Raw genomic sequence first — 144,179 nt, 5'->3', positions numbered from 1 at the left:
GCAGATTTTTCAATGTTTTTCTTCTGCAGCAAATGGGCTACACGGCTCCATCTCGTTGTGCAGCCGGGTGTTGCGCAACAACAATGCAATACCCTTGAATCCCTGAATCATATCATGCTGTCATGTCGACAACGCCTTTGATTGATGGGTTTCTCCGCTGCACTTTTATTTCCCTTCATTGAAATTGGGGCGCCTCATTACTGACTGCGCTGTACCTGCTCCGCTACAGCGTTTCTGGTATGTGATCCGCATCTCGTTTAAAGTGACAGTAAAGAGTGTGTACTGTATAATGAGCCCCACTGCACTTTGTTTATGTAAGGGCTCCGCTGCTCGTCATTCACACACTCCGAGTGTTTCAGCTCCAAACTCTCCATATGGAAAAGCGAGGGGCGACATTTTCAAAACGTGCAATTGGGGGAGCCGTAATTAATTTTATGTTACACATTGCCTTATAATCACCTTGCCAATGGCATCATTAAGCACGATTCATTCCGTCTGCGGATCAAATCGTCCCCCGAATAGCTCATCAGCAGCGAGCTGTTCAAATTTCCCTTTTGTAAATTGCACAAAACAATGGGCTCCAGTGCCGGCAGAGTTCATTGTCTCATCCCTCAAGTGCTGTTTAGGCCTGCGTTGCTGGGTGTCGTCGTTGTCGGGTTCTTGAAATAAAAAGCGTTTGTCACTTTTTATCCTTTTTTTCTGCGGCGCATCAAATACACATTTTGTACCCAGCGAAAGGGCCTTCCGGTGGGATGATGGGTCCGCCAACAAGGAGTGAGGGGGGTTGAACGCAGACCTGTAGAAGAACTGAAGTGGTCGAGTGTGAGGAGCTGCTGGATACGGGCCACTCTTCAGTAAACCGCTACTATTACAGGCTATCAATTATTTAGAGCGACGCCTTTTGACACCATTCGTCAAGCGGTATTACAAGGCTGCTTGAGTGCTCCATGTGCGAAGAAAAAACAGTCTCATCGATGGATGGTTGAAGTGGTATTCCCAATGCACCGCTTTTTTTTTTTAATCAAAGCCGCAGAAATTCCACACTTTGTGTCTCGCTCTTACAGCATGTAGGTGTGTGGGGTGTGGGTCCTTTTATACCGGCTGTGTCCAGGGAGCCTAAATTCGGCAATCATTTACACTGGATAACAAACAAGGAATGCCGTTTTTTTTATAACGTAGACTTCGCATGGGTCAAGAAGCAGAGCTTTAAATGTGAGTCCCGACACATTTCTACTCATTTATAAATGACTCAAAGGTCTGTAAAGCCGCCCCTGCAACCAGCCTCCACAGCTGCATCCAATTCCGTCTTCGAATGCCTTAAGAGAGAGGCTCTGAAATTCCACAATGTGATGTAATGGGCCTCTCTGACAGAAAATATAACTCAGCGGTGCCTCGCCCTCTTCCGTACCTTTTGCTTTTGATTACTTCATCTTACCTGCTGATTACATTCAAGGTATCGCAAATTGTGTGTTTAACTAATTCTTCATGCCAAGCTACTCTCCCACCCAAAAGAGCTTCGGCCTTGTAATTACAACGGATTAGGGACTAATATCTCATTATGCCTTAATATGCTTTAATGCCCTTTTAATGGCAGCTCTGGTGCTGAAGTCAAATTTCGCCGCCGTGTCTGTTTAGGGTGGGAGGTGAGGACAGGGGGGTGGGGAGCGGGTTTCTTGGCACTGCGTGCTTGAGGGAGGATGGGAATCATTGATTTCTTTGGCTGAGGTTGCAGGAGCCCAGCGGGGAGCCAGCTGCTGCATAACCGGAGTCGCTCGGCGGCGAAATGCTGCGCCGGCCCCTGAGAAGCGGCGAAATGCGATTCATCTCGCCGCCGAGGGGAGGGCGGATGCAAACGCCTGCATGAATTATGATCTGGAATTGAGAGCGCCTATTGATTTCGGTACTTTATGGAGGGATGACGAGGGAGATCCGAGTACCGCTGGCAGCTGAAAAGAGGAGCGTCACAGTATTCTGTTGACGGGAAATACGGCGACGAGACGTTCTGGGTTGGAGAACCCGGTGTTCTGCTAACCCAAAACAATCTGGCTCACACACACACACACACACACTTTCTCTATGTTCAAGGGTTGCAGCTCTTCTACGACAAGCACACTGCACAAGCAGATATGCAGATATGCAGATATGCTCAGATGCGCGGCCCTTATGAATGTATTCACACTCACTGTTTGCCTCTCCACGCATGATTGTTTTCCACAACAATATTCCATTCATCATTTGTTTCCCCCCTTGTTTATTCTAATAGGGTGTAGGAACAGAAGAAGAAAAAAAGCGATCTGCATAATATTTCAAAGATTGATTGGGATGCAAATTGCCTCGTGAGCCCAATCGGTGCGGCCCGGCCTGTTTTAATTGGGCTCTGTTAATGAATGCTCGATGTGAAGACAAACTGAATTACTCGCAGGTTTTTTGTGCATGTCATTATCTCCTAATTGTGCCGGTAGGAAAAATCCCACGTGTGTGTGTGTGCTTGTAATGTATGTGGTTAACCCTGTCTTCTCTTGTATCATCCTGTAAAAACCATTACACCTTAATAATCAAACACATATCATGAAGCCAACCCGCCATTAGGAGGCTGAGTTCCAATGTTTTAATCACTGAAAGACGAATACGGGAAAATATTATTATTTACAGACTGTAACTGAACACATTAGGCTTGTGAGGCACAGGGAGGCATTTCATCCTAAAGTTAAGATTCGTTTTCCTTAATTAGATATGGCCCTCTTGAGAAATTATCTACCAACTGAGTGACTGCACTTGACATGATTTCTCTTTTATGCAACAAGCGCTGCGCGGGTGAGATAAGAGGTGTGTTTTCAGCGCTAGCCTCTGGAAGCTCGCGCCTTGTATTTCATCTGAACTTCTACGGCGAATAATTCCTTTTGCACAAGACCCAAATAAGTAGGACATTTTTTATTTAATCGCAGCGGTGCTTCAACTGCACCTTGAACAACATTTTCCAAATGACAATGGATTTAACGATGGGGGCCGTGAACCGTCATGGCCGCCGAGCGATTGTGAGTCGAAGAGGGTCCTCGAAAAGCCACAGATAAACATGTTCATGTGATCGGTCGTGCTCCGAGGGGGTAGAGAGAGCGACGGCAAATTACCGCTCGCCTGTTACTATGCGGACCGGAGTGTCGTCGGCGCCGGGGTGACCTTGAGGAGCCTCGTTAGCGGGAAGTGATTGGCGTGGTGAACGGCGGCGACAGTGACGGCGGCAGCGAGCTGGGCGTGGGACGGACAGACGGGAAGGCCGGGTGGCTGCGGGCGGCACCTGGGACGTTATGGATGAGACGCGGATTCATCGACAGGAAGACATGACGAATAGTTCCGAGGCCGAGAGCGCGGTTTTCACTGCAAACAGGGATTTTAGAGAGCTCTGACCAAAATTAGAAAGGCCACAAATTGTTTGTCCAACACAAGGTTTTAAATATGAAGGAACATACACAAATGTTTTTAACCACATCAAATATAGATTATTATATGTTTTAAAGAAATTATTATGATTGGACTATTGAATTTGTGGACTTGGTCCACTGATCCCAATTAAGACTCCATGTAGCTTCTGAATGCCTCACTGCTTTTCTATGGTTTTTTATTTTCCTGTAACGTCGGTACTGACGCTCTGGGAAAGTCACGTGTTTAATTTGTTTCAGTTTATTTTCTTATTCATACAGCTTTTTCTTTTCCGGTGGCATCTCTCATCTTCTTGGGCAGGTGCCAGAGTGTTTGCACACAGCACAACATCTGCCCTTCTTCAGCGTTTAGGGGGCGTTACCTCGGCTAACAATACACAATGAGCCACACGCCTCCAGTATTGATCACGTGGGATTCCTCACTCAGGACATCTGAGGGAGAGCAGATTTGGATGGTCGAGGATGTTTTGTGCATCTGGAGTCGACTCCTCTTACTTTTTTACTCTATAGAGAAAATATTTAAAAAAAAGAAGAGAATATTGCTGCGTCGGACTCCTTGTCACAAATATGAATGATCCTACATTGACTACATAAACACTTGACAATTGCAAATTAACCTCAGGTGTATGGTTGTGGATTGGATAGAATTTCCCCTCCTGGCGTTCCTGAGACATCACATTCACGAGAATGGACCGGACGGACAGACGGACGGACAACGTTGGAAACACGGCGCGGTGGCATATGCAAACAGGTCTAGAAGCCTAAATGAATGGCGTAGAAGGACCAGCGTCCATGACAGACACCGTACCTGTGATGTCGTGCTGTTTGAAGGAGTCGCTGTAGATCTGGTGCTGATTGGGACAGTGCTTCTTCAGCCACTTGCAAACGTCCTGTTGGGTCCACAGGGCCACCGGCTTGGACAGCTTCACATATCCTGGCTGAGAAGAACAGAGACATTTACATTTCAGAAACATTTCATGATCAGTTATACTCCCTGTGTTTTCTCTTCAGAATCAACTTTGACATGTACTGAAGAAGTAGCGCAAGTCTCTTTTTTTTTACAAGCCTGCTGAACTCTGGCTCCACTGTCCTTGCTTAGAGACCCCTTATGCACTATTATGCACTATAGTGCATGCACTATTGCAGCCTGGAGGCACTGCTTATGGACTCCCACTCCCACACTTCGGTCAAAGCACGAGTTGACATGACTGGAGGAACCGCCGAATAAAATACAGTTGGCTGTCGTTGTTTTCCACCGGCGGGTCAGAGTGCAGTCGAGTGACACTTTCCGCCTGGCCGATCTTGTCATATTATATTTACTGGCTGCCGTGTGACATTTTCCCACCTCCAGGATCAATAAAGTATTCATCTTTTTAAAGTACAAGTGCAGTGGCATACTAGCGACAACCCCCCGCCACCAAACAAAAAAGATAAATGATGAAATGCCCTTTCATGCGCATGCTAAATGACCTTTTTCACAGCCATTGGCAGTTGCTCAGCCTGTTCTTTACTGTATCCATATTCTGCGAAAACCCGCCCTATTCTGCCCTCTGATTGGCCAGCACTTCTTCAGAGGATTTATCAAGTTTGCTGCTGAACAACATTGGCGAAAGGTTGGTGGGGTTAATGACTTCAACTCAGACGTGGATGCTTGAAGACGGGCGGCAGCCTTGTACACTGCTCTCATACATAATTACAATGTCCTGATTACGGGAGGAAAACATTTCATCAAAAGTTGCTATGCAGGTTGCCGAAATGATTCGACAGTCAGTTGAGGGTTAATAGCATTATTCTAAACCTGTCTGCCCCCATGCATTAAAAGGTACCCATTACCAATTAATGTTTTTGTTGACATTCAGTTTCTCTCTCTCCATTTGCGTTGTATGCCTCAGGCCTGACAAACGTGTTGAATTATTTTTTTCTTTGTCAGAAAAAAGTCGTAATGTTTTGAGAACCTCTATTATTTATAGCAGCTTTTATTGACAGATTGCTTTTTATTATTTATTTTATTAACTAGTAAAAACAACACAACATAAAAACGTCATGAAAACCAGACCATAACTCTGTCTAATACAGTGGAGACCAATTCCAGTAGACGTGCATTTTGTTGTTGTTATTGCTTTCTCAATAAATCATATATATATATAAAAAAATCTGAAAATAGGGAAAGATGCCCATCAAAATTTCCCAGAGCCCAAAGTGACACCTTCCAATGCCTTGTTTTGTCAGATAAACATTTCAGAGGTATTTTGAGTTTTTTTACATCAATTAATGATGTGGGAGAACTAGAATTCTCCATTCTCCAAATCTGACCAAAATGTCATCACTTCCTCACATTCTTATCTCTGTAGACATTTGTGTGAAATTGGCATAACTAGCAAATACATTATTGAGTTATGACCGAAAAACACAGATCACAGTGACCTTTGACTCTCCAAATTCTGAGCAGTTCATCCTTGAGTCCAAGTGGACGTTTGTTCCAAATTCGACCAAAAAACAACTTCCAGGCGTTCGTTCCCGAGCTCACAAGAATGCGCTTACTCTGGTTACAAGTTTGGATATCCTCCCCGGAGCATCGCTCTTGGAAAGTGCTGGTCGATGCTTTTAGATTTTGATCGAGAGGGCTGCTAAAAATTACAAACGGAGAGGTGATTAAAATTTCACGTGTGGCGTGGCATAGCAATGGAAGGCCCTTCTCTCCTCTGCCCGGAAGAGAGCAGAATAACAGGTACTGGCAGCTTTTCCTCCCCTCGCACACACCTCCCTCCCAATCTCTCTCCCCCATATTCGATCTTGCCCTGTCAGATCTCTCTCTCTCTCTCATTATACGGCACCGCCTCACTCTCTCCTCTCCTCTCCTCTCTCCACAGCCCCTTCCCACTCACTCATATGTAGCGTCTCGGTGAGAAAGGGGGAATTTGGGGAAGATGTACATTTTTTTTCGGCTGGTCTTTGACAGTCAAAGCGAGCAGGCAGGCAGCCGAGGCCGCCTCTCTTTCTCGCGATTGCTCGGTTGCCTGCGTGGTCGGGGGAATCCGTAGGGGCAGGAGGGGAGAGAGAAGAGCATCGCGGGAAGAAAACCACATTAACCATTAAACACATCTCAACTTAACGCTAATTAACCCTGACTCGAGGCCAGAGGCTAAGGAGGGAGGGAGAGAGAGGAGGAATGAATAGAGAAAGAGTAAGAGCGGAGGAATGTTTGTGTGAGAGGAAAGGGGGAGTTTGGGAGAGAAAAAGACGGACGAGAGGATGCTGGGAGTGTGGAGTAAGGCTGGACTGACAGATGAGGCAGAGGAATAAAAGATGGAGAGCAGAGGGGGGAGAAAGAAAAAAAAAAGCTAGTGCTCCGGAACGGACGCAGCAGAATTTGACCCAAGAGGCGCTCTCATTTTTCCATGAATACATTTATGAGTTAATGGCCATCTGTGTTTTACATTCTGCACTGGTTTAGCCCGTAGCGGTGTTTCCCGGGGCCGGAGCACAATAGGTGAGCCGGTGCCTTTCCTGACGGCCAGCAGGAACCAGGCGGCCGGGCGGCAGAGCCAAGAGGGAAGAAAACACCAGTGCAACCACGCTCAAAGAGCTGCATTCAAGAGACTCTGGGCCAATTAGAGATGTGACTGACAGCGCAGGGGTGGGAAGAGAAGCCTGCTTTATTTTTAAGTGGGATACGTCTGGCGAACGGGTACACACACACACACACACACACACACACACACACACACACACACACATATATATAAAAATCTCCACATGTGCTGCCCAGGCAGAGAAAGCATCCAATCACTGTGTGTACCAACGTGCGTGCGGCATGTTGCCGTCCTTGACTTTAATTGATAACTGTAAGCCCAGTGCAGATACCGGTATTCTTCATCGTTACCTTAGCAACAGAGCAGAGAAATTAAAAAAGACCAGAAATAAAGCCTTAAGGGAGTGGACTACCCAAAAGAAGAAGAAGACACCTCCGAGTCTGTAGTAAAGAAGCCACACATTAACGACCAGAGGAGAACTATTACCAACATAATGAAGCATGTAATCGCTGATAAGCATGTAAAGATCCAATATGAATGCACTCCGCTAAATTAATCAAGAGCCAATCACATGCCCCCCTCCCCCTTTTTTTGTGTGGAGACGCATACAACAAAACAGGGGGAGATGGAAAGTTTAAGGCGCTCCAGCGGCAAGACATCACGTGACTGAGAGTCCTCCCCGTCATTTGGTCTGCGAGTGGCTGCACACTCAATAAAAGAGTGTTAACCACAGCAGCGATTAGAGCAACACAACGCCATTGTTTTCGTCAATGCCGCCGCACTGTTATTTCGTATTAAACCGTCCACAAAGACCTCGTAATGTCCCACATATTCCATGGTTGCTGTTTACTTCTCCAGGAACCCTGGACCCAGGACTTCATTTATTCAGCAAGAGCATGCAAGGGCAAAAAAAAAAACAACAACCCCCATAATAATAAGAGCTGCTGCCGCTTATCAGGAACTATTATTACAGCTGTCATTACCAGAAATATTGTTGTTGTTGTTGTTGTTGTTGTTGGGGATGAAACACAGCTGCGTTCAAAACAATGCAGTCCCATTCAGAAACGAGTAAAATTACATCAGGAAAGGAGTTTCAGTCTCTGCATATAGCTTCTTTTCTAGAGGTGCAATGCATCTTTTATGAGGCGATATTTATGGAACTACATATTCGGATGCAATTTGTTTAAAGTCTAGGGGGGTGAGAATGATGAGGTTGAGAATTTAAGTTAAGAAGTAAGTCATTTTACAGACTTTTTCTTGAAGAGGTCTATTCATTTAACAGAGAAATGGGGAGAATTTCAAACTCCATTTTCATTAAAAATGATGAAATCACTGCACAAAAGCATTGTTACAACCTCTACTGATAATACATGTTATTCTAATGTGAATGAATGTCAAACGTTATTGACACCAAATCCTGTTTCTATAATGTTCCTCGTGCTCTTGGTGTCTAACTTTTTAACATGTTTAGGACATTTCTCATTCTCTTTTTTATTATTATTTAGCACCCAATATGTGTAACAAATGGTTTCTACACCAAAATTGCTGCAACAACTTATGAGACACAACAGAGCATGGTAGTGCCACTCTAAACTTTCATTATTTGCATGGGAGCCTAACCAAAAGACTATTACAGATGTATGACTAGAACAGCTTGACACACACTGTTGAACATGGAATAAATGATTTATTTAAATGTTATATATATATATATATATATATATATATATATAAAATGTACTTATTAGCAGACAAGGACTCGTGTTTAGTGACAACCAGTAGTTACAACAATTACAACTTCTCCTATGAAGACATTACTGTTATTTTGTCATTTGTTCTCCTTTCATATAGCAGAATCCAGTTATGTGTGGAAGGAAGCTTAACTATGCTAAAATATCATGCCCTTGCACCGTCTGACTCACGCATTCTGCTCTGACGTGTCAGTATGCAAATCCGTCGCACAGAAATTCGTACATTTCCCCTTTTTTTTTTAAAATACGTCTTTCAAGAACACCAGGGACACCGCAGAGGTTGTGTTCACTGTGATCCCCTCAGCCGTCTATTGTAACGCTGGTATATACTGCCCTCCAGTGTTGTAACTAGACACTGCAACCGCTCCTTTGAGTGGGACTGCACAGAGAGGGGGGGAGGAGGAGGAGGAGGAGGAGGAGGAGGAGGAGGAGGAGGAGGAGGAGGAGGAGGAGGAGGGCCACTGCCATTAGTGTCATGTTGACTGAGTGAATGGCTGTTTGAGACACAGAGCCCAGGGTCGTCTGCCCCTATCTGCACTGCTCAGCTAATTAGATGCGTGCGTGCGTGTGTGTGTGTGTGTGTGTGTGTGTGTGTGTGCGTGTGTGTCCAGAGAGCTGTTGACGGCTGACGGAGAATAACACGCTGTGCCGGATGACTTATTAAGTCTGCGTTAAAAAAAAAGAACATAGGCACGTGAAGGAAAGTGGGCCCGGACCCTCAACCCACCTCCACACTGCCCCTCGACCTTGGGATTCGACAGGGGCCCGTGAAGCGCTGCAGGGTGCGCTATATTCACCTCGGGTCTCGTGTCGATCGCGCCCGAGACGATTTGTTACGGATGTTATGGTCGTCCACGGAGTCTAAACGGCTGCTTTGCGCCTGGTGTTGGAATCTATACGGCTGAACCTCGGCTCCATTAAAAAACAAGGGGGGCGCGGAATACAGCTTTGATCTGATATTTAAAAATGAACACTGCTGCTGTGAACTGAAATGATCTATACGCAGTGGGCTTTTCAACAGGTCTGGATTTATTACGCCACATGCATAATCACTCAGAGCCAATTGATGCATCGTGGGCACTGACATTAGAGTACCTTCTCTTCGTCAACAGTCCAGGCGAGACGATGAAGTTTCCCACCAGTCAGCCGATAAAACGTGTTTCTCTCCCTCGGGTGTACAGCCCATGACATCACTGAGGCCGTAAACACTTTAGTGTGACTTTAACCGTTAACAGTGAAGCTAATGAGTCGTCCTCATCCAGCTCTTAATCAAGCTCAATGTATGAAACACACACTACGTGGGCCTTGGTTGTGTTGCGTGATAGAATAGATCGCAGTTCAATGTAATTATAGCCTCTTCTGTAGTTGATCTTTCAAACCCACCCACGAAGAGAAAAACTCATTGTTGTTAACTGCATTCCAGAGACACAACAGTGAGAGCACAGCCCGTTAATTCATTTCAGCTAATGCAGTCGTTCCCCTCCAGGTTTCTAATCCGATTCGGCTCTAAACGGCTGAGATGTTTCAATATGAAATGACATGACGATGATACCTGCAGAGAAACAACAACACACTAAGCCCAGATGGTATGTTAGAGATACGGACACAGGTTCGCCTCACAGTGACGGCGCAATACAGAGCATCTCCAAGTGTGTATGCGTGTGTGTGTGTGTGTGTGTGTGTTTGCACTAATTGAACCGCGGCCTGTCTGTCTGTCTGTCGGGTGGAGGACTATGTCTGACTCAAAGTTCCTCCACTTGCTTTGATTGACAGCTGATTATCGCAGATTTCACACAGAGAAAAAAGGATGTAAGAGAGGGAGTGTGTGTGTGTGTGTGTGTGTGTGTGTGTGTACAATCAATCCCATCTCCTCCACCATCCCAACCGCGCGCTCTATTTCTGGAGAGGAAGTGAGGATTTTATTCTGCATTGCTGATGACGGATCCTTTGATCTGGAATCAGAAACACAGCGGGAGAATTGAAACAACAGCGTGGCTTTTCCTTGATCCCTGTTCAGTTATTTGTCTTGAAAGAGGTGCATGTGGGTGGGGTGGGTGATTTGACACCAGAAGTTAGCATCACGTTTGTTTCCTCTGCAAAAAGTTAATGGGATTTGTTTTTACATTGGGTTTGGATTACTGCATTAAAAAAAATGTTTTTTTATGTTTTTGTTCAGCGAGATTTGTGCACAATTTGTTTAAAAGTACAAAAGTATTCTATTTGGGATCTAACAAGTATTACTCAATCAAGTACTTATTCGGCAGAACAACCCGCCTTTGGAATACAATATTATAAAATTGGATCATACCTGCTGATTTTTTATGTGTGAGAATCACTTTAATGTTTCAGCTGATAAGGTAAATTACCTTATTGGCTTCTGCTTCGCTCACTCTGTAATAACGCATCATAATGTATTTATTGATTATGTTTTGTATTAATAATCTAATTGTGGGGAAAAGGAACTGGTAACTACGATAGAATGGGGTCACTTCTATAAGCAGGCAAGGAAATCAGAATAAGTTGAAAGATGTATAATAAAAAACGTGTTTACACATCAGGGCCTCTTCCCCAAAGTTAAGTGCAAATTTTTACTGACAATTATTTAGTAGAGCGGCCAATTAGTAGAGAGATGATTAAATCTTGTGATGAGCGTGGACTGCACTGGCGTGGCGCCGGTTCCCACGCCCCTCTGGATTAAACCGACGCCCTTTTCACCCGCATACGCCGCTTTCCGGCCGATTCTCACCCGCGACAGCTCCGACTCCGAGACGGAGCGGTGTGGCGGCGGGCGGCGCTGGTACATGGGCGGGCTGTCGTCCCGGTAGCTCGGGCTGTCGTCGTCCAGCAGCACAGCGCCCCCGTCCACCGACTCCTCCTCTTCCTCTAGCTGTGAAGTCATGTCCTCCGGGCACATCTGGTGGTCGATGCCATTCTGGCTCATGTTTCAGTGAACAGCTGTGTGGGGCAGGGAGGGCAAAAGAAAGAGGACAGAAAGAGGACAGAAAGAGGAAGTACATTTATCAGATAGTCATACTCACTACCTTTTATGTATCAAGAAGTATTAAAACTGCTCAACTCAAATGCAGTTTATTTTTGAGAACTTTAGGCTTCCAAAGTAGCACTATGAGGTCCTTCTTAATATTCCTTAATTAAGGGGATTTATAAGTTAATGCTGTGAGGTCGACTGATGTGCACCAGGTCCTCACATTGACTGCTGTGCTGCTAAAAGTCCACTAGATGTCAGCAGATAATGGCGGATGAGCAGCTATTGAGTCTCAATACAATAATAATACCAGTGTGTTCCACCGTCTACAACAGGGATGTCACACTCATTTCCCCCCGGGCCTCATCAGCATCAGGGTCGCCCTCAAAGGGCCGGTTGTAACTGTAACACTATAAATGTAACTACTACCAAACATATTGTTAAATAACCGTCTTTGTATTTGATTATTGTTTATTCAAGTGTAGACATGTTGTACATGCATTTATATAAATGTAAAAATATATTTAAGCAAATTTTTCCGTTAATATGACATAAATCCATTTAATTTAGAGTTAAGAAACCCACATTACTCTATCAAAGATCTAACTTAAAACAGAAGAAAATAACAAAGACGAAGATCAAACACACCTTATTATATTAACTTTGTTCAAAGCTTTTTGTCAAGAAGGACATAACTGTGGTCCAACAAATAATTGTGAGCAAATAAGAACATGCTTGTGGTCGAGGCCAGTGGTTCTCAAATGATCTGGCTGCTGACCCACCATCCTCCCTGAATGACAAGCTGAGATTTGATTTAATAAAAAAATGGTGCAGTTTGAACCCGAGATATCACAGTATGTAAAAAAAAAAAAAAAAAAAAAAACATAGCTAGAAATATTCCCTTTTACACTCAATTAAAAACCAAAAAGACACAAAGTAACACACATAATAATTGTATAACTTCAGCCTTTTTTTAAACAGACTCAGTGCTTTCATGCACAAACATTAAAAAAAGTCAGGAATGAAGCAAACTATCACAAATAGTCCGGTGTGTAAACTCATGCAATTAAAGCATGTTGTGACGCAGCATTGAGAAGTGAGAATAAACGGCACTCTGCTGCATTCAAAATTTCCTTCAAAATAAAAGCACAAGATTTTTTTTTTGCCCATGCAAAGGTCCCACTGAAAACGGGTCCGCGAAAGTGAATTCGGCCTAAGTTTGACACCTGTAGTCTACAAGACCTCTCTGTGTTTGACACCAGTGATAATAATAATAATAATAATAATAATAATAATAATAATAATAATAATAATAATAATAGACAACTCATTTAAAGTGAGACTTAAAATGAAAAAAATTGGAATCCTGAAGGAAGACATTAACTTTCTTCCAATTACAAATGAAAGTCAGGAAAATTCATGAGCAATTATCAACCATTCACGTCACAAAAGGCCAGAGCTTTTGCAGCCAACGCAACTCTTAAATTATAACTGAGCGACACAACAAAAGCTGTTTCCATCTTCAGCCATCTTTTTTAGAGAAAGAGACTGCTGTTGTGTTTTGTTAGAAATTGGAGAGAGAAAATTGCAGCGAAAAAATAAATAAAAAAATGCAACAACTGGGCCTTAATGAGAGATCAACAGCTTTACGGCTCTAAATCCTTGCAAAGCGCTTACTTGTTGCACCAAATTGGTAGTTAAGTTAGAGTCTCAGGCGGACAACTTAAAAATGAAGATTTAAATCCACTGAATCAATTGCTGCCTGAGTGGGAGTAGCTGCATTTGAGTGGAGACTCTCTTCTATAAACGGAAGCCCTCAGGAGATGAAGGACAATGGGCACATCAGCAGATGGCTTTCATTCCTTCTCATAAACTTGCATCGCACCACTTTGCGATTATTTTTTGTTTGCTTTCTTGGTGCGGAGCGTCAGACTCGGTCACTAATTTTAGTCTCATCAGCCACTGATGCGAGCTCAGAAGCGACGGCGAGCAGTGTGGGTTGCGAGGTGTCACGGAAATAGGCCGTTTGTCATCGTGCAATCTGCACCCACTCGTTCTAAAAAAACAGCTCTTTTTTATTTTTAAATGTGGAAACGGGAGCCGAAGACTCTTTCCGTCACACCTGAAGGCTGCTGCTGCTGCTGCTGCTGGGGATTAAGGGTTGTTTTTCAAAAGGGGCGCACACTCTGAACGGTCTCAAGAGAGCAGGAATAAACTTGAAAAGCACAATAGAGGATCTGCAGAGAAAAGCATCGACTTGTTCAAACTGCTGAGAATAAATCAACGTTTCGATGTCCCGGATGGACAAATTTGTGTGTTGGCTTGGATGGAAAAATAAAGACAACGGCCATGTCTCGGCCAAACAGTAATTTCGGCCTGTTTGCTGGCGAGCCCAGGAAGCCCAGGAAAACATCCAATTAGGCCGACTTCTGACAACTCAGAAGGATTGGAAGACGATGACGATGACGACAACATCGGTGCTGTCTTTCCACATCACAGGAGCAGGAGGGTGTCAACTCATTTTAACACCTTAGGTACATTTTACATAATCCTCCTGTACTGAAGGTTTGAATGCAGCACTTTTACTTGCAATGGAGTGTTTTACTGGTACTGTCACTCAAGTAAAAAGAGCTGAATACCCCTTCCACCGCCATACAAAATGTTCTTACTTGTGTACTTTTGTCAGTGAGTAGAAAGGATATCCGGGATTGATGAAAGTAGAATAACAGTGACCAACAGGTGTAATTGTGGATCACAGATCACCATCTGAAGTCACACAGCACAGCTGCTGATCCCTGATGAGAAACAGGAGATCTTGAGTCCCCGTCGCAAACCACAGAGCGAATATATACATGATTTAAACAAAGCCGACTTGAGATGCGCGGCACGAAGCGCTGCTCCCTCTCACTGCCTCTTTATTCCACCCTCATCTCTACAGAGCTCACTCTTGCCCCTCTCCCTCCTCCTTCGCCTCGACTCGATGCATGAATGGTGTGCAACAACTCTGCAGAAGAAATTAAAGACACATCCTCCGCCGGGGGCATCTAAACAATGGCACCAGCGCACTAAAGGAATAGATGGATGGATGGAAGACTAGATGATGACGGGGTTATGGGAAAGTGGTGGCGCACAAAAGGAAGGAAGGACAGTTGGGAGGGGTGGTTGGGCTAAGAGATACATCTTTTTTTTAAAACACCAACAGCTGCTATAAATAGCACCATTACATTCTTCCCGCTCTCCTCTCTGACAAGCGCCGAGCGAGCATCGCGAGGGGAGAGGTACGGGCGATGGAGGATGTCTGTCTCCTTTTTTTCCCCGTTCAATGTGATTCAGTAAAAACAGGGAGGAAACAAGAGAGGAGGAGGAGGGGGGGGAATAAATGGAGGTGTTGGAGAATATTGACATCCCTGCACAGCCAAATGCATTATGGGATTACTGAGAAGAAGATTAATACAGAATTGAATTAATCGTACATAATACTGTCTCTCCTAATTACTGGACATGGTTTGCGAACCAAGAAGCCGTTACCAACCAGTCGTATTTGAGAAATACCGGCAGACGGGAACATTGTGTCCCTACGTTATCAGGATATACTGCTGGACCAGATGAGCGCTGCTCAGCCAGCTAGCGGGACTTTCTATGCTACGCCAGCTCCCACCCAATGAATACTGAATGTAAAAGGTGCTTTTTTTTTACCTTCATTTAGCTTTGCTGAGATGTTCAATGCTCCGTTTTTTTTTCTCTGTAAAGTCCTGTTCGAAATCACAAAATGCCTCAAAATTGTACTCAAGGCCGTACTGGATAGGGATGTCCAGAAACCAGAGATGTAGTTGTCAAAATACAAGTGAAATTCTTGATAATAATAAAAAAAACTTCAACCAACGACTCAAACTATTTAAACTGAAATCTGTGCACGGTTTTCCTTCCAACATACTTAGCTTTTTCAAACTGTTCTTTGCACATTTATTATTGAAGCAGAACAGAAGCTCTATGGAAACGGCAAAATTCAAAGAAACTTCCTCAAATTGCCGAAGACCTCTACTTCTGCTAATCAGTTTCCTGCCGGATTACAGCCCCATGTAGCCTATAGCGCCAACTTCTGACCAAACTACGCTATAGCAGAGTTTCTATGCTCCAAACCAGTTGCTGGATAATCCGCCTTTTACGTCTTTCGACATTCCCAAAGTTTGCTTGAAATTCGACAATTGAATGGAAACATGGGCTAATGTTGCATTATTGGGAGACATTCATCATCGTCCCTAGGATGACGGTAAATCCTGAGCCCCGATACATGGTAAAAATGAGAACCTTCATATTTTCAGAACTTTTTGGTACTGAAGTCTCGGTTCATGTGACATGTTGTAAATGGACCTGTACTTGCACTTTATTCTTCGTCTTTAGTTTAAGCATGCACCCATCCATACAATGATGGCAGTGGCTAAGGTGCTTTGCCCAAGGACACATCGAGATGGACTAGCAGAGCCGGGGGTCGAATCGCCGATCCTCTTGAAGGACGTCCCTGTTCACCACTGAGCCACAGTCCTAGAGTAAATGTACTTAGTTACTTTCCATCAGTGACCACAGAACACCAAACAAAACAAAACTAATCCCTTATAATTAATGAAACATAGAGTCAATATTAAGACGTCATATGTTCACATTTAGGTCATTACTGGTTTAATGGCATTACACTGATGATTACTGACATTTTTAGGATCTGTTCACTATATTAGTTTTATAACATGGCTGAAGCCTAACATTTACGTTTGCTCTGTTATCTGTAAGCTTTCAAAAATCAAATATTAATTAAATAGTATAAAAATTGCAGAAACCCAGCTGAGAGAAAAATGCGGTGTTTCAAACCGGAACAATGGGAGAAGCCACGTGCTGTGTGTTTTCTTCTCTGCGTTGCCTCCTGAGCTTCACGCTGCGAGCTGGTTCAAAGTGAAACCACTAGCGGGTCCATAATCAAAAGTGAAGTTTGCTCTGTGTGGGCGCTCAGGCTCATAGTTATCTCTTTCTCTCTGGCTGACTCTCAAAGTGGAGCAGAATGAATTGTTTGTGAATAGAATCAACAGTGTGACCCAGAAACCGCAGCCAGGGCGAGCCGGGGGAAAGCAGCCAGGGTGAGCCGGGGGAAAGCAGCCAGGGCGAGCCGGGGGAAGGCAGCCAGGGCGAGCCGGGGTAAAGCAGCCAGGGTGAGCCGGGGGAAGGCAGCCAGGGCGAGCTGGGGTAAAGCAGCCAGGGCGAGCCGGGCCAGCTGAGTGGGCAGATCGCACCAACTCTCAGCCTTTGATCCTTTGGCCTCACTCCCGGCAACGCTTCACAGAAAGGTGACCCTTGTGGCGATCCAGACATGAACGGGCCATGTGGGCGCACAAGTCCCCAGAACCCGGAAAATGTTTTAGCTAAACGCTCTTTTCGAATTTGTAGAGTTGGCCCCGGCACCAAAACTGGCAGGGTCTCAGCAAAACAAATGATATTTCAGTCACCCGCGCCGCGCAGCTGCTTCTCTTTTTTTATGTGTCAACAGTGGCTCGGAGCTGAATCTGAAGTCAGTCCCGACACTAAAAATAACTCAGTGGTTCGGGGAATGAATGTGTGGGTTGGCACTTTTTGTTGTTGTTGTTGTTGTGTTTTCTTCACAGAGCTGGTCAGCTTCCTCCATCTGTCATCTCCAATCAGCTCACACACGCTCATACATGCATGCATCCGCAATGATTTACATGCACTCGTATAGTGCATGCAGACGCAGACAAAGATGTTGCCAAAATGGCCTCCCTTACCTGCATGCGTGGCCCATCCTCACACACACACACACACACACACACACACACACACACACACACGCACACACACACACACACACACACACACACACACACAGTCTGCTCTGAGAATGTGAGCATGCATAGCAGATCCACAGAGTGTGTGTCCTCGCTCCCTCCAAAATTAGACCCAAATGTGTGAGGAGAGTGCGTCTGCTCAGCTGTCTACCCTGAGGACCTTGCAGAGAGAGTCTCCATCAGTCGGGGACAGAAGACGCAGTCAGATCCTTGTTGCACGCTTCCCAGATTGCTAATTTGAATATATTTGAAGGCCGGAGAGAGACTGAGAGAGCTGCAGTCCAGGGGCGTTTCAGGCCGTAGTTTTTGACGATTAAAATTCAGGAGACATTCTTTTTTCAAAGGTCTCTCTTAAGATCGTAGGGTGTCTTCATAAGCCCACTGCAGGAAGCGGTTCATTTGCTGAGATTGGATTGGACGACAGGTTCACATGAGACGCAAGCAGAGCATGCTACATAAAGGCAACACAAATAGTGACGTCTACAGAGTGATTTGAAGTAAACTGTTGGAGGAAGGATTTGTGCGCGCAATAGAGAGTCAAAAGTAGATATTATTAATATTTCAGTCTGCGTTTTCCTGCAAGGAAGTGACAGCTCTCGATACAAAAACAATTATTTGCTTCTTTGTAGAGCCCTTTGGCAAATGTTTTTAAAACAATTTTATTTGGTCGATTTAATTTGTGCATTAAGAAACAGAAATCTGATCATAAAGTATAGATTTCACTGTAAATCGGACAAACAGAATATGGTTTGTGCTCTTAGTTTTAGTCTCACAGAAAGAGACTCTTTGGAGACCAGACAAGACATTTGCTTTTAAATGAGACAATTCCTTATTTAAAAATGAAATATTGCTCATTTTGTAGGCAAAGTTTAATTAAGTCTGCTTGTGTTTAGAAAACATTTAACATTTGGGAAATGTGTCTTCTGTTGCTATATTCATTCCTTAAGTAAAAAAAAACAAAAACAAATGACAAGATACCAAGACCTTCACATCATTATAAAATTTCTGTGTAACAAATGCCAATTAGAGCTGCATGATTTGGTGGTGCAGATACGGGTCTTGTTTAGTATGAAAGCAGTCATCTTTACTCACACCTGGAGCAGCCATGTACACCCTTCTTGTAGCCGCTAATGAGCGGCTTCATTAGAGCAATAAAGGGTTAAGAGCTTGCTGCTCGATGGCACCTGCAGACACCAGCTAGTTAACGTTACGTTGAGCTCAGAAAGAAACATTTAACTCCAACGTGTTGCAGCAAACCTGCAGTTTTCCTTGGAGCTGGTTAGGAGAGTCAAACAGAACGGGTGTCGCTGCTGTCGGAGGAGCGAGAGCGCGTGATGATATAAGGTGTTCCACTTTGAGCCTCGCAGGGTTGAAGATGTCTCTGCTTCAAACACTGAAATAATTAGGGCATCCGCTACCCTGACGGATCCTCGGGTCATTAATAGAACCGCCGCCGTTTAGGGCTTTTAACATTCATGAGCCGGCGGTGATCTCAGGTACATCGTTCACTGTGAATCACTCTGATGTCGCCGGATTTACAAACGCAGAGATTTGAAGGAAGTGCTTCATTAGTCGGCTCAAAGTTCAAATGAAATGACAATCGTTGGGCTGAAGCTCATTTTCTGTCCAGATAATGCAACAAATCTATATCTGTTACAGAGTTTGTCACACCACAAACAAAATCCATATTATTAACCACACAGCTAAATTTGAATGGTCGGCAATCGTGAAAGAAATAACACATTTTCTCTGCTCTGGAACAGCAGCCAATCGTGGGTGAGGGCTGATGACATATGTCCAGTCACAGCAGACGTACACGTGGACATCGAACTGCACTTCTTTTGAGTGTTAAGACGCACACTCTGTGGGCAAGGCATGCACACTAGAAACCTTCTGGTTTAGCCCTACGCTAACTTGAACAGGGACACAATAATAAAAAAATGCTAAAGCTCTTCTAGACTTCCGAAAGTCCGAATTGATCAGATGGTGACGGAGAACTGATGCTACGCTCTAGTTTTTATGTAGCCTGAGGGGAGGGGGTCTATACCGAGGATGGCTCCAGTGTGTCATCATGCGATGATTTAAGTCCCGCACAAATACACATTTAAAAAGGGTCTAACTCTCAGTCTTTTCACACGTTTTCCTCAATTATTTTCTAGCATCTATAATGGGTTTAGAGAAGAAATCTCAGATTCAACCTCAACTGTTAGCTCCATCTTGGTTGAGCCTATAGGTCTGTGCAACAAGCGTTAAACTCACTGTTGCATAAGCGTAGTCTGGTCATACACATGTAATGACCCAGTACTAACAGCGCGTGACAGCTGGGGGAAATTCTTGACATGGTCCTTTTAAAGCCTACCGGCTTAAGCGGACTTCGTTAATGAAGACAAAAGCCTGCGCCAGAATCTCACCATAACTGACCGAGAACAGAGATTTGAGGAAAACCTGCACGGCACGATAAACCGTTCACTTACCAAAACTGGTGAAAAAGAAGAAGTTGCAGTGAGGGATGGATTGTGAGAAAGATAACAATGAGTCAGTGAGACGGAGCCAGGAAGACAACGGGGCCAAATGACCTACTTTGCGGCACAAACACATGCGAGCTAAATATAAAAACGTCCGCTCGCAGCAAAGCTCGCATCCCAGGCATAAAGCTTTTACCGTGCTCTGCTTCCAAAAGGCAGACGGTGAAGCGGCATGACGAGTAAAATAGATTGTCTTAATTTAGAGCCGTGTAGCGTCTTTACATATTTGATAGGAGACACACACTTCCTCTATTAGGGGACCAGGAGCCGTTGGAAAGTTTGGTTTGTTTCTCAGGGACTGTGTGTTATACGTCTCTTCAGCCTGTGTGCATTGCCGGCCTCAAACTAAATGTTTTTTTACAGCATAAATAAACGTGATCAGACCAGAGTACCTCAATGTCAGCACCACATGGCAAAAAATAACTGCAGTATCAGCATTAAGGAAAGTTGAAAAGGTAAAATACAGCAAATGCATTTCAGGTCAAACATTAATAGAGTTAGATCAAAAACGGCATGTCTTCAAATATAGTAAAAAATATAAAATAATATAGTGCATCATCACGTCCATACTGGGTATTAAGTCTGTGCAAATATTTGGATTCAGCCCTCCTTCACCGGCTCCTTCCCCTGCTAGATCCAGCTGTCCAGCCGCCTCGTTCCCCGCCTCACTTGTGTGACCTTTTGCCCTTTATCCCGCTCTAGCTGCCTGTTTGCTGCTGAATACTGTTGTTGTTTTATAACAGTAAACTCTGCTTTAGCCCTCCGACTCATGCATTTGAAGACATGTTTTCCTTTTCGAAGTCAACAGAAGAACCAAACCTTGATGTTTGCTGCAGATTCAATCGGCCCTGCGCTCACTGTAGCCCGTCACATAGTTTTTCTTAAGTACTGATCAAATTTGTAGGGCTGTAATAATAATAATAATAATAATAATAATAATAATAATAATAATAATAATGATAATAAGCTCTGCCGCCTCCGCCCCTCCGAACACGTGCAGTAGAACAATTCCGAACAAGAGTTTTTTTTGTCTGCACTTTAAAGTAATTCCAGACTGCCATCCAGCTGTCAGTGGTGGCCCACATTTCCCTTTATCGAGCCAAGGAGTATTTGAAGCACGACAGTTTTTACTGCGCGTACCACCTTAGCATCTACTCTGCAGCCGCCCTATACGCCACGCCACACAGCGAGCCTCGGGCTTCAAGACCTTCAATAAGCGAACGGGAACAGAGCCCAGAGAACCTCGTGGTGTTCAGGGAAGTTTCTGCACCCGACACAGCGGGGTGCCAAATGTCACAGTGCCATATCACAACAAAAAAGAAGCACGGAGGTCGTTGTTTGTGAAGGGAGAAAAGAGGCGCACGATAGGCTCTGGAAGTGCTTTGCTACGGCGAGAGATTGATGAAACGATCACCCCTGCAGAGTTTAAGTGGCCTTGTGCATGTTTGTCACGAAGGCCGATAAAGATACCGTGTAGGGAAGATTTAGTTCTGTCCTGTTTGGTGACATACACACACACACACACAAAAAAAATAAAAAAATAAATAAAAGTCCTAAACAGAGGTCGGACGCTGCAGAGCTTTTGCACGAAACAAACGCAACACAACCACACTCCTCTCATCCTTTTTCGCCTTCGCTCATCTGCATATTCATCGGATCTAAATGTGGAACATCTGCACCCTTTTCCCTCTTTGATCGCTGCGATTCTGGCTCAGTGTGTGCCAAGTGCAAAAAAAAAAAGAAAGAAAAGAAAAAAGGCAAATGGCTTAGGATTCGAGTTGATTGAGCCGTAGCACCCCGAGGCTACAGGTGACGCTAACGCAGCGAGTGAGAGGTGCCGGCGTGACAGATGTGAAGAAATTACTACAATTTGAAACACCGCTGCTTTTAAATTGAATGAATCTTCTCCACTTGGCCGTAGTAGCTGGGCTGGGCTGTGGTTATGTAAGCTAACTTGTTTTTTATATCCTAAAAATGTAGTTCTGCTCAGTGCCAATTACATCAAACCTGCACTTGGCCCTTCTGTGGTTTATGGTACAGTATCAGCACTATTATTGGTGTCCTTAAGAAAAGTTTTGGAATAGAAAGACAGTTAATAAACACTGTTTTTGATTAATCTAATGATTACCTTCTTGATTTAAGCAACTCGTCCTTTGGTCTCTTTTTAATTCCCGAGAGCTCAAAGTGCCGTCTTCAAAATGTCTGCATTGGAAACTCGTTGGAAACTGTTCAGAAAAAGCCAGGCAGTAAAAATACTTGGATGGATGGCCAATTGGATGAGTCATCTGTCAATCAAATGCTTGCGAAAGCCAGCCAGGTGAAGAGCAAAAGACTTCTGAGACATTTCCACCAATCATGGTTCAACTGTGTGAAAATAAACTAGAGTTTGAAGTCTGACAAAGTCTGTTGATGAGTCTAATATGTGAGTGCTGACATTGCTACAGGACAACGTTGTGCCCACTGCCACTTTTTTTATCCCCCCTCTTCTTATTTTATCCTCTATTTTTCTTTTCTGCTTCGTTCTCATTCTAAATTCCAGGCGGCAGCACTTTAGTACGGGGCATCAAAGATGGCTGTGGGTCCACCCGAGGGATGATTACACAACACCACTCTCCTATGACATTTGCTGCATCTTCTGTCATCTTAATGTCGTTCCTGCTGAGTAAGGTGGGGAAGATGCCCCCGCAGCTCCTGATTAGCCCGACTGAGATGTAATCCTATTCCACCGACTCGAATATAACATGTTTATTCTGCTAATTCTATTCCTGGGCCGGATCCCGGGGCCGGATTTGAGTTTTTCCTGAATGGGTGCTCAGGCATGCAGGGCAGGGCAGGACGTATCAAGGAGGCTTGACGCAGAGAGGCAGGAGAGGAGGAGCGCAATGGACAACCTCTGTCTCAGGGGTAAACACCGGCACGGGGTCCAGTTCTCAGCTCTTTTCTATGTGCGTCTGCATCTACATGCATTTTAAAAACACATGCTTCATTCAAATGTTCATTCGAAACCAAGCTCTTCATTATGACCCCCAGGACATGTAGCCTTCTGTATCCAGTCTAATCCGACATTTAAAAAATGACATAAGCAGACTGAAAATAACACCGCACGCTGGTGAGCGGGTGGTGAAGACGCGCACGCCATACGACCACAAAAGTGCTGGTCAGATTCCAGCATGCCGGCGCGGTTGAATCGATGAGCTCGGCACTTCTTTGACACGATGCGATTGTTTTTGCTCTGAACGCAGCTTTATGATGCCAGGAGGTAAATACGTTGCAAAAGGAGAAAAAAAAATGCCAGAGCTTGTAGACTTGGTGTGAGAACTTGGTTTTCCAACCGAGTTGGAAGACGAGACAAAACCACGGCCACTTATGTATGACGACGCTTGGGAAATGGTGATTATGGGGTGTTGAATTTGATGAATTTATTGTTTAACAGACCACAAATAGGACAAGAATTAGCTAGCTAGTGCCACTGCCCCCCCATATTTCATACAAGTGAACGTTTTTGTCCTGCACGTTCTCACATCGTATTCTTTACCAACACAGAATACTCCATCTGATCTGCTTGTCCGATTGCCAAACGGCTTCTCCGACACTTGTCCGACGTCGGAGAACAAATGGGCTGTGACAGACGGACAACTTTTCCAAAACGGACAATCTGACATTCACGCCCCAGAAGTGAGAGAAGAACTGGGGTTGGGACGTCCATCTCCAGCTTTCTTTTTTTCTCCTTGAAACCAAAACTGACGTCTGTCACTTCTCATGTGTACAACTGAGCACAACAGCATTCCTCCCATGAGAGACATGTCTGTCTGAAGATGTGTCCCAAGGGCCGCCGGCTACTCTCAGATCCACCAGAAACACCTTTCACTGAGTATAAACCCGGTCTTTTGTAGTACAACCCGGCCCTCAGTCAATATGGGCAGAGCTAAATATAACATCAGACGTTAAGTCATCAATAGTAGCTGTGATGACGCAATAGCACTTGAGACTATAAATATCTCCGACTGTGCCGAGGACTGGAGCGATCCGAAGCTTTGTTTGAGCCTTTGTCAAGTATGTAGTGCGAGTGCTGAGTCTACTTAGTACAAAGAAGTGTAGCTGCATGTGACACATGCACGTATCCTTAATTTGGCCAAGCCACTAACTGATGATGTCATCCGTCTAACAAGAGATTTACCGTCCGACATGATGCAACAACCCCCAAGACTCTTGCGTCACACCTCTGGCAGGTAGAAGAAACGTGTCAGTCGTGCCTTTTTCTGACCCGCCAGCCCAACCCATTCTTCAAGCATCTCATTTACGGGCTGGAATTCAAAAAGAATATGCTCTTCAAGCACAAAAAAGATGCTTGCACAAATAAGCAAACGGGAAATTACTCCAGCGTTTGAACTAAAGGCCGCCATCGGGACATTTCGCACAATAGAGAAGCTCATTAGACCGTTCTTTAGTGTGTAAATCTGACTATTTGAGTATTGTTGGTACGAAGCTTGGCAGAAACTTGTGGATTTTTTTTTTTGCCGTCTGAAGTGAAAGTGCCCTACGCTCAAATGGCAGCAGGCACTCTCCAAAGTTCTAGTTTCTCAAAGAGCTTATTGTCTTCTCATGAGTTATAAATTGTTAAATACCTGACCTATATTCTCTCTCGTCTGAGAGGTTGGTGGAGCACTGGAACAGGAAACGCTGACACAGCGGAGTCGTTGCCATTCCTCTCAAACGTCACGTCTTAAATGAGAAAGAGCCAGCTGCTTTGACAAATTTAAAATTTTAAAATAAAGGAAACAGGACTTTTCAGTTAACTGTGGCAAATTAAGAAATGGAGATCAGTGTGTGAACCAAATAATAAGTGTCATCTTAGGAGGGAAGGGAAACAACACGTAACAGTAACTTTCATTTACAATTCATCTATTTGATCAATCAACCTATGAAATATATGAACGTAATGAAAATTATAGCTTTTTTTGCCTCCATTAAAAAAATAATAAACCCCCGGTTTCTAATTGAAAAAAAGGAATTGGAAATATTCACATTTGAGAAGCTCAAAAATTTGATTTTACTGGCCTAATAATCCCTCATTATTTTTGCTTCAAATTAACTAATCTGTTTCAGAACAAAATCCTCAATAAAGAAATTAGAAGTCTTCGAATAAGAGTTATATACAACAAAGTATAAATATTCCATTACGAGTCTCTCATTCACTTCAGTAAAACTACAGAACTCTTAGTAGCAACATTTGCTTAAACCTGCAGCGAGGACCTTTGGACTCCGTCTGTCTGTGAGAGTAACTACACAAACACTGACAGCGCGGCCCTTTAGCTTGTACGCCTGTAGGTGAGCTTCCCCGGTTCTGAAAAGTGCCTTCATCTTGCATTATTTCTAATGGCCAGCAGGGAGCCTGTGGTTGTACAAAGAATTCAGATTGTATGGAAGTCAATGATAAAATTACTCTACTTCTCACTTGATTTATTACCTCAGAAAACAATGTAAATGGGAGTTTATGGTCTCAATCGCTAGTTTCAATACAGCAAATGAGCATAAAGCGGGTGTGCTTTAGGGCGTGGCTACCTTTTGATTGACAGGTCTCTACCACGCCGTTATTCAGCTTTCAGAGTTCGCTAACCAAAAGCCTCACGATTAATCACAGTTATTGTGAATTGCAGATGCACCTCGCTAACCAAGGGAGCTAGCTAGAGCTAGCATTAGCCGGTAACTCAGCAGGTCTTGCTTATCCCCAAACTCCACCCTCTCGTCCAAATATGGTCATCATTACTGGTTCCCAAAAATACAAAAACAAGGTGACAACAGCCAAAATGCCAAACCTCAAACTTCAAAACATTTGTCCGTAAACCAATGGGTGATGTCCCCAAAAGTAAACATGCTTGATCCCTCAAACGGTTATTTAAATGAAACCATCTGACAACTTTTGGAAGGGAACCGTTTCTCCGGTGAAGCGGCGAACAGCACCGACATCTGAAACGCGACAAAGGGTTTGCGAAGGGAGTGTCTTCTACACGTTGATGTCTTTCTACGTCCGCACAGGCCGTGGTGGAGATTAAGATAAGCAGCAGAGCGTTGAAATACTCAAGTAAAGTACAGGTACCTGGAAACTGTATTTAAGTACAGTGGTAAAGGGATACTTGTTTCTCTCTCTCTGGCTGAAGGGTCTTGACGCAGGAAGTGTTTCAAAGTATTGCATTTCAGCCACAGAGCAGCGCAGGATGTTCTGGCCGCTCTCTGATCCGACTTTGTGTGTTGTGAAGTTCCCCCCTCTTCCCTAATTCTGGCAGACGTAATAGCTAAAGCGGTTTTAGGGGGACAGGGACACGGACCCTCATAACTCATCTCTCTCAGCGGTGAATCACGATGAAGCGCCCAGAGATGTCCGACGGCTCCTTGAGCTGCTCAGCTCACAAATCACACTGTTCCTGCATTCAACGCTTTGCGTTTGCTTTTTCCAGCAGCAAAAACAAAAGAGACAACAGGCTTTCAATGACTGTGTTCTCCCATGAAAATGGCATCTTTGCGTTGCACTCGATCGGTTATCTTATGGTAGTAGTTGTGAGATTAATCCATTTGTTAAATAGGTGAAATGAAAATGATGAAAGTCTGATCATAATTTCTGGGACCCGATGGTTGTCCATAATATCCAACAACAAAGAGATACGGTTAAAATACTAACTTATCATGTCCATTCATCAATGTTAGCAAAATACAAAGATGAGAAAGGGTGAAAAAAAGGATGAAGCTGGACAAAGAATCAACCATTCAGCTCTGGGAACAAAGTGTGTGCATCTGCAGCACCCGCCTTCCCATTTTCTTTTTCGGCTGTGAAAGAGGAATCTGAAGAGATGCATGAAATCAAACACGCAGGGACAGCCGTGTCGTAGCTGCTGCTGCTGCTGCAGATCAGCTGGCAACACAGTGGATAAGCAACACAGGGCATGTCTTTATTGTTATTCTTAAAGTTAGAGACATCCATGGGGCCTTAAAAGGGCCCTCAGGTAAAGTAATGATCAGCTGATTCAGCTCTTTCCCACAGAACAAACATTGCACTAAAACCTGAGACATGTCAGACTCTGGGGTCTATAGCCGTTCCACGATCGTCTACTTTCTGGGGTCCTTGGCATGTGAAGACGTCACGCAGCAGAACAACAACAACAAACACAACATGACAAGTCTATGTTCAGGAGAGGAACAGGAAAGACGGGTTCAGGTCAATGTGCATGACATTTCCTATGGAGAGAAGAATAACTTGATCTGTAGGAGTGCCACATACCTCATACCAATCATACCTGCATGGACTAACCCACGCTGGACAGGATGGGGAAAACATTGGCATGGAGAGAGGGAGAGAGAGAGGGGGGGAGAGAGAGAGAGAGAGAGAGAGAGAGAGAGAGCCCCCCTCCTCCAACATATCTCTCATTGGATTCTGGATCCACAAGATGCCCCTGATGAGGTGAGGGGATTGGCCGAGCATCCCGTGCCAATGTCGGCCACTTTTCTCACCTCACCGTCCGGAGCGAGCACCTACAGCCAACCGCCTTTTATTGACAATCACGGGGAGGAGCGGGTGACTTCCCTGGTCCACATGATACACACACACGCACACACACACACGCACCACACACCACTTGCTGCCAGATGAGCAGTCTCAACCACACGCGCGCACGGCGCAGAGAAGGTATATGGAGATAATCAACAAGATACATTCTCAGAGAGAGAGAGAAAGAAAGAGAGAGAGAGGCGCGCATGATTATGCAAGGAAAGTGGACGCTCCTCGGTCCCAGACCTGTTAACCAGTGCACGCACGCACACACACGATGAAAGCACTATGAACCCAGAAAGAGGCTGCGCGCTTGCACGAGCGGACCGTGGCGCCATAATCACGGTCACGGCGAACCCCCCCCCCCTCCGGCGGCACGTGTCGTCTCAGGGGCCCCGGGACCGGCTGCTCAGGATGCGGGGCGAAGCAGAGGCTGCGACCGCATCAATCACCCACTCACATGGCGGTCACAGGGTCCGGGGTTCGAGCCCGTGCACACATGCTCACAAGCAGCAACTGCCACTAATGTGTGGTACCTTTTAACGCAACAGAACATAACATCAACACACAAAAAAGCGGACGTGCCGTCGCGGACGGCGCGAGGTGCTTCGGCTTACCTTCTACAGCCATCGCGCTACTCCTCAGATGTGCGCATCACTCGCGAGAGGGAGCCAGGCGGAGATGCACAAAGTCAACGCTCCCTATCATTGCACCTCGTTCGGCGTGTTATCACTTTGGCTGCGGGCGAGCCGGAGCGCACAGCTGCTGCTGCCGCCGCGCCTCAAAGGATGCTGGGAAGTGTAGGCTCAGCGCTTTCTAAAGGGATCCGTCAGTATTTTCTCTCTCTCTCTCTCTCTCTCTCTCTCTCTCTCTCTCTCTCTCTCTCTCTCTCTCTCTTTCTCTCTCTCTCTCTTTCTCTCTCTCTCTCTTTTATTACTGTTTTCTTATTGTACTTGTTTTATTTTTTATTTTTCATTTTACTATGTGTCTCTTGCTGCTGTATGTTTTGGTGAACCCCTGCACTGTAATGAATTGCTGGTGATTTTAAACAGTATCTTACAGTGTTTCACAATAACTGTAACATACAGTTAAATATTCAGCTGCCGTATGTACATTAACAGTTTAATACCGTCAATGAACTATAGCAGCACACTACTGTAATTTATCAATGTAGTACAGTATTTTCTGTGAAGTGGTTCAATGAGTAATGATCCATCTACATAATATTGTAGGTTAATGTGTCTGTTATTACGATAGAATAGTTTTATTATTCAAACCGCTCATTGCCTACGAGTAACGTTTGAGTGACAAGCCGTGACCGACTGCTCCTGAAGGGGACATTGGAGCCGAGGTAGAGTTACGACTATCACCCAACATTCAACGTCTCCAGTAGTGTTTTGTCTGCATGATTATTGAACTGTTAACATATCAGATAACGTTTATTTTGCTTCTGTTTCGTTCCATCTGGTTGCTAAAATTGACGGTAACGTAAAGTTAATGACCAATTACAGTGTGAACACGTAACGTTAGTAACCTAACTGGTGCTATTATTGAACCATTAACTGGTATAGATTATCAAAAGGGATAACGTGTGTTCAAGACGATGAACAATTGATTCTTGCTGATGTGAGTATTGATCAGTGATCGTTGAATGAATCTTTTAATTGTACACGTAATATAACGTTATTATTTATTTCTACTGTCTTTCTTTTAACTTTTCAGTTGTCTGCCACATGTTGAGAGAAGCTTCTCTCTACCAAACAGTCCTCAGCTCATTTTACTCGCTATGTATTTTAGTGTACATTATAAAATAACTTTATCTCATCAGGAAAATGAGTTTCTTGTCCTTTTGCTTGTTTACAATAATGATTGGGATGATCAATCAGAATGTTGTCAGATTGCACTGGACAAAGTAGACAATACTTAATGCTAATTTCAAAACCTTCTTTCTTCAGTAAAAAATGAGCATACAACAAACAGCAAGTGGATGATCAGCGTCAAGGGACACGTGGGCTGTGAGGACATTCGGCCCACCTTTGGGTCAGGACTTGCTGCTGTTTGTGGTGTTCTACGTGTTGAACCTCCAGTATGAAGACGAGGCCTGCAAAACCCTGGGATTCATTCAAAGGGAGCGGTTACTGGTGTGAATGAAACATGTCATTTACCGAGCTCAGTTGTATTGTATGTGGTGATGGTTAAGATACAACTCCATATTGGCCAAGATCACCTTGACCTGTGCACATGGAATAATGCTAATCAAGCACTCGCTCCCAGGGAACAGGACCAAAATACCCCAAAAGCACCCAGATCTGGATCATATTCTTGGTTAGTTAGACCAACCAAGTTAGAAAAAACCCACCACCTGGTGGAATAGTTAGAATATGATCTATAAGAACACTCTGGAGGCAGCAGCTGATTAGCTCAGCGTATCTGGAAACAGGGGCAAACGGATCGTCGGCTCTGTTGAACGCAACACCTCTGAAGCTGAAACTGGGTTTAAAGTTGAACCTCACTCCGTTGAGGTTGATATCAAGACAAACGGTTGAAATCGAGCAAGCAGGAAACGGAAAGCAGTTTTACAATGACTAAAGACTGCAAACCCCTCTTTGGTATGCAGAAAGACACTTTCAACACGACTCACACACTCTTGCGTTTGAACCTGTCAATGTAAACCTTCTTTTAATGTGTGAGACCATTGTTACCCGCCTGTGAGACTTTGCTGACACACGAAGCCAACGAAACCCAGACCATGAGGTCATTGCACTGATGAGAGCACAAAGGGGGAGCATGTCTGTGGGTTAGTTAAGGATAGAATATCTCAGGTCGGGGAGGAGGGTCCAGCCTGCTCACCTGCCTGCGTCACAGTTTTCGATTGCGACATTTCCATGATTAATATCCTGCAGTCATAGACGGATAATGTGGGTCACAGTACGAGGAAGTCTGACTGTTGTTTCCAGCACATTTCTTCTGTGTCGGTAACAGGTGTGTCCGTCAGGTATGCTAACCCACGGCATGTTCTCGCTCTTTTGTTTTAAGGTCTGCGAAGCGTCACTGGTGTGTGTGTGTGTGTGTGTGTGTGTGTGTGTGTCATAATGAGTTTTTAAAGAGGGAAATGTCACAAGTCGTAAGTTCAAGCAGACTAAAAATAGAGACAAAAAACTAAGTGTAGAAATTAAAAGAATTACATATTTTTGTAAATAAATGACAACTTGTAAAACGTTGAGGAAGTCAGTTCCAAAACACTTCTGTTGCAGTGTAGATTTAAATGTGTTTTTGTATTTGTTTCGGGCCACAAAGGAGGAAATGTTTTATTTTCTGCAGACAGTGAGACGTGACAACAAGCCTCCTGAAAGCTGGCCAAGAAATAATTACGATAGTTATAGCTGACATGTATCATTAACTTGAACTTGTTGCCAGACTAGCCAGTCTTTATGCTAAACTAAGCTAAGCTACTCATCTCCTGGCTCCAGTCAGTGGTATCACTAGTGTGATGATTGATAGATAGATAGATAGATAGATAGATAGATAGATAGATATGTAGTGGGGAACACTCCCCAGAGAAGGGTTTGTGAATGCAGCCTTTGGGGAGGAGCCAGCCCAATCAATGCCACTATAAAGGCACCTGTTGGCATGGCCTCATTCACTCTTGGTCCTGTGGTGGTTCGTGGTGAGTTTACGTAACGTAACTTACTTACATAACGTTAAGTAATTGGAATCTTAAATTATATGTTGCAGCAGGTCGTTAACCTTTTGTTTATCATTTGTAGGTTCTCCTGCTGCTGTTTTGTTGTGCATCTGTTTTGTTTTGCCTTGGTTTTGCTCTGTCTTTGTTTGGCTTTAGTTGTTTTGCTTCATTCATTTTATCTATTTTGCTTTAGTTTGTTTTGCTTCCTCCATTTTATCTGTTTTAAGTTTATTTTGCTGTTCTGGTTTTGCATGGGTTTTGCTGTGATTTGATTTTGCATGTTGTGGCTTTTACGGTAGTATATATTCTTTTAATTCCTGAAATAAACTTTTGGACAATTGAATAAAACACGTCTCTGGCCCAATATCGGTTATGAATCTGTGTCCTTAGTGAATCCTAAACTGACTTAGGGTTGTTAAACGGATATTTCTTGGGGTGCAAGTCCCCAGGTGGCCTTGTAAGTTCCCTTCCATTCCCCCTTCCCCTAAGACCCCGTCACAGATAGATAGATAGCGGTGACTTGTTGTAAAGTCGTATTGCCGTAGGCAGGAATGTTTTCCTGTCGCGGTCCTTGTTGCAGCGGAGCGTGAGGAATCTCCTGGAGAAAGTGCTCCGCTGACCCTGCAGTAGGTGGTGGAGAAGGTGGTCCGGGTTGTCTAATATGGACAAAAGTTTCTTCAGTGTCCTCCTCTCCACCACCTGTTTCAGATACTCAAGTTTACAGCCGATGATGGAGCCGGCCTTCTTAACTAGCTTGTTTAGTTTGTTGGTGTCACCGGCTCCAATGCTGCTCCCCCAGCAGACGATGAAGTACAGGGCGCTGGCCACAACCGACTGGTAGAACATCTCCAGCATCTTGCTGCACACCTTGAAGGATCGAAGCTTCTTCCGGGAAAAATAGTCGACTCATCCCCTTCTTGTAGACAGCATTGATGTTGGCCTTCCAGTTCAGTCGGCTGTTGATGGAAACCCCCAGATACCTGTAATCCTCCACCATGTCCACATCCTCTCCAAGAATACTCAAGAGGGCTCGGAGCCGTCGCCTTCCTCCTGAAGTCCACCACCATCTCTCAAGTAGACTGAAGGTACTCTAACTGCATGTAATCCAACAACAAAATAATGCTGGTTGAGTATTATAAAACACAATAACGTGAGCAGTTTTGATGTGCAAAGGATGCATTTTATTAAATGTCTTACCCACAGTTCTGAAATAAACTGATTTGCTTACAGTTGGCTGCACAGACCCGACCGCTGATGCACTAGTTTTGGTAAAATACCTTTCCAGTCCCATCAAATTGAACCTATATAATACTTACCCTTGGATGCTGCCGGAGTCGGCCTCCCACACGTCCAGTGATGGTGAATGGGCTGCTGTCATTAGGTCCACAGCACATCCGTTAAACCACCATTCGACTCATGAGAGAGGAGCTCAGGGCTCTAACAGTCGGATAAAGCAGAGGCTGCATGAAGAGCAAAGACGGCCACGGGAAGCATTCTGGGAGAAGAAAGAGGACAGTTCATCGACTCTGCGTCTAATTTTGAATAATTATTGTAGACTTTTACGTCAATGATGATTGAGTCTCACCTGTCAGACTTTTTGCTTTTTCATTCAAAAGACACCTCAGTTTCTTTGTTCAAACACTTGTTTGCCTCATAATGATGGTCTGTCTCTTTGGGATTAGTGGAAATCACAAATACAATTTCACATGAGCAGTTCTAAAATGTTTAATATGTTCTATTTAAAATGTATTCTTAAATAGAAAAGCCCCACAAATAAATTAAAATTCTAAATATTTATTAAAAACATTGCATTTTTGTGTTGTACATGATGAAAACAAACAGTCATGGACCAGGACTGTAGTTGTAGAGTCTATTTAACAATATAAACTGGCTTCAGGAGTTTATATTATTAGCTCCGTCACAGTACGTTGTTACAGGTGAAAACTAAATCTTAATAATCCAGTGTCACCATGTAAACTGTTCTTATCAAATCAGAATATCATGATCGACAAACTCAATCTTATCCTGAAACTAAATGTCCTGCACTAGCATGAGGAAGACATTTCAATGCCTGCACATGTAGCGGTACGCGGAGGAGGGAGAACAACATTTTTCATAATTAAAGTGTGTGCAATTGTTTAAAGTGAGACATACTTTGTAATAACAATGGACAGAAAATGTTGGAACAGCTCGGAACTGCAGAGGCTCTTCCTGAACTCTTGGAAGTCATTGTCAAAATTGTGTGGAAAGTAAAGGTTAAATTAGAAAGCTATACACTTTTTAGGAGAGCTTGCTTGTATTGTAGGGAGACGCCATTAAGTATAGCACCTTGTTGACTTCTGGTATTTTCCCCGGGTTCATGTATACTGTGTGGATGAGTTAAAGCTTTTTAATGAGTGCAAGTGAACACTTAAGTACAGAATGGCTCAACATTTCAGCTAAAATGGTTTAAAAACCAATCAGCGTCTTCAGTTTGCCTTATTTGTCAAACGCTACAAATATATCCGCTCTCATTTTTTTCTGGATGATAGATTCTGCTCACACTCAGTAACTGGATGTGAAAAGAAAAGTTTTCCTTTTCTCCCCAGACAGTCATAGCCACCTTTTACATTACAGGCTCTCAGTCTTAAAGGCCACGAGAATTAAAAGTGCTGTGCCTGGTGCAGTATAATGACTGCTGAGCTGCAGGTATTCGGGCAATGAAACCCAATCCGTGTGTGAATTACTTTGCTGCACTGTGCTGCAAAGCCGCTGGTTATTTGGTACATTAACACATAGGCGAGAAGCTTCTCATTAACACAAGCCATAAAGAAAGTGCAAAGGAGATTCAACTATGGATGGAAACGTCAGCAGCCGAAAGCTAGAGCACCAAAGATTGCAGATTTCTCAAAACATGTCCATGATGGCTACGACTCATAAAATCCACACAACAGAAAGAATAAGTCTTTAAATACCTACAAAATGAGCGGCACAATATTCTTTGGATAATCCACACCGACTCATCCGCCAAGCTTTGGACGTTGGTTCTTCAAGTGTCCACTGAGTTGACCCGGGTCAAATAGTCTTTTAAATCCTTAGCCCTGCTTGATAATGACTGAGTAGCTGTAAGAGGATTTGACCCGGGCGTTAACCTCACACCAGCAGAGTAATGATCACTCCATCATCCTGGCCTTGCCACGGCATCTCCCCTTCGAATGCTACCTTCCCGTGTTTCCTGGCTCTCATCAGAATCCCCACCACCTTGTCGGAGATCCCAGCGTATCTGTCGAACAGCTGCCCAAACGTGACGCGGGTCTTTCCGTCCGGCTCCGGATCCGCCATGATCCTGATGACGTAGCACATGTCGGCTATCTCGCGGTGAATGTGTTGCTCGGCGCGCTTGGCCCTCTCCGCGGTTTTGGTACCCTCCTTGGGGCGCCCGTAACCCTCTTCGCCCTTTTGGAGGCGGAGGGACATGGAGTAATCGTGGTCGAAGTATTCGCTGAAGGGGTTCAGTTTCTGGTTAACGGTGTTTTCTGAGGCCCATCTCTGCCATCGGCTCTTGAGGTTTCCTACAACACTGTATTTATTGGACAGGGCGTTGATCTTGTTGACCTCCCCGGCTTCCTTACAGTACCTGGGAGGGAAGTCAGATTACATGACAAATATATAAAAATATACAACACACGCTTAGTAACTTTGGAACCAGTAGTAGGAAATACTGCTTCTTATTTTATGTATATCTTATTATTTCTTTCGAGCACATGAAAGGGTCAATGAGTTTGGGAGAAGGCCAACATGAACAGTTGTTTTAGGGCCTTAAATGGCATGAATCACAAGAGCAATGTCCATTATCCCACGACCCAACCCACCAATGTTCCTGCCTCTCCAAATAGGCTGCGGTTTGAAACTAAAATACTGCAAGATAACATTTGAAATCTTCATTTGACTGAGTTTGAAAAAAAAGTTGTCATGGAATAGGACGTTGATCTTTGTGGAAACTACTACTTCTTGGATGACTTCCCATCTCTATCTGTGACCTCATTGCAGAAAGGCCGTCTGATTTGATTTGGTTTTGGGGATGGACACAAAGCCAGGACTGTTGACACACACCTGTCGACTGTGTGTCAACAGTCCTGGCTTTGTGCCCATCCCCAAAACCAAAATCAAATCAGACGGCCTTTCTCTCCACAACTATCAACTGTTGTATCAAGATTAATCCCCTACTGTCAAATGACTCGTCTCAATATCCTGTTTCTCGAAAGTACTACATTTGAAACTCAGTGGGTGAATATGTTTGAGGGACTGCCTCCACACAACTCTTCAAATGCAGCAGATCACATGAAGGATATATATATATGCTATTTCATCTGACACTATGAAGCCTTTTAAAACCCATTCTGTACTCACGTTGGGACCGGGGGTCTTTTAATCCTCACTTCTGAGTCTCCTTCAGAGTTTATCTGCTCTGCTTCTTTCAAAGAGCTCGTCCCGCATGTTTGAGCAGCCTCTATGTCCGGTCTCTCCTCCGTTGCCTCAGGATGTCCGCTGTCGTCTTCATCACCACCACAGTTGAGTCCCCCTCTTGCTCCACCTCCCTCCTTTCCAAACTTCTGCTCCTTCTCCACCTGCTTCCAGCTTGTGGTCAGAGAAGATACCATGTTGGAGCACTTTCTGCGGCACATAGGCGAGCATTTCTTCCTGAGGAGCTTGTCGATCTCCTCAGCCGATGGCAGGTACTTCTTGTTGATTCTCTTGGTCAGGAGCCCGATGCCAGCACTTCTCTCCTGAACCCCGCTGGTCACCGTCTTCACCACTTCCTTGACCTTGATGAGAGACGGCGGCTCAGCTGAGGTCTTGGCCTCCTCAGTCTTGGATGCATCTTTTGTCTCCTCGCGGGGTGTTTCGAGTCTCTCCGGAACTGGTCACATGATTTCGAGAAGCTTCTGCCGGAGCAGGAGGAGGCTTCTTTGGGACCCGTGTCTTTGTCTGTTCCTCTGTCAGTCCTCCCAGCAAAGCTGGAGCCCATCCGCTGGGTTCACTGGCCTGCTTCTGCTTGTTCTCCGACACCCACTGCTGCCAGCTGCCCGCCAGGCTGCACACCATGCTAATTGTGCGGAGCTTCTTGATGTTCTTGTTGGTGGACGGTTTCCTTTGGCTGGACTGGTTTTCAGACATAATTATGAGTATTAATGTGTCAATTCAGGCACATTTAATCCTAAAAGATCTTCCTTGACAGCTGTCAGATTAGCCTGAATATATCCATCTCCTCTCTTCTCAAATCTTTTATTTTCTCCGTCTGTTGCTTTCCCACCCTTACGCTTGCAGCTACGCCACCAAAATGGGGAGAGCAAAGCCCCAGCATGACGGTGGAAAGAATTTGAGTCATCCGGGGCTTCCTGATCGTCCTGACCCCAACGCTCTCACGTTTCATCACAGAGTGCAGAGCTCGTAACTAGAGGCAAACAAGGCAGCAAACCACGGGAGAAAAATTTCATAGAGGAATGAATTGTAACAGTGGTTGGAAAATATTCATTAACAAGGAGAGGGAAGGTGTTAGGGTCGAGACTGGGAAGGGCTTCAGCAAGTGCACCGACGCGAAGACCATCAAAGACTTGACATGTCACAGTCATACCTTATGAACTTTGTAGCCATGCCAGATATCAAAGCTCTTCAAGACAAATGCAAATATACAGTATGTAACCACTTCTGTTTTCCTGCACATTAGAAAAACACCCCCACACATAAGTACATGCCCTTGTACACTGGGAGATAATGAACTGATCTGGTGTCCTCACACTTTGCTTAAGGCTGTCTTTCCCAGTGGTGGGTGAGGTCAGGCACTTTACTTTACACACTTACTTATCTAACTAGCTTATGGTGGCATATGTTGGTTTGCAAACGCAGTGCAGACGTAGATGCGATTTTGCGTGATTAGCATTTTTAATTTGAACTATTCTAAATCATTTAGTATATTTTAATCTATAAGAATTAATTATATAGGCTGTACGGCTACACCCGTGTAAGCAAGTGTTTAGAAAAACTATGGTGGCCGATGCAAAATTACAAAAACGCAATTCTTATTTTCAGGTGATTATAGACTTAAGACACCCTAAGGGGCCGTTCACAGCAGACGCGACTTTTAAAAGCGCAGCCGCTTCAAAAACGCCTTGGCAAAAACGCGCCGGCCAAAAAACAAAAAACAGCCTGGTGCGCTTGTGGAGCCGGTCTGCGTGCGCAACCGGGTGATAATCAACTGCCGGGCGGCAGCCGGGCGATGTTTAACTGCCAGGCGGTAGTTAAAGATCGCTAATATTAATGCCTTGTCGGAGTTCATACCACACGAAAACAGGAAGGAAGTGATAATAAAGCCCGCCTCTTGCTTCATCCGATTGGCTGCCCTGGCCGAGTGTGACATTGATGAGCTGTGCGACTCCGCAAGGCGCTTAAAGTTGAGAATACTTCAACTTTTAAGCACGCCGAAATAACGCTAGAAAAATGCGTCGCGCGGCATTTAAAAAGCGAGCATGAAAGCCGCGGCGTACCATAGGGAAACAATGGTTTTGCTAGCGACGCGTTTTTTTGAGAGTCGCGTCTGGTGTAAACGGCCCCTAATAATATTAAATTCCATTTCAGATGCAGCCAAAATGTCAAAAGAGGGTATCACAGATGCAAGGACGCACTTTATCAGAGGTGATCCTGGATTCTTTTCAGCATCCAGGACAAAACACGAGACCCGGAGGAGACAAGGTTTTAATCTCGCAATGCAGCTGGCAGTAATGTCACCCACTCACTTAGGAGAGCAGAGAGCAGCGAGCAGCATGCATCCTGACATGATCAACATCAAGACTTTATGCTTTGCTAAACTGATCCACAGCAGGGGTGTTTAGTGCTGATTTAAGAGCTGTGTTTTATTTTACATGTGTTTGCAGTGGAGGGATAGTCATAAATAGGACTTGGGACACACACACACACACACACGCACACACACACACACACGTGGCATGAAGTTGCAGCTGTTGGCAGTCTCTGACGGTGAGTGTAGGTGACTCATCGAGCATCAGCACAGGATGCCTCTTCAAACCGAGTCAGCCTGGTGATGTATAAAGTTTCACGTTCTGCGTCTGAGAGGAGGGTTAGTGCGCCTCCACAAGGACAAGCGGGCTCATTACGGTTTCACATTTTAGAATGAAAGTATGACACCTGGATGGAACTGCTTTCTGCAACTGATTTCTATAGCCTGACTTATTAAAAAAAAAAATCACAAATCTGCTTCGGAGGGCTTTATAATCTGTACAGCATACAACATATTCTGTCCTTGAATCCTCAGATTGGATAAAACAATAAAAAAAAGACACTATATTATAGTGTATATAGTATACAACAACTCAAACATCTCACCATGTCATCAGCATCCTTTTGCTATTTTTAGTTACAATAACAACTATATACATTATTTTATTATTTTATTATTTTATACTCCTGCAAACATTTAGTGTGATCTATATGCTATAATAATAAGTCACAAGTCACATTTAGGACACACAGCCCATCTGTCTCATCCAAGACAGCCCCTCAAACCCTGTTTCTTTTGCGTAGCACCACCTGGAGCTTTCCCAAAATGTACCATTTCCAGGCATAGCTGGATATGACCTCCTCCGTCTGCGTGCTTGTATTTTTTACGTGACAGCAGATCTGCAGGGACCTGGAACAATTGTGATGGCGGTGGAAGCACAAAGAATCTTTTGACAATGCATCCTTTCTCCCACACAGTTCATGTGACAGTTTAAGAGATGTTGTCAATCTTTTTCTGTCATTTACATTGTTAAGTAGATAAAAAGCCAGGTTTCATTTTTAGAGTGAATTTAAATGTGTATGATAGATGTGAGGGTGGCAGTCTACCAGTAGAGGCTGCTATGATTTCATAGTTGGAGCCCTGTAAGGCTCCAAAAGGACACAAAGAGGTCTCTTCAGCTCCCTGTTTTAATGTTTTTATTTAATAACCCCAGTATGTAAACCTTCCTATTGAATTATTGAATGTGACGTGCACTGTACACCACAGGTTAGCATATTCAACTGATGAAAGTACCCAATATCTCACTCTGATTATATATTTGGTGAAAATCAATCAATCAAACTTATATACAATACAAACATGTATACAAACAATATAATAAGGTACCAATAAAATAACAATAAAAAGAAAAAAATTGAACAAGAAAATAATTGCTTTTTAAAAATAACTGTAAAAAAGAATTACGTTTTTCAGCTTAAATACAGTAAAACTAGTACAAAAAAAAAGTAACCCTTCCAGATCAAAAGCCTGGCTTAATAGGTTGGTTCTAAATTCACGTTTAAATATGTTTATGATCCTTAGGCTTAGCGCATAACAGCAAGAAGGCTGACTCACGTAAAGGTGATACACTGACTAAAAGGAAGAAAAGCACAGAATACGGTTGTCAAAAAATAAACAAACAACACTGGATCCATCCTTAAAATGCTGTTAACCATTTGCCAATTTCTAGTCCTGACAACAGCGGGACAATGTCTGTTTTCATTCTGTCTCAGCTTCTATAAAGACAGGCCTGCTGCAGGTGGGTATAGTCGGTGCACTTCCCAAATTAAAGTCTACTCTGGCCGGGTGGTCGACCCCTCTGAATGAAGAGGACGTGCAACCCTGGAGCGAATGCACCTGTGTCTCCTGCTTATCGACATCTGCGCTGCTGCTGCTGCTGCTGCTGCTGCTGCTTTGTTTACCCTCCACTGCTCGTTCCGAAGTTGTTTTATTTGGCCGTCCTCATCGTTGCACATTAATTGTGCAGGAATGTGCATCTGTGAGGGTCTCTCAAGCTGTTGCTCTGACCCCTGTGTGCGATGCCGATTCGCGATTGCGCTTCGGGCAATCTCGCACGTAATTGGAATCCTGTTGTTGCAATGATCCGATCAACATCCCAGCGCGTTCGAGACATTCATAACCGTCATCTGGATCGCAGCAGTAGCTCCGGTTTATTTGTCGAATTTGTAAGTGAAACAGCTGCAACCGGGATTCTGAGGATGTTTTGCGCTTCTCGTCTGCACGGTTTGATGGATTTAACGTCTCTTCATTTCCGGGGCTGATCAACAATAACATCTTTAACGGTCGGATCATCTGAAATAAGTACAGTTCTGATCCAAATAGAGGATCTTGCCTTTCCTCAACGCTGACCTCAACAAAGAGGCCAGCCGCACAAATCTGTCCTGGCCCGGGAGATATAAACCACTATGTAGTCCACTAATACTTCCTTCCGAAAGGAGCCGAATGTTATTATTTGGCTGTGCCACTTGGCCCTGACAAATAAAGATGGGAAGGACAGTAAATTAAAGCGAGCTTAATACAAGGGTCAGCGAGGGACGGGCAGGAGGCCGAGAGGAAAACCTTGCCCCCCCCCCCCCCCCCCCCCCCCCCCTCCTGCAGATGGCCCGACAGGATGACTGAGAGCGCTGCTGGAGCCAGACGAAGTCATTAGAGGCTGGTTGAGATTTATGTGACAGCTTTTCACTACGAATGTTTTGCATGAGGAAGAGGACGGAGGCAGACGAGGAATACAATATAAAACAGGAGCATTTCAGGAGAGGCAAGTGTTTACAGATGTAGTGGCCCTAAATGGCACTGTTTTATGTTAAAGACGTTGTTCCGCGTCGCTGATAACTGGCTTTAAATAGCAATAAGAGCGGCTCTGTGGGGATGTCTATGGGCGCAGTGGTGCTTTGAGCTAACGTCGGCATGCTAACACGCTCACAGTGAGAGCGCTAACATGCTGATGTTCAGAAGCCACCAGGTTTACCACGCTCAACCGTTTAGCCCGTTAGCATGCGCCAATATTAGCTATCAGTGGTCTTTAGTTACTTTTCAATCTTTTTTTTTTTACAAGGTTTCTAAATTGGCGATAGTTCATGTTTTTAGTGTTCAGCATAGCATTGGCAAAAACAGGAAATGCAGCCACGTTGTTTCTTTTAAAGGTGTACAGGATGTGTCTTTAATTTGAATAAGGATAAAGTGCACTTTACTTTAAAATACAATATTTGAGTCAGTTTTTCTCTTTTTAAATGAAATGGGTCATCTGTAAAAGTCAGTGAATGTTGTTATTATAAAAAAAAAAAATCACAGTACTGGTGTCCTGTTCATACTCTGCATAAAACCAGTTTGGGCCATAAATTAACCTAATTTGGATAAATAACTGGGCTTACTGGTGCATTTAGAAGTATCTATTGCGCAAACGCTCTTCAAACGAGCGGCCGAACAGAGGACGGCATTCATCAACGTCATTGCCTACGCCAAGCGTGATAGTCTGCAAAGAGGTCACATGAGAAAAGATGCAGAAAACACAGAGGTAGGATCCATTCAGAAATGCATTCAAATAAGAGAGCAGACTAAAACCAACAGCAGAGCGGCACAAATGATCAAACTATCGTACATTATGGCACTTGTTGGCACCATTTATCATAAGTTGTGGGAAAATGAGGACAACTTTGTTGTTTTCCAAAGCTTGGTGATTTGCATGCTGCATCACTGTATTTCAGAGATATTAAACATGTAAGCAAAACATCTGGCCTATTTGCTTTGACACATGGTCTCGTTACCAGAGATCTTATAAAAACATGTTGCTTTTGGCTTGCATGGCGTCAGTCAGCAATCACACTTCATTACTTGTGACCGCAGCAGCCTCTGGAGCAATAATTGGCCACACACTTCTCACTCGTTACATGGACCTTCACAATGTTACCAACACGGATCTCTGGAATCGAACGCCCCCCCCAAAAAATAGGACACCAGATCTGCATTCAATTTATCATGCATGATGACATTTCAAAGAAAAATATTTTGTAAATTTTCCAACATATTACAGGAATAGAAAAAAAAAAATCATGAATTACACACAAAGGCAAATGCTCTTGAGCCTCATCTTCCCATGATGTTGTAAGATGATTTATAGTCTCTCTGGGGTCCGCATTAGCTGATTCAGCTTTTACTAACATCCGAAAAAGAGAAAGGCACTTCTAAGCTCTTTTCATCACGCTATTATCAGTTTGAATGGCTCCTGCCTGGACCTGCAGCCTCTCTCGCTCTGCTTCACACCCTCTGTGTACACCGAGTGTCATTCTCTCTCCCACAGGCCATCAATCATATCCAGCTCCTTTTGAGTTTTTCTAGAAGAGGGAGTCCCTCACCTCAACTCAGGTTTACATTCTTATTCCCCTCTATTTATTTTGCTAAACCGCAGGAGTTTGTACTCATACCAGCATTGTTCCACCCAACATGGCTTTTGGCCCCACAGTTGGGCAGAATCTCTCTTGGCCTTTGCCCGTCTTGAGAAATCAAAGGACTTCTTGCTGAGGATTTTAAAATCTACGAAATACATTGACATTGATAATGTTTCAGTTTGATGCAACGCTTTATCACATATCATGTGTTCTTTCAGTGTGTAACTTACAGAGATGCCAAGTCTTAATAGCTCTGCATAGACCACACTGTTGGTTTGGGACTATAGAGTCTACTGCAGTGAAAGGGAGTTAGTTGCACATATTGATGTCGGCTTTAATATAATGACTTCAGGGTGACTCGTCTGATGAATTGAAGTTAATTCTCCAGTGCACTTTTAGCTTTTTAGTATGTTTGCTTTATCCGCGGTCAATATCTGTGCCAGCTATGAGGCTGAACCGATGATTTCTTGGCGCTGCCAATGGCATGAAGAACATGTAAGACCTGAATCTTTAATTTAAACACACGCCCGAACGCGAGGCTTTCTTAGAATTAGGAGCCCATTCTGAAGGCATTTCATGATTAAATCTGTTATGAAATGAAGGGCTACAGACATATTCTGTATTTTTACTTCTACTTCCTTTCCCTGCATATCCTCAATGTTTGTATTAATTTCCATGTGAGCAGGTGGCCCCTTCAGGGGATTCAGTGGCCCCGAGATTTCATACTGCAGGTACTGTGCTCTGTTGTATCTGATTTGGTGGAGGTCCAGCGCTGTCTGTCTGCGTGCGGATCAGACCCTCAGGGACTCCCATCGCCTCCCCAGCGCTCAGCTCTTCCTCGGTTAACAGGAAAGGATCCGCTTTCAGCGGAGCCGCCTGGCCACGGATGTAAGGAGCTGGCGATGTGTGCGTGTGCGTGTGTGTGTGTGTGTGTGACAAGCGAAACACCACTTTGCTCTGACACCTGAATGTCCACCGGAGACAAAACTTCCACCGGTTTCAGAAGTGGTTCTCGGTACCTCTTGTCGTCACGCCAACAAAGGACAGCGCTTCAGGACCCACATCGGCGTTCGCCAGCGTGTGCCGACTCTCTTCACACCCCACTGCTCCGGACTCTGTATAGAACACATTCCAGCGAGGGTGTCGGGTCAGTGCGGGCGGCGAGGGACACGCGGTGCTTTTGCAGGCTGCAGTAATTTGTTTAACCTCTGATTAGGCCCAGGAATGTCAACTATGAGGACACTACGGGTCCCGACAGCATCGTTTGACACCTCGGCAATCTGTCTTTGCCACGAGCGAGCAAGTCACCACTCGAGACAAAAGCCACTCCGCTGCCTGGCCAGAGAGGGAGTTTAATGTCTGGACCATCTGGTTTGGGCGGAAGAAAGCACGTCTGTGTATCCGTGTGATTTATCTTGTGTCTTTCTGAGTGATAAGCTCACTACATGATATACGGTGTAGCCTTTGTATCAGAAGATTTAGACTGATGATGAAGATATCTTCCCAACATGTCTGCTTAAAGAAAGACTTATGAAGGGCAACAGATTGGAACCCTGACTTCATGCCGTTGTCTATCACCACTTTGGCACACAAAGTGCAGCCTGGACGCAGATTGAAAACATTTCCCTTTTTTATTCAATCTAGCAACACAACACTGACCACATGTTACAAAAGGATGTTTAAATAAATCAGCAAAATCTGGAATGGAATGAGGTAAAAGCAGAGTTATCAAAGGCACATTTCTCCAGGGTTATTATCTTAACTTCTATGTTTTATGCTCAACTTCAAAACACCATTGTAATTTTCTGGTGGAGTAAAAACAGAAGAAAAAAAAGCAAGAATTGTTTTCCTCAGAAGAGCTGCTCTACGGACACACACATTAAATCCTCTACATTTTAGTACGTTAATAAACATGTCAATTTACTAACTAACTTGCAATTACAAGTTGCCGATATGCTTTATCTTCTCGCCACTTGCACCTTTATTAATACCCCACAGGAGATTATGTTGTTACAAAGCTGGGAGTTATGAAATATGCATTCAAACAGATCACTTGGTGCAATCATTAATTTCATGCTTCATATTTCTTCTTTTTCCCAAAGGTACATTGATGAGAAACAGAAACTGGCTGTGTTCATGTGTCATGTTGATGTCTATGAAACACCTTTTGGATGAAAATGTTCTTAATGATCTGGTCTTTGCCTTAAGTTTAGAGGTTATGACTAAACATCCACTAAAAATGCTTGTTTTTGTCACTGACAGGCTGTTTGCACTTTTCCCTTGAACCGGTTCGTTTGGTTTTGTGTCATGTGACTTGTTGTCAGAAAACCACGTACGTTGGCGAGAGGAGTGCCGGTGTTGTTAATTAAGAGTTAGTTTTGAAGCCTTGAGTTCGTCATGTAGTCCGTCACCATATTGTTTTTTTTTGCCGTCGCCATATTGGTTGACCAGAAATGACACAAGAGGGTGAGTACAACCGAAAGCTAAATAAGATTTTTGTAGGAGATTGAAAACATACTGTGAAAGTGTTACAATTGTAAGACGAAAACACAGACGAGTCCCAGACCGGACATTGCCGTGGTAGCGACCTGTCAATCACAAGGTAGACCATAATTTACTGAGGGAATCAAGTCTTTTTTCTCTCTCTTAGTTTTGCACCCAGAGGAGTCAGCCCCTGCTGGCCTGTGGAGAGAATGCAAGTTGAAGGCACTTCCACATTGGCTTCACTTTTCAGACTCAGTTTTGTGTTGCTTCGTGTTATCTAAAAGATTTTCAATGTCAAAGCTGAATTTAACAATGCAGATGTGACGCAAGATTTAAGAACGAGTCTTCTCCGAGCTAAAAGACAGACCGGATCAAGCGAGAGGTTAAGAAAAAGGTTTTATTTCTCTGTAGGGTTCTCTCCATAATGTTGTCAGACACTTACATCAACAATCTGAGCCTTTCAGTGGCAAAAACAAGCACTTTTAGTGGACTTACATTGACGATGAGGAGCTGCCCCGACCGATCACATTGCAGCCCATTTAGTGGCTGCTGTCTGCAGCGTTCTCCCTCAATACTGGACCAAATAAAGAAATTGTTGGCCCTATTCATCACTTAGAAACAAAAACATGGAAAAATAGGGTTTAAAAATACTGAAGTTACCCTTAAAGAGCTTTTATAATGTCCTAGAGTAAGAAATAAGATTCAGTAATATGAACTTTGAACTCATTCTTTGTGGGACATCAGCTTAATATAAGCATTTAGATCTTTGTAAATATGGGCGGATCATGACATGGTACTTCATCACATGCTAGAATATACTGTTTATCTCTGTGTATTCAAAAAAATACACAGCATTATTTGTATATGCATACGTGTATTCGCTTCCCCCATGTGTACACAGCTGTAATTGTTATATATCACTAATAATAGGAATCAGTATTAATGTCCTTGTTTTTCATATTCAGCAGAGGTAAGGTGATCACTCACAAGCTGAACCTTGGCAGGTACTCGTCGTTTCTCAGCCAATAACAAATGCAAATGGATCTCAGTCCAGAATCTAAACCAATAAAAACCTCACATGTTGAACTCTAATAATATTCACACTGTCAAGGCAGCAAATACTGTAAATGACCTGTGTAACTATTACCTGCTTGTCACTTCAATTTTCAAGGTCACCTTAAAACTGAGCGTGTGTTACACTTATAGTACAAAAGACAATGTCATCTCACTTTGGCTATTGTGTACAGTTGGGATAACAAAAACATAATAAAAAAACACAATATATAATACAATGTTAATATTTATGGGCTGCATTCTGTGAGCAACATTTTAATAGAAAAGCATTGTTTCCTTATAGCGTTCCAGATCAGTTCTGTCCTGCAGATGAAGAGTCTGTGATGCTCTGTCACTGCTGCTTTCAGAAGAGTTCAAGTTCTCTGTATTATTACAGCGCAGGTCCCCAGGGTAATGGAAAAGTTGTGGTTTGACATCGCGCTTGAATCTTTGAAGAGCTGCTATGGCGCGCTCTTTTATGTGCACACCTTGCAAGTGTGGAGATAATACCTACTGAACACTATTGTCCTTAAATAACACAACGTTTGTGAGTCTGCTTTGGGAACAGAAACAGTTCAGGTGAATCATCTCTTGCTCTGGCGTTCCTCCTCTCACGCGGCTGGTTTTCAGAACCGCTGAGGGGGAAGGTTACGAGGCGGCGGCGACGCAGCAATGGCGGCCGCTCTGGAGAGGAACCAGATTGAATAAAAAAAAAAGATTCATTGGATGACTCCCGGGGGCTGGCAAAAATGAGATGAAACAAGAGGATAAAATAGGGAGCGTCCCTGTGCTACACGCCCGTTTGGAAGTTCCAAGTTCAAAGGACTAGGAGAAGTCCAGCGGGCGGATCATCATGGCCGTGGCTCGTAGCGAGTAGCTGGGGCCCTTGAAGTAGTGCCACTTGATACCGTTCAACTTCCCTATGTGTTGTCCTTGGGTGAAGTACATGCCGTTAAGGTTGGACGGGCCACAGGCATCAAACCACCAACCTATGAAGAGAACAAGGGAAAGTGAAATATTAGTTGCAAAGCATCATTGCCTCTTAGCAAAAAAAAAACAGACTTTAAGTCAGTGGGTTGATGAAGTCACCCCTATCGGAAGGTTTTGTCCTTGGTAAAGGTTGACAGCTTCCCATGGCCTATCCCACAGGGCCATGGCAATGCTTCAGACACCATTGCGCTGCTATCTGCTCAATGTGTTACTGTCACTGGGTTCAATGGTGTGCCGGTACCTGCTGCTGGGCACTTTTCGGTACCCCTTTCTATTTAAAGCAAAGGGTGCATCGTGCACGAGCTCCAGTTTGACACCACAGTGGTGAATGGCATGGGAAACTTGTATTCTCCCGAGGTGACACATTTCATAATTTCACTGAGGTGTATCTGGTGCTTAGAGGAAGGGTACACATGCTTGGACGGAATTCAGAGTTCAGAGTTATTCATTTTCTGAACATAACATGTAATCCATCCTGGTAATCTTTTATTCACGTCCCACATTGTGAACGGTCCGATATAGAACATTATGTGAGGCATGGCATGTGTCAGTCACGCGGGGACAAATGGCAGCTCCTCTCCTCCCTCCGGTGAGACCTGAATACCACTGCGGCCTACAGTCTGACATTTCACGAGAGCTGTCAGTAATCAGGAGCAATGTTCTGCCCTTGTGGCTGGCGTGGATTGCACAAGATATTAATTTCCCATTGATTGCTGCTTCATGAGACACGATGTAACGGGGAAATGGGTGGACACCTCCTTACATTTCCACAGCTGCTTATAATTTCAGTTTATGCTGCCGCCAGTGGGAACCAAATTTGAACTTGCTTTGCTATGATTTCTTCTCTGGGGGAATTGTCCGCAAGCTGGGCAGCTCTTTCAGAGGAGACACTGCACCTGACATCTTAATAGATGGACCAAGTGTTGAAAGGTTAATGTAATGGAATAGTCAATATTCATAAATTAATGATCGGTTGAATGATTACGTGGAATGTTGAAGTGGTTGCTTTATGTGACGAATCCTCAGGGAAATTGTCACCCAACTGTGGAGTTTCCCTCAGGACGTTCCAGGGTCTTTTAGCGAATTGTTTTGGTTTTAAAGTTTTAAAGGTGCATGTTACAGTTTACCAACATCCATTTCTGTTCAAAATGTCACCACTTCCTCATTTTATCCTGTGAGACATTTGTGTGAAATTGTCAATATATGAGTTATGGCCAAAATGTGTTTTGTGAGGTTGATCTCAAAATTCTAATCACCTCATCTTTAAGTGTAGGTGGATGTTTGTGCCAATTTTTCAGAAATTACCTCCAGGCGTGACTGAGATATCACATTCACGAGAATGTGACGGACGCACAAATGTACGTACAGCTGGACGCACAACCCCAAAATAGAAAAAACAGCCCCCCTGTCACACCTGTCACCGCCGCCGCAGAGGCATACTAATCCTAATGTCAGACAGACAAAGCTATAGGCTAGCTGATGAACATAGTGGAGCATTTAGCAGCGGAAGAGGAGATTTTTCCATCATGAGGTGGTGGAGACCAAAACAGAGCTGAAAGGAGAGTGAATATTCGACTCAAATTTATCTGCTGAATGTGAAAACAAGCAATAGGTTTTGACACGTGTTGTTTTTACAGCTCGTTTCCACTGCACTCAAGTGGCCAAAAAAACATTGAAGATGCTTCACATAGGAAACTGAATGTCTGCGAGCCGCTTAATCCCCCCAAAACGTAAACACAACATAGTTTACGACACCAGCCCTAAATAGAATAAAAACATAATTGACAGAGGCAATAAAAAAGCTAGTAGTAATGTCCTGTAGTTGACACAACGATGGGATGGGGTTTGGTGGTATCATCCCAAGGTGTATTGTGCAACCTGCCGTTTTATTTTATTGAGGCTTTTTTTTTTTTAACCCTCTTAACCAACGAAGCAGACACAGCGAGTGTCTCCTGCTTGCCATCCCTTGCTCGTTGATAAAGTGCAGCCCACACAACCGGCGTCACGCCCATAAACATTCAGTGTGCACGGCAGCAATCTTTTGGGATTTATGACCAGCATCCTCTCTGTTTCCATGACAGATATCTCTACTGACTTGTAAAAACAGTGGAGATGTCTTCTTTTGGAAAAAAAGAAAGAAAGTCTAGTGCAGTTTGAGATCAACCCTTACCTCCCACCTCCTACTGTCAGTACTTTATCCCTACTGTACGTCTGGTGTTGTGTAAATATATACATTACAGCATGTGGGCCCTCCTGCGTCTTCTCAACACGGTATGCTGCATTTGTCCTCATAAATGTAGCAGAGAAGTATTTTCCTTCTTGCATATTCCAGACACTTACATCACTTGATGTCAGCCCCGCTCTTATAAACGCAGGGGAATAAATCAAAAGATATACTGTACATACCGCGGCACAGTGCTGGGTTTGGACCAGCCTCGACTCAGGCTACATGTTGTCATGCCTCTCCTTTGTGGCCTGGCTATAGGCAGGCCATGAATCAAGCAGAGTAAGGGTGTTGATTGGCGATCAGATGCCAGTTCCCTTCAACTCAATGCATTCACAATGACCTAAGAGGTAATGCTGATCTCAAATCTGCACTTTGAAATGCTTGATTAGTACCAGGTCAGTGTTCCACCGCCGTAGCGCTGCCATGAGGTGACAGCGAGGGTCACTGGGCTCCACTTACACAGCAGGAGAAGCGGAGTCATGTTAAATCTCCCTGACACTTGGTGCCGCGCCCAGGGATCTTTTATAATGTACTTGTTTCCAACCACGGTGCAACTGGGAGGGGGACGCGGAACATAGCCCTAATAGGTGCAGATAGATGTATAAGTGGCCATGTTAGGCCCATTGCATGTCATAACGAGCTGAACTAATGACCAGGCAATGAACATTGTGGGGTGTTCGTCACAAGGCCAATCAGAGAAAATTGCTTTTTGGAATGATTCAATCGTGTCATTGTTTTTCTCGTAAAATGCAATTCTGTATTGTGTCGCTGGTGCCATAGAGACAGAAATACTTAAATGATCATACCCGTTCATTGCATCTTTATTTCATAGTTTTACCCAAGGTTTATATTGGTAATAATGACATTGTGCTTCCCAAGTTAATTGCTGAGACCTGAGATGAAGACGACATTGCTAAAAAGAGTGGAAAGGAAGGCAAATGGTTCCATCTTTCATACATTTAAACAGTGCTACGTTCTTATTTGATTGATATTCATTGATTGATTATACATGTATTCTTTGATTCTTTAATCAGTAGCCTTTGCTGTTGTTTTTATTGAACCTTTCTGAGGCTACTGCATAGTTAAATCTATGTCTTTTATTTCATGAAAAAGACTTGACCCCTTGCAATTTTTAACAGCCTTCAGTCTCTTTATCCCCATGCCTGGCCGAGGCATTGGAGTGTCCTGTAACTTCTCAATAGTAATATGGGCCTTTGTCGGTTTCATTGCATATGCCTCCTACCCCTTATGCAATCCTTGAAATTATTGCCGCCCTTGTTCTGATGCGTTCTGCGATGCATGGCAGATGACTCTACTGTATTTCATGTTTATGTTGCTGTTGGTTGTGACAAACATACAGACAAACCCTCTGTTCTATGGAACTTTCTTAGCATCCTGTCTGCTGATTCAGGCTGGCAAGCTAAAGTAATCATAGGGGAGCGTTTAGCAGCTAAAGAGCCGGATATTTCCCTCAGGACTTGGTGGAGACCAAAAATGGAGCTAAACGTACAATGAATATTGGACGTACGTTTATGAGGTGGACAGAGGCCAAATTAATGGCTCTGCTTCTCTGTGTCTGCTGATGATGTAAATAAGCAAACACCTTTGCTAACTTTGTAAGGTGATAATATATCAATGTTGTGTTAACAGCTCGTTGTGCTGCTCCCCAAGTGGCCAAAAAGTAAATCTGTAAAGTATCCTGATTCAACTTTCATCGACTGTACTTGCCGTACGTAGTCACACCGGGAGGTAATAATATACAGGTGGTCCCCCGTTTCGCTCTGAATGAATGATGTAAAGCACCACTTGGCTGCACTTACCACCAGTGAGCATGAGGGCACATTTGCACATGCAGTTGTCGTTGTCCATGTCCTTGGTGCTGAAGTCTGCTCCGTGGATTACTAGACTGCTCTGTCTGCCTGCAGTCCCACTGTGGCTTTTCAGGAACAGTCTGAAATACATGAGGAGGAAGAAGGAGTCAGAACATAAAACATGTTGAATGTTTGTTTGAACAGATGTTTCAAATAAAGGCTGGTGCATCTGCTGGTGTAGATGGAGCTACTAGAAACTCTACCTTTCAATTAATTGCCAAATTAAATCCCACCAAAGTAAATTAGTCCATCATTCTGGGAAACTGACAAGAAGAAGTTTTAGTTCAGATAAAAAAGGACAAAAATACTAAAATAATACATCTCTTTTTTCTTCATGTTGTTGTTACTAAAGTCTGAGTCTCTGTAGGTGGCACTATTGCCATTGTCTGTTTGCCCCTTCTCAAAAAAAATGCACTGCTTGTGCACACTGAATAATGATAAACTATGATAAACAGCTGTTGAGCATCACCAGGCAATCATCCATCCAATGTAAAAGATGACAAGATAGTTAGTATTAAGGTGTCTTGCCATCTCTTAACTCACACTCAATACGCAGCTCGACAGCATATTTCTCAGGGCGTGTCCCACTGTGAATCCGACAGTTCCTTCATCCCTACTGCTGCATCACACGCTTGCCTTTTTTCTTTCTTTCTCCTAACGTCTTTTGCTTCTCTCAAGCTCACTCGCTTTCACCGACTCCCAATAGAAGAGATCGTGCATGCAAAGAGGAAGGGCCGCCGCGCCGATGACGAGGTCGCCATCATTGAGCTCAGTTCACTCTCTTTTTTTGGACAGTGGAACCACGGGGCGTGTCGTGAACTTCACCTTCCAAAAATATGTCATGTTTTCGGGAGACGTTGAACGGCTTTCGTGAAGCCTGTAGCTCTGAAAACGTCACGAGTACCTCAAAGAAAGAGACTCGCCGGGGAAAGGACTTCTGTATTTGGACAGCTGTGCAAATGGCTGATTTGTATAGCAGAGTAAGAAAAGCCAGTAAACCGATGTGTGTAATCCTACAATGCAAGGGGTGAGTCATGTGTCTAATCAGTGGCACCAAACGACCGCTGGATTGGCCAAGTTTGGACAAGGGCCTGTGAGTATAAGCACTTGGGTGTGCGAATAAATGTGCAGGTTCCTCCGTATGTGTGTGTGTGTGTGTGTGTGTGTGTGTGTGTGTGTGTGTGTGTGTGTGTGTGTGTGTGTGTGTGTGTTGGAACAATACGTCCAGGTATCGACCACAGTGTCTGCTGGGCAACAGATGTCAATGGAGATGCTTTCCAGTTCAGAGTAAACTCGCAACGCCTCACTTATGGGAAGCGTGACTTCCATCAGGCTAATTCCGGATCCTGAGGAATAAAACATGTGATGTCGAGGATGGGGTCTGCTACCGCTCTGATGAAGAACAGATTCCGCTCTCTCTCTCTGTTTTTCTCCCAGAGCTCTTTTGCGATCTCTGCCGCGCTGACGAATCGCCAAGGCACATCATCGGGAGGGATTTTCAGCATGACACTTTGACGGGCAGCTTTAAATAGACCATGGCTGTGTTTACAGATCGCGCTGCATATTTACGCAGACCGACGATCCCCCTCAACTCAACCGACATCTGCAGTCAGGATCCATTACGCAGTGATAAGTGGGGTAAATGTGAAGATGGGCCAAGTAATGAACTCAAGAGGAAGAGATGTTTTTCTTGAGGCCTGTCTGTAAGAATGAGAGAGACACAGACTAAGAGACGGCGTGCGATACACGTTCATGAAATGGATCAGGAGACGGTCACCAGGAATTTAACGGGCAATGCCTACAAATCTGAGCCTTCCTGTTAAAGAAACTTAGTCATGTGATTGGTCGAGGCTCAGTGAGCTGTGAGGGGAATCCTTTGGACACCTCCTGAGATGGAGGTTGGTGTCCCGCCATCTAATTATTCTCATAGCCACCGGGGATGCCGTCTTGTTTGTGGTTATTCAGAATGCTTAGAAAGTTAAAATAGCAGCGGTGCATGTCAGCATTAAGATCAGTTCAACCAAATTAGAAGAAAAAAAACCATTCAATTTACCGCTGGTGGATTCTTGCCATGCAGAGCTTTTGAGACATCCGAGCTGAGACTTCTGCTGATCACAAATAGCACCCCAGTCACCTTTAACTTGTAGGTTTACTGGAGTGATAAAAGAGAGACAGCCAACTCTAGCTAGCCCCCCCAGGACAACAACACTCTGGGGCGGTCTCACAAAAGGACTGCGGGGCTTTTACAACTGCTAACCCTAAACAAATGAGACAAGAAGAAGCACCTTGAACAAAAAAAAACTGTCTTGGTGCTTGTGCCATTTGCACATGGTAATACAATATGCATACATTTGTTGCAAAATTGACACCTTTCTATGCGAACACATAAAGCAGTCTAATTCACAAAAATGTAAAACATATGATAAAAACATCTGTAGGGTGTGTGTGCAATCAGTTCTCTGTGAATTTGCTCGTCGGCGTGCAGTAGCTCGACAGCGGCGCCGGCCCGTGATGTTTTTTTTGTGCCAGGGAAGCTTATGTTACGATGACGTTTCAGGTCAGGTCCCATAGGCTATAGGATGCAACCTGGTAACTAGACGTCTCCGTTGTAAAAAAAGAAGAAGCAGAACATCGAGTTACAGCCGACCAGCCTGACGCGTAGATGTCTGTGTGGTTTATACCGTAGCAGCCGGGTGTCATCAGACGATTTAATGAAGGCGAACATGTATCAACATGTGTATCCTGCTACCTTCAGATGCGGCAGGAATTTCATAAACCGAAGGAGAAGCTTTCCATCCAGTATAAAGCAGCTGAAGACAACTGATACTGATAGAATCGGTCACGTTCATAGACCAATGCAGACCGATTCACCGACTTTCCTGCTTTAACCACATTAAAAGGTTACTTTTTGCACAGATTGTATTCATTTTGATACAAAGTAAAGAGTTAAATAATATAATACTTTTAAAGTAATGAGTAAAAACGTAACTCATTACACGTCATGAGGAACTTGCCCAAACCCTACTTATTGCAGCACTAGCCAATTGAAGCACAGTGGGCAGAGCACTCTTGGTGAAAAATACAGCAAGCCGAATTTGTTCAAAGCACTACAAATGAAACTCCACACACTCTGAATTATATTAGAAGTGCCTGCAAATGCCTACAATAGAGATGCCTTTTAAATTAAATAAAACTAAAACTATTTGCATGACAAAACAGCACCAGCGGGCCTTTGATGCAGATTCAGTTTCAGCTTTCCTAATGAGTCTATGCTCTGGAGTATCACAGCTGCAAACTGTATACGTGAGAAATGAATTGCAGGGTCGAGTGAGGATTCAGTGGACTCTGATATGTTTATGTGAGAGCACGTCCAAATAAATCTAGGCTACAATGACTGATTCTATCACGCTGTACCTTAAACACATCATCATTATCGAAATCATTAAAACACTTATACTGTCACACTTTTCTTTCAGTGAAAAACCTTTTAATTAGCTGTATTTATTTATATTTGGAGTCACACGTAAAATAGAAGCATTCCATCTCTTATCTACCATGTATATTAAAAGGTTTGACTTAATTGAAAGCAGAGCAGTGCTTGATAGAGGACTCCTTGGAGGTGGTCCTCCTCACAGAGGAAAGATGTGTTGGATTACAGCTGAGCCGGCTGGGATTGGCTCGGGGCCTCAGATCGGCTAACGTGCCGCTTGTTCGCAGTCTTGCTTTTATCTGACACTTCCCATTTCACAACACACTGTGTTACTCTGAGCAGAGGATATTGCTGTCATACAGAGACTTTTTGAAAGAATGTCTCTGGTGAGGTTACTGGGGGGGGAAACATAAAACAATGTGCCTAACGGAATGTACGTGCACAAAGTTCAAGAGAGATTCTTTGGAGAAAACGGCAGAAATACAAAACACAGCAATGGTGCGAGCGATCGCCGTGCAGCAAATCTTTTCCCGAGACTCAAATGAAAACGTTGTTTTTTTTCAAAATGTCACTTTTCATCTTTTTGAATGACACAGCCAAGCTGAGCCTGCTTCGCTTTCTTTCATGTCCGCGCGCAAAGCCAACAAGCCGTTCGGCTGAGGGTCCAGCGCGTGCTGGTGCACACCTGGCAGTCGTTAGCCTCCTGAACCGCAGTCCGATTGGCCCTTCAGAGGTTAATCACCCCGACCGAAAGGTTTCCTACTGCAAGGCCACAGAGGTGTCTGGCTGGCTGAGACCCGCTTGACTGCTCTCCTACCGCTGGGCTCCATCGAAACACTGCTAACACTGTATGACGGAACTGGAGGTTAGGTTAGCTGTAGTGCAATACATTTTCAGTGTTTTTCGATATTTAAATAACTGGCCGTGGTGTATGAATAAAGTTTCTGAACGCAGTGGATCGCACAGTCGTCTTCTTTCTCTCTTGTGTTCATGAAAAGAATATTGCAAACTGTATCGCTGGATGTGCATGCGGCTCACGGCCGGTGGGCTCTAGGCGGGTGATTAAAAAAACGTCCTGGACATCATGGGTTGGCATCAACCCAGCATCAGTAATATTGGTGAGAAGATATTAAAACAGCCTCTTCACGCTGCTGCCGTTTTAGCTGCCGCACTACCAGGCTTCACTGAAGCTTCTTCCTTTCGGCTGTGAGACTAATTCATTTTTTTTCTCACTTTTTCTTATGTAGCAAAAGAGCACTACCGACTGCATTTCATCAAGCAATCCTGAGTTGTACAATGACAATAAACAAAACCTTGACATTTAAATGTTTGTCCAGGTAAGCGTTCGATCTTGACGTGGAAATCTGGCACAACAACTTCACGCGATAACTTTTTCCACAGCTCTCATCAGCGGGGTTGAGTTTGTTTCGGTGTCATGATCTCAATCCACAGATGAAGGCCATGTGGTGCGGTTGAAAGCTCTGGAATAGGGTGGTTGGGATTGTTTCAGGTGTCATCAGTAATTTTATTTTATTTTATTCTATCATCATTTCTTGGGTTTTCTTTTGTTAAATCCGAGAAGGCGAAAGAGAGACATAACTAAAAAAAACATTCCAACTTTGATTTGAGATACATTTTGAATACACAACACGTTTTTCATTTCACACACATTGTTCTGCTGATCCTTTTTTCCTGTCCTACACAAGTGTTGCAGCCAGTAGCGTTGGTGCTAGATCTCAGTATCAATGGAAACTGTGGAACCTGAAGCTCTCAGGGATGGTGTTCAAGGCAAGACTTGAGATATCTCAGATAAGCTCAGTGTGAGTCTTGGAAAATAGAGTAGTCCCCATGTTTTGGAAACCAAATCGCTGCCAATTTCTTTACTAAATCCTCTGCATGAAAACACATCTCAACGAGATCTGATTCCAAATTGGGCCATTACCATGTGGAGAAATCACTAAATTTAAGAACTTGGCTGTCCTAACAAGGAAGGATATTGAATAAAGATGTAATGGATCGTTCAAAAATAAACATATACGTCTTTTTCTTACAGCAGGGGGGCTTCAACAGTACATACAAAAAAACTATATTTCCATGTTAACCTCAACTTGTGTCTGCGCATATATTCAACCTCTGTGAATGTACACCTCTGCTGGCTCTATCTGGTGCCCAGGGTACTTCACTGCGTCACACCATGCTCTGTGCATTAGTGTTTTAAAATGCATTAAACATACTCACACACTTCCCTTCTGTGAAGTAGTTCACTTTAATTGCGTAATCCTAGAAAAGATATTGACAGGCTCAGGCTTTGGATCATAAATAGTTCAGCGAAGGAGTTTTAGAAACGTCAAAAATGTTGCATGTTGGAAAATATATGATTTGAGGTTTGAGTCCACATCACGAAAAGGTTTCATGCTCTCTGCCTTCAAACGATCTTGCATGAGGATTCAAACTCTTCTGAATTTTCTTTCTCTATTTTCTTTTTCTCTTTAATGGGACATGAGACCCTTTGGATTTCATTACTCCCACACTGCAACAACACTGATGTTTTAGTTTGGAGCAAACTCTTGACACAACTGTGACCATTATTTAGAAGAACAATTGTACTAAATGCCACTTTAATTGCCCCTCTCAGATCAAGTCTACGACTTTAACATTTACTCTACAGCTATAAGTGGAGCTCTAGTCCAGTTACAGTCCGTAACCCCCTGGAGGTTAGCCAACATTCAGATCATTTACATGCACTTTCTTTGAGTATGGTTATTTTTTGACTTTTCTTAACAATTATTGTCTTTGAATCCGGGATTTTCCAATACACCTTCATGCAGACGATACTTCTTCATACTTGCTCGTTCTGTTCTTTAAGCCACAGAGAGATTGCCACTCTCTCTTAATGCAAGAAGCTTGATTGCCTTTACTCTTATCACAACTACTTTAAGGTTTGTTACGAGAAACAATTACAATATACGTCACAGTATTGTGTAAGAAAAGTTCAGATAATCTTTCTTGGCTAAGAGACATAATAATCGTTGGTATTTATCGACAATGCCTGTGTTTAAACTGGTTATTTTAGAAACAATAACAACCTTTAAATCTGCAACTTAAAGACCGTTCTCAGTAATCACTGTTTATCTGCATGGAACTGTTTATGTCTGCAAACATTGTGCATCACTCAGTCCAGTTTGTTGATTTGTCTTTTCTTGTTACATTATTTAGTTTTGTGCAACATGCAATTTTCTTCATTCTGTGCCATAATTTCTTTTTTCATAACATTTGTATTTTTTCTAATTAGCTCGTGTGTCTTTGTTATTTTGCCTTCATAAAGGTTGATTTTTACTTTCCCCTTTTCTGTTCACATTGATATGCAGCACATAGCCCATTTTTGCAGCAAAGAAACTTTGATAAATGAGGGTGATTAAATGAACGTGTTGATCTGATGGTTATCATTAAAACAATATGTGTAGGTCTTGAAATTATATGCGGTTTTATTATTTTCTTTTCTGCGACCCATGCTGTATCACAGCACCCTAATTAGGTTTGATGATAGGGAATTTGTGTTGTTTATAAAGACAGTAACCTTTGCAATTATGGCGACCCCAGTCACAATGAAAAAAAAAAAGACTCAAGAGCTCATTTCATAATATTATGAGGTTGTGGTTCAGTGGGAACTTTGAAGCGCTGGTCAACCCAGATTTATCGCTCAGTGTTGTCCACAAGATTTGTTCGTTCAATTTTAAAACAACATTACTGATGTCAGCTTACGCTGTGCAGATGTAGCCAGTGTAAATGTCTTCTTTCATTTGGCTGCTCTTGCATTGATGTATGCCTCTCCCCCTTCGCTCCGGCTCCAATGCTCTACTTCAAATAGAAGTTCTGCAAAATTAATGCATGTTGTGCATGCATGATACATAGTCTGTTTTTAGGGTGGTAGGTGTCTTTTTCTGTTATCCAAACTGCCCTAAGGAACATAAATCAAAGTATTGGACCCAGAGATGCATAAATAGGTGTTTGGCAAAGTTTACAGTAAAGCAACATTTTTATATTTTCTCCGTTATCCATTAATCTGCACTTTATTATTTTTCTAATAATAGATTATTTGTTTGGTCCAAATAATGTCATTAAATAGTGAACAATGCCCATCTAATTTTACAAAGCTTTGTTTAAAAACATTGCATGATCATATATTATATTAGTCTCAAAGGGTTCCTATTATCGCAATTAAAATGAAAAAAAAATCAACCAAATGCAACCCAAAAACTGAAATTACACTTTATTTAGAAAATATGATTAAAAAACGTCAATCGTGTGATTATTAATGAGCTCATTGAACAGTTTTATTATGCCGGATGAACCCGACAAGAATTAGATGACTGAATACAATTGAATAGCAGGTCCTTACTTAATGCACACTGGTAATAAATATAACATTTAGTCTGTAAAAATGACTTCATTTATGATGGATTAGGACCTTGTATTTCACAAAGGAATAATTGCAACCCTCCCCCCTCTGAAGTCATTTCCGTTTCACATATAGATGAAACCAAGAAGCTGGCAGCTCGACAAACATTTCTTGGCAATTCTCAATATTGTTTATAATAAATGTACTCAGACTATTCAATTGTTGTACCTGCTTTCCAAGTGGTCTGTTTGTCTTGTTAATGTGCTTTCCTCCTTACAGCCTGTGTGTGTGTGTGTGTGTGTGTGTGTGTGTGTGTGTGTGTGTGTGTGTGTGCGTGTGTGTGTGTGTGCGTGTGTGTGTGTGTGCGTGTGTGTGTGTGTGCGTGTGTGTGAGAGAGACAGAGTGCAAGAGGCAGATTTACGACACCAAATGAGGTCTTTACGAATGTTTGTCTGACTCACGGTGAAGCAGACTGTGTTCCCGTAAACCACCACGGACGACTGAAACAAATCCAAAACCAACTGAAAGGCATATCGCGTACAGCTATCTCTGACGTTTCGGAGAACACTTAGAAACAGGCAAGAGCCAAAGCAGAAAACGTGGCAGCATCGGTTTGTTTTGGGCCGTTTTTCAGAGGCGCAGTGTTGTGATTACCATACCACAACTATTTTTCAAGAACAAATCTATTTCTAGAGATCAGCGTGTCGATTGGACTCCTGAACAGCATAAGCCTGCATGAAAAACAGGCTGTCATGGCCAGGGATGCCCTCTGCCAGCCGCAGAGGGACAACAACAACTTTAGTTTCCCTAATTGAAAAGAACAAAAGGTCAAGCATGGGATGCTAAAAATATGCGTGAAAATCTCAGAAGGGATGATTTAAAAGCAGATATTAATGTGTGTGTGAATTGAAGAGATTCAAACAAGGGAAAAAACATCTAGGTGCATGTTGAGGTTTGATTCAGCACCCTACATACCCTGCACAAGCCTGAGGTCAGTGCCTTCGCATTCAAACCAGGGCCACAAGTAGAGACCAAAGGTACAATTAAGAAGAGATGATTTCACTCAGTCCTTTAGACCAAAACCTCAACTCTACGTTAAATTCAAAACAAAAAAACAACTTGATCTCCTTTGCTTGATTCCCGGTGCTCAGAGAGAACCACAGAGCCCTGTCCAGGTACACAAGCTCCTCAAGACGCAAACCTTGTAAAGTGAAACCCCTGTCATCACATGACAATTCTGAAAAATTGTATATGGCAACAAGCCTTACCCCCTCCGCCCCCATCCCTCCCACTGTAGGGAAACACTTGTGTGCGAGGAGTGGAAGGGTTGAGGCAAAAGGCTTTCAAGCCACAGAATTTCGCTCCTCTCATTTCGTCATTTAAAGCTGGACGCAAGACATTTCGCAACTAAAGGGACCTCTTATCGGAGAGAAGCAGTCATCCAGTGAAAACTGTAGGATTGGAGGTGTCAGAGCTTTTCCCGAGAAGCCAGCAGTTGCTCGGAACTCTGTGGAATTTGCTGTAGTTTTCCACATCTGAGAGGGCCAAGCAGCTGCCATAGTTTGAGGCCTGTTATCATTAACCCCCACAAAAGAAAACAGAAACCTTCGCCCCCGCAACATGCAGGGACAAAGCGTCAATCAAGGGGAATGAGGAGACGACGACAAGCGATAGATTTGGTTTGGAAGGAATTTTGCGATGATAAAAGCCTCGCCACAGAGTTGCATAACCGGATCGGCGGGATAGAAGTGTTAGCCATGTTTACAATGTCAACATGTTGACTTTCCATTACAGTAATGTGTCCTTATATAATTCCATTCTTCCAATGGTGCTATCTGAAAGGCTCGATAAAGGGTTATTATAATTCATGACATAAATGTTTGCACCAAACATCATGGCAAATTCATCCAATAGCGGGTGAGATATTTTGGTCTGGACCAAAGTGGTGGACAGACTAACCAACCAACACTGCCTTCGACAGGTTAGTTCAATTATGTATATATTCATTTATTCACATCTCAGCCTGAAGTTTGTCTCATTTTAACATCTGGTGCCGCTATAAATTCAAACCAGATTACATATTGACTGTAGCTCAGTGGCTAGCATGCCCCTCTTTCAATCAGAAGGTTGTTGGTTCCAACCCCGGCTCTGCTAGTGCGTGTCCTTGAGCAAGACACTTAACCCCTAATTGCTCCCCGTTGCTGTGTCTACGGTATATAGTGCGGAAATGTAAGTCATCTTGGATAAAAACGTCAGCTTAATGTAATGTAATATATCAGCCGCTGTATAAAAGCTGTCATGAGGATGGACAAATCTCACAGTCTTGAGTGAGTTCCTTGGCCTGAAAGAAACAAAAACACAATCCCCATCTGTAACTTCGTATCCGCCGTCTTACCTGTAGTTTTGTTTCTCCCCGCCGACTTGGAAGCGGTCGTATAGCGAGAAGGCTTGGTGTCCGTCCCAGTCCGTCAGTTCCACGCGGAGGGCATACTGCCTCTGGCTGGTCAACTGGTAAACATACTCGTTCCCCAACCAGTGCTCTGCAGGCAGGGTGCCGAAACCCTGCAGTGAGAGGAAGAGGAGCCAAACAATCAGTGTGGAAACAGTGCTGGAAATCCCCTTTGTAAATCATGGACGAGATATTACTCATTGCTACCTCCACGCTTCACTTAGAATGATAACATCTCAACACTAGAGGATTGTGGATGGATTAAAGTTATTCTTAGTTATTATTACTCATATCATCCCAGCATTCTTTCCCGTTCCTAAAGATCTCAGTGAATAAGCCGCACACATTACTCACAGTGCATATTAATGTGCTTTTACGCAGGTTTCTTAGGCTGGCTTTTGGCCTGGTCCTCCACGTGGATAGACTTACCTACCTATAAAAGTGTCTAAATTGGTACCAGCTGAAATAGACGCACACCTTTTTCCATTCCATGTCTTCCTCTCGAGTCACACATGCTAAACTCATTACTACTTTAAGACTCTTTTCCCAAAATATATATGCCGCATGCAAAAGTTTGTATTTGATCAGAGTGGCTCCCGGTCACAGGCAAAGTGCTTCTGACAGCAGCAAAGAGCAGTGGATTGCACAGGGGGAGTATTGTGAAGCGGGATGACATTACAGGTCTGACAGGACAGTCTGAACCGCTCCATTAAAGATCGGGAAAGAGGGGGCCGAGGAAGCAAAGTCAGGGAGAAGTCTGTGTTTGTGCTGAGCGTGTGTGGTGATGAGGAATGGGATGGAGGGAAAGTAAATATGGGGCATTCCTCAAGCCTTAGGCATGTCCTGCCGAGTGGGTGGAAGAGAAAGTGACTGGGGCCCATTACTGCTTTTCCCTTTTCTCTCTAACTCTTTCTCCAGAATTGATCTCACTCCTGGAGAGATGCTCCCTCCTGACTGTCGTCCAGCTCGGTTCAAAGCCACCTACTGTGAGTGCGGTTTATTTCAAGAACCCTGGCTGGAAAAAAAGGCTTGGAGCCCCGTGGAGCTTTGTGATTGTTGTGTTCCTTTATTGCGGTTCCGGTACCTCGCGATCCCTCACACGCAAACCTAATCAGAATCACTTAGCTCAGGAGCCATGAGGAGATGGTTCGTCACATTGTTGGACTGAGCGCTTAGTTTGTATTTCAGTTCCACTCGCTAAAAGCTCTTTATCGGGAAGAAAATAGCTGTAAACATTTAGCACTGTAAATGTCAGGAACTGTTGCACATGCAAAGATAAACTAGAAAGACTGAGAGAGTCCAATCCTTTACAACAGTGCTTCTTAAAGTCTTCTATCTGAGCTCCTCAGCACCTTTCATCAGTGCCAGCCTTTATGTTCTCATGAATGTTATATATGATATTCAACTATACCAATGTGTTTAAATACAACACATCTGAATTGATCATTTTTTAGGTTGCTTTGATCAAGTTTGCATTCAATGCCACTTAAGAGTGGCACAGAACCCATTACTTTGAACTTACTATTTAGTTTATTAAGTGTGTATATACTTTTAGCTGACTATATAAACAGCTTTGTACATGTTGGGCCTTTTCGCAATCTTGGAACCCATTGGCTATCTGGTCCGACATATCTGGGCAAGACTTTGTCTTCCGATTAACATTTACAAAAAGAAAAAGAAAAAAGAAGCTTATTAGCCGGTGGATTCAGAGATTGAATTTCAGCCAATGAAACACTTTTGCTGTGTTCACCTGCCAAAGCCCGCGCAAACACGAATAGTACATTGAGTACAAACAGAAAGCAGAACACTTCCGATTCCAACAATATTTCCCCCTTTGCCGACATATGAAGATGTCTGCTCATAGAGATGAGCCTTTTCACACCCGAAAGTCTGAATCAAGGTATTTTGCATATTTGTTACGGTGTCTTCATTTGATGCAGTTAGAAAAACTATCCATATATCTACGTCCTGTCGTCATCCCTATACTCTCAATTGATCGTTTTGTAGACGGTCTCTTCCTGCCTCTCTTATCCTGCCTCTCTCATCCTCTTGACTCAGGCTGGTGGTCAGCTTACTGCTGACTGTGGATTCACGAGTCAAACTACATGAGCTTCCAACTTTGCCCCTGGAAACTGCACAAGTACACCCCAAGGTGCTTTTAGGGGCTGGAAAGAGTTGCGCTACGACCACCATTTTCACATGCTGATAAGAAGGAAGAGTGAGTTGTGAATATGATTTGCGAGGTCCCCTGTGATGTGTGGTCTCCTGGTAATGTGATTATAAAAATCAGATGGTCCCCGTTGCCAAGCGTCTCTCCGTGGTCCCACACAGAAATAGCACGTCAGTTTTTACTGAAAGATTTACAAATCCTCCAAGTACATTAAATCTGTGTGCACGAGGCTCCGGGGGGCCGAGAATGAGAAAATGAATAACACAAATCAAACACCATCGATCATCTCCGGGGTTGTCAAGGAGATGACCGCTAACGTTAAGCTATTGGATCAGCGCTGTAAATGTCGGCCAAGGTCCGTGAACGTGCCCTGGTGTATTGCAACTCCCCGCTCTCTCTGACACCTGTTCAAGAGCTCGAGGGTCACCACGTCCGACTCATAAGCTCCACCATCCCGTGGTCCAGTCGTGTCCGGTTTTCTAGTTCCCCGAGTTGCAGGACACATTTGGCCATTTGTTTGGTCTCATTTTGTGATGATCCACTAAAGCTAGGCGCTGTACGAGATTATTATTATTATCTTTCGCCGCTATCTCGACAGTGAGATTCAATACGTCTTTGTTTGGAAGGGGAGAGGGAGACACACTGCACTGGTCTAGTTGGTTCTTTCTTTTCAGGCCTCGTATATCTTTATTGTCTTCATTTGTTAAGTGTTAAGTCACAGTTAAGGACCTTTATTCAATCTAATTTGGGATTTCTCTGGTTATAACTCAGAAATCCTTTTCCACCTGACTGAAAGTTTGCACATCAAGAGCAGCGGAGCAGACGGGGGGAAGTAATTAAACGGGAAACACAAAGCAGATTACAGGGGATGGAAGGAACACAGTCCATTTGATAATAAACTCACGGCTCATGGAAGGTATACACAGGTGACTTCCAGAGCAAACACAAGCAACGCACACTGCCAGCAATAATACAACCCAATCCACCGTCTCAACGGCACTCCGGTTCTGAAATGTTAACACCCTCAATGCAAATACACAGAGATTTCTCCCTGATGACAAACAGATGACACACCTGGCACGGCGCTACAGAGACTAAACAAATGTGTTTGTTTGCAGATTTTAGGTAATAATTTCCTGTCGGAAAAGAGGAAGAATAACAGCATGTCGTTGAAGCCTCGGCTGAGGAGCGGAGCAAGTCTCAGACACCCGAGACAATATTGCCGGCACAACAATGGCGGGGGAGTTATTGCTGAGGAGGAATGTGAATCTGGATCGGCGGATCCTTTCTCTTAGCGTTCAGCGTGTTCCGAGGCCAAAAAGAATGTGTGGCTATTTGTCATCATCCGTAGTGTAGTTTTGAAACAGGATGTTTTGCTCATTGTACAGTGTCCTAACGGATATTTTGGTGTTTTTATCTCCATTTCTGTCTGTGTGTTGACCCTCTGTCTTGAGCTTAAAAGGACCACCGCTATCTTGATTTGAATAGATATGAGATATTTGTCAGAAAGAGGTCAGTGTTCCTTACCAAGAGATATGAGTGTCTGCATACCAGACCAGTGTGTGTGTCTGTGGTGTGTGTCTCGTCTCACCATCTTGTACTCCTTCCACGTCCTCTGGAAGTCCACACTGCCGTCTTCTCTGCGCTGGATGACCGTCCATCCACCGCCGGCTGTTTCCATGTTGCAATACACCTACACAATTCAAAAGGGAGCGCAGAGGAGGGTGGGAAAAAAGAAATGCATAAAAAGGCAATGGAACAATGACAGCACTCATGGGTCTTTACGTGAAATGTAACTATCAAGCCGATGAATCCAACGGGACTCAGCGGCATTAACAAACAATGAAGGGTCACTCGGCCAATTATTTGGTTTTCGGACACTCCTTTTCCCAGCTTTCCTGATGAATCATCTTCGGGAATGCGACGTATCTGTGTCCTCCTCAAACTTAATCAGCGTCTCCTTATCCCACACCAGCTCCCCGGAGATGTTCCTCATCAGGCGGCCTCAATGCTGTCGGATCAAAGTGGAGGTCCTTGGTGTAATGTGGCCCTTAACCTTGGACCCGATTGTGTGTAAGCCGATAACGCAGGTCTGTTGCTCTGTCTGCGGTGTTGCTCTTTGTTTTGAGGAGACCCCAGGGCGGAGTGGAGAAGGTCTCTCACCTCAGCCAGCCCACACAGCTGAACACACATGAGCGCGGCCTGGGTACAATTAAGGAAGTGCCCTTGACAGAGTCGTTTTCCCCGAGACGAGCTCATCATTCATGGTATGCATGCATAAACTTACTTATGTACCGACTTGGGCAAATATAATGTGGGATGAACACAATGCCGAGAGCGTGGGAGCTGACAATTACTCAGCAGGTGTTGAAATAACTTGACTGAACTAGACTAACTAGCTTACAGTCGGATAGTGAAAGTCAGTCACTCAGAGAAGCTTCGACGCTTCAAATGGGCGCAAGGCCGGATGTGCATCCGCATAGTATCATGTTTGATTTCTCATGTTTGTCACAAACCAAATTGCATGAAAGTTCAGAATCAAATGCTTTCCCGTCAATTTTGTAGAGAAGTCTGCGTCTCTCAATAGACGTTGCATTTGTTTCCAAGTGGTTCTGGACCACTCTGATTTGGCGGACGTACAGACGCAAGTCCAATCGCAAATCTGTGACTATAGGTCTTGAGGTGGCAAATTGGCAGCTTTCCCTGAATATCCATCGCTGCACCCATTCTCACTGAGCCCATGCAGCGGAGTGGAATTCAAATTTCTGCGATCACCCTAGCAGTGCCAAGCTTTAGCGAAAGAAATCTGCACACGCAAACCTCGTGCCGACTTCCTAACTTATTAAATCATCGCTACCATCAATCAAGATAATATATGCACAGTGGAGAGGTTGAGAACACACACACACACACACACACACACACACACACACACACACTTGCACAATTGTCACCACCGTGATCAGCTCCGTTTCCAGTTTCAACCCCCCATCCAACCTGTGCTCGCAAAGCTGCCAAGTGTATTTTCAGCCTTCAGGAGCCATTGTAAACCCACTGTGAACGAGCGACCCGGAGGTGACGAAGAGGCAGACATTTTCACATTTACAGAGCAGTTGTTAGATATTGTTGCTTCCCACCTTTTTGGTCTCCTGAGGGTTGATCTGGATGGTGTAGACGCCGCTCTTATGAAAGCCAGCCTGGTGGAGGTCGGCGCAGTCACGGAACTTCTTCTCCTCGTCCTTTGTGCTATTCGGCACGACTGCAGGTATAAAAGAAATCACGGAAACATTGTTGAGTTACCGCGAGTTATGCAAATACAAATCAAGCACAACTCGCATATTCACTGGGTATTGATTTTGATTTTGATTGTTATGATACCGAGACTCTACGGCCGTTGCTCCAAAGGAACAGTTTGACATTTCGGGAAAAATGCTTATTGGCTTTCTTGCCAAGCGTAAGATGAGAAGATCAATGCCACTCTCGGACAAGAGAGATTTTGTTGCCACATATGCCAGCTGTCTGTCGGAAAACTGACAGGATATTAAAGCTCAGGTGTTAAAACATTCTGTGACAAATCAAGGGATCAAATACACACTTTATATACAAGATACAGACACAAAAAGACCTTGTTCTCTAACAGTTTAGGAAATCAAAGATTGCGAACATCGGGTCAATTTATCTTATTTCACATCTGTACATCTCAGAGGGGAGAACATAAAATGAGTCTCAGGCAGAAGCTGGTCGGTGAGGCCTCACTGCGAGTATCTCGTAACGGCCAGATACCATCTGAGGGCGACCAACTTGTTAGCAAGAGAGAAGCAGTTCATCGACAGGATGATCCCTCCTCCCGCTCCGACAGAAAGGCCTCGCTCTTTGACGGACCAGCTGCATCCATTTCCATCTGCAGATAATTATGGCGGCACTATTTTGAAACCAAGCAAGGGGCTAAGGACAAAATACTACAAGCTATAAATTTCCAGTTCCTGTTATAACAAGTGGTTTATATTTACCTTCCAAGACCTTGTTATATTGATGGAAATTCCTTCCGATTCCCCCCTCTCTCCCCTCCCCCTCCCTTTCTCCTCATATGAGGCATTGATCTACATTTTCACACCATTGTTTATATTGTTGGAAGAGTTGGGAAAAGAAGATGTCAAGGAAAAGCACAATGTGTCAGCGAGCCTCAGCCTTTGCTTTGATCCCGAGCGTGGAACATCCCGCTGGAAGCAGGGCGCTTATTTGGGTGTTCTGTCCGAGCGTTTTGACAAAGTATTGAGTGTCAGCGACAAGAATCTCCTGCTGTGACAGGTTGACAGAGTGGGCCCTCGCGCCCCGGACTCTAATACAACAAAGAGCGGCCCTGTCAGACGGTAATTTACCCCAAGCCGGCGGACAGCGGGCCACATTTTAGAGGCCGGGGGGAGATCATTGACAGAGAGGAGCTCTCTGTTATTCGATCCATAACAGTGTGCACAATCATCTCACGATCGCCCTGGAGATCTCCCTCGGTGGAAGAAGACCGCCTGCCGGGGGGGACAGGGACGCGGCGCTCGAGTGTAGGAGCGGCTCCCCTTGAACAGCGTGCTGCCCAGCTCTGCAAATATTATTTATGTCCCGATATTTATTTACAGAAAAATATTTTGTGGTTCAGCAGGGACTTGTATGCAGCAGGGGGTTCATGTGAAAGGACCGGCAGGTCTTGGGTGTTTGCATAAATCAGTACCCTTGCCAAATGAGCCCAAGTGCTCGGACTGAGGAGAGCGAGCGCTGGAGCTAAATGAACTGCCGCAGACATCACTGCTCCCATGTGACTATAATCAGTCTCCAAATGCCGCAGAGAGTTTAAGTGATTCCATTCCGAGATCCAATGCATTTCTCTGGTGTATTCATATATGAAGGATGCAAAGCACTGTAAAATAACACCGGCTCATTCCCACAGTACACTTGTTCAACATGCAAATGAGATTATAGTTGTTGTGTGAAAATGTCTGGGTAATGAGTAAGATTCATGGGAGTCAAGTTATGTGTGTTTAATAATAGAAATCTGACTTCCTTGCACTTGTTCTTACGATATACTGCCGGTGAAGCTCTGTCTCATAAGAATTATCACACGTGCGACTACTTTGCACGAGCGAATGCATTTTGTCGGAATCATGAGATGAAGAAAACTTGGGAAATATTGATAGCATCCAACATCAAGTCAAATATGCTTCTTTTAAAATGCAATCGGCGAAGCAAACAGATACATTTCTGTGAGTTGAGTTTAGTTGAGCTCTTCCATTTGAAAGGTAATGATCAGTCCACCTACAGTCTTAATGGAATAATTTTGACCCAAAATGCAATTAATGAATTCACGGACTGTGATGCTATCTACCGCCGCATTAAATGGCTCTCAAACACATTGCTCCATTTTGGAGTTTTTAAAGAGACATGTGTGCAAACGCAACATATAATAAAACAGTCTAGTGCCCGCTGCAAAAATAAAGGTTTTAGGAAGGTCACCGAGGTGACTCGCAATAACCGCACACTTTACAGGGTCTCTGCAACAATAAGTGTCAACTCATTCTGCTGGTCGCTGAAGCATAAAAATAATGTGCAGCAGTCAAAATCTTTGTCTGGATCGTAAAGTGATACGTCTAAATGAAGTGGTTTACCAAACTGTCCTGTTGAGGCATTACAACCCACAATTATTATTATTTCTTGGGGTTTTGAGTGGGCCCCTGAAATAATCCCACTTTGTTTGACTCTTACTGAGTAAGCAGCTGTAAAAATTATGAATGCCATTCATTAAGTGGGATAATAGAACACTGTAAAACAAAATCATATTTAGCAGCCAGAAATTTAAAAACAAGCGTTCCAAAGCTGATGTCAATTACCGTTAATAACGGTATGTGGCTTATTGCGCCCTAATGAGGTTTGGGTAATGATTACAACCTAAATAATCAAGAAAACGTCTCCACGACCTTGAGTTTGCGCTGCAGTGGCTTAAAACACACTGGGAGCCTTAATTTCAAGAAAAATCCATACATGGACTGCTGGGGGAGAAAAAGAAAGTTCATGGAGATTTAGTGTTAAAACCTCCTCTTCTAAACATCGGTAATCTTCTCCAAAGCAAAGTCAAAGACAATTTTAATCCCTGCTTTAGCGGAAATGCTCTGGCTCAGTTTTCAAAACAGCGACTAATGCCAGCCGACGCCACTCCATGGCATCACAAGCTAACCCCTTTCCTCAAACGAAAACACTCATCCATTTCTCAAACAAACAAAAGCCCTCCCCTGAAGAAGAAGAAGAAGAAGCTACTGCATCTGCCCGAAAACAGGGGCAGTGCGTCACGTGATCGTTGAGGCCTACCGACTCCTTCGCCTCCTCCGGACGGGACGTCCCCCAGGAGCTATTACAGCTTGACTTATTCGGGCTGGGGTGAAGAAAGCAGTGACCTCTGACCCCCCCCCCCCCCCACTCCTACCCCCTGCGAGACCGCCTCAAACTTCACAGAAAAGGAAAAGACCAACCACTGAGCAGCGATGGCGGCCACGTTCCATTTCTATCGCCTCTCATTAAGACAGCCACCAATCATCTCACCGCCCCGCTCGACTGACCCCGCTGACACTGGAAATGGCAGGAACGGTGTCAAAATAGAGGCTAGAAAAGCATAAAATACAAAGAGTGTAATCACACTTGGCAAATTTCAAAAGCTGGTAAATAAAAGAGGCAGAGGTTTTGCATGTGGACACACTTGAGCATGAAGATGATACATAACGACCAGCCAGGCCATCTCAAACGACCTCTGGTAATTAAATGTGACACACACACAAATCCAGACTAAACAGGCGGATAGCGAGGAGAGGCAACCCGTGACCCTTTTCCCGCATTGGAGCATTAAAATGACAAAAAGGGAGCAGCCTGATAAATAAGAAGCATGCGTTATCATGTGCACTCGTCAGCAGCTCGTGACTCCCATGTCCCGTCACGTCCTTGTTGTTTCCTGCCTGATGGGAAACCTCAAAGGAGCACTGTGGGGTCTCCAGGCGTCTCTGCCGGAAATCCACAAATGGAAATGAAGTGGCATCCAATCCCTCCACCCCCCACCGACACAGACATTCTTGTCAAATCTCCCGTGACCAATGGGATTTGAGGCCAATGTCAGGATCAAGTGGGTTCGGCGTTCAAACGGCTGAGGAAGGGGTAAAGGAGTTCACCGCGTTTGACCGAACAAGAGAGGTTGCGCTGCCGGCGGGTCAAACGTCGGGCCAAAAGGGAAATCCCTGGGTTTCGTATTTAACAGAAGCGAGGGACTCGGAGGAATACGATAATCCCATTACTTCATAACCAGTCGTGCTCGACGTTTCATTGAAGCTGTGTGCAAAAGGCTTTCTGAAGTTGAGCGTGAAAAGTGATATTTGCAACAAAAAGAAAGAGCACCATGCTGGTTTACGAGAGGCTCCAACCCTCTTTAACAGGAGCACGCCGGGTTACAATAAGAACCGTGTTTCTTTCTTCATGCTGCTCTCAATGATGCAGGGTTTTATAGCCAGGCCATCCCTGCGTCTCTCGGCATGGGTTATAGAACTGGTTTCGCCATATTCAAGAGGATTGTAAAATAGAAAAGGATGTAGCTCTAACATTTTACCAGAGGAAGGAAGTATGATCCAAAACAAGTCGAGTGCCGCAAATTTTGCTTTGCGCTTTGTGGTCTGGCAAAGGTTACTCTGCATATTTCTGGGTTAGGGTCGTCGCTAGTTTGCGTTGGTTCAGGGGGACTCACTGAACACCGTAACCAGAAATGTATGTATGGATTTAAATATAGTGCTGAGCTATACTCTTTTATAATTGCACAGAACTAATAATTCATTGTATTGCCTTTCTCTATAATAATAAATATGAAAGGGTAGTCAATCACATCAGATCGGATCATCTATAACCAATCAACTCTCCACTGAAACACAGATTCTTCAAAGGTCTTAATTCTCTGAATGTATTTGTTCTTTCTTTTTTTTCGAGCGTTTAATCTGAGCCAGACCAGACATCAATGACAGCAGAATAATTTGTTGTGAATAGTTGTATTCCCGCACTGCATTTTTGCATTACGCTGGTGAGAAATGGCTTTGAAAAGCAGTGCTGTGGGCAGTGCCAAGTGGGGTCAAACCGCACACATTCCTTTGCTATTGATTTCTTCTTTTTCACTCAGTTTAACACAAAAATCTAATCTAATCTAATCTTAAACCATTCCTGGTATTTCTCTGTGGGCTCAAACATTTCTCAGTAGCTTATCTCGCTTATCAGGCTTCTTGATTTGGTTCAACATTTTTCTGACACCTCTAATAGGTTGTGCCTTTCTTCTCCTCCTGTCTCAGCACCGTACGACGACCGGGATGTGTCGGCTATTGCGTGCGAGCACATTCATATTTGCTACAATGACCTCTCAGCTTTTGAGACTTTGAGCTCCGGTTCACGTACCTCCATCTTTGGAACAGAGGTTGAGCAGGTTGTGGACGGTGTCCATCATCTCTTGCTGCTGCCTCTGCAGGGCCGTGCTGTTCCCCGAGGCCCGGTTCAGCTGGGCCTCCAGCTCCCCGATGACGCCGCTCTGCCTCCCCACCAGGCTGTGGAGACTCCCCTTCTCCTGCTTCAGCGTCTCCAGCTCCTCGCGGTGTCGCGTCTCCATTTCTAGCATCTTCTGCTCCAGCACGCTGGAGTGGAAAGGACGAAAAAGGAAGACGAGTTTGTCATGGAGGACGGAGAAGTTGCTAATCATTGAGCTCCTTTGGGGCATCCAAATCCGCTGGAATGAGGTTTGTTTTTGCAGATTCAAATGGATTGAATATTGTTTTGCAATTTGTATTATGATAATACCAGTGACTTACTGATTATGTAACGTGCATCTCTTCCATTTTTACAGCATTATAAATAGGGGTTAACAGACTAATGCTGAACTTGTGAAATTCTTCCACCTTTGACATTTCTACTTCCTGCCCTTACTTTGTCACGGACACTGGGAGAAATTACAACCAATATGATATGCTATTTCCCAGAGAGCGAATACAAATACAAGAAGAGCGCATAACTACAAATAATGATGCCTGTGGGTTTGGTTGCTACGTGTTCCCCCACACAATATAAACACACGCCTCATCGTGCACTTTGCAGACTCCTCGGAGGTAAATAAGTAAGCCCCTCCAGTACGTGAGAATTACCACTGTACAGTCTGATGTCTGATATCGACTGACACCAAATTCATCAACTGATCACATGTTTCCCTCTGCTTTAGATTTGGTGAAGGAAAAGAAATACAGGCGACACGTACAAGATGGAATAATGTCATAATTGCTGAAGCTTTGGGGAATTGCACTCGGATATCTTTGGAAGTAAGCCTTGAGAATAAGTCAGAATCACCGGAGACTGCGCTTTCAAATGTTCCCTTTTTCTCCAAAGCAACTGCACGGAGCCTCTACGGACCCTGCAACGGGAGATGTGGACCCAACCCTTTTAAAACACGACATCATCTCGGATAATCCCAAAGCGCCAATCACAGTAACAAGATTTGGAGACCAAAAGCCACATTTTAACTGCCTGATTTTGCTACAAATGTGGTCCAACATGGAAAGCCCAGCTTCCTATTATGGATGTTGTATATGCAACGGAATAATGGACAGAATGTGAGAGCTGGTAGCAAGCTTTTGATTTTGGTCACGCAATCCCGGCAAAGAACAGCGGTACAGACCGGCTCTCCGTCTGCCGATACATCATCTTTATTTGCTTCAATCTATCTTTGTGCAGTATGGCTGGTGTCTAGTGTGCGTGTGTGTGTGTGTGTGTGTGTGTGTGTGTGTTTTGTTTGTTTACCCGTTCTTGTCATGCAGCTTGCTGATCTCATTGGTCTGGACCATTAACTCTTTCTCCAACTTGTTAGTGGAGAGAGAATTTTCCAGCAGCTGGATCTCAAGCCTGGAAGTCTGATTCAGAACCTGACATGATAAGAAACACACATATACAATAGGTTATGTTATGGTTCTATATATTCTATTTTAGTTTTGGTATTACGAGCTAATATCATGCACATGTGCAACAAACTTTTACGAGAGACCAAAAAAAACCGCAGGGCTGTATTTAAGGCTTTTCTAGACACTGGAGTTCAAATATAAACCATCAACTTTGTTTTCATTTGGTCCACAGTGTTCGCCCAACACATGGAAATACTTAGAAGATATTCATCTCTGCTATGATTATCTTTTTTTTTTTTACTTTGCAAACAGTTATCTTTTTAGTGCTGTAGCTACAATGACCCGCCACTCACGTCAAAACTTTCCGCCTCCTCCTCAAACTCTTCCATATAAACACTCAAAGGAACCTGAGCCAAAAGGGTCCAAAAGGGATCGCCATTTCTACAGCATCGGTATTGTCTTTGGCCGCTGCTCTGTAACCTTTTTGCGGCAGTTGAACATGGCATAGTTGAGGTAATGGTGCATAAGATGGATCCTCTCAGTATGTGTGTGTGTGTGCAGATAGATAGAGAAAGTTGAATGACACACATCTGCATGTTCGAGAGCATTAGTGCGAGTGTGTGTGTGTGTGTGTTTTTCAAGGTCTTACCTGCGTCTCAACATTAGTCAGCTTGCGCGTCTGTTCAGCCGTCTGAGAAAGGAGGTTGGTGCCCATTTCCAACATGGCTGCTGTGTGGTTGTGGACGGCGGTCTGCTGCAGCTGAGCCATCTCTGTCTTCATGCTCTCTTTGATGTAGTTCTCAATCTGCACAAAGATATACATGGATTTGAGTTTACAGACATACATAACAGGACATAGTATACTTGTACGTTTGCCCTATTGATGTAAATGCTGAAATATAAAAAATAGAATCATGGAACCTTAATGGCTCGATCAATGTCAAGACATTAAGGTTCTGCATCTGCCTCTGATGCACATAAGCCGCTGATATAACTGGACCCGCTGGCCTGTTAATGAGGCACTGGACTGAACTGCTTTTCAACTCTGCCTGTGATCACAGTGCAGTAAAGTAGTAAAACAAGTGGTTTAAAATTGTTCCATTTTCAACTTTAGGAAATAAATGAGCTGGCTACACTGATGTTTTTGAGGCATTGTTTTCGTCCCCAGTTGTCACACATTCACACTAATAGCAGGTTTTAAGGATGCCTTAAAATGTACCTCAATCAAGACACAACCTTGTTTGACTAGATTATTAAGATTCCTGTTGTTGCACACTGGGATAAAAAGGGTTTCTCATGTTGCCCACATCTGAAGAAATCCACAAACAAACCCATTTTTTCCATCATTTGAATGGCGCTCAAGTGAAGAATGGGCTTCGTCACAGCCAGATGTGGGTGGTTAGCTTTGGATGGAAGAGGCAGAGATGAACAGATATCCACTGAAGCATGTCTGTAGAGAACTCTTTCATCCTTATCTTCAAACACAAACAAATGCCCAAGCAAAGATGGAGGTTTATGTTGGAATACGATTCTTCGTATGGATTAACTATGAGCATCTGTGTACTGTCCTCAGATTCTATATATTAATATATATTAATATCTTCCTCCAAGGACATTTTTAGTTGAATTTCCATTCCTGTACTGATACCTGGCCGATTTAGGTCATCAAAAGGCTTTTACGCACATGGGGCGTTTTTGTGTTTGCGACACATATTAATTAATATTTTCCTCGCAACACACAAATATTACACTGCGAGTTTAATTGTTCTGAGCTTTCACAGTGTGAATAAAGGTATCATCCAATTACGTTGTGCGGAGCTGGTTGAGTTGTGAGCGTTTAATAGAGAAGGATTTGTCCGAGTATGGTTCCTGACTTTCTTTTGTTTTATAAATAACTCTGACCTGATTGGATATTAAGTGTCGACATGCCGGAACGCACACCGAGGTGATTCAATAATCGGCCGTTGGGGAGTTTCTCCGTTTTTCTTTGGCTCCTCAATGGTGTGTAACAGTCATGTTTCAGGAACACATCAGCCAAGACAAATCAGTGTCAAACAGCACAACATCACATGTGTTGGGGTCCTTAGCGACGGTTTCCCCTCCTCTACTGCAACCAGGGGACGAAATGCTTCGTTGGGAATTACAAGGCACTTCCTCAAGAAACAGCAGGCGGTGACAGCACAAGCCTCATCTCATCTCTGTATCATTGCTCTTATGATTTGTCCTCAGTCTATGCAGATATGGCCTGCGTTTAAAATAAAACATTCACCTGCAGAAAAAGTTGCTTTTATAAAGGAATAGATGGATTGCAACAATTCGATCAATCCCAGGCGGATCGATTATTAAACGATGTGAACAGAGACGATCTCTCTGCTCGTCCACACACAGTCAGCTCTGGGCCATTTGCACAGGTCCGCCAAGAGGAATTAGCTTTTCAATGTAATATCCAATCTTGGCAACAATATTAAAGGGATCTGCAACATTTCCTTCGGGCCGGATTTCAGGCATAACACTGCTCCCCTAACTGTGAACTACACAAGGCTGATATAAGTGTCACTTTCCACATAACCTCCAATAGTCTGGCTCGAGGAATTGGAAAGAAAACAGTAGGTCTGGAATCCACAAAGCTCAAGTAATGATGGATTGCCTGATAATGAACCACAGAATATGACTGTTTTGAAATGTTTTTTTTTGTCCGTATAGAAATGTAAAATCTCAAAAATCTGTGGATGGTGTCGTTTTTTTTTTTTTTTTACACCCTTTTAGGCCAAGGTTCAATAAAGCTCCCTGCTTCATACGTCTTACAGCAGCAGCTTTGCACTGCGGTTTACCCATCAGCTGAGACCATTGTGTCAACAGTCTGAGGACGGTCTGGCTTTGCACAGTGTAAAAGGGAAAAAGGTACTGAAGGGACAAACGGCTGATAGAAACTCAAGCCGAGCGATCTCTTCATGGTCTGTGTCGTAGGGAATGCGGCTTCCTCGCGGCTGGATCTGTCAGGGGTCATAAATGGAAAGCACCAAGGAGAAACAAGATTACGCAAACAAGCCCAATCATGTAAAATCACCACTCGAGAAGCCGTAAAATGAGTCTTTTGTGGGTGTGGGGTTATTTTGCCGGTTTCTAACCTCGGCTCCATTTCAGTGCTGTTCTTTCCACGTCACTGACTACCAGCAGTAACAAATGTTGAAATACATTTGAGTGAATGATGAGAATGCAGAGGTTGTGGAGCTTTATTTTCTAAGAAGACATGAGGTTATTATGCCGATGACAGCTTTTTTCCAGTATATATTCTAACTAAAGCATTACAAGTTTACATGAAACTGGAACCAAGTAGGCTAATTTCAATTCACAGTGCATTTTCATCCAGACGTAGTCAGAAAGTCAATGAAATAAGAAAACCGAGTGGGAATTTTGTCTGATACTCGTGAATTCTTCTCACGAATGGGAATTTGACGAGAAACAGGTGTCCGAGCACTAAACCTGGCTTAAAATCTGTATGGTTTGGTAAGCCTCTTGGTGGATCCCTCCAACTCAGGGTTAAACAAAAAGAAAGAAATAATGGGGTCATCTTCAACTTTACAGTCAGGTTTAAGCTTCTAAGGATGATGAAGAACAGCAGCCACTGTGGCCACAAGTGAACATTCTGATTTAATCCTAAATACAAACCGTAACAGTGGAGAGAAGTAATTTGACTGTTTGTTTTAGAGAAATATTTACCTAAAGTTTGCCAAGATTAGCCACTATTGGCCACGGGTCATACCAGACCAAATAAGGTTGTTGCTGCAAAACCAGAATGTACTAAAGACAGGAATGTTTGGTTTTATTGCTTCCAAATTAAGCTTTTAATTTTTTCAAGAAAGAACGTGTTATTTCTTCATTCAAAAGTTACAGTCTCCCTTTGAAATTTCTAATTTTTAAAGTCGTAACTTGTCAATTCCCTTCATTGTGTGAACACTTCCCACTTTGGAAAGAAAGAAAAATAAATTAAACTTCAATTCACAGGGGACATTTCAGAAGGTGCAATAATACCAGACTCTACTTTTAGAAACTACTAAATCTAGCCTCTGGTTTCACTGTTTGCTAAGTGAGAGCCACATAAACACAAGTTTATGTTTCCCTAAGTGCTACTTTACACAGAGGCATAAAGGTTTTAGGGTGGTGTGCTTGTCACAGTATGTCTTCGTGTAGACCACCTGCGACATTGCCAACGATGCTGCCTGCCATCGCGACGATGGCGATCCATTAGTACCTTAACTGCCCCCTCACTAAAAAACGCACTGCGTGTACAGACTGGTCCGTTTAGACACTTTATGAGGTACAACCAGCTGTTAAATCACTAAACGAGCTGCTTTGGGACGTCGAGAACGTAAATGACAAGCTGCACAACGTGAAGCATGTACCTGCAGCGGGATGCCGATTTAAGAGCAAAGAGACGGTTCATCGTACAGAGAGAGACAAGTGTTCACGGGGCGTGGGGAAAGGCACAAAGTTGACATCCCCCGACACATCCTGCACATCATCATGGGTCAGCTGCTAAATTGCCATCTCTTGAGAGCCAAGAACCGGATTATCCCTCAAGATCCTACTCCCTGCTCTCATTTTAACAGATTACTGCAAATGTTTACCACTTTTCTGACATTTACCATTTAGCCATTCTGAAAGGGGGTCTTGATCTCTTTCTAAACAGCGGCGGAGCTGAGAGACTCTGTGAGAGTCAGAAAACTGTGGGTCTGGACTGTATAAGACACTTAGTGCTGTAGCTCTGTCACATCCCGGCTTATCTCTGTCTGGGGGTGTGGTGGAGTGGCGGGGCGTGATGGTGTTACTGGGACTCTGGGATGCATCCTTTACGTTCAGACCTGAACCCATTTCAAACCACTTTAATGGACTGGATCTAGGAGGCCGTTACCCGCTGCCACCCACCCTCAAAATCAGCACCTCATGGAGTTTAACAAGCCACCTTGGACTGAACGGCAGCAGATTCACTCACGCCTTTTTATCGCCCACTGACAAAGAAGGGTGAATTTGACACCCCTCTTTGAGACCTGGGCCTATAAGTCACCCTGGTGGGGCTTTAGGAGGTGTTACCCTTTCTCACTGCCCTGTCACTCTTCAGAATTGTATATTACAGATATGGGCAACCTCTTTGCACATTTCAGAAATGCTGTCTTACTCAGCCACGGGCCTGTTTGTTTTTAAATCCACCATGACAAAGTTTTAAGACGCTCTGTCTTAAACTCTGTCAAGATCAGGTGAGTAACAACTCAGGGTGACCTCACGGTTGACCTCTGTCACCTTCGCCCCGGTGGTCAACACCCAGGCGTTTACTCAATTGCTGCCACATTTTTCTCCTCTTATAGAATGGAGAGAGAGAGAAAGGGAGAGAGAGAGAGAGAGAATATAACAAACAAACAGATGCGCCTCATGCCTTAGTGAAATGAAATGGAAGGTTTGATAAACTGCCTATTTATTCCCTTCACATCTTCTCCAAATTGCAGATCTCAGGTACCTTTATGAGGCACTCCAGGCCCGATAATGCTAAAAAAATGATTTATCTATATAATGAAGCGGTTTGCAATGGGATGGCATCTCTGCAGTAAAAAAAAGTTTAAAGCATTGCTACCAAGGTCATTAGGTACATCCATAAGTAGCCAACAAGATTAGTTTGTGAGGTTACAGGTTATGTTAAACAAAGCCCCATTCACGAATACGTTAGCAACTCTTCATTGGATTTGAGGACATTTATGCTCGTGCTACCTCAGACCACATTACCCGAGAAGACGTCACATTAAGGACATTTTTAATACGATTTCATGTATGTAGCAATCGAGTACATATTTAGGTCCTTTTTTGTATTAATAGGATCCAGCATGAAAGGTCAGAGAGTAGTGTTTTTGTCAAACTCATGTTGCTAACACTAGCTTAGCTTTTTTAGTGAGGTAGCCACAGTTAGGAATGCACTGATCCGATTCTGATATCGGGCCCATACCGACACTAATAGCTGGATCAGATATCACAATCAAATCAATACAATTCTGTGTTTTGCCATGTGTCAGCAGCACGATGGTAGACCTCATAGCTGAGGGAGATACAATGAACAAATCAGCTGTTTGGAGGCATTTCACGCTTGCTACGCCAACAATGTATATGGATACTTGCAACTGCTGGTGCACATTAACAAAACAGTAAATTCATATTGACATATTTATTTGTCATATTTGGTTTACCAAATGGAGGAAAGCAATGTATATGTCAAGGCTGATGTTGCTTTCCCTGTAAAAGAATGAACTCATACATACTGAAAAAGTCAGATTGGTGCATCCCGAGATACAGCTGATAAAAGCATCAGTTTTATTTGCATTTGGCCGAATCAATGGTTGCTAGAAATGACAAACAGGCTTTTATCTACCACCATCTGAAATCAAGGTCCCATTGTTCCAAAATCAAAAACACATTTTGAATAGTAAATCTGGCATCTTCATCCCTATAGACAAGCATATGTGCTGTGCAAGACTGGGAAGTGAGGGGGGTGTAGCTTAGCGAATGGTCAAATATCAGAAACCGGGGTCTGTAGTGAGGTGGGTGGTCCAGCCCCCGCCTCATCTCTGTTGCTCTGCCTTAATACTGTTGATCTGGATGTCAGTCGGCCAGAAAGATTGACTGCCATCTGAAAAACAACGCAGCTATACTGCCAAGCCCCTTGCCAATCCCCTCACCAGCCCCCCCCCCCCTCCCCCCCCTCTTTTCTCCTATCCTTTTAAATCTTTCTTTCTTCTTTTCTATCCTTTTGTCTTTCTGTCAAGATGCCGTTTTGTTGACGTCAATTGTGTTTTCGTTTGTGCATTTCCAATGGACATAATGAGCCTTGTGTACACAACCTGAAAAGCCAACCAACCGTTTCTCTGTATAAATTACTCGGTAAATCATTGCGCTTACTTGGAGGTGCCCAAAATCGTTTGGCAGGATCAGAATCCGACCATTTCAAAGGTTTTCGGTCGCAACGGTTTGTCAACAGGGCAGACAATGAAAGAAAGTGAGAATATTTAGCCAACAGTTAAATTGTCAAGAATTGTCACGGTTGTTTCTCTCCAAAAACTAATCAGAATTTCTAACTTGAGGACACATGTTTATGGCCTAATCGATTTTCCATTTTAATTTCGTCACATACGTGCAACCTGCGTGCCTTATTAATCATTATCCAGTGCTGAACCACAAACTGTGGAAACAGAGTGGAAATGTGATTTTTTTTTAGAGGCCAATTTACTGAGTTACAACAATAGAAAACCACAATGAAATAACAAGGCTGGATTTCAAGAGAGTCGGAGTGAAATGTGTAGAACGTGGTGTAAATCACGATCTAGAAACACAAATTGGCAGAAATGTGGCTCCAGTTGAGTCAAATTTGAGATTTCAATGTTTATTGGGATGAGGTCAAATATCCCAAAATATCAAAGCCCTGGGAACTGAAGAGGGACTTGATGTTCCGTTTCTGTTTTTAGTCTTCTTTGGAAAAATAAATAACATATTTCAAAACATGAATATGGCAGTTAGCTTTTGAATGTTACTACCAGCACTTTTTCCCTCAGACACAAACTTGGTATTTTAGGCTAAGCTTTGTCCTAAACGAAGGCTAACGTATCATCACCAACGGAAATCCCACCATGTGAATGTAGCTTCGAGCTTGAGGACTTTTTTAATTGACGTTGCCTGACAGTGTTTTGTCTACCAGACATACCTTCAGTGAAGAACTCCAAGCCTGAGAGCGAGACCAATGAGAGGAAGTCTTCCGTACGTCTCTGATATGTACGGTAAAAGCCAATTCATCTCAAAGGTCATGGAAAGAATTAACTTTTTCTGAGTATCAAAACAAAGAGACGGACAGCTTGCTTTGCCTCGATCTTGAGTTATTTATCACTCCGGAGCTCGCCTGAGCTCATCCAACAGAAATGATTTTACATTTCTGTTATTGATATTAGTGCGGTGCTGTGGACACTTGCTTGTTTTTAAGTTAAAAATGTATTCCGGAAATTCATTTTCAGAGTTGGTCCCGACAATGATAACTCTACGCTTTAACCAGATTCCTGTAGCAGCACACAAAGCTCAAGACACGGACGTATGTGGAAGTTTCTTTCAAATCCCTGAAGAGAAATGCACGATAGTGGAAAAGCATGCAAGAAAGCACTAAAATATACTGCACAGGCTTTAAGCCAAGGTCACTGCGACAGTACCCGCGTAAAGAAAACCTCCAACACCCTTGCACCTAATTTTCCCCATTAAAATCAAGGGCAGAATCAAAACCGTTAGCATGCGTCACTTTTTTAGACTTTATAAGCTGCATCAACACATATTTTGTGAGTTAGCCAAACAAAAAAAATGAAACATGTTGCAACTTGAGCTGGTGTAAAGTCTACTCAGCCAAAACGTGTATTTTATTTTTTCTAAAGAATGAATTGCCACTTTTGACTTAACAGCTTTTCAGACCTTCTCAGCGACTCTATTCATACAGCCGATATAGCTCTCCAGCTAAAGGTGAGACTGGGAGCTGTCAGCAGGATCAATTAGATCCGATAGCTGATGTATTCAGCTTTTAGTTATTATCGGCTTGTCATTAAAAAAGGAATAGCAGAGACTAAATGTGATGTCACTTTTGTAGATGGTGTGAATCTGCACCGGGGCAATGACTCCAATGCACACATCCTCAAATTAGTGCTGGCCTCATCAATAACTAAATTAGTAATGTCTGTACAGTAAGATGCCGAACATCAAATTATTGCGTAGCAGTCACTGGACATACAGCTTTACACACTGTTGTTTATTGGCCCCCTTGGACGGAGCAGTAACATCCCTAGAAAAGTACTTAAGGACCCCTTTGACCTTCAAACACTGTACAAAATGATATATTTCTGTCAAGTTGGACTCAAACCTCAAGCAGATGTAACCGTCTCGACGTCTCATGGTTTCGTTTCATGTTAGAAGGAAAATAAATACAGTGAAGTGCAACTTAAGCATGAATGTATATTTTCACAAATCCTCCAGTTACAATCTCTGCGCTCTGTTGTCAAAGTGGGCCCAAAAATTAATTCAATTAATTATGCGTATCTGGCCGTATGGGAGAGGAAGTACTTGCATTCACCCAAAGCATGGGAATGTGTACGAAACCCAAACAAGCAAACAAACTGGGACCTGCTCATTCATCTCGCTCTTAGGGGCATAGGGGCAGTCTGTGGACTTTGTGACGCAGGGTTGTCCTGCATGGGAACCTTTCCTCAGGGACACATCGGGCAGGAATGTCCCTTATGATGGCTTTTTTACATTTTTTATTTAATGCAACAGGCCATGTCAGTGTGCCCCTTTTTACTGAAGCACACATGGGATACCACAAACCCGCCATCCCACGGAGGAGGCGTTCACATCCAAATATTTGAGATAGCGTTCCAGTGTACCCTCTCAACATCACGGCGGGGGATTCCTCTGCCAAGAAGCTGCAGCACGAGATGCAAAAAGACATGTTTGGTTTCAAGCTCAGCCATGACAGAAACATTACTGTTGTATATTAAAACCTTTCGAGCCGGGCAACATTTCAGGAAAAAAGAAGAAGAAAAAACCCTGCTTCAGTTGTCCGTGCCAGCACCACTAACTATCAAGCTGGGTGTCTCTTCTAATCAAAACGAATGGGCGTTTAATGACAGGAGCTGCTTCCTTCAACGTCACAGTCTTGTTTATCTTTCATCCCAACATCCCATTAAGAGAGGACTCCGGAGTGTATAAACCACCGCTGCAGTCGTCCAGGGTTACAATCACCACGGTGAACGGCAACCACAGCCGTGCAGTTTATTTCCTCACTTTCTCTTTCTGCTGCTCTGCGTTATCTATCCATCTTCCTGAGTCCTGACCCCCCAATCTCTGCTTTGCGTTGCTTCTATCTCCAAAGACGGATTGGCGCTATCGGGTCCAGATTACGTTACTCACGCCGAGTCATTTTCCACTCTCACACTGTTGCTTTTGCTAGTGGCCAACAGACACCGGGCTATTTATCACATCAGCGGACACATGGGGCACCCTTAAGTATAGATGGTGGTGCATTAAGGCAGTATGGAGTGTGTGTGTGTGTGTGTGTGTGTGTGTGTGTGCGGGCCTAAATTTCCCCCTAAGTGATGCAGCAGCGACACTCAATGTAAACAAGAGGAGATGAGCAGGAAGACGAGGTGCGGTAGCCAGACTAACATCTCCAGATGGAGCTGTTTCAGCCTGACCCGGGGTTCACCACGGCTGTAGGAGAGGAGGAAAAGTAGATGATGCTGTTAGTGATAAAGCGCAGCTCACAGACACTTTTCAGCCGCCGCGGCATTAGAAACAGTTGCTGCTGTCTGGCCTTCAGCCGATGATGGATTCAAACGCTGATAACGTGCGTGTTTGTATGTCTTTATAGTCTGCAGCGATACAGCTCTTCCTAGAAAAGCCGCGGGGTGAATATATTTGTGAGTCATGCAACTGAAATCAGTTGGAACAAGCATGGCAAACGTAAATTTGTCGGGGCTTTCATTTTTGGGAGATTTACAGCATACCTCTGTTAGGCAATTTTACATAACGCAGAAGGGAAGACATAGCAGGGTTTGGACTGTGTGCACTGGATGTATAATCCCTGGCCGTTCCCTGCGCCCAGGTTTCTGTGTATTTATTTTTAAGTTTGTTGCTGAAGTGCACCAGATGAGTGTGTAAACACAGTAAAAAGCAGAGCATTGCTCAAATGATCAAAACCAAGCGCAAGTAATTTGGGAATCGTTGCGTCAACACAACAGAGCAAAACATCTTCGCGCATCCCACAGACCTTCACAGCATGAACCGCTCTCATGAACAAGGCACATCTCCACCAAACACAAACGGACAACTGATCTCATCCCGTTGGCCCCTCGTACTTCAGGGGCGAGGATATTGCGGACATAGTGGTTGAACATCAAATCTCACTTTCGTAGAGCTCCGATTGAGTCGTAGCAGATGATCTTTTCTCAGTTGTCATGGTGTTGTAGAAGTTGCCGGTTTCCATTTTTTCCCAAGAAATTTCAGGACTTCTCAGCCATGTCGGCTAAAAGCGCAGAGGAGAACTACATGGACTGCCGTGAAAAAGTGAAAAAGTGAATGGCCCCTAATTACAGACAGTGTTTGGTTTGGCCGATCTGGGCCACCGTAGCAACATGGCAGACTGTGAAGAGAACCCGCTCCATGTGCTCATATAAACGGCTCACAAAAATACGATACTAACAGACCCCCCTAAATGCTACACTGGTCTTTAAAAGTACCAGCTACTTATTGGACCTCTGGATGATAATCATTTTTACATTTTGTTGTCACTTGCGACGGTTTCCTAGATCAAGAATGAACTTTGAAAACTCAAGAAGACTTCCAAGACAACTTAGCAAATGACATCTTCTGGTCGAGATCATGTGATGTATCAAAAGCTCCAGAATGGCTACTTTAATGGACCTTTAACTGAGATCGTTGTGTCAACTACGCATATTCCAAGGACCTCAGCTTTATACTATTAAATATAAGGGAAATGAATCAAGCAAAAATGTGTTGTTCATCTGTTTGACACAACACATCAGATTCATGCTGCAGTCAAAATGTGACGGTCTCTTTTCAGCCGGAGCAAGTAACATCTCATTTGATCCTTTTACATGCCATCAGTTAGGCTGAAGGTCATTTCATCCAAATACAGACCTGTGTGCACGTCAAACGATGTCGTGCATGAACACTCGAGCAGGAACGGACATTAAGAGTGACGCAGATTCGTCTGCGCAAACATGCAGAAATCCACAAACACACAGGCCCCCGGAGGGTCGGTCTCTCCAAAGCGGAACCGCTGCAAACAAGTCAATTCAAGCCATTTGTCAGCAGTTGTATTTCGGTTGTAAACGAAGACCCCCAAAAAAGCACATCCATCTGTTCGATCAATGACAGATTTAAGAGCGACTTCCTGTGGGGTCCACGTCCGCCCGATCAGGCCTAGTCTGCGGGCTACTGTGACACACTTGTACTTTGGAGGAGCAATAACTGTCGGAATACTTATACTAAACGGTATTTGCGGTTTTCCATCGCTGTTGGAAATCAATGGTGAGCAGCACGAGGATCGGATCAAATTCAGCAACCAGCCGTTCGCCTCACACAAAGAGTTTGAGCTTTGAGAATGAGTTCCCTGACCTCGTATCCTCGTCTGACTAATGTGGCAGTCGAGGTGAAAACAGTCAGGAGGGAACGCTTGCATCTCGTCTCCTGAGAGCACATTTCATGACACCGCTTAAGGTCAACGAGCTACCGATCTGCACCAGTCATGTTGAAGTGGTCCGGCCATTTAGAGAGTTAAGTGTGCGAAAACGAATGAGGCGGTGGATGCCAAATGTATTAAATATCAAGATGTATTGCTTTAAAAACCTGAAGAAAAGTTAAGGAAACTGAAGTCAAAACCATTTTTTTTTATATTCAAGGTCATTCGTGCGGCTCAGAATTAGTGACGCGTTACAGCCTCATGTTATCTGAATTAGGAGTCGGTTTCCACTCAATGAGGAATATTGGTTTTGAATAGAAAAGGTAAATACATTACCGGTGGAAGCTGAACCCTTTGTTCCAGGCACCGAAATCGGTATCGGGCAAGAAAAACGGGTGTATCCCAACAGTCGGAATCTTTATCAAAGCGGGCAACATACAGAGTGCAGCAGGTGTTTCCCATCAGCTAATCACCTGCTGTGACATCACCGACTGGGCCGACACCAAAAGCGCAGCACATGTGATAGAAGGTCTTGCGACGCAAATTAAAAGGTCAATCAATGCAAATTAATTTTTATGAGGTCCTTTGACATGCTCTGTAATATGTTTGGAAGGGTGTTATTTTTTTTAACACAGCGGAGGGGACACATAACACACTTTCACTGTGTCACAATCTGAGCCAACTCCGGCCCCGGTGCTGAATGTGAGAAGCCTGGCTTGGGGCCTGACGAGGCAGACGCAGGAGTGTGTAACATACATGCAGATCTGTGGGTGTACACGTGCCTCCGTAGCAGTGTGTTCCCTTGCCATTGCCCCCTACAATTGTCCCTTTTGGCTAGGAGACAATTTCACAACATTTTTTGCACAAAAAAAGAGCAATGCTATCATGTTCATGTTGTACTACATTCCTGCTAATGTGCTTTTAGGGGTGTGCTATATTGGAAAAAAACAACTGACATTGCAATTTTTTCTCTGTGATATATGTATATATATATATATATATATATATATTGCGATAGGAAAAAATCTTTGGAATATTCACCCTAGATTTTGCAGGCTACATTTTAAAGTGAAATGCATCAATCTGGTGCACAAAGAGAAAAATAAAGAGGCTATATAAACTATTTATCACAAGACTCAACTCATGTCTGCGCTGCCGTTTGAACAACCTAATGTTCCCAGATTTTGCTTGCTTCAAAAAGCTTTTAAATACTTACACTTGACCGATAAACCGAGAGCTAGCACCCCAAATTGTTCAAACCGCCCACGGAAAACGGAGACGGGACCGTTCTGCTTAGTTCCAGACTGTCTCCCATAATGATGTGTTTGTCTTACGTTGCAAGCTAATACATCCCACCATGCTCACCCACCAACTCGCCTCTCTCACCCATACCACAGGATGAAAAAAAAAGAAAAAAAGATTAAATGAATAAGTGAGGTAATGCAACACGGAGGCTTTAAGAATGAGTGGCTCTTATCCCATCGCCACAAGAACTAAACAAAAATAGTGGAGCCAACCATTAGTCATTTGAACATCTATCTAGCCCCCATTGTGGGGGAATGGAGCGGTTTATTTTTCACCCAGTATCTTGCACCCTGTCACTGTTTCCTTCTTTCTTTCTTTTTTTCACCTTTACTTGCTTCATGTCATTAGTTTTCCACGACTCAGACTGATTCTACAGCCCTCACTTCTCAGATTCAAGCGTCTCTCTCAACCGGCCGAATGCGATTCCTTTTTGTTTTCCTTCTATTTGAAATCGTATAGCAACACCAAATCCACGGGGGGGCTGAAAAGAAAAATGAAATAAATAAAAGGTGAATCGGTTCTGTCCTCTGGAAGGCTCCCCGGCGTTGACAGACAAAGACATCCACTCAGAAAGCAACATCTGTCGGGGCGAGCGAAAGAGACGCTGCGGGGAGAGTCGGCCCCAGAGGCCGCATGTGGGGAGGCTTCAGGAATGTTTCTCCCCACTTTGGACTTAGCCGGAAAACCGTATAGAGATACAAGTTGATGAGTGCGGCACAACTTATGGTGAACTTCAAAATTTGATGTACATAAAACGAGACACATAGTGAGAGCATTACAACTTGCGGTGAATTCAGATTGTTCTCCAGCTCCGTCAGAAACCGGCCACACAAGACATGCATGTTTTCTCTGTTATCTTTCCCTGAAAGCAAAGCAGAAAAAAAGAGAAAAAGCGGCTGACACGTTACAGTAAATTCACACTGTGTGTTCACCCATTGCGTGCGGCTCAAATTCTCGAGCGCCGTTTGATTTCTTCGTGCCGTTTCAGTTCCCTCGACCTTCATCAAACCCTGATTTACAGCGCACAACCTGAGTGAACCGAAAGCCTCGAGGAAAATAAATAGCAGCAGATACGGGTGAGTAATATTATCATCCACTCTGTTTATCGAGTCATTATAAAACAAAAACACAACGAAGATGATAACAGCCGGTTCTGGGACTGAAACAAGTTCAAACACAGTTGTGATTTGCGGCAGGCCGTGATAACGGCACAATACTTGCCCGCTAACTGTGCGCTCAGATTGACTATAATGTCTAATGTTTCGCTCCATCTAACCTATTACTATCTAATATTTGGCTCGCAGTCGCTCAGCCTGAGCTGTGGCAGAGATACAGTCGTGAACCTTGGGGCTTTTGGCAGCTCCACAGACCATAACTTACACTCTCAGTACAAATGACTTCCACTTGCCTGCCCGGAATAATATTATTTATACTCATTCCTTAGAATAAGTATTTGCTCTTGTTCCACTCATTTTAAAAGACAATATTTAAATGCCACAGTCAATACCACTACAGAGCACTCACATTCACAGTACATGCAATCTGCTATAATCAATTTATTTCTATCAACAATGGATCAAATGTCCATGTGTGTGTGCAAGGCTTGTAATGACGAACCCACAGATGATTACCAGGTGACTGCCGATCCGCTCAGCTCTTTTTGAGCGTTTTGGTTTTAAGGCCTGCAGCTGAAATGTTTTGGTTCACTCTCATGGCTCTCATCAGTGTCTTTTTAATCACAGCAGTGCAGCTTGTGCCATTTTTTTATTCATTTTTTACAGATCAGCCAAAACGCTTGACCGGCCGTTTAGTCTGATATTTTTTGACCTGGCGATCGTTTAACTTCGACTCAGACAGTACAACTTCCCAGCCACACACAACGTGTGTCGGTGGGTGAAGAAGACGTAATGTTCACTTCAATTCGTCACAACTGCCAGTCCAAAATAAAAGCTGTGGAGGAGCAACCGTAAAAACCTTTGGAACTACTAACTTAATCCGACACTTTATATAGTATATTATATTTACATCCCATGCAAGCTGCTCAGAGTAATCACATTACTCTAAACGTTTGCTAAACTGCAAATGTTAATGGAGGTTAAGAAAGAAAATCGTAATCTGCAAAAATCTGAACTTGCATTATACAGCAGACAAAATTAGCAACTAGCAGTTGAACATGGTGGAACATTTAGCAGCATAAAAGTCAGATATTTCCTTTTGGAGTCGATGAAGACTATAAACAGATGTAAAACGATAATGCATGTTGGACTTACATTCAACAGGGAGCCAGTGAGAGGAAATGCTGATATTTAAATTTTGGGTTCATAGCATGTTTCGCTTCCTCCAAGTGGCCTAGAGAAATGATCTCAATGCAGCTAAAATATATGACTTTCATATGTGAGTAACATGTTGCAGAGCACCTGCATTCATAAAACCTTCGAAAATCAAATGAAGAGAAATTAGCACCATTACTGGGATGAATGTACTCGAGGGCACATGGAACCACAGACCATCAGAGGAAGCTCTCAATTTATTACACAGAGGCATCAGTGGGTGCCAAGCTACAAGCTTTCAAGCAACAATGTTTTCAGAAGGGATATCATAAATCCTGCGCACATTTAGCCAAATGTATAAACTTATAATTAAAACAAAATAAATCCCCTCTAAAGTGCCCACCAGAGAGCGATTCACTCCGATGAGTGATGGAAAATGAACCAACGAGACGGATTTAAGACGCGGTGAAACATTTTCTTTCTTTGTTTATTGAGCTTTAAAGAGACATAGGTGTACAAAACCTGCCTGCCCAATATCAAAACTTCCAGCATGTTTAGGGCCACCGACTGCACTGAAATAGGATTTCTGGAAAAAGGGGGGCCTCAAAACAAAGTGGCTTGCCATATTGAGCGTGACAAAACTACTAATTGCCCCTTTTTCTTGAAAATGAGGCACATTAACAATGTTGGGCTCCGTTTTCACATCCATGTGGAAATACTGTGTCACGGCCGTAATGTTTTTTCCTATTCCCATGACGTCCTAAGCAGAGGGATCTGTTTCCTTTTCGCTTTTAGCCAGAGCGCAAGTATACGGTTGAGGCAACCTTTTTTTTGGAAGCTGTTATTGTAGTGTCCTTCAGCAATTTCCATAGTTTCCTTTTTACAAGTTTTTGGGATCAGGAAGGAAGAGCTTTTTATTCCTCAGAGTATTTCTTAGCCTTTCTGCATCATCCGACTGTTAGTTTTGGCCCAACTTATCAGTGAAAATAAACACTCATAGAGGCAGTCACCCCTAAAATAGATAGCTTTCTCCTTGGATCCCCAGGCATGCTGTGTGGCCTCTGATAGCACTAAGTACAGAAACATATTCACCCTTTCGCTTATGAACTCCCAGTATGGAAGGGAAACAAGCTGCTGCCCACATGTCGCTATATCCTTTTAAACTCCTGTTATTGCAGCACAGTCGATGTTCGTCGAGAGGCAGAATGATGGGAATTTCACGGGGATGAGACACCCCTCCCTTGGTTCAACAGCTTTGTTTAGCACAGACCGTCCTCCTCCAGAAACACTGCTCTCAACCACTTTCTACTGTCTCCACCAGGAGGTAAATGACATGATCTATTACTTTTACTCCCTACAGCAGAAACACAATTTGGCTTGCTTAACTGCTATCTTGGCCAAATGGTCATCATCCTTGACGTATTAGAGAAGTAAAGAGGACATTCTCTAAATGTGCTTCATCTGAAACAATGCAACCTTTTCCTTTTATCTTGAGTAACCAACCCATTCTCCGCTTCCAACGAGAGACTGATCCCCATTGTCCTTCAGCTCAACAAAAGCCCAGCAGCCTTGTAACAGGCTTTAAAAATAATGGCGCACTACACCAATCAGTCCACTTACTACCTGTGGTTAGAGCTTTGTTTCAAAACTCAATACTTCTTTTGGTCGTGAGGTTAAGTGTCTAAAAACTGTCAGTGGTGTTCGATTCATTGCTCAGGTTTAATTTAGACAATTTAGCGCATCATAGACTTAGCTATATTTTGGGGAAACTCCAGTTGCTGCAAATGTTAGGACAATCTGATATTTAAGAGGTTTGTCTTTTATAAAAAAAAGGGTTTTGTAGGAAATATTGATATTGCTTGAGGTAGAGAAAAATGCATTTAAATAGCTATCGATATTAAATATCAGGTATGGAATTGGTACTCCGTTGGAAATTAAAGATGTATAAAGACCTGAGGGGACACCTCTTAAGCTCATCAATGCAGGATGCAACTTTATATCTCAGTTATTTAATCCATAACCAAGGTAGAAAGGACAAGTTACGGCTGTACTTGGGGTTATGTGCCAGACTTCTTGCTGGCCCTGGATCAGTATATTCCAGGAGGTATAGTTGCTCCAGGAGGTAAAGTTAAAAGATTCCTGGCTTTCTTCATCTTAAACAGACATATTTGAGTGTTTATTGATCTCATCATTTAACCCTCAACAGGAAAGCCAATAAACTGTTCTTTACCTTTGCTGACTGCTGCCATTGATCCTTCAGCTGCAACTGTTCAAGTTGTTCCAAAAGTGAAAAAGACCAAAGGAGAGCAATGAGGGCACGTAGACTTTAAAACCAGCAGCCTGAAGGCGCCTTTAGGCTGGGAACAAATATTAAGTTCATTAATTGTCACACTGTGCGAGACGGGTCTAATAGAGCTGTGGTTGCAATCTGTGACGTACAATGCCTATTCCGTAATGTTTCACATGGTGAATGAAAAAGAAAAGGAGGGGAGTGATTGTGAGTCAATTGTGGCCAAGAAAAACCGGCCAACTTAAAATGCATTTTGAGGCCCCTTGAGGCAAATTTGCCTCAAATAAAATTGACTTGGTGCATAAATGCGGGTTGTAGTCTTTGTTCGCCAAATCTAAAAAAAACAACACTGTTTTTTGATTGATTTGTCCAACGATCGACAACGTTTGCCTGGAACAGCCCAAGGTTGCACTGTATTGTTTGATTCTTTTTCTGCTGTCATTTCAAGCCTTAATTTTGCAAAGCACCATGTTCGCTCAAGAAAGATGCTCCACATATAAAGGCTAATTGGTATTGTTTCATGTGGTAAACTAGCTTGTTTTCCTGCTGCATCTCCTCGCTGACAGTAAAGCCTCCTCGCCTTGCAGACGGGCAGGGAGGTAATTCTTGGACAAACACAAGTCACCTTTGACTGGTCAGGAATGTTATCAGGGCCCATATACTCTTCCTCGGGTTGAAGAAGGAAATATCTTAGACTTGAAACACTTCCCCAACAGCTGTTTGCTGCATCACTCTCTCTGTCTACCCCCCGCACTGGACTGAGCACCCAGACACGGTAGTGCTGCCTGGAACGCTCTCCTCCGTCCAGTCTCTTTCATCAGGAGCTGGAACAACATCAGGGCGAGCTTTCTCTTAGACAAGCAGTAAAAAAATTAAAATAAATGCTGGTGTGATTAAGATAGATAGATAGACTGGCCAGGACACTTAATCTTCTGTCCAATGAAAAATGTTAACTGCATCCTGATGTCGACCCCCCCTTCCCCCATGCAGTGCAATTAGGCTGAATTACCACTGTGTGTTTAAGTGTCCCCTCTGAACTGTCTACGCCAATTCTTTTCTTGTGCTAATCTTCTACTCATTACTTACGTCCAATATTTTTGAAAAAAAACATGCATCCAGGGAATTTGAAGAGTAACTGCACACTTAAACATGTTAAGGTAGAAACTAAATGATACAACTGTTCTTTTGATGAAACAAATCTAAGCTGGCATTAATAGAAGAAGAAAAAACATGTCATGGCTCAAAAACGCCACATATAGTTTTAAATCAGCCTCGTTCCTGCAAAGCCCATTCTGAGATAGAGTCAACCGTTTGGGACTAATATACGTCGTGAAATTAAATAACATAACGCCCTCTACTCAGAGCCCCCTTCTTGCCTGTTCTCTCCTTTCTGTGGACTGGAGACAGCCAAGTGCTTTCCTACACTGGGGAAAGAGTGCATTTGAAGCATTAAGGTCTAGATAGCTAGCTAACATTAGCTCGCAAAATGCCACCCTGTTTTCTTACTAACGTTTATGATGGTACACGTTACTCTGGTTAAAGAAAATGAGCAGAGAAGAGGCCTGGGTCCTTGCTCACACACTCCAGGACACGCCGACCGGGAGGAGACGGAGGCGCTAGGGTTTGTGCTGGCTAAATTCAAGCTGCTAACAGCCATGACGGTCCGTCTCTGAAGCTGCCGCCCACTCTCCTCCTGGTAAAGTAGTCCCTAAACAGCGGGAGGAGGGGCGGAGGGACTGCCTGAGTAATTCTTGTCTAATTTGTTGTCTGATAAACAGTAAATCCACCAAATCCACATGGTTCCACATGGCACCGACACCGCATCGAGGCCTTCGTCTTACGAGAGTGGGCATGGTTTTATCCTTCAGCCCCTAGCCCACTTTTTGAAGATTTTTCAAAATTATGCATTGTGTGGATTTAGTTTCAGACGCAAGGAGGGGAAGGGGGGGATTTAATTTGAACTCTGTTAAAATCACTTTTTTAGATTTATAATCCACTAACTATTGCTATATAACATGATCTTTGAAGGCATTCGACATTGGAAATTAAATCATTTTCCTTTATTCAAATGAAAAATGTCTGCGGTCCAGCAGGCCTCCACAATGTCAAGGAAAGAGGTATGGTTGGTGGCGATGGCAGACGTCTGAGGAGAGAGTTACTCGAGAGGTCTCATTAGTCAGACCTTCAGTCTACCAACGCCGCTGCTCTGTTTTCATAGTATCACTTGTACTATCACAGACGGATGAGGTCCACTGAGCAAAGATAAAGCCGGTGTTATTTCACCCCTGGCCTTTCCTGACACATTGATCGCTTTTGGGAGCCATGCGGAAACACACACAGGTTTACAGACTTCAAATAGTGAACTGCCGCTGCAAATCATCAATAAAAAAAGAGCTCGAAAAGAGAAAAAGGGCAGATTGTTGCACCTTACTTCTGCCATAACCTCGACATACACCATATACAGTGAGTTCCTCCTCTCAACTGAGATAAAGTCTGTGATATTATGCACAGTCCAATGATAAGCTGATATTACACATATTGTTATCAGCAGATAGCTTCAGATTCTGCCCTGTAAACTGAAAAACAACTCTCACACAATGTCTCCTTTGGGTTTCCATCTGACCTGTGGTTTAGAGAGGGAATCTGAATGTCTCCCAACACCGTACCTCCTAAATTACAAACTCAATCACCATCTCGCTGTAACACGCGGTGACCAACGCCTGCGTAATTGCATGAGGAACGACTATTTCCTCCGACCTGAGGAGAGAAAGGTTTACCGAGGGCAAATGAAAAGCAGGCGCGCCGGAGAGAAGCCCGGACACATTTGGGAGGGCGTGCCGATTGCTAATGTATAGACTCGGGGTATTGATGAAGGTCAAGTTGATTTATTCCCCAGTCCCACCGCAATTCATCAAATCCACCCGCGTGTTATCTGTGCATGCATTTGCTTCAATGGACAACAAAAATAAACCATCAGCTTTCAGCAATTAATCAGATTGAACCTGCTAATCTTCCTCGAGAACAACATTGTGGGACGTTGAGGAGCCGGTTCCTTGCCGAATCTGGGAAGTTTGTTTATTTGATTCATGTATTCATTTCAGCGAGATAGTCTCGCTCTCGTTGGAGACACAAAGTCTCAAAGCTTAGAAAAGCAGAGTGCCTGCCAAGCCATATCAGTGACGGCCTCGCGATGATTCGCAGCTCATTAACATTACAGCGGAGCCTTATTTGAACATAGCAAACACCTCCGTGGATCTATAAATACATTGCAATTTGGTCGTTTGAGAGTCATTAAACTGGAGTTACTTTTGTGACACAACAGCGGGAAGAAAAAAAAATGATATTGTGTAGAAAAATAAAACAGGTTTGAGATTTTTTTATTTCCTTTTTTATTACATGCGAGTCTGGATTTTCATGTTATACTCACATGTCCTTGACTTGAATAAATAGAGGGAGCATTCTCTTTCTCTGTCTTTTCCTCTGAGCGTCTCCAGGGACTCCCTCTGACTTCCTGCCATTAAAGAGACAGCCCACTGGAGAGCAGGGGGTGACTGACATATAACTACCTCTGCTCTGTGGCCGGCGCTCTGTGCAACTCAAACCGACATCTGTGGAATTTACTCAAAGGGTAGTTTACTCAGGGAAAGAATAAAATAAAAAATAGAGCGATGGAAAGGAGAACATTGATGCGTTTTCTGGACGGATACGGAGCGACAGACGAGAGGAGATGCAGCGGTACAAGACAGTCTGTTGAGGCAAGAAAAGAATTCTGAAATAAATAAATAAATCAGACAGCTGTGAGACATCCAGAACAAAAAGTTTGTCTCAGATAATGTACACAGTTACATAACAGCAGGGTTCAAATGAACCTCAGTCTTCGAGACACCATTTCGTTGTTTGACCAAAGCTTTGTTATGACATATGATCAGGAATAAAGAAATACAGCTCATTTTGACAGGTTTTCATGAGACCAAGGAAACAGCATCACACCGCGTCGGCCAAGAGAAAAAAGAAAAAAAAACTCAACCTCCAAAGCACACAAAACTTTCCTTCTGACAAACACTTCTGACAAACAACATGTCGACGAGGAGAAAACACAAACGCGGCCCCCGTTTTTAGTCTGAGAGCCTCGTCCAGAAACCAAAACAAGTTATCTTGTGAAGCCACAAACAGACACTCTGCGGAGACCACACACGCCCACGGGAACACAAATATCTCAACAAATATACGACGGCGTGACCACTTCAAAAGAGACCAGATCCGGTCTTATGTAGGGTTGTTGCAGATATGATTAACAAAAACATGAAACTGCATTCCTATTTTGATCCGTAATAATAAAACAGGTAAAGTTTCTTTTTTTTAAGGATTGTTGGTCGATTTTGTTTGGCGCTGCATTGAACCCTCCCCCCCCCACACCTTACCTTCTGTAGCCACTGGGTATAATTCTCCATAATGTGCTCGAGCTGCTGGATCTTCTGGCTGGGGAACTCAGGCTCCGGCGGCGGAGAGTCTCTCTGGAGAGAGTTGCCGCTGTGCTGCGGGCCCCCGCCTTTCGCCTCCCTGCAGGAGCCGCCTCTGGCTCCATCGCCCTCGGGCAGGATGAACGTATAGGTGCACTGGCCATGCTGGATCTTGTGAAAGCGTCGGTTACTACTGCCTCCAGAACTGCTGCTGCTGCTGCCACTGCTGCTGCTGCCACCTGTGCTGCTGGTGCTGCTGCTGCTATCCGTCCCTCTGCGCTGCTCCCCTCCTCCGCAGCTCACAATCACCAGAAGTGCTGCCAGGGAGAACAAGTGGCAGTCGAAGTTGTACCACCGCATCGTAGTAGCCTGAGGTCAAAGCTGCAGGTGAATCGGGTGCTTGGATCTCTCACCGGTCCTTCTTCGTTTGGCTAAATGTTCCCTTTTAGAGCTGGATCAGAAAAGTGTCGGGGTACATTGTTAGCCTGTGTCATCCATCCTTACAGTGGACCATGCTGCGTCTGCAGAGCACCTTTTAAGTTCTTGCCTCAGCGGGGAAAAGTTGTACACATGTCTGGCAGAGTGACAGCTTGGTTACAAATCCGTATGCTCCTGCAGCGAATCGAAGCCAGACTGGGTGTGTGCATTTATCGATCTGTGCATCTAGAATTGGTGCAGTGCTGGGATGGTGGCGTCAGACCTCCCCTGGTCTCTCTGCATTCGAGTCCTCCTCTGCTCTGATTTAACGACTGGGGGAGAGTGAGAGAGAGAGAGAGAGACGCTCACTCCAAAGAACAAGCTCCAAGCTTTTCAGCACACTCTGCGCCTGCCCCTCGCAGAGCCTGCAGAGGAATGCGAGTGTGTGTGCACGGACGAGTGTATGTGTGTGTGTGTGTGTGTGTGTGTGTGTGTGTGCGCGCCTGGCAGAAAAGGGACCCTAGCACAGAGGATGTGCTTAGACTATGAGGATCGGTTTACAGGCGCTGCTGACTGCTGGCTCATGTGGTTGACCTGGCTTTTTTTGCCTGTGGGTTGACAAAAAAAAAAACTTGAGATACAACTTCACTCTCCTCTATACTGTACAATGGCAGGTGCTATATCACAAGTAGACACGAGGGAGGGACGTTTCTGGGTGTTTTCATTGTCTAATTCTCAACTACTTATGTCTCCCTCGCGGTAACAGGAAACCATCATCAAGCCAAGGGAGATCTTTGTTCTGTCGTAGCCATGTGATGCACTTGCAATCTTTATACTTCTCTTTGTGGCAGTTTTGCATTGTCAGTGGTAGTGGCACAGTATTCAGATGGTATTTGATTCACAGGAAGCGCAAATACAATTTGGGCGCCTTCATGATTTCCAAATAGTCAGCAGATTTCCATAATGCCCATAAAAGTAAGAACATACACTTTTCTCCCAAGGATCAATTAAACGTGTCATTGGCAACTGTGGGACTTCTTTGCATTACCACGGATAACCAAAGGTGTCGCCAAGTCAACCAGAACTGATATCCTAAAAAGAGTGCTCTACTTATTTAGCATTGCACTCCTATACCATTGTTGGAGTCATAATGGACAGTTTAAAAAAAGAAGGTATTCAAATTGAAATGAGATATTGTATTTTTGTATTACATACATTCTCTTTCCTTGCCAAAACCCAATGCACACATTACCCACAATGCAACTGGAGATATGAGCGTGTAATGCTCGTAGCGACTAATGTAGCCTCGAGCTTCAAGCAGAGATGAGGAGCTCAATTTTTGTGGTCTTCAGCCTCACCTGACGCTGACTCAAGTGACATCACTTGATGCATTTCTCATTCTGAGGCTTTAAACTTCAGCATTTTAGGAAAAAGGAGGAACCAATTTGAATGTGGGATTCTGCAAAGACGGCAAAAAGCTCTGCTCAGATTTCCCCCACCCACTGTATCTCCATCACACTCACCGCCCCTACCATCGTTTACTTCACGTCGGCTACAGTATGCCGCGATCACACCCGACCCTCTGCTGTTATGTTTTTAAGAAAACAAAAGTGAACTCCGAGAATGAGCAGTCGAAGAAGGAATGCGTCCTCGTCGTTTTGGCCAGAAGAAGGAGCGGAGTGAGGGAACACAGCGCTGAAAGGTTCTGGGTCAAAGGTCAAGTCCTTGTTATGGACAGTCCATTAAAACCTCTGATTCAGGGAGACACAAGCTGTCTTAAAATCTGGCCGGACTTCAACATTCCTCTCGAGTACAAAACATCCAAATCCAGTGGCGGCCGGCCAATAGAGGCCACCTTGAGCCACCAAAAAAATAAAAATTATAATAATATTAATACATTATACCAATTGTCAATATTTGTGTTTTTGAGCTATAGAATATACCCAGTAATATTTGTAAAATGTCCTCTCCGTTGCACCTCTCAGCTGCCCCTGTGCACGTCTCTACTGCGCCGTGCATGTGCTGGGGTTAGGTCGATTTTGCCCAAGGAAGACGGGTCTAATACGCAGTTTAGCCAATCACTGATTAAAGATAATAATGAGTTACTTGCAAATTATCCAATCAGCGCCCTAAAAAAGACTTAGTCTCAGTTGGCCCAAGGCTGCGCGTTCCCATCCCTCCTTCTCGTCAGGGCAGACGAGGCGCGCACCTGGCCAACATGTCCCCTGGAGAGGGGGCAGTGCCTGAAGTCCTTGGGGTGGATGCACCTACATCCCTGGCAGAGGTCACTAAGGTAGTCAAAAAGCTCCTTGGTGGTAAGGCGCCGGGGGTGGATGAGATCCGCCCTGAGATGCTGAAAGCGCTGGACACTGTTGGGCTGTCTTGGCTGACACGCCTTTGCAGTGTCGCATGGGGGTCGGGAACAGTGCCCATGGACTGGCAGACTGGGGTGGTGGTTCCCATCTTCAAGAAGGGGGACCGGAGAGTGTGCTCGAACTATCGTGGTATCACACTGCTCAGCCTCCCGGGAAAAGCTTATGCCAGGGTGCTGGAAGGGAGGCTCCGACCGATTGTCGAACCTCAGATTCAAGACGAACAGTGCGGATTCCATCCCGGCCCCGGATTCCATCCCGGGCTCAGCCTTAGAGATAGGGTAAGGAGCTCGGACATCAGGAGGGAGCTTGGAGTCGAGCCACTGAGGTGGTTCGGGCATCTAGTCAGGATGCCTCCTGGACGCCTCCCATTAGAGGTTTTCCAGGCACGTCCAACTGGTAGGAGGCCCCGGGGAAGATCGAGGACACGCTGGAGGGATTATATCTCCCGGCTGGCCTTGGAACGACTCGGGGTCCCCCAGAATGAGCTGGAAAATGTTGCGAGTGAGAGAGAAGCCTGGGTCGGCCTGCTGAACCTGCTGCGGTTGAAAATGGATGGATGGATAATTTCCAATAATAATCGTGCGAGTCACACGACACTTCCTGCATGAACAATCTACCATAAACGTTGGGTTACGAGCCGCCACTACCTTTGGTCAGAGTCCCCGTTAGCTCCCCGCTGTAGCCGGCTGGGGCTCCTGCTAGCGCTCCGTCACTTCCCCGCTAACTTCCGCTAGCTCTCCGTTAACTTCCGCTAGCTCCCCGAAAACCACCGAAGGTAGCGGGACCAGGCTCGACACCCGACTTGGGCAGAGGGGTCGCGGGCAGTAGCAGCAGCAGCGCTAGCTAGCAGCTTTTTGCTATTGTTCATGCAGGAAGTGTTGTGTGACTCGCGCGCTACTAAAAGAGAACTTTTCGGACTGGTAAAATGGCTTGGGTAACACAGGAAAGTGCGTTACTGAGGTCTAGTGAAGTAGTGTAGTTACCAATATTTTTTGTGTAATGCGTTACTATACTTCGTTACCTATAATAGTAATATCGTTACTGTAAGCCGTTACTTTATAACTCGTTACCCCCGACACTGGTGACGGTGCATGTGCTCGAGTGTACACAACCTCCCACTCCTCAGAGCGCCGTTGTGCACACGTGTTTTACGGCCTCCGAGTGCCTGCTCATGCTTACATGTTATACTGAACGAGTCTGCAGGATCTCGCATGTCAGCAGGGGGCTACAAAAGGTTGGCCGCTCTGTGTGGGATGCTGAGGATGCTGAACGAACGCACGAAGGAGACAGAGAATAACATAATCGCCCAGACTGGATCGAGACACAAAGCATACGTCACGTGCGAATATCGCTCGGATTGCCCGTCTTCAGTTGATGTACTTTGCCGGTGTCTAAGTGGGAGATAATATTCCCCTTTTGCATGTAAAAGGAAAACTACACATCACTTTTATGAAGAGCTCCTCAAAAGACTCACACTGACGTATGAAAATGTGTAACTTCTAGTCTTCTGTCGACGATGAATTGACCCATTTGCTCCTCTACACAGCAGCTTTAGTCACAGTCAGCATGTACTGTATATACCCTTCAAGTGGGAATGTGAGACTATTTTTTCCCTTTTTTTCTTTTTTCCCAAGGTTTTCTTTTTGAAATGAGTCAGCTGGAAACATTCAAATGTTTTCTGCCCACTCACAGGGCTAACGCCAGCTAGCTCGCTAAAACTGACAAAAGACTACTAGTTACTGTACATGTTCACATCAGCCGGTGAAATGAGGTGCTGATGAATTTCAAGTTGTGGTTTAATTGATATGTATGTAGGGATTCCTCCCTTTTTCGTTGGATTTCTCAAAGTTAAGATTTGCTGTTTGGTTTTCTGCTGATCTGTGAATGAACCCAACAGGCTTAGCCACTACAGGGGATGCTTCTTAACGACCAGTCAATCCTACGGCGGCATATGCATGGACAGTTAGTATTTGATAATGCATTGTATACATGCTTTTCATTGAAATATGCATATATATGTATATACAAAAACAAAAAACATTTTGCAACATCAAAATCAACATTCTGATATTTTGTAGCACAGCCAGCATTGACTTGTCCAACTTGAGCAAGATTGTTTGGAAACACAAGCTGCTTATATTTATGATTCAGTAACTGAGTGGTGTAATCCCAGATCTGATTTCTTACTGGAATGTAAACTTATTGAGAAAACAAACCCGATGTTCAAAGTTACACGAGTACAATCATTTTTAGAACCTTGAGGTCCCGTGCCCGTCTGTCCGGTACTTCCTGTCCCATACATTTATCCAACGCGCACCCAGTTGAGGGAAATGCAATGCAATCGTTTTGCGGGTGCCAGTCAAATACACTGGAGGTCATGTCAGTTGTGATGGGCCTTGAAGGCAGCTGGCTTTCATGGGAATCTGGCTTATGTTTGACTAGTGAAAAGTTTGGGAGGACGTTTTGTAGAAACTCAACATCAATCTGAATGACACTGCCTTCTGTATGCAATCTAAAATTGAACACAAGATGTGGGAACATAGAAGGTCAGAGCTTTACAGTCTTTTGTCCAATCGCTTCTGGTTGCTTACCGGTTAAATAGAGCCAAGCAAGCCAGTTCCACTGGGGAGTGGAAACTTTTAGTTTAATATTGGATTCACGACTGAAGCTTTTTTATGGTTTTATTAGTTCTAATTCTATAAAATAGGCAGGGTGAGCGCATTAATAAGATAGCAATTGTTTGGTACAATTATTTAAAAGTATCATGTCTTGTTTTTTTTACCCCTAGCAGTGTTATGAAGCAATGTTTATACCAATTTTGGTATGTATTGTGCACGAGGATACACGCACGAGGATGCACATGCAAGGAGATCGGCAGTAGCAGACTGTAAATAAGAGGAGTAAGGCCTCCAGCTCAACAACAACAAACACGACTGCTGAACATTAGACAAATCAAATATTAGACAAATCAAGGTATTCCTTTCCTCTAGAACCCAAATTAGTTTAAGTTATATCATCAACTTAAATGTACCATTGAAATTAAATGAGAAAAAAAAAGTTCAAATGTAATAACAACACATTATGATTGATTACAAAAAATGCTCAACTCTCAGTACCAGGAGTGTACTGTCCTCTGTTTGGCCAAATTGGTTCAGTCATCAGTGCTTGTTTTCCCCTTTGAACATTCTTTATTTAGGTTATCCGTTGTGTCTTTCTTTGCTTTGAATGTTTCTTTAAAAAAGTGCTGAATTAAAAATTATAGAGTATATATATAAAGTACTTTTTTTTCCTACTTACTATTTGACAAATTTTTGAAATGTTCCTTTAATAAATGTGGCTCTTTAATCTTCTATCCCTGGCCAGGACACAAACACAGTTGTCACTTGAAGACAAAAAGCGCTCCGTTTGACTGGAAAGACAAACCTCAGCAACTCATTCAGACATGCTTGAATAGCTTCAGCACTCTCAGTGTTTGCCCGTTTCTTTCATCTCAGATAATTTGAATTTGATTAAACGGTTGCATAACCGAGCCAAAAACACGGATGGCACCTTTTCATCGGCCAAAGTTTCACCATTTGTCATGGTGAAGGTGATTAGAGTGCACACACACAAACACACACACACACACTCTCAAACACAGTGTCATGGTAATGCTGAACCAGTGCCAGCATCTACGCCATTGATTCGCCAGCAAAGGGAACTTTTTGGAAGTGCAAATGCGGGTTGATCTTGCATTATTCTCCTGTTTTTGAGTTGAGGGCGGATTTGTCATATTCTGAGTACCTTCTAAAAGATCCACAGTCCGGTCCGGCGGGGCCTTGGGGGACCATTAATCTCACAACAATAGCCTTGTTAGCGACTCGCTGAGTGATGACTTCACTTTTCACACTCAATGGCTCAAAGGGGAGAGTTGAGGAATTGCACATTTGTGTCTGCTCCGAGTGGATTTCGACCTTGTGCAGGATTCTGACTGAGTGAATGTGTTGAAGGGCATGTATTGAGAAATGAGTTACACTGGTGGCTTTCTCCCTGAAGCCACTTCAACAACTTTGCAATAAGCCTCAAGAGTAATGAGATCACGTTTTTTAAGCCTGCTTACAGAAATCCCTTTTGAAAATAATAGTGAGGCTCAACCACCAACGGTTTTCCTTGTAGAGACAAACATAAAAGGATAAAGAGGGAAAGCAGATATCCAGCTGAGTATACAGTTGAACAGAGGCCCAGTAAGAACCGTTTTGCTTTGCCACACCCTCTGGAGAATGGGATTAAAAATTAAATCCTTAATTCCTCACAGACCTATCTCCAGTGAAGGAAAAAAAAAGAACATTTCACTAAAATAGCATCATTTGGTTCATGGCCTGTCGGGTCAAAGATCCAGACTGAAATATCTCATCAACTATATCAACGAAATTTGCTGCAGTGTTTGCCCCGTCATTCCCTCAGGATGAATTGGAATCACTTTGGTGATCCTGAAACCTTTCATGCCGCACCATTATCAGGTCAACATTATAATGTTCCTACTTTACTCTATGGAAATATATTTGCAAGTAATTCCTATCAGCTTCTGCTGTATTTTGTGTTAAATCCAAATGAGCTAATGTTATGCTGCATTCAAGATAGTGCTATAAAAAGATACTGCTATAAAAAGCGCAATAGAATGCCACTTATAGGTGTCCGACAGCACACAAAGCCCATTGTAAATGGTAAACCACCAACTAAAAGGCAATGTCATGTATATTTGCCTGTATTACATTTTTTTTACATACATACTATTATATCTTAAATCAACGCACCTCTTTGACCTAACTTTAAAAAGTCAAAAAGTTATAGAGAATACCAATATAAACGTAGTGCTTGGAGGTTGTAAAGAACGTTGTCATCGTCATTGATAGTGACCCGGATTTGATTCTGCTGCAGCAGCAGATGATTTGATGGATTTCCGAAACAACCCATTGTGACATGTTCCTGCCTGGAGCCATGATGTCATTGGGGTGAGACCAATGGAAGAGTGACACGGCGGAGCCATTAGCACAAGGTGGCTGTCATTCTTCGTTATCTTTCCCTCTGGTTTTCAGAGTCTGCTCTCACCACAGGCATGGCCTCCATCTCCTGTCAGTGCAGCCATACACAATCCTTGTCCCGCCTCAAATTCTCCCATCTTCCACTCATGAAGGTCAGGCCGAGGTGAACGAAAAAGTGTGGAGGTTTCTGTCTGTCAGTATGATGTTAAATCTTTTTCTCCACTTCTTACTTCAATGGGCATTTTTTTTTCTTCACTATTTGTCCAACAAAGTAAGCAATAGAAAGGGATAGTAGTGAGGGAAATCTTCTCAGGCTCTTACAGTTGGGGGTATAGAAACAAGGGACTATTGAAAAAGATGGATGAGGGATTTGGATCCATTTTCAATTTGAGACCTCCAGGAACTTTAGCGGTTTGTTTTTCCTCTGTGCTTTACCAATTCATCATTACAGCTAAATGAATGTCAAAGTTCAAGTTGATGTGTATATCTTAAGACGTCTTGTATATTATCGTGTGCGGCATGCTCCCATTTGAGGTGCACTTTTCCAACGCCTCGTCCTCACGCTTTAGTTTACTTTGTCTCTATTGTGCACGGTGGAGTCATTTTCTGCAACATCACTGGGATCAGATTTGTCCCAATGAAGTGTGTTGAACCCTGCTTTCAGTGCGCAATCAGAAGCAAACCTCATGTGAAAACTAGCCAATGAACAAAATGTGACCTTTGCTGCTGCAATGCCCGGTTGTTGCAAAAGGTCAGATGAGTTTTTGGCAGGGCTCAAGGTATCTGCAACGTTAGTCTGGGTATGCTGCTCTCTGATCCGCCACCAATCCAGAGAGCCGAGTAAACACTGGACAATGCAGGTCTGCAGAAGACAAAAACACTGAGACTAACACAAATGAGATAGAGTCGAAAGACACACTGTTTTGAACAATAGGTATTTTGCACAATGGAGACACACTTACAAGAATAGACACAATTGGCCTAATTTAGAACCATATAAATCCAAACCCACCAGGCATCTTCCCAATCTCTTTTCCATTTGCACAATAATTGGGCCATAAATTAGCAAGGCAAACTGTTTCAGTGGATTTCTGTAACAGTACACAGATTTCTGCAGCGGTTGTGGCTCTATGATTCATACTAACTTTGCCTTGGCCACCTTCGCTGCAGAGATTCTGAGAAACTAGCACAAGATAAGGTATATCGGGGCAAGCTTTTTCAAATAAACATGATTTTTACTTGACTCAATTCAAATGCTCGTCTCCAAGTCCAACCAAAGCTGAACACAGATAGCAAACCCCTCTGGTACGGTCATTTACGGCTCGCTGCATCGGTCTACATTTGCTATCTTGCGTGAGTACTCATGTGCCTGAATCTCTACAGCAGAGGGGGCAAGTGCCAAGTTATTGCTTTTATTGTCATCATAGTTATACTTAAAAGTGTGAGTGCAAGATTAATGACAGGCATGGGGAGGTATGGCAGGAAAATGTTCATTTAATCAACACCTGAAAGTGCCATTTCTCCGCAATAAAGAGTCTTCAATCATGCCCGATAAAACTGCTCTTTCACTGTCATGCTCAGTTTATATTGGGCTCTATATTACACTTTCCCCACAGGATTTAGTGAGATTATGGTGGGTGGACCTGGGACCCTCAAGGGAGAGAACATTTAGCAGGGTGCCCCGAGGAAATGTGAAGTTCATAGGAGAAAAAACGTGCAATATAATCATGACAAGGTCTACTCCCAGCTGTAGTGAGTAACTATAGGACCCTCGACCACCACATTCCTCAGCCTTTAGCTAATATTCTCGATGTATACTCTTCATCCAGATCAGATAAAGTGATAAAGCGTAACAGCAGGCCGACACCCTGATATGGGCTGATGACCGCTGATATCACCATGTTCCCTTTGCGCTACGTGTCGGGTTGCACAATCAGACATGTTGGTCATGAACAGAAACATGCCTTCCTGTCAGTCACAGCAACACAGTTAGACTCCTTCGGCGTTTGTCAGCGCTCCACAGAGGCCATCAGCCAATGGAACTTGATCCGCTGTGGGCATGAGGCAGCAACGCAGCCAACGCAGCTCTTAATGCGCGATAACTAATTTAGCCCGGCTACTTGGACCACTGTTTGACATCAATCATGATGCCGCTGATGGAGGCTCTTTTCGTTGGCCTCAGATGGGCTACGTCGTCCAGTGTCATACATCAGAGTAAGAACACAGTAAGCCGAGCTATATCTTCTTACTTGCTCTGCTAATTTCACCGCTGGCAAGCGTTGTTTGCCCTCTTCGTCTTAATGCACATCCAGCCCGCTGCCATTTGTCATGTTGTATTTCCTGCCGCGGTAATGGGGCCAGTCGGTCCTCCCGACAGGACGGGAAGGAGCATGACATCAGTGTGCGATTAATTTTCTGGACTCGACCTGCCTGTGGAATCAACAACACTTATTGAGTCAGTGTGTAGGTGTGTGTGCATTGCGTGAGATCATGCACGTGAGAGCAATAAATACTTGGTCCGTTCAAGGGCATGTTGCACGCACAAAGGAAGTACAGCGGTGTTGAAAATGGATGTCATACACACATTTCCACACGAACGCCTCCCATGTTTCATTGTCCTCTCACTTTCCCTTTCGGATGATGCATGGCGGTCCATCAAGTCGAGATAGATTATAAAGGGGCGGCGTTAAAAACCTCCAGCTTCACCTCCCCTCAGATGACTCCTAACCATATGAAGGACGGAGGGTGAGGAATCAGATAAGAGGCCCGGTGAACAAGGGTGGGTCTTTGTGCTTCACTGTCCGCCCCACCTACACCTACCCTCATTTATGTTGGTGGGTTTTATGAAGTATGACACAGCCAATACCAGACGGAGCAGGGTTTTGTCGATTCTGTCACAATGGTAATCCCTTAATGGACGGAGGTTTAGTTTGCCGAGGGCCAAAGAATGTTCACAAAGTCTTTGCGGTGTCAGGTGGTGCAGTAATATAAAGACCCTCGCGGGGAGATGGATCAGGGCGATGCCATTCTCGACACAACATCCATCTTTAAACCTGTGTTATCTAGGAGTGATGAAGCGATAAAAACGTAATGCGGCTTACTTACAGCAAGCACAGCAGAGAATACCGGATTGATTTATAAAATTCCAGAAAAAAAGGGTTGAGATGTGTGAGTAAATGATGCTGAAAGTCTGTGAAATCAATCAGTTGTTCAAAGAATGTTCATGAAAGGTGCACAGTGGGGAATTTATGATAGCTAGCATACAGTATTAGTTACAAAGGTGCAAGCAGGCCTTCGGCTCATACAACAGAGCACTAGCTATACATTTGTACTATGTTGTATGTAGTAATCATTCAAAGTTAATACACATGCAGCATAAACAAGTAATTTCTGCTTCGTTGTTTTGGGTTATTGTAATAAACCAGTATGCATGATACAGCAAAAAACAAAACATCAACAAACTCTAACATTTTGGCAGTTATGTTCATACATGTGCTGAAGACATAAATATTAGCTTTAAAAAAAAAGGAAATCAACTACACATGGCCACCAAGCCCCATGGCACCAATCTCTCTCTTGGTTGCAGACACAAACAGAAGCGTCTGCATCTGTTTACCTTCTCCCCTCATCTGTTTTTGGTCAAGCAATACTCTGATAGGTTGTGCTCGTAGAAACAGCAGAACCGACATTGAACCGTGAGAGACGTATTGCACGTTGCAATGGTACTTTTAAAAACTGTTAATGTTTGTGTAGGATTTAGTGAGCATTCGAAGAGGTTGCTGGCTCCTCAAAGAGCAGAGCTGTTCGTCCGCAAAAACAAAAAAAACTTTTCAAAGTATCTCTTTTTTTCTCTTTCCCAGAACTGCAAAAATGGTCTGTTTTCAATTTTGCCTCCTCGACTCTCCTCTACTGTATCGGAATCACCTGATGACAGGACAAAGTGACTCCCGTGTTTTCATTCTCTGCAGCTCTAAAACACATCAGCTGCAGTTGATGGGAGGTTTTGATACCACTCAGTGTCAAATGGCCACAGTGGTCTCTATCGTCTAGTTCATTCATCAATTACATGATCGAATATGAAGTTGGAGTGATGAAGTTTCTGCCGTCAAATTAATTTTGCTGCCAACAAATATACAGAGGTTTTTGTTGATTCTACTTTTGTATGTAATATAGGTGACATTTCTGACAAGTTTCCCATTATATCCTAATTTACTTTCATATTGGAAATCTACAATTATTGTGTTTCTTTAAGATGACGGAAAAAAAGTTGTTGAAGGATATTTCTTTATGACCAGGTGAACGGCTGCATAATGTGCTGTCATCACCTCAGACTCATTGACCTTCCTCAGGTTACACTAACTCTGATGAATGCAATGCAATATGAAAATATTTTCGCATAAAATATATGTTTTCGTATTTTCATATGTAAAAGTCAAGTTTTCTTTTTTGTGTGTGTTTTTTTTATTAAATAAATGTTACCACACCAAAGGGGACTGGAGCAAAAAGAAACTAGGTTCTGTCAGAAGAAGAATTGCTGGTTTTGACCTTTTCTTCATTTTCACATCAAGTTGTGCATTCCTGCATTAATTTGAAGGGATTGGGTTGTTTTGCTTTTGTTTTCACCACATTGAGGACTACTTTTTTTTTCTTCTGTTTTTGTCTCCAGACTGTATTGTGACTATGACACAATTTGACTTTGCCAAACCGAAAGAACACATAAAAACATAGAGATCCACATCTTTTGGCATATCTCCATTGAACATGGGACTGTCATCATGAAGGCTGGATTAAAATTGTCACAACTTCATCATTTCCGTTGCCAAAGCAGCACACATCCACAAGTTGATCGACCTCCAAAGGGACATTTTCTTAAGCTCTTGATTGAGATTCAACACCAAAAGTATTGAACTAAAAAGATAAAAGGGATATTACATGCTTTTACCATTGAGGGTGACCACGCATTAAAGCAGCGATAGTGCTGCGGACATATTCTCCCGACTGGTGCCAAACCTGCTACTGTGCCAACATTTGATTCAAAACACTTTGAAAGGATATGTTTTTGGGCTATAAGATCATATTTTTATGGCAACCATATGCAAAACAGCACCCAACAGTTATGACCGCATCCCTATGCGCACCAATAAAGTGAAATGTCGCTGGGCCAAAGCAATTAATTTGTGTTTCTTGTCACAGAGTCTTGTGCAGCACTTCTCTTGGATCGAGCGAGTGTGTGTGGGACTGTGTGCAAATGATTTGAATAAACAAATAACACTAATCGGTATAGTTGATAGCACCTCAAGACCCTTTGATAACCGGAGACATTTATAGAATCATAAAGACAAGGGGAAAAGAAAAAGTAAAAGGAGCTTTTTTCCTATAGTTTCTCTGAATATGGAAACGGCCTGTGAGGCGTCATTGCGTCAGTGTCTGGCGACGCTCGCCCCGACCATTAGAAACACAATGAGGTCAGGGGAGTGAGTGACAGAGCGAAGCGTGGCCCTTAAACCCCTCACAGAGAGCCTGGTTATTAGCTGCCTATTAGGGATCAAATAGCAAGAGAGCGTGTCTAACATGCCTCCATGCAAACTGGCAGTTATTCACCTGGTGATTTGAGGCGGCTATGTTTCAGAGATCTGTCAGAAACATTGACTGTGCTACAAACCAGATCTTCACACGGCCCCTCCCATACAAACTTCACGCGGTCACTTGAGTTGCTTCTCGGAGGTGGTATTCGTCAGCCGCTGATCAGAAACAAATGTCTCATTAAACCGTCATGATTGATGAATTGATTCCTTTAAATCTGAGTAATTTGGGCGCACACAAGTGATGATTTGACCTCGTCAATTTCACGCGGGGAAACCAGGCGGGAGGCGGAGAAGTGGCGTAAACGTGACCGTGCCGTGTGTATGTTTACCGGAGGTCTGTCACGTCAAATAAAGCCAGAAGCGCACCAATGGTTTACATCACGTCAATTTTGTTGGATGGGTCAGCAGGCCAACACCAAACACAATCAATGACTGGCCCTCCAGGACACATCAGTGAGGGCCCTTAGTGCTTATTTGGGTTTGTGTCTGTGAACTTGTCACGCACCAAAGCCACTATTGCCAAGTGAAAATAAATGGAAACTAATTTCGCAAATGGGGAGAGAAAGCACCGCCACATGGTCCGTGACCCCTGTGACATCTGGGTTTGACCAACTTGCCGATGTTTCTGGTTGTGTTTGTTGCTCCTTGCGGTCTCACAGTTGACAGAACTGGGGGATGGGACTGCACAGCGCTTCCCACTTTCCCCACTCAATTCCCTGCTGTCCCTACAAGGTGCCGGTGACATTGCCTCTTAAAGCTCATTTTGTCTGATGGCATTTTTTTTTTTACTTTGATCTACTCTTATTATACATGTGTTTTGAAATGTGCTGTATAATAGTTTAAAACAATAACTATTTAACAGTACCAAGCCCTGTTTCGGCTCTTTTTCCGAGAAAAAAAAAGTGTGCTTTAAAAACGGCACCTTGCATATCTCCGCCACCGCAAAGTTGATTAAATTCATTTGAATTGCTAAAATATCGTTACTCTTGTTAGATGAGTTTAATTGTTACGTTTAATTATATACGTAAACTCCCTAACTTGCCGTGGCGATTTTAACGTTTCACTAAAACCTGCATAAGCAAATAAATACCTTACAAGGTAAGGTATTTACAAATGTAAATACCTTCCAACGTCGGATTATAGTCAAAGACACATCCCTGTAACCGTACGAGCCTGTGGGAGCTTATAAAGCAATCAAAATCCATAGCTGTTAGTATCTCAACATTAACACACACGGCAAGAGCTTTTTTTCTCTCCTTGGGCGAAACAAATTCTGTTAACACTGCTTAGCACATGCGGAAACTGCTGATCAGTTTGATACTACGGTCGACTAGATGAGACACTGCACAAAGTAGGTAATAATTCAATTTGTGAACCGAAAAACACGTTTTTTTGCCCAAGACTGATGAAAAAAAATATATATAAATAAACACAAGTGTTGGAATTATTTGGGGGTTCCTAAGACAACTCAAACACAGGGTAAAAGAGATGTAGACCCCCTAGGGGGGGTTTATGGTTTTGAACCGGTTTAACCTTTGTCGTTCTGAAATATGAAGTGAAGAAATAAGAGATTATGGCGAACAAGTACTGCGTTCCATGAATGTTATGGATGAGATTTACTTCAAGTTACTATGAGGAACTTTACACTGGTTGTGAAACAGTCTTAATTTAACTCGGATGCCTCTATATGGCTATTTCTATTTAGTTACTGCTGTTAATGTTTCGTCAGTTTCCGGTAAAATCTGACAAAATCATGCCGGTTCTCAGTGGCCTCAGCAATCGAGGCCAAACAAGACATAACAGTTACATGCACATGGAAGATGTTTTAAAAGTAATGACGAATATCATTGTGATAAATCGTTATCTTCATTTCAAACACGGAAGAAAAATAATGTAAATGTAAAATCTTATGGGAAATTCCATTGCTATAATAAATTAGCGAGGAATGGTGTTGGTGATATCTTATTGTCACAGAATTCAGATACTTCTCATCTTATCAGAACTCTGTTGAGCGATGAATGATTGTCGGAGGCCAAAAGACTGATATAAAGTGTGTTTCTCACAGCGGATTTAATATGCAGCAGTCAAAATGTGGTGTTGAAGATGTTTCATTTGAAGTCTTTGACTGACCACACCCAGGATGTTTGGGCGTTGGATGGGAAAAGTGTTCCGCAGCGGGTTGCGGAAGGTTCAAACGTAGCCTATCGTTTGAAGCTAACTTCTGACATATAGGTCAGAGTTGAGGCGCAACTCTTATTTCACAAACTGAAATTCCAACGTAGGCACAAGTTAAATCTCACAGCGCGACTACAGCAGGCGTTAAGCCCACCGTATAATAGAGGTGGCAAGATGCTTCTTTTTGAAAGGTGGGATAACTTTGGGGAGAATGAGGTGCACATTATACCGGTTGTTGTGTCTACAACGCGTTCTCCATGATTACACCTGTTGAATATTCATGTCACTTTGTCTAGCTAAACACTTAACAAAGTCTCGACTGTTTGCTGTCCTGGCTCCCCAATGACATCAGGATAGCAGAAAGTCGCTACATCAAACTAGAAACACATATTTTCCGACTATACCTTGAATAAAGAAAGTAGCACTTTAGTGGCACTGAAATGGCACTTACTTATAACACTTAGTAGTTTGGCTTTCTTGAAGTAATTGTACTTCTGATTCTTGTTGTTCTGAGTTTGTACTCATGGTTGAATGCAGTGGCGGGCCGTGCAAAAACCTACCTAGGCCTGCATCTGTATTTGTGAAAAACAATTACATTATGAAATAGATATAACTTTTAATTATAAAAAAAAATATATAAAATAGCTATAGCTTTGTGATTCTGTTTAGGCCAGCAGAGAAGGCTAAGCAGGCCCTGACGGCCCACCACTGGTTGAATGTAAGTATATGAAAACAGACAGTATGGGAAAAATTATGTTTTTTCTGAACATTAATACAAAAAAAACGTTTTATAGTAGAAGTAATTTTTAAATTTCCCTTTTTAAAGTCACTAGCATATGATGCATACTCATGTGTTGTATACAAAAAAATACAAAACAATCTCAGCTATCTATATAATGAGGCACCATTGTCCCAAGGCACAAGTGTAAAGAGAAAATATGACTAAAGCTGAAAAATTGAATCTTGATTTTGGAAATTTTTCATATTTGTTGTGAAAACTCATGTGGTATATCGGTTTTGGTGATGGAAATTGGTTTAACAAAGGTCTTAGGTTCACAAAAGCAGTGGAATATATGAATAAAGTGGTAGACACATGTAGATAAATGTCAAAAACCAAATGTATTATTATATGGTGGGGATGATGAGCTGTGGCTGGCTTTGAGGCCTGCTATGGTGATGTGTTGGCAGGCAGACGGACAGGGAGACTGCTGCAGCGATGCTGCATGTTGTCCTCTGGACCCTCGCCGCTCTGAATCCACTCTGTAAAATACATTAATACTAGTCAGTATGAGTTCACTGAAAGAAAGTTAACGGTGATAGAAACAACAGTTGATTACCCACCGTTCATTGCTGTAGTCAGCTATCTCCGTTAGCTCTCGTTAGCTCTCGCTAGCTCGCGCCGTGTTAGCAGCACCTAACGTGACATAAACACTACTGTAGTAATCTTCTGACTCACACTGAAGCTTTGCACGCCTCATACGACACGTCCATGTTTAAATGCTCAGACGCGGAAGTGGAAACCATATCCGCCAGATTTGAAACCATATCTCTGTGACGTATTATTGCGAAGATATAATTGTATTAAAAACTTAAACATCTGGTTTAACGCGTCGATGCGGACCCCGCCCCCAAATGGTTAAAAAGAGGGGAAAAAAATCAAACACAGATTCCATGATCTTGTAACAGTACAATGGCACTCAAAGGACAAGACACTGTTTACTTCGCTGACGAGCAAGAGATGATCATGAACGCCTATAAAGAAGTCAGGACCTTAGTCATGGCAAAGTCTAATGCTGCGTTCACACTAAAAACGTTGCGAATATTCGCAACGTTTTTGCAACGCTTTTGGTGTGAACGCAGCTTAACACCGTCACTGCTAGACATAAGCATCGCAAAATGTAAAGTTAAATGTGTTGGGAAAATGTATCGGCTAATTTTAAGTGCCTCATCACCCAAATCAATCAGATTGCATTTATTTAAATGTGCCTGCTGGCAGTAGTATACAAATGAATATATACTTATGAGGATGTATGTACTGTATTCGGGTATGTATCATGTACTATGTGTATATTCATGTATGTGTAGATTACCATATAACTAGGAGTTTGAATATGTGTATGGGCGGATCAGTATGTATGTATTATTCATAATCAGAAATTCAATCAATTGAAGCAGTGATAAGTATTCTTTTCATGAGTCCAGCTTAATCATTTTCTACACTAATGATATGTAGGGTGTACTAATAACACTGTCATATAATTATGAGTACTTTCAACACATGCATAAGTTTCTTAAGCGCTAAATAAACGTTACGAACAGCACGCCAGCCAGCGGGTGATAGTCTGCATACAGTCTGCATGGTCAATCGACTGCGCCTGTGGTGTTCAAGTTACGGCTCGAGAAGGTCCCGTAAGTACATCATTTCTTGTCGGCAGAATCGATAGCGCTCGTACAGGAAGTCATGAGGATGTGATAACGGATCTTGGCGATCTGGAAGAACTCTCCCCCTAAAAAACTAATATCTCTCCTTCATCAATGAGGAAGGGAGCTGCCTTTTTTGTCCGGTGGGAATGGCCAATTTACCCAGTGAATTGAAGTAAACTTGCCCTGGAGCAGGTTAAGTGATTTCAATGTGTTGCTATGGTGATTTTTCTAAACTTGCTTCGAGGAACCGAAAAGCCTGACCTATGTCATCTTATCCTAAAAATTATCCAGCTAACTCACTAAACGAGGTACGAAGAATAGGGCTCAGGTCTACAGGTGTTGAGCTGCTGATCATCTCCAATCTTTCCTACCTGAAAACCTGGTTTTGACTCTTCAATGCCCCCCGGATCGTGGACTCCGATACTTAATTCATCTCGTTCTAGCTTTTTTGAACCCTCTTTGCTTTCTTGAAGTCCCAGTGAAACGGACATTAGAGCGAGTTTAGCTTCTGTTACAGTTTTGGATGTTTGATGACTCATCCTGCACTCAGGGCCGTTCAAGAATGCAATTAAATGAGACTTTTAGCGACTAGCTAGACAGGCCGGTCATGTGAAACTGCACCTCACCATTTGTGGAACGTGGTAGCTAACAGAACAAGCTGGAGAGACAGGAAATTAGTGTTTGGATATGAGGGCAAAAAACGTTTTCATTTTCAAAACAATGTGGCCATGGTCTAATTCATTCAAGGGAAAGCTTGCCGATTTCCAACCAGTCTTTGTGCTGTTTGCGGGTTGAATCTCTCTCTCTCTCTCTCTCTCTCTCTCTCTCTCTCTCTCTCTCTCTCTCTCTCTCTCTCTCCCATTGACTGTCTCTTTGCCTCCCTGTCGTCTGTGGACTGCTGCGATGGGGAAAATGGAATTAGGACTGAGTTCTATTTGCAACCACGAGAAGCGAGCAGGATAAGAAACGCTCTATGGCTCCATTGATCTCTGCTCAGTGTCAGTACTACGGACAGCACCGCACACACAATCAGCACAGACACCAAACAGCGCTGTCCATTAGTCTGAAACGACAGCTAAGCGATAGCAACATGTATCTCGGCCAATAATGCTGTTTTTACAGTTTTCTCAAGATATATGAAACTTAAACAGAGGGAGATCAATGCGCGAGGAAGAAAAGATATGCTTCCACAATCAGTCATCCAACAGGCAAGACTCGACCAATCAGATCGACACCCGTTCGCTACTCGGAAGCTACTACGTCAACACTATTATGCTTTGAATGTAACAATATATAATATAAGTATATATACGCCCCAATGCAATTATAATTTTGTAATATAACTAATAATATAGTGTAAAATAGTTGAATATACAAGATACATTATATCATTGCTCAACTCAACATTGTAGAATTGTAATAGTTTAGTTTGGCTAAATTGGACTTGCACATGTATAATATAGAAATGTTTAATGTGTACATTACAATGCATGAGAGGGATATGATAATTAATAAGGGATATTATGAAGAATGTTATGAAGGATGTGTAATTGTATGCATAAGAAGGTCACTATGTTTTTTTATTACTGTATAATGATTCACACGTGAATCATTATACAGTAAATATACAGTAAATATACAGTAAAATGGAGGATACGATGGATACCACATGTGGTTAGGATTGTGTGACTGTTGCTTTAACCTTTTAAAAACCAAGGTATTTTTTAGGATTCTGCTCAAAATAACATACCCAAACTAAAAAGGGTGTATCTCTGCAACTACAAGGGCTATTTGAATATTTTTGGTGTTATAATAAAGGCAACCCATGTGAGCTTTTGTTCAGATGTGTAAATATTAGTATATATGTTACTGGTTAAGAGTAAATAAAGATTGACAGCAAAAATAGAAGTTTCAGGTCCGTATTTCTCAGTGATCAGGAGGCGGAGTGAGACATTAAGACACCGGAAGTAGAAGAACTTCAGGTGCGCGGACTGTTTTGGTGGCTGGACCGACTTGTTTGTGCCCGGTGAAGAAGAATATTTCCACCTCTGATAATGCAAGACCAACGGAGAAACTGCGAATGGGGAAAGGTGTTTGCATGAGGATGAAGACCGTACGGGACTTCTTTTAGGACGTGAAGGCGACAGTTAACTGCTTGCGGTCTGTGAATTTGCAGAGAATCAGAGGTCCTCGATTGAGTGTTGTATTTGCTAATTGTCATCTTTTATTAAATCTTTTTTATTATAACACATTGAATTTTGGACTTCTCTTCGCACGACCACCCGGGATTCTTGACATATTTATCAACATCCATGGCCAATCATGCAACAGCCCACGGATCGGTACATGATACCATCTTAAGGAAGTGATTCTGATGGCTACACACACACACACACACACACACACACACACACACGCACACAGCACTACTGAGAGATGTAGCTAACTATTAACCCCGCTATCTAGCGGCATTGAGGGAGGCGCAACACTCTTAAGTGCGCTCACTTTTTAGCGAGCCAATCAAATGCGAATGATGGGATTTAAATCCTTCTTGAAACTGTGCACAATTAAATGTACGTGTATGTTTTCCCCTTTAAAGAGAATGACATTGGCATCACAAGGTTTTATTTGATGTAAAAGTGAAGTTCCTCTCCACTGGCATGTTAAAAATGCATCCTCCAGAGTCAATGGCTACGAATGTTTCCTTGTAAAAACCAAAGCCTTAGATAACCTTGTGTCTTGTGCTCATGCACTTCTATCATAAGGGAACTCATGAGTCTGTGTTGGCATAATTTTTTGATAAAATATTGTGAAACGGAGCAACGTTCTTAAAAGAATCACGTTATTTGGCAACACAACATTTGTCATAAGTCTTTTTAATGATGCCAGATTCCACGATTCCTCTGGTCTATCTGAAACAGAGAATACATATGAACCCAACCACCGACCCTCTGCAACACATAATTCGCAATAAATGTGTGGAACAATTTTTTATCATCTGTAGCTTGCCTATCCCACAATGCCACGCAGGACACTGGACACCAGCCAGCCTTTTCAACACTACATCTACCCCCTGTTACTTTTAACATGCTGGCCCATACTTTTGTATTTCTTCCTCCCACTGCTTTCCCTGTCACGGTGAGGGAAACGTTTCGTACTAAACACCTTCATATGTTTTGCTCTGTTTGCCAGAAAAGCTCTCCACTCATGGAGATTGGCCCAGAATGAGGACCTCTTTAAGTTTTATTAAAAAGTCAAAGTTGGCTTGTCTATGCCACTTGTCAGTTCTGCTGAGCACCTTCTTCTGTCTGATGTCCAAACAGAAGAGCAGGATTGGTGTAAATCCCTGAGTTACTAGTGACGACTATAGTTCTACGCAACATGAGAGGGAGATGACCCAACTCCTTGGCAAAACCACACTGCGAACATCTCCTAAGATCATAAATCAGCCGGGGTTTCTACCTTTGATACAAAATATGTTTTTGATTTCACTATTCCAATGTTCTTCTGAGGATTACAGCATGACATGACAATAATGTAATTGCAGAGCAAGCTGTCAACAGAATGTAAAAAAGTTGCTTTAATGAATGACGCATTGTCTTGTGAGTGTGTACCTTTGTGGGAATTTAACCAGCGCATAAGAAAGACTGGGCAGGGACATATTTCCAATGGAGCTCCTGACCCCTGAGGAATCATGTGGTCATCACTGTGATTATAAAAGAACAAAATACATTATCAAAAAGAAAAAAAGGACAAAAGTCTGACAGATCCTAGATCTCACAATTTCGATGTACCTCAAGCTCAGAATGCAGCTTTTCAGTCAAAAATTGAAGTCAATTTGTGGGAAATTGGCATGCTTCACTGAGCATTGTGCAAGTTACAAGAAAAACTTAAGGACTAAAGGCTAAACATTCACAGAAAGAGGTGAAAAGCTAAGGATATTGTGTAAAGCTTTGTTAGATCATGCTTGGAATCTGTATTCCCTACTTACAGCGTAAGCCATGGAAACTCTTTTTTTGCAAATGTGGTGCTAATTCTTGGTATTCCTAGGTTGTTACATTTTATAATTGTAACCATAACCAACAATAACTGCTCACCTTTCCCTGTGACTGCTACTTGGAGTCCAACCTAAATCCTTTTCAATCATATTTTATTATTTCTTTTCAGTGTCATTTCTTGGAGGGAAATGAATCAGTCATATTGTTGTGGCTTTGGCCAATATATATCATATTTTATAGCATGTTCATCATTAGAAATGGTTTTTCTTAAATGGAAAATGTTCATGACACCACTACATACTATGCAAAGGGAACTTTGAGAAACACATAATGTTTCCCTCTTAGTCCTCCAACTGCATGTGATATTGTAGTTGAGGTAATATGAGTGTAATACTTGTCATACCGCATATATGAAGCTGGTCTGTTGTAACCATTGCCATTAGACTGCAGTCACAGCTAGTGGCGTGTGTCTATGCATGGCAATGAAATATGACTGAAATATCGCAACAATTATTGGATAGATTGGTAGAAACATTCATGGTCCCATTAGGATGGATCCTCTAGTCTTTTCCTTAGAAATTCAGTTTCCTAACAGACTTAAAAACAAAAGTCAGCATGTCAGCATTGTAATTGGTTAGTATGCTGATGTCTACAGCAGACACTAAACACTAAACACTAAATCCAATTATCATCCCTAATACAAAAGCTTGTTTACCAAATCTGGGCATCATCCGATTCTTGATCCACCAAATTAAGTGTGATGACTCATTCAGATCAACCACTAATATAAATTTAGCCTGCAGTGCTGTCAGTATGAACTGGATGTATGACTAAAGACAAGACACAGACTTTCAACACAGATCCTGTCGTGGATTAAATAATGCTACCAAATGTGTAACTGCTACTTTTAAAATGACGTTTTTTTTAACTCTCACCACACTTAACCTCTTGATTTTCTGCAGTAGGCTTTGCACGCATACAAAACAAAATATGAATATGAAAAGACAAGTCAAGCCAAAGTGACATTTGTCTCAAAATCGAGGATCCGGATCGATCAGCTCCATTCTATCAGCTCTTCACCGTTGCCCCAGTAGTGTAACACTCTTTGTGAGGAAGGTGAAGGGCAAACAGTTAAAGAGCACGCAGAGAGGACGGTGCTGGGAAAAGCAGCCGGCGTCCATTCTGTAAGAAAGGGTAGCCAAGGTTCACAGACCTATAAATATCACCCACAGAAGAGCAGAACACCTACATTGGGCAGGAGTCTGTGCATACTGCGTGCTATTTTCCAGCAATCACAGTTGTCGTTTCATATCTACAATTATGTTTGTTAATTTATTGTCCTGTTAGCTACATACATACAAACGCTCTAGCCTTGTTACGCTTGCAAAGTTTATTTATAATTACCCAAATGCAAATAAGACTTTCCCCCATCCCAGGATTACAAAGAAATAAAGACTAAGATGAGTAGAATGTCGGCCACCAATTGTCTCAGTCGCTCTGCCCCGGAGCAAACAGTTGTGGGCTGCAGTGGAAAGGGGTTTGTATATATACTAGGCTACAAATATGTAGAAATGCAGTTGGCTCATCTGAATGTTATGTAAAAGCCTGAATATCAATATCAAACGTTGACCAAAGTATGGTCTTGAATAGGGAAATGTGACAAATTCAGTGATCCAGTAAAACAACAACAAAAGTCCTCATATTATTCAGAAGTGAATTGGCAAAAAGCCAATGACAAGGTTGCTGTCAAAGGCAAAGCCAGAACCACACTCACCCAATGGATTGGAGCAGGTAAGAGTACGAGACCCACTGAGTAATAACATAAAGTACACAGATGCTTATTGTGTTGCTCCTGATTTCTGTAGAAGAGGCACAGCATTCTCCAGTTCAGGCTGCTCTCTGTAATCATGCTCGTGTTCAGCCACTAAGTTCTCTGAAGGTTTCGGCAGGGTTTTTTACGGACGTGGTGCGCGGCGACTAGCACCCTCTTGTGAAAATCGCTGTCACCTCGGAGCTGGACAAACGGCCAGATGCAATCCAGCCTCTTCTGCCTGGAGACGGAGAACTGAACGCTGGCACTGCCGCCGAGCCGTTTGGCCTCTGCTGTGGCGATAGTGAGCAGCCTAAATGGCGCTGTGGGCAAACTGTGTCATTATAGGGTGAACAACCTGTAATCTCAAAGGCAGAATAAACGTCTCTGATAAGGAGAAGCAGTTCACCTTGGATTGCTTTTGTCCTATCAAGTGGTCAGATCACTTCCTTTGAAATAATTCCACGACAAGGATAACTCTTGCATGTTTTCAGTACAAGTATAGTTGTATCGGCATGAAAATATACTGACCGTATTAACAGTCAAAATACAATAACATGAATGCAGCATTTTAATGTTTAATGCTGACCATTTAGGAGTTAAAATTAGCTCCTAAATGTACCGTTTCATGAACTGAGCTGCAGCGAATCACCGGGATCAGTAACTGCAATGTTACCGATTTTCGAGTTGTAATCCCTCACACTACACATTGTACTTTTACAATGTGTAGTGTGTGTGTAAGGAAAGACTGTGTGTGCGTGTGTGTGTGTTTCCATGCATGCATCCAAATAAGTGTAAGGGGTTTGGCCCCATTCCACTGTAAAGCCCCGCCAGCCCCCCTCGAGGCCGGGTGTCACAGAGGTGACGGGAGATTAAACCCACACGCCGTCAAGTGTATGGAAGAACCTCTCAATTAAATGTGTTTGGTATCTGCTTAAAGGTGTCAGGACACAGCGGCGTGACTGTCTTTTCATTCCATTACACCCTCTATTTTTACCAGCCACTGACAGAAGCTCTGGGCGGCACATGGAACCCATTCTGACAGGTCGCGAACAACCGGATGCCAGACCCCTAACCACTCTGATCCCAACACTGCAGATTAATTGATTCCCAAATATTGATTTAGTCCCGCTTCTATGCCTCTCGTAAAACTGAGACCTCCTCCGCAACGTCCTCAGCGGCTTCGAATTGCGCCTGTGGGACTCAATAACTCATTTCTCAATGGTTGCAATAAAAATAAAGTAGATACAAAACACACCGTGAGCCATCGCGTTTCATTAAGACAGGCTTCCTTTTTATTTCCCAAACGATAGACTTCCATTCATCCTAATTTTCCCGGGAAGTCACGTTGCGTTAACGGACCACCCTTCTGCGCGTGTTGCTTCGGGAGATCGAGAATCCGAGACGTCTGAGTTTATCTGTAATTATGCAATCGCTTTCACAGCTGCTTGGTATTACGCTCAATTTGTTGCACAAGCCTTGATGCGAGCCCACTGAGCCGTGCCACACTCCACCTATGCGATGATGTATTCGATTTGGCATCGGGATGCACGCAACCGTGTCAGCTTGACATCTCTAATGTGACGGGAAAAGCCGGACCCGAGCCAATGGACCCATTCAGCGTCAGTGTGATCGATGCAAAGAGGTTGAGCGGAAAGATTTTCCCTCTAATTGCAGAGCAGTCTCCTGACACTGCCAACACGGTGAGCGCGTGTTTCTGCCCGTGTAACTGTGAGTATATGTGATTAATCTGAAAAACCCACGCGTTCCCCTGAGTGGCCCTTAATAAGTCTGACCTCAAGTTAGCATTTTTTTGGTCCACAGGGCGCTGCTTCATTTCATTTCGGTGTTGTGTTGTAATTCCCTCCTCTCTTGACCACACATACCTGAGCCGTGTCTGGCCGTGAGCTGCCAAGAAGTTTCCGAGCGTTATTATTGCCCCTGTCTCTCTCGAGTGTCCCGTGCGTGGCTGGAGAGATGGCATCTGCGTGGGGAGGATATTTCTGCCGGGGTGGTTGAATGGGCCCTTTGTGTGACCGGCTCGAACCTGCAGAGTGTCATGAAAAGTGCTACTCGTGTCCTTATCAGAAAACGGGACAGAAAAGACTTCCAGGCCTGGGCAGGGCGGGAGGGAGGGTGTGCTATCTTAGATCTTGCAGGCGATTTGTCATGCCTTTGAAGGCCACTTTTTTTAATTCTGGCATCTTGTTTTAAAATATTGCCATTGTGACTCGCGCAGAAGCACGTTGCAAAATACAATTTCATTAGGGTTGGCCCCAGTGGCGGGCCGGTAGTGGCCGCAGGTAGAAAATCCACGGCCCGCCACTAGTTGGCCCTCTTGAGCGCACATGCTGTTCAACATCATAATTCACCTTCCCTTAATGCATTGTGAATTCTGCTTTGTTTTCGCTTTGAATCAATATGTTTCACTCCTAAATCCATTCTTTCTGCATTGGTAGTCACGCTGAAGTAACAGCAACTTCATCCCCTATTTGCACCTTCTAGCCTCTGAACAATGAGCACATAGTTAGACTGTAATAGAGCGTGCAGGTGATTTATAATTATTTAGAAATTGAACTATAGACACTATGGACAAAATTGTAACGATGAATGAATAAATAGAATAATAGATTGAGCTGCTGTATGGAATTCGGACGTTTTCCCTCAAACACTTGTTGACTTTTTGGCTTAATGGGTGTATATAGCAGCTCCAAGGACACATGAATTCAAACAAATTAACATGAGTCAATGTAAAATATTGATGTTGACACATTCATCCGCCTACATCATTGATTACGCAGCAGCTCCACTATGAGATCAGCCTTTAGAAAGTATTCCCACTCCTTATTTCACACATTGTGACGATGCAGCCTCATGCTTAAAGCATTTACATTCTGTTTTCTCCATCAATCTACACCCTGACAATGACAGAAGAAGATTTTTTTTTTTTGCACATTTATTAAAAAAGAAAAAAAAAATGAATATGACATTGACGCAAGTATTTTCACAGGACGGGACGGTATTGCTCAGTGGATGAGCGGTGGAGCCGGGCTTCTTCCAGACATGACGCTTAGAATTGAGGCCAAACACATAAATCTTTTGTTTCATCAGATAAAGGGAATCTTTGTTTCTCACGGCCTGAGAGTCCTCAAGGTGCTTTCATGTGTCTTACACTGAGGAGAGGCTCCGGTCCAGATCGGGTGGAGTGTTGCAGTGATCGCCACACCTTCCCCAGATCCGCGCCCCAACACGTCTCTGAGCTCATGGATGAGACTTTCATACGGACAGGGCTTTCCAAATCATGTCCAATCAATTGAATTTACCACGGGGGGACTCCAATCAAGGTGTACAAACATCTCAAAGGTGATCAAGAAAACTGGGAGGCGCCTGGATTGAATATCAGGTTTCACAGCAGAGGGTCTCAATACTTATATCAATGGGAGAGACACGCTTTTTTAAATGATTGGAAAACATCTAAAATCCTTTTAGATTTTGCTCGGTCATTATGGGGTATTTGAGTCGAGATGGATGATGTAGATTATTCATATTAAATTCTCTCTCACAAGGCTGCAACATCACAATGAGAAAGTGAGGGGCGTGAGAATACTTTCTAAATGCTCAACAGCCACAACAGCAGATATATATATTTGTTTTTTTCTGAGAGCATTTGATGTATTTTCTTGCTGTTGATGAGAAGAAGAAGAGAGTTACAACTAATATATATAAACTGATTTTCAAATAATTACCCACCCAATTTTAATGCACAGATTCAGATAAAGGTGCCCTTAACTACGGTTGAGGACATTATTGTATTATATGATCAAAGATTACAGGAGAGTATACTGGTCATATGCTAGTCAGACCACAGCAGACATGAGTCCTGGTGTTTGTCCCAATCGCCTCTGTTTATGAGACTCTTCCACATGTAGTGCAGGTATTGAGAAATGCAATTGACATGAACAAGAAAATGAGACGAAGGAAAGTACTGAATAGACAAAATGTTAAATTGTTGAAATACATGACAGCAAGTAGCCACCAGTTAAATATCAATATGAAGTCACTGAAAGATCTAATTCATCTACTAGGCTATACATAGCGTACATACTGTATATAGAGCCCACAACAGTAAACCAGTAAAACATGCAACAATTTGCATTATCCCAACAGTTTCTGATAATGAAATTATGAATTAGCAGCATTATCCACAAACGGCTAGCAGCTGGCTTGTAAGCAGTTAACAGAAAAAGTAGGGCTGTGTCAGTAATCCCCTCCTAGCAGTCGTTTAGCTGCGATGGACCTGTGACTAGCGGTTGATGGTCAACGGAAACCGCCTCTCTTTCAGACATATAAAGTTATTTTATTGGACTTTTAGTTAAATGGCGAGTGCTTTTATTATTTTGTTTTCACTATTCACAGTAGGGCTGGGGAACTTTGTAGACATAATCAACAGCTTCTACACACAAATGAAATTTGCATCACGTGTGTCAGAATGGCATAACGTTACCATGCATCGTCTGACGTTGTTATTCGGACTGTTGTTACAGTCTGATGTAAAAATACATTGAATTATCTTAACCGCATAGTACTTCTGTGATTAAGTCAATCCACGTCAAGACCATTTTATGATGAGTAAAATGATGAGGACTAAGTGAATCAACATCTTCTTTTCTGGTCAGGCGTGACAAATAGGGTCTGTTCTCGTATTTCATTTGTTCGTTTGTAAGATGACTACAATAAAACATTGAAATATTACTCAGACCAGTTTTGGGGAAATTAATTGTTTTAGTAAATCTTTACTATAATAATAAATTAGTCGTAAGTTGAGTTTTTACATGTGTCATCAAAATGAATATTTAGATTGTTTTTTTTTACACGGAATAGCACTGTAAAGGAACATGTGATACATTTTTTAACATCCTTAAACTCTCACCTGTGAGGAGGCTTGAGATTTTAATGGTATGCGTCATAACCACCAGGCCAGCGGATACAATTTATTTTTATGATGATATGATTATGACGCCTACAGCATTCCTTCCTTGAACGAGCCGCAGAACATCACAGATTGCAAAAACCTCTGCATTTGGCTCGATGAGAAGCTTTCATTTAAAACACATGCGCTTGAGCCCGGGTGCACTGGACAGGATTAGTTTCAACAAATTACAGAAGTTATTGTAACAAGACCGGCATGTGTTGGTCGATCCATTCAAGTGTCTGTTCATTCTCAGACATGGTGAGTTATTCATCGTTAATCATTTCACATCTCTACATGTTATTGTTTTCACTGCAGGTCCATATCCGAGTTTAATGCTCAGTCGATTTCTCCATGAATAAAGAATATTGACGATTCTTTTAATCACTTCAATTGGTGCAAAAGAATGTGTGCAGTTTACCTGTCTGCTGCTGTAATCCTGCAATTTCCCCACTGCAGGACTAATAAAGGTATATCTTATTGTATGTTATGGCGACACAGATTAAAATCAGCATACTGGTAGAAATGCAAACACAAACCAACCACTAAAGGAAGTCCCATGGCAGAAAGTCCCATTCAACCTCTCTTGTGACAGGAATGCTGAGCCAGAGCTTTACAGGAGCGCTGCCTGTGCCACGCACTTGACACTGTAATAGCTCCATTTAGCACCGGGAGAAGATGCCAGCCAGAGCCCTGATAAGGACGGCACAGTCAGAGGAACATTTATTATTGTTCTTCTTCTCCACTTACGGAACAGCATAACTTAATTTACCTAGAACTGCAGCTAGACCCTCACAATGTCAGGAGATCCCGTGGCACAAAATGATCCAGCTCGTCAGGCTTAAGATGGGTCAAAAGCAGAGGTGAAATGTCATGTATGTACCTGAATGTGTATATATGACAATATTAATACAGGTTGGTAAACCATCCGGCGGGTCAGGTTATAACTAAACAAGGCCAATAGAGTTGCTGTCTTTGATTTAAGCTTTCTTTATACAACGTGTAAGGTGTCCTGGAATATACCGGCGAGTAATTTCAACAGCTCATAATCGTCCAATCCTGATTTGCGATGTGTAGTATAAGTATGTCTGCAAGTGTCTGCGAAAGTGTTGAATTTTTAGTGGCAACTATTTCAAGGATTGTTTGTGAAACTGGGAGTTTCCAGCTCACTCAATCATTGACTTCATTTCTGTCATCCCCGATGGAAACGTAGCGGCTATAAAACGCGGCATCCAAAAACACCACTGACCACATCAAACCTCAACTCTGGAGATCCGTTGTACATATTAAATATATACGTAGCTGATAAATCCATTACAAAGAAATGCAAGAAACAGTACTTCAGAGGTAACGATAACTATATCGAAAATGCAGACTTATAACTTACTTTTAGCCTGTTAAGAACATAAGAACAGAGAATGCAGCCTTTAAAGTTATAAAGGAATAGATTGACATTTTTGCTTTGCTTTCTATGCCAAACAGATTGATGAGAAGAATTTATTCACGCCTTGGTTTCTTTACAAAAAGCAAAGCTTCTCAATGGGAAACATAGTTTTGGGTATAAGTCAGCTTTAAGGGTCAGATCTACTTTCTTAGTATGACTAGAAAACACTGTTCCCTCCCTCCAGAGATGACCGAGTAGAGCATTACAGAAACACAGATGATGTAATGGTCGCAGGCCCAAACCATCCCACTTTATCTCGACGGCTTTGTGTGTGTGTGTGTGTGTGTGTGTGTGTGTGTGTGTGTGTGTGTGTGTGTGTGCGGTTATGGTGCCTACTCATGCGTCGCCGCCAGCGTCACTGTCAGCGATAACTGAAGCCCGGCGCGTCCGGGGACCTTTAATTCATCTCGCTTCCCGGCACGCGCCCGGGAGGAGGTCAGAGGGGCGTCTTTGCCTGTTTGTGTGCGTTAGTCGGGGTGGTGTTCAGGAAGCGGACCAGACGGGCGATAGCAGTTGCACATGGCCACAGAGCACACAGGGGCCGCTTTAAGCCTGAGCCACGGTTTTACTCGAGAGATACTGCGGGCCTGCGCTGACGCAGGATAACCCCTTATCCGGTCCTTTGATCTCCGTGTGGTTAAGAAGGGATAGTTTAACGTTTGGGGATTGCACTTATTAGTTAGATGAGAGTTCTGATACCACTCTCATATCAGCACGCTTACCCCTCTGGCGTAATGTCGTGCACAGACCACGAACGCGCTGTCGATCTCCTTGTCTTCTCTGCAACAAACATGCACGAATGAGAATCATTCTCAAAATGCTAAGCTGCCCATTCAAAGGTAGCTGTATTTGCATTGCACACATCCTTGCTGTGAGGCATTCAAATCATGAAAATAAAATAATAATTACCCGCAGCATGAGCTGTGATTCTGAACGACGGCAGACGTGTCTTTCATGCAGTGAAAGAGATGTAGCTGGTACTGTGCAGGCTAGAGGCTCCTCTCCCTCTGCGTCTGTGTCTGTTCTGAAAATGACTAAAGGAGGCATTATGCAAATAGTGTGAATCTAATCTGGAGTTAAGAGCGTCTGAGTGCTCTTTGATCGGGATCAAAAGAGCCTGTGTATTCCAGCTATATGGTCCAACAAAATCCTCGGGGGCAAACAGGTCATGGAGGCCTCTGATAATCGGGACGAGCGAGAGGAGGTTGGAAAGTGTTTATTGGGCCTTTATCGTCGACACAAAGAGACAGAGAAAGTGCCGCCGATAGCGTTGGGGAGAATCCACTGAGGGGTTTCGGTGAAAGTCGGCGGGAGGGAAAGCTGGGATTTTACAGGAATGCTTGATTTCTTTTAGTTATTGCGGGAATTGGGTTACCGGCCGTCGTTCCGCAGCTGGCCCACCAGCGAGCGAGCCTGTAAAAAGTAGTCAAGACGATAAATCATCCGTATGCACGCCTTATCTTTTTCTTTTTCTTTTCTCGCTTTCTCTCTCGCTCTCTCTATACTGTTTTGGAATTCCTCAGAAAAGGGATTGTAGAAGAGAAATCGGTGCACTGGGAATAATGTCAGTTTAAATGCAACATTCAGAGACAGGTCTCTGATTTACTGGCATTTCTGAGCCGCGGAAAAGATTGCAAGGAGGATTTTGTTTTTCAGTCAGGTAATGAGAGGTAGCATGGACTATGCATCTTTTGCAGAGTTAGATATAAAGGAAACACGTTGTCAAACCAAGAAGTGTGACAAACTTTAAAAAAAAAATCCCATATGATAAAATACCCAGTTAGAAATATTCCACAAAAGTTACTTTTTTTTAAACAACAGAATCTCTGAATTTTTCTCTTCACATCATGTCAAACGGCTGTAAATGTGGATCAAGTGTCTCTTTAAGACTTACAAAAAAGGACATGAAGCATGACTGCCACCTGTTGGGCGAGGAAAAACAGGTCACAAAATCTAAAAATCATTGTGAAATAGTCCTCTACACGTCACACTTAAGCTCACTCTGCTTTTTCAACAAACACACCGCACTTCATCAACTTTACATCTTGCTAAATTCAGTGACAAAATAATTTGAAGGCCAGTGTGAGGGTGTGAGTGTTTTTGGGTGAGACAGTGGGTTTATGATCAAGACACACACACACACACACACACACACACACACACACACACACACACACACACACACACACACACACACCTATGAACTATGTCACAGCTTACAGAGTTAAGTCCCAGACACGTTGTCTAGAGGAGGGCCCATCACTCAGCAGCCGAGGGGCTATTCTGCAGGGTGTGTGTTGTAAATGTGCTGCTGTGGGGCATTGACTTTTTGAGCATGTGTGTGTGTGTGTGTGTGTGTGTGTGTGTGTGTGTGTGTGTGTGTGTGTGTGTTTGCAGCTGCATTATTTCAGGATTTTACCCTCCGTTCTCCTCTCACGCCCCCAGATGCATGCACACCCACACGGCTCGCATCATATTGGAAAACGTACCTGAATGCAAATTATAATATTTTCTTTTTGCACGTACAGTGCATGATCACAGTCTGCATCTCCACTGTAGAGGAAATAACCAACGACAGTTCACCTCCCCAGAGTTGTTTGTTAGAGGAAGCGGTTGCATTATTGAGGGATTTATCGTCACATCCACCGACTTACACAGCAGCCTGCAAGTATTAGGGCGGTTTGTGCTGCCTCTGTATTTCAGCTCGTGGGGTTTGAAGAGGAATAATGTCTTTGAGGTCCAAGGGACGACTCTCTGCTCTAATTTTAGACTCTTTATAAGCGCATCTGAAGAACTCTGTAGAAATTAGAATTATATTCATACAACCGCTCCCAGGAAGCAACATGTGCTTAAGAGGCCTATGTGGTTTTGGGGCGCTGCAAACGCTGAGCACCGACACGTCATCAGCTTTTCATTTGTCAAAACGGTTGTCTATTTGCAAATCCAGCAGAAAGGAACATTTTCAGTCATTTTGAGTCATGTGTGCTTCTGGTCAACAGGTGATTTTTCTGAGCTTTCGACCCCCCATATTAATAAAACACATGATTGTGTGTGACAATACAGAAGCTCACTGGTCCAAACCAGGAAGGCAAACTGTTTGACTTCATCACCCTTGACAAAAGTAGAACTGAGCAGATCGACGAATATCGTTCTCGCCTTTCATAATAAAAGCCCGAGACAAATATACGGTTTAACTGTTTACCAGAGGGAACTCAAACTCACTCAGAGCATTTCTAAAAGGAAAATCAATAAAACAGCTGGCGGTAGCTTTTCGGCTGTACAGCTATTGACCTCAGACAGACTGCCACACGCTGTTCTGGGTCAATAGGATTCTGGTAGTTGGTCCAGAATCAGACTTATTGCCAAATATGTTACACATACACGGAATTTGACAAAACACATCATTTTAAAAATAGAAAAACAAGACAATTTACAATAAAACATGATTATACAAGCAAACAAATGAAGAGTACGAACAATTCATTGAGTTGTGTTGCAACATTTGCACTGCTGCCGGTATAAATAGCCGAAATGCCAAATACTCGCCTTCCGTGTCGCCTATTTTGCGCCTCTCACCCCCTCCCCTGCGCTGTGTAAAGGCCATAAGGGATGCAGGAGTGACGCAAAACCGTTAGGTTGCAGGCCCCCACAAAAAAAAACGAGCGACTTCTTGAACACACGAGTCATCAATAGATGGACTTTGTGTCAAAATAGCTTTAAAAGTCTTTGTTTTACTTGAAATGCAGTGTGTTGGATTCAAGGAGCCAAAACAATAGAAAACATACTGTATAATAATTCTATATTATTGTTATTACATAATCCAACTATACAAACAACAGTCACACACACACACACACACACACCAAAAGTATTAGTATCAGTTACCGATTTGTTGGGCAATTTTAATCTTGTTGAAATCAAATCTTTCAACGAATAGGCTTTTGAGATGTTGAGGACGCCGGTCTGTTGTCGGATCAGTGTGTTCTGAACCGCTAATCCAAGGTCAAGGTCAACACTAACGCACTATACAACCCAGTGTCTGACCTCAGCACAGCACACTCTCTTTGGATGCACACGGACTGGAGACAAAGGGATTAGGCTGTCACTGGTGAGTCCAGTTACACACACACACACACACACACACACACACACACACACACACACACACACACACACACAGTACCCATTCCCCCATCGTGTCCCAGCAGAATTGAAGGAAACTGCTTTTCACTTCACCCCCGAGGGAGAGGTCGGTCTCTGGTTTGTTTATGTCTCGTCGTCATGTGAAGCTGCACCGCAGAGGTGGTGCTGGTGGTGTTGATGTTTCGGCTGCCTGTGTCCTGTCTAACCTTCCATGGGAGGGGGAGCTAAGGTCCCAGAAGGTCCCAAAATATCCCTCGGTGGGTTGCTAGACACAAACCAGACTGCGTGAGTGGAGAACAAACAGGTATATGAGAGGACAGGGGGAGGTGATTGTGTCGTCATATGTTTGCTGGTGAGAGGCAATTTTGTCCACCATGCCCCTTTGACCACTAGATGGCAATAGAGTACCAACATAAAACACAACATTTCTCCTTCACCATGCACAGCGGCACATCAGCGTCTAAAATGCTTGTTTTTGTGGGCAATAGGAGAGTGGGTGAAAGCACTGTGGTGCTGCCTGGAGGAGAGTTATATATTTAGATATTATATTGTGTGAAGCACTACAAATGTTTGTATGCAAAGCACGGTACAAATGATGAGCAACAACATGAACGGCATCAAAGTAATGCTGTGCTCAAGAGAGTGTTATTGAAAACATAATGCCACGACTACAGTACACGATCAATATAATACAAATGAAAGTAATATCATGAAAGGATGCTGATAGAAAAAGCTTCTTACGAGCCACGGCACAAACTGAAGGGCAGAAAGTTTGATCATCTTAAATAAGAACATTTGAGTGTACACCGTTTCCTTTCTTACAGCTCTGGCGATAAGCCTCCCTGGTCCTCGCTCCTTGAGATGAATTTAAGGACTCGGGATGTCCTTCAACATGGAGCGCTGACATCTAGAGGAGCGAGGAGACCAGGAGGCACATGGATCGGGAAATGAGAAAGGCCCACTGATACAGGTGTGCATTTGATTTGTCTTCAATACACAAAGAGACATACTGGAATCCTAATCAATCCCTTTCTGACCTCTAACCCTTTTCGATTTGAACAACTTTATTTTTCCTACATGTTAAACTGCATTAGAGTGTCAGAACGTGTAGTGATTCATCCCAAGTGACCAACCATTCAGGAGACAGGCCCATATTGGACTACCACCCATGACGGAATGCTCCAGTACTAGAAGTTGTACTACTATGTATTTAAATCAATGTAATACATGATTAAATTAGGGCTTTAAAGGTTGACATCAAATAGTTTGAATTCCACTTGAGTCAAGAGCTGTGATGGCAGTGACTGGTACTCCTCTCGGTTAGTTAGCGTTTGAATTAGTTTAGCTGGGTTCTAGATCATAAGTGGATTAAGATACTTCCTCCTTTACATGGCGTGGAATCATTTGTCAGGCCGGTCTCAGTGAGTGGGGAGCCCCATGCTGACAGCTTCATGCCATTCAGTCTGTACTGACTGCATCGGGATATAAAGAGCGGTACAGGACTGCCGCACCCAAGAGACCACTGTCTAAAAAAAGCTAATTTTTTATTACATACTCATTTTACTATGTAGTTTACCTTCCCTAATTTAAGCCCAACCATGAGTTTTTTCCCCCCAAACCCAAACTTAGTGGCTTTTTTTTTTTCTAATTATTACCAATCACAACAAATGTATCTAACAGTTGAGCTAAGGCTAGCTGTGGCCGGCACCACCAGCTAGCTTCACCCTCTATCTCTGTAGGCTGTAGCCTGCTCTTTGGCAGGAAGTGCATCAGAGCTAGGTTTTTAGCTCATTTTATAGTTAGGCTCTACTCCAAATTAAAAAATCTTGTTTACACAGATCATTGGCCTGTCAATCAAAACTATGATATAACGCCAGCAGAGAGAGAGAAGTTAAGCACACACGGACCTTCAACTTAATCAAGTCTGCCTGATAACTTTGGAACAGGGAGGAGGGAGGCTGCAGAGGCTGGCGTATAAACATGCGTGGTGCACATTCCCAACATTTAGACACCCTCTCCACCCACGTCTCCACCCCCCAACACTTTTTTGTTTTGGACGTGGGATCCTGTGATGCTCTGCCAGAGGAGCCCGGGCCGCCGAGCGCTGCTCAAATATTTGAGCTCAGACGCAGCCAAGTTGACTTAAACTCGGAGCGCGGCGTTCCCAAAGCTTTGATAGGATGCCCGTGCGCGAGCGGGCTCTTCTGGGGGGGGGGGGGGGGGGGAGGCTGCACTGAGCACCTCTTGTGCCTCGCGCCAACTTGTGCTTCCAGTGGGTTTAAAAAAACAAAAAACAGAAGGGCTGGGCCGCGGTGCAGACAGGCCACATGAGAGAGGACTGAGGTTCCCCTCACAGACAGACACCGGCTCGGTGGCTTCTGCTTTACCGTGTTGTTGACCGGCGGAGATCAAAGTTGTCTGGTTGGTAGCACCCTCTGTGGGTGGCAGAGGAGGTGGGTTTCCGCGAGGTAAATGAGGAATAGTTTAGCCTCCATTTTTCTAGATCTGCGGTGCTAACTAGCATCCCGACAGAGTGATGAGGTCGTTTCCCATTACACTGATATAAATGAAATAAATACTTCATAGACTTTTTAAATACTTACTTACTTACTTGTATATATATTATATTATACTTTTATCTTAAGGCCAATTATGTGCAGCACTAAGGGTTGTGTTGTTCAATACATTGTAGTGGATTACAAAAGTTTTTTTTCAGAATGTATTGAATATAACTCAAAAAGACAGAAGGCTTAAACTTGTTGGACTTTAGAGGGACTGACATTCCATGCGGCACAGTGTGTAGCAGTTTAAAAGTCCACTCAGTGTGCATGAGTTCAAACCGGTTCAACACACTGAGAACCCTCCTACGTGTCGATATCAGCAGGGGGATACGCGATCGTTCTTTCTTTTTTTTTTGCTTCAATATGTAACACTATACCTAAAAGCTGTGCCTTGGGGCAAAGCTGCTGCTTTTTAATCTTTGTTGCAACTTTGTCAATTATTTTCCTCGTCAGAAGAGTGTTAAGGCTTGTTCCAGTCCCTAAAAGTGAATCTTTATTTGCCTCTTGCCTCGTATACAGTACATTAAAGGATTCACTTTCATACTGGCGTGTTGTGATGCACGCTGAGGTGACAGGAAACCCTACTTGCTTCAACACTTATGAATAATTCCCATTTCAAGACGAGAGACAAATCCGGGTTTTAATAAACGAATATTTGTAGACGAACATTTTCCTCCCGCTTGGCTTTCAGATGGCGGCTGAATGAAAAGGCAAACACACGTTTGACAGAGTGACAGAGTGGATCTGAAAGCCTATAATAAGACGACAAAGAAATGGCAACGACAATAGATGTGTGATGCAAAAATCTCCTGAACAATAACGAGACCGAGAGGCTAAGCGAGCACAGCGGAGAGAAGGAAAGATTCCTGTGAATACCTATACCAGTGTTTGATTTTTCTCAAAAGACTAAATCCATCTTGTTCCGAGCGTAGGTTAAATAGGAGATGTTTGCAGTCCAAGGAAAATTCCCATGGTGGACTAGAGCCCCGTTGTTTCCATGAGAAAGAGGAAACCGGGCCTACACAGATACAGCGGAGCGCTGCAGCCCACGGGCCCGCGTGAGCTGGAGGTCGTCCAACAGAGCGAGACGAGTTCAGGCAATGAGAGATCGGCACACATACGACTACCCATGGTGCAAAGGGAATGCTTCCCTTCTATTCGTACCTTCCTTTGTTTCAGTGAGCAAAAAAAAAGGCATTCACTTTTTTCACCGTTTATCTTTACTTACTATACTCAACATTAATCCATTATGGACAATGACATCTACATTGGATCAGCATCCAAAAGCCCTGATTTCCTCTTGAATTATCACATATATCATATATTATGGAGCGATTGCATGACTTAAACTCCAGTGATACATCTGTATATATCTATATAAATAATGTGTGTATTTCTTCTGTATTTCTTCTGACTTAAACTCCAGTGATACATCTGTATATATATATATATATATATATATATATATATATATATATATATATATATATATATATATATATATAAATAATGCGTGTATTTCTTCTGTTTTGTCATATCCAACTCCAATCTGTCATCTTTCTATACTGGGTTAGTAAGTTAAGGATTTGGCGTCGCCTCAAACCATCTGAACCGATCCGATAACTGATCCCTGCAGTGAAAGTAGCCGAACGCACAGCACAAGCACATATATGGTGTCATTGACCTGGATTTATAAATGCTGGTTTTGTCAGACGACGTCGAACCCAAATACATAATGATTATTACCAGCGGGAGCTTGCCAGACGTCGGCTGTGATGCTCGGTGTTCGTGTCTGCTCGCTGAAAAGAGGCCACGATTTAGTCGCTTTATGCCGTTCCGTTGCCTCAGTTCCTGGAGATGCGAGTGTAGGCGAGAACCTCACACAAAAACAGCGTCATGAAATGTGCCCGCAGTGTATAAATGTAGCCTCAGTAATGGGTTACTGCCGCAACACTGATCTTCTGAAGGTATTCAGAAAACAATCTATCAGCATTCACACATTATGGCATTGTAAAAAAGAACACCTTGTATATGCATCGTTCTGCTGAAGGGTGCACTTCAGGGCATTTTGACTGACTTATTCCATCAATTTAGGGCAATTTCCCCCAAGACACACTACCGTGGATGAACTGCTTTCACAAAAGCGTCAGCACCTGATTCGTCAATGCCAGCTACTGACAGACTCAGCGTAGGGATTAATTTCCCTTTTCAAACCTTTGACTGACATTAACAAAGTTTCATTTCAATTGTCCACACAGCGATTAGATGTTCATAAAACCTCACAACTCCAACCAACTCTGACTTACCTTCCTATAATGCAGCCCGCACACACACACACACACACACACACACACACACACACACACACACACACACACACACACACACACACACACACACACACAATGCTTTGTCCAGTTCCATGTCGGCTGATGTGTAACTACAGGAAGCTCAATTTACATTTTTAATTAAGCATCGCATAATGGGGATACAAGGGCCAGATCTTAGTGTAGTATTTAATGGTGTGGAGGCAATCAGAGCGAGTACTGTTGATTACAGATACACAGTCTGATTGTTTTCTGCTACCCTAATGAATTTTCTACAACAGTAAACGGCTTTGATCTAATGGACGTGCACCAGTGAACCCACTCGACCACCGGCTCTTATAGCAGCAAAAAGTTCACTCTTGTTCTCTGAGTTTACTCTTCGCTATTAGGTAAATAACACCGTTCATTTGCATGCTCATAACCGAACACAATCTAAAATGAACGGGTCAAAGTTTACTCAAGCTGTTTTCATATACAGCCCTCCACGCCTCCTCCAAGGGTCACATCTGTGTGCGAAATATTCAGCACAGAAAAACCATTGAAAACCATGTGCTCAGATTTATAAACCAAGCTTTTTAAGTACATTCTACTAGCACTCAAGATGTGTTCGTTCATGAACAATAAACAAGAAATCACCCAACCTTCAAAACAGGTACAACGTGTGATGCCTAGCCTGAACAAATATGGGGTCAGCATCTCACCTCTACTACTGCTACTAGGTCAATACAATCTAAAGTCACAGTTGTCAGTTATTACATTTTCATTTCTGTATTCTGTGTATCTGGGGCTGGGTTAAGGGAGCAGCAGGCTTAGCAGGAGTCCCTTCCTGGCATAGTCCGAGGCGTTCCTAGGCCAGACGAAAAGTGTTGGATGCAAATCTCAACAAATACTTTTGCAATCGCAAAGGGAGCGAGACACTGACAGAACCAAAACCACAGTAATGGCTGTAATGTTTCCCTTCACGTTTAGTAAAAAAAAGAGACTGTATCCAATGTAATCGGGGTTCAGGCTTTGCCAACACCAAACTTCAAATTCCCCACATTCGGCTGTAAAAAAAAACAACTCGAGAAGCGTTTCATCTCCTGTTGAACGTTTGTGGGTGAAGATGACACTAAAAGCAGAATAAAAGGCATCGATTATTGTTGGGACATCTGCGGGTCTCTTTTAAATCGGGAAAGCTTTTCCTCACGAAAAAGCTCATCCTTTTCTCTCCTTTTTCCAGCCATACAGCAATTTGCTCCATGACAATACAGGAGATGATGACATGAGGCAAGATGACCTTCCAAAAAAAAAAAGCACACACAATAAACAAGTATATTCCTTGTGTGCAGACACTGATGAGGCCAGGTTGATCTGACATAAAAAGTGTTGTGTGAATGTCATTTGTGGCCCATGACACACACACACACACACACACACACACACACACACACACACACACACACACACACACACACACACACACACACACACACACACACACACACAAACAACATTACCATCCAAAGAGAACTTTGAGTGAATCGAAAATAGCACATTCAGCTGAGTCGATCCCGCTCTTTACAAACGAGCAGCACTCACATGGACATGAAAATGCAGCACACACACACACACACACACACACACACACACACACACACACACACACACACACACACACACAGACACACACACAGAAGTAGGACTTCTGACAAGCATATCCCTCTGCTCTGGTTAAAAATGCATGAGGTCTGGCATCCCATTTGGATAGTGGAAAGAGAGTGGCAAAGCAGCGGTGGGATGGGGGTGAAGTGACATCGTAGAAAAAATGTCGGTCTCAAAAGTCTTCTTAAATAGCTCTGAGGGGGAAGAAATGAAATTAGAATCATGGAGGACAAGAAGCCTTCGTGGCTTATTTAAAAAAAAGGGGGAGAATGGAAAAAGAGACGCAATTATCATTAAGGAGTGCGACAGGTGGAGAACGCTCCTCATCAGCAAACTCTGTGGAGAGTGGGCGTCGTCAGGGAGTGCGAAAGAAAGGCAGCCAATCAGGATGAAGAGTTGAATTCTGGGACAGAGAAGGATCAAGGAAGTGTTAATTAAAGCTGGTGGAGATATCAATGCCGAGCAGCTGAACAGCTTTTATGTCATGCAAAAATGAAAATCTGTGTTTAAAGTTCAGTGACGTGATTTAAGTGCAGCCCTTTGGTTCACTCAGTTGTACATAAATAAAACATATGATGGTGTCATTTTACCTATCTGTGCTGAGGAATTAAGCTCACTACAATAGTAAACTAAAACTTGGTGAAAGACTTCTGAAGCGCGTATTTTAAAAGTACTAAATATCACAAAAGAACTGATCTAAACTGACAGTCTTCCCATGACACAGGTGGTCAGATCATTTGAAGTCCAGTTTCGAAACGCACGCATGTAGAGAAAATAATTGCTTAAAATGTGTGAAAAGACTGTAAACTAAAATAGTACTTTATTGTGTAGTTTTATCTTTGGGGGGCAGGCCTGAAAAAAGTAAAAATGAAGTATTAAAATGAAGTATCTCCTGTGAACCTGCCATGAGGAGCTAGCTGCAAGCATGTTCCAGCTACACGTGTGCTTACCTCACTGTGGCTTTTACAACAGCGGATACATCATTTTAAACGCCAAGACCCCCACGAAGTGACTGGTTTCTCTGTAAGAACTTGACCAATACAGTCTGATAACATTTGAAACGTCTATAGGGGCATGAGTACATTTATTTTATCATTCAATCTCTGGAAAATAAAAAATAAAAAGATGCTGTCACTTGCAATAGTCACTAAATAGTCTTTGCATAATGAATACTGCTGGACACAGCAAGCTTTTCAAACTGTAAAAAACAATTATTGTTTTTTAAAGGTTCTTATAATAATAATAATATAGCTCAAAACTGTACTTAACTACAGTGCTTGGGTAGCTTGAATATATTAAGCTACATTGCACCACTCATAGAACAAGAGCACAACATTGTTTACCAGAGCAGACGGTTATTCATACATCTAGCCTCTTAATTTATCACAGCGCCACATTGATGCAGTTAGATTTACAATGTACTAAATATCCTTCTGGGGGAGCATGCCTCCAGATCATGAGGGTGCTAGGTCCACTCATAGTCTCACAAAAACCCGTGGGGAACACTACATATGTACCAGGTTCAAATATATTAAACATATCTTCATCTTAAAAGTGTTAAGAAGTCCAGTAACACACATGAGTTCGTAATGACAAGTTATGTATTTTGCAGTCACAGGGGAAATAAATCCCCAAGCTCGGGTCCTCTTTTTTTTTGCAGAAATAAAACTTGGGGCCAAATCCTAATCAGAGTTACCGCTGTCACTGCATGTTTGAGCTCCTCATCATGACAGTCTGTCTGCAAAAATGCTAACAGCTGCTTACATTTTTTTTGCACAAAACAGCTGTTGGAAACGTGGTGTTCAATGTTACATTCAAGTCAATGCACTATTAATAAAAACATATGAGCCAGACAATAGCTCTGGATGACGTGTTTCGTCAGTGTGATTAGAAATTGAAGATGCAATAATGTGAAAATAGTCCCCAATTAATTTACTTCTGTTTAAGTAAAATTTTCCTAAAAACTAAAGCTCCAGGATGCTTTATGGAATTACTTACAAAATTCAACTCCATATTTGCAACCCGGTTTCTACGAGTTTCGGTCTCCAGTAAATCTGAATGGGCTGAATGCCACAAACAGGGCAGAGAAGTCAGGAAACACTGATGAACTGATGCATTGTTGGTTTTGGCATCTAATAATAATAATAATAATAATAATAATAACAATAAAGAATACCACTTATTTAAGACTTCTGAAGTGAACAAATTCCAAAAGATATCAAATGCCAAAAGAGCCATAAGACTCGTACGGCAGGTGCAACTGTACTTAAAAGCGGCCTCTGATGGGAGCGCCCTGCCTGATGTTTGCCATCTTGATCTGTTTGCGGTTATTCTCTCTGGCTTTTCAATGAGATCCAAATAACAGAGTTGTTGAACCTGAGAGCCAGGAGGGCGTATGAGTCGTCATATTGTATACAGGCCGTCTGAGGACGTGAGCAGGTGGGTTCTGGGGCAAAAATACACGACTCGGCCCACGCCTCGGTTTGCTCAGCCTTTTTTCGAGCGGGTTTCTTTCTTCTGGTTTGCCACAGTAACCCCCAGGGCTAGAAGAAGAAAAAAACATCCCACTTGCTGTCTACACAGCTGAGAGAGAGAGAAAGCAGGCCAGCCTATTCCATGATTTAGGTACAGTAGGGGGGTATTCATCACGGTGGTATGTGACTCTGTATATTTCCAGTCCGGTCCCAGCGGTGGTGGTGTGTTTTTTTTTTTTACTGTCCCCTTCCCAGTTCTGTAAAACATGTTCTCGTAAACCAACAAAGTTGACACTCTTGACGGCGCACCTGTAGAGCAGCGTGTGAATGTGCTCATTCTCAGCGTGAGGAGCCACACACGCTGAAAGAGGTCATCGTGACGTACTGCGGAACACACCGCGAGGCCACAGGATTCCTGAAGAAATGTGCTGCTAGAAATAACATCCTTTCTTCTTCTTGAGAAGGCAGACGTTCTGCGGATGAAACGGATGAAGGCGCACAGCGTCGGAACTCAACGTGCTGCACAAACGGATGTTTCTGTTAGACACATTTTGTCAGTATTTATTTGTCTGTGGTTGAGTCTTGAATGTCAAAATGGTCTATTGGTCACAAACGGTACAGTCAGCAGAAGTAACACAGTGTAATAACGCTTACTTAAAATGTTCAATGAAAGGCTTGGAATAAATTAGGAGTATTAGGAGTAAACATGCTAGTTTATGCAGAAAAATGGCCCCTTTGAGTGTTTTACCATTCTATATCCTTCGATTATCATTGCTCACAGAATATTATAAATAATAATTAAAATTTGGTTTTGAAAAGTAATGTCTGTCACAAAAAAAGGGACACATTCGCAGTGATTGTTTCATTCAAAACTCAAAATAACAACAAAAAACTTTATTTTAAATTGATTTGTACCAAAGAAACATTCTACAATATGCTAGATCTGGATTTGTAATGTAATGTATTTCTGTGAACTATAGTGAAGTAGAAGTATAAGAAAATAGAAGAGCAGAGTGCATGTTCCTCGAAATTTGTTCTGAAATACAATACTTGGGTAAATTGCACATTGTGACGTCCCACCACTATATATCACCAGCCATACTAAATATTCCTGAATGTCCCTCAGCAATCTACCAAGAGACTGATAATATAACTTCACGGCAAATTGGAAGTATAGCAATGAATCCAATGATTCATATGTTCACATGTTCACATGCCAAAAGAAAACCAGAGGGACGACGACGCAAGTTAACGTTTCCTTTGAATTCCAAATGAGAGGCTCACATGATTATTCCAGCCTCATATCTTACCACATAGATTCCCTTGAAAATTCATTCCCACCATGTCGCAGGAGGTGCAGAATTGATAAAAACTCCTGGATTCCTCCTGAAAGGTTACGGTATTGTGAGCAGAGAGGAAAAGCGTAAGCTTAATTTCAAGGGAGAATGACATGTGGAGAAGGTTGTCACCAGAGAAGGGCTCACTACTCTGCTCATGTAACACAGTATGAGTATTTTCACACATACTGTAAATTTCCCCAAGTTTCCTCTCCTACTCAACTCTTGATTTCACGGGTTCCCGTCTTGTAAAACACAAACACGTTTCTTCGGTAAAAACCCATGGCATTGTGTCAAAACAAGGCGTTCATATTTTCTGTCAAATGTAGCGATGCGGTTCAAGATAAAATAAATCTAAATGCTCTTTCGTCGTCATTTATCATTCCAAACTGCAACACTGCGACAGGCTATTACTTGATAACAGGGGTTGATTGAAGGTTTCATGCCTGATAAGATATATTTATTTTATAGTGACAGCATTCACTTTGTCCACATTATTCAAGCTTAACTGCTCTATTCAATTCGACCCCATCACACTTTGTCTGCTTAGCATCCAGCTATTGGAATGAAGAACGGCTCCCTGGCAAGACAACGAGAGGATTCTGGACCTGCTTTTATATTGATGGAGACCAATTGAAGAAATCTGAAATATATGTTTCCAAGTTCGGGAAAAATTATTCTGCGGCGCATACTTGTCCTTAGACCTGCCTGGTCAGACACCAGATGCCTTCAAAGGCCACATTTTGCCCAGAGACGGGTGAACTCAGTTTTTTTTAATAAATGAACCAAAGGGATTCAACATGAAGTCATACAGACTGAACCCGTTGATTTGACAGGTTTGGCGATTTGCATCCTGCATCATCAGGAGGACCCACGTGGGGAAATCAAATCTCTAGACTGCAAATCAGCCGCATGTTATAAATAACGACCAACAAGTGGAGACGGGACCCATGCGAAATCCCCTTTGCATCAGACTGAACCATCACAGGTTAGGTGGGAAAGCACCTAACCCTTCTTAATTCCTGTCCTGACTTATCGAAAAGGAAAGGTGTACACTAAAACGACCTCCTTAAAATTAACAATGGTAATTCTCTCTGTTCTGGTCTCTCTATAATGTCCTTAAGATGAAGTCTTTAAAATGTATACTGAGGATCGTTTTAAAAAAAGAGCTCCTTTTCAATAGTTCTGTTTCCACATCATTTTGCTGACGTAAACTATAAAGTCAGGATAACAGCGCTTTAGTACAGTACTTTTCCGGGCGATACATTTGGTACTCTTTCAGCAATCTCGAGAAAATCGCTTGGCCTGGGCTTTATGATCCATTTGATGGCTGGAACCCCTGACCTCAATTACTACTCGAAACCGGCAGTGCAAGAGAGACAAAAGAGTCGGGAGGGAACTTTGCATTTCCTTTCTTTTTTCTTCGCAGACAAAAAGGTCAATACAAAGTTGTAAAATGTTTAACTGGTAGTCTTGTCCTTTTCCTGTCCGGGGGGGAATAAGTGACTGATCCTTCACTTGTATTTATCGCATCCCTCGTTGCAGTGATTTAGGAGCCTGAGCCCCTTTAAGTCATCACATTCCTAACCACAAAACTGAGGCTAAATCATAATGTCATACTCAGCGGTGCTTGGGTTACAGTGACTGGCTGCAGTGTGCTCACTCTGCCTTCAGAGTCAGCGGAGACCGAACCATATAAAAAATTGTGTCAGCAGAGGGAGGGACGGTACGTCAACATGTGGTTGCACACCTGTAATAACATGCTGTCCACCTCTTTATATACACTGTTGCACACCTGTGAGTTACGGTCGAGCAGAGTCAGCGTTTTATTTGCTTGCATAGCCTTACCTAATGTAAATTGGGTGGCTTGCTTTACGGCCAACAGACAGCGCATTCATTTCATAGGGAATGCATTGCATGCAATACAGTGGGGATTGGTCAGCATGAAGATTATTTTCCATCTTTTTACAGACCGCTTATTGTTATGCAGAAGCAGACAGACTTTAAACACGTCAAAATGCTGGAACATTCCCTAAGAAATACAGACTCAAAACTCAAAACTCAATTTTCTAAGCTCCAGCTGGGGTGCCAAATAAGATGAATAAAGACGAGAGACTCCACAGCACTTTCAGAAAACTACATTATATCCTCGCTGCATGGAGTGCTGTGAAAGATTATTTGTTATTACAAAAAGGTAAATCCCCTTTCGATGATTTATGTGTTCTTTCTTTGCGCCGACTCCCCTTGCCATTGTTGCCAGAGGTAAAAAAAAAAGCAGTGTGGACAATGGCCGTCCAAATTGGCCAAAACTGATGTTCAAATGCTCATCATAAAAAATTTAAAAATCATCTAACTAATCAAGAATCTTTACTTTTGTCATGACCCCCAGATCTTTTTGTTTCTAAAATGACGTAATTTGGCGCATTCGGACAATGATTGTTATCCCTGGCAAAGGGGTATTTATGCATGAGGATATAACATAATACAATTTACCTTCAAGATCTATGCCATTTCTCTCTGTGTCGGCCTACCATAACTATATTTAAGATTAGAAATAACAAATATTGTCACTTATTATCTTTACCCACTTTAAAAATGCTGGCATGCTTCCCTATAAGGAGATTTTGTACTTACTACAAAACTGCAAAAAAGCAGATTTGCGAATATTCGCAACGCCATTTCGCGTCTATCGCGCCGCCCGGCGAAAAATCCGCTGTCTGTGCATTGACTTAACATGGAATCTGGTCGCGCGAATATTGCGCAACTCTTTTGGTGTGAACACGGCATTAGGCTACTTTGCAGATTCAGACTCAATACAAAATATAAATCAACTAATAAACTAAACTGTAGTATAAATATATATATATATATATATATATATATATATATATATATATATATATATATATATATGTACAGTATATAGCCTAGCTATTAAGTATATAAAGTAATTTAAATAATCTCCACCTTTACCAGCTGCAACATCTAAGTAATGAACACATTTACCCATCAATAATTCTGATCTAATTACATGGGCCTACCGTAAATATAGGGGTGAAAAAAAAATCGGAAATTTCAAACTCAATTCTCAACGTTATGATCGCCTGCAACAGAGCTGTGACATTGGACTGTCCGTTCCTTTCCGCTGCCCCCGAATGCAGCAGAATAACACAGGCCTAGAGATTCACAACCCTACTGCATATTGAGTATACTTCTTTTGGTGCAAGTGCGTATGTAAGACCCCTTCAACAAGATCCTAATTTCAAACATTAAACTCATGTATCTATAACGTCAGCTCAGTTAGCTAGCGGCTAGCGAATCTTGTGGCTCTGTGAGCCGTTTAAAAGAGCG

At 43.2% G+C, this 144,179-nt stretch overlaps 3 protein-coding genes across 3 annotated transcripts in view; all 3 read right to left on the bottom strand.

Moving 5' to 3' along the window:
- The window catches only part of samd12 (sterile alpha motif domain containing 12), a gene marked incomplete at both ends in the record, with an annotated part of 86,232 nt that extends 58,683 nt beyond the window's left edge, over positions 1 to 27,549 (bottom strand). Inside the window, 4 exon segments of the mRNA XM_079232119.1 lie at positions 4,246 to 4,375; positions 11,468 to 11,665; positions 11,669 to 11,676; positions 27,489 to 27,549. Coding sequence (XP_079088245.1) covers positions 4,246 to 4,375; positions 11,468 to 11,665; positions 11,669 to 11,676; positions 27,489 to 27,549 — 397 coding nt within the window.
- Positions 27,550 to 34,432: 6,883 nt separating this feature from the next.
- abrab (actin binding Rho activating protein b) lies at positions 34,433 to 36,457 on the bottom strand (the record flags this gene model as incomplete). Its single annotated transcript, XM_079232506.1, is given in 3 exon segments — positions 34,433 to 34,916; positions 35,690 to 36,189; positions 36,191 to 36,457. Coding segments are annotated over 3 exon segments (1,251 nt in total).
- Positions 36,458 to 45,404: 8,947 nt separating this feature from the next.
- Positions 45,405 to 96,484, bottom strand: angpt1 (angiopoietin 1; the record flags this gene model as incomplete). The annotated part of the gene is made up of 9 exons (XM_079232457.1): positions 45,405 to 47,046; positions 51,095 to 51,225; positions 61,370 to 61,536; positions 65,185 to 65,286; positions 66,731 to 66,852; positions 72,051 to 72,283; positions 73,437 to 73,558; positions 74,184 to 74,339; positions 96,086 to 96,484. The coding sequence occupies 9 exons, from the start codon at positions 96,482 to 96,484 to the stop codon at positions 46,883 to 46,885; spliced, it is 1,596 nt and encodes a 531-aa protein (XP_079088583.1). The 3' UTR covers positions 45,405 to 46,882.
- Between the last annotated feature and the right edge of the window lie 47,695 nt (positions 96,485 to 144,179).

The sequence above is a fragment of the Taurulus bubalis genome, assembly GCF_910589615.1.
Source record: "Taurulus bubalis genome assembly, chromosome: 16".
Taxonomy (NCBI): domain Eukaryota; kingdom Metazoa; phylum Chordata; class Actinopteri; order Perciformes; family Cottidae; genus Taurulus; species Taurulus bubalis.
Note: the sequence above shows the minus strand (reverse complement) of the source record. Positions and strands in the feature narration are given on the sequence as shown.